Genomic DNA, 139,939 nt, shown 5'->3' with positions numbered 1-139,939 from the left:
CAGTGGGGTCCAACCAGTTTGGCTGAAGGGTCCAGGTTTGATTCTGGGCAAGGGCACGCACCTTGGTTGCAGGTTCCCTGGCCCTGGTCGGGGTACATGCAGGAGGCAACCAATTGATGTGTTTCTCTCTTATCGATGTTTCTCTGTCTCTTCCTTTCCCTTCCACTCTCTCTAGAAACCAGTGGAAAAATATCCTTGGGTGAGGATTCACAAACTAACAAAAAAGGATGAATAAACTGTGCTGTGCTCAGGGTATCATGGAAATCCAGAGAGGGGACACAGCTCAATTGGGTCAGCTCTCCCGAAATGGCATCGCATGCCTCCTATGCAGAAAATCTTCATGTTACAGAGGATGGTGTAAGTCCAGGGTGGGAGGTGGGGAGTTGATAAAAATGATCTCTGAATTACTGGTCCACAAACTCAAAAATAAAACTTTAAATACTTGAATTTAATTTCTTTTAAAAAATAATTCCACAGCCTTTTTGAGGTATATTTGACACATAACCAAATTGAATTTCTATGACTATGTCTAGTCTTTGGGGAGGGGTCATGGAATATCTAGTCTTTGTCCATAGTGACATCCTCTTTCCCATCTGGTGTCAAGTCATCTGTCCATGTGGTTTGCTGTGTCCTTCTCATCTAGATCACAAGGCCTCTTCATATCTGCCATCAACATGTGCTCTGCTCAAGGCCATTGGAGAAAATGTGCCACTGCTCCCTGTGCCACCCTCAACACCAGGAGTTACTGCTCCTGTCTGCTGCTCCTGGACTATGTTGGGCGTGGAGATCACCACGGGGTTTGCCACCTAGGGTAAGGCTAGGCTGCTGTAGCAAAGAGAACGAACAATTATTCCGTGGCTTTACCAAGACAGAAGTTTATTTTCCTCTTATATAATCACAATGGACTGAATGTTTATATGTCCTCCAAAATTTATATGTTGAAACTTAATCCTCAGTGTGATGGTATACACTCCAAACGGGATGGAACCTGCAACTTAGGTATGTGCCCTGACCAGAATCGAACCCGCAACTTTCCCGTGTACACCGGCCAGGGCCACAAATGCTTTCTTCTTAATGTCCATGAGAAGGGACAATGAAAGGCAGTTTGCTTTTACTTCACAATGGCACGATGATAGCACCTGCATTCTCTCCCCTCTGTGCTTTGTTAACTTTCCAGCTCTCTTAAAATGTAGCCTTCAGGGACCTTGATTGCTGCTGTGACTTTCCACAGAACAACATGCTGGTCCACCACCTTAATGACATCATACTCTTGTACCTGAATAGGAAGTGTAAAAGCACCACGTTTGCCAGAGAGTAGAAGATAAATTACATGAAGATTCCTGGTCCTGCCACATTGGGAACTTTTTAGGACTTCAGTGGTTTGGAGCACAGCAGGACAAGTTATCTCTCTTCAAACATCTCACCACTTAAAAAGAGGCACAGTGTTTGGTAGGCCTCTTCAGATTTTGGAGGCAGAATACACACACTTAGAACTACTTCTCTAATCCTCTATTGGGTGACCTCGAAGGCTGCCAATTGTGAGTAGTGCCCAGAGCCAGAAAGAGCTGTACAGCAGGTTCAAACCATAAAACAGGCTATGCTAATACTTTGGATGATGTTATCCTGCAGATACAAGGTTGCTGGAAGAATCCACCTGGATAAATATTCTGTAGGGAGCCTCTGAAAGCTCTGAAGGGTTGCAGTGAGGAGCCCTTGAATTCTGAAGTAAGGCCATACTCACCATGGTCCATTTGAACAAAAAGATCCTGATGTGTCACTGGGCCCAGTAGTGACTGAGCATCTGACCACTAGATGCCAGGTGACTATATGTCTTAAGCTAGATGTTATCAGACAGGCACAGCAGCAATCCAATATGATGGAAGTGGTACATTCAGGGCTGGGCTCAAAGAGTCCAGAGGCATGAGTAAGTCAAATGAACAGGCAGCTCAGACTCCCGCGGCGCCTACATTTAAATCTGTTGATCTGACCCCTCTCCTGTAACCCATACCTATGGCCTCATGGAGGGTTCCCTGTAAACAACGGATAAAGAAGGAAAGGAGTTGAACCCATTTCACAGATAGGTCAGTGAGATATTTTGGCACCATCTGGAAATGGACCGCTCTATTACGGCCCCAGTCGGAGGCAGCCCTGAAGGACAGTGCTAAATCCTCCCAGGGGGCAGAATACCCTTTGTATAGAGGAAGATATGGACTGAGATTCAGATACACATTAATTTCTGATAAGTGGCAACTTGGTTAGTTGGTCAAGGGCATGGAAAGAGCAAGATTGGAATTTGCAGACAATGAGGTCTGGGTAAGGGGCACGTGGATGGAGCTGTAGGAGTGGGCACAAAGCATGCAGATTTTTGTGTTAACATTTATGCTCACCAAAGAGCATCTACTGCAGGAGGAACCTCTCAGCCAGATGGCCAGATATTCCATCCTGTGGATGTCAGCCAGCCTTTAAACTTAGTCACTCTATCGTTTTGCAAAAGACCCATAAAACAGTGGCTATGAAATGAAACAAAGAACTTATAAGCACATATGCATAGCCCATGGACAAACGATAGTGCCATAGTGCAGAGAAGGCCTGGGGTAGGGGTTGGAGGGGTGTGGGGGGGGGGAAGGAGAGAAGGGGACATTTGTAATACTTTGAACCATGAAGTTAAAAAAAAAATGGAACTGCTTTATGACCCAGAGATTCGACTTCTGGGAATATATCTGAAGAAACCCGAATCACCAATCAGAAAGAATGTATGTCCCCTTATGTTCACTGCAGCGTTATTTACAATAGCCAAGATTTGGAAGCAGCCCAAATGCCCATCAGTAGATGAGTAGATAAAAAACAAACAAACTGTGGTACACTTTTTGGAATACTACCTGGCCGTAAAAAAGAAGGGAATCTTACCCTTTGCAACAGCATGGATCGACCTGGATAGTATTACGCTAAGTGAAATAAGCCAGTCAGAGAACGACAAATACAATATGATTTCACTTACATGTGGAATCTGATGAACAAAATAAATTAACAAAACAGAAACAGACTCCTAGATCCAGATAACAGACTGACAGCTGTCAGGGGGGAGCTGACGTGGGGGGCTGGGTGAAAAAGGTGCAGGGATAAAGCCAAACAAAAGTCATGCACACAGACAACAGTATGGTGATCACCAGAGGGAAAGCGGGCCAGGGAGAGGCAGGAGGGTAAAGGTGGGATAAATGACTTGAGGTGGTGAACACAAAATACAAAGATGATGTATTATAGAATTATACACCTGAAACCAAATAGTTTAATTAACCAATGTCATCCCAATAAATTCTATATATATATATATATATATATATATATATATATATATATATATATATATATAAAGAGTGGCTATGGTTGCAAGGATCCAACAAGTTGGGCTCTCTCTTGCCAAGGCTGATCTAGTAATTGCCAACAAATAGCTAACCAGCTAAGCAGCAGGCAGCAGTTTAGCAACATTGGTCAGGGAGAGCAGCCAGCCATCTAATGATAGGTTATTTACTTATTTATTTATTTTTAAAATATATTTTTATTAATTTCAGAGAGGAAGGGAGAGGGGAAGAGAGAGAGAGAGAGAGAGAGAGAGAGAGAGAGAGAGAGAGAAATATCAGTGAGGAGAGAGCATCATTGATCAGCTGCCTCCTGCAGACCTCCTACTGGGGATTGAGACCACAACCCTGGCATGTGCCCCGACCAGGAATTGAACCATGACCTTCTGGGCACATGGCAGGTCATTTGTATCAGCTCTCTTCCACATTGGAGAAGGCAATGATCATCCTCATTAGAACTTATATTTCTTACCTATAGTGCTCCTGCAAGTATCACCATGCAAAGGCTTAAAAAACATTCAATCCATTGCCCAAGGCCAGAGCACCCATTTTATGGCAGAGAAGATTAAAGTTTGTGGAAATGAAGTCATTCTATACCAGTGTTCTCAACCTTCCTAATGCTGCGACCCTTTAATACAGTTCCTCATGTTGTGGTGACCCCCAACCATAAAATTATTTTCGTTGCTACTTCATAACTAATTTTGCTACTGTTATGAATCATCATGTAAATATCTGATATGCAGGATGTATTTTCATTGTTACAAATTGAACATAATTAAAGCATAGTGATTAATTTCAAAAACAATATGTAATTATATATGTGTTTTCCAATGGTCTTAGGCCACCCCTGTGAAAGGGTCTTTCGACCCCCAAAGGGGTCGCGACCCACAGGTTGAGAACCGCTGTTCTATACCATTGTTCTCTCAAGCTGGCTGCTGCTAGGTATACGGTAAGACCAGGGAAGCCCACATTTTTAACCATTCCAGATTATTCAGCATTCCAGATTAGCCAGCTTGAGAGAACAATGGTATAGAATGATTTCATTTCCACAAGCTTTAATCTCCTCTGCAAAATGAGGATTATAAACAGTATATTGTAGAGGAGAGAACACATATGAGGGTAGATGAGAAAACCAAGGCTCACAGAGACTGGTGACTTGCTGAAGACCACACAGCTAATAAATGGCAGAATCAGGACTGGAACTTTCTCACAAGATGCAAACTGACTATCTGAAGAGGTGCTTTGGAAAGTGCCTTGCCCAGGCACTTGGTAGAGGTGGAGAAGGTTCAGCCCAGTGACCCCACTGGCTTATCATTACAGGAAAATCACTAAAGCAAAAGAAGAACCACTGATATCTGTAGCTAGTTCCACAAAGAAGACCATAGCCATGCAGAAGAACACAAAACCCCTTGAAAAGGAGGCCTTGAAGAAGAAATGCCTGCCAGGAATGCCTCAACAGAGTCCTTCTTCTGACTCATCTGGCCAGACTGAAGGGAATGTCAAAACTCCACAAGAAATAAATTACTTTCAGCATTAAAGTGCTCCTGAAATGCATCCTGGCTCCAAATCTCCTTCTTAGGTTATCAGAGGGGATGATTCTCACAATGCTTCTTTCAAAGCTGCAAGCCAAGAAAATGGCCATCTCGAAGAGCTCTCAACTAAAGATGATAACTATGTGGATTAAACCAAGACTTGAGGGGCTGAGGAAGGAGATGTCTGCAGGGACTCTGCAGCCCAAGTCCTGTTCTGGTAGCCATGACAAATCCTTAATCATTTGAAAATCTGAACTAGTTATAGGATAAAATAAACTCACAATTAGGATTTAAAATAATGTTTAAAAAACAATATATGTACTTCACGAAACTATTGTGGGATTGGAAAGATCCTGTACATAGAGCACTCTGCACAGATCCTGGCATGTAGCCGGCACTCAATAAATGGTAGGCATTATTATTCCCTAGAGGCCCCATGCACGAAATTCAAGAGTAGGCCTTCCTTCCCCCTGCCAGCACTGGCTTCCCTCTTGCACCCAGGACCCGGGCTTCTGGAAGGTTGTCCAGAAGGACATCTGGTCTAATTAGCATATTACGCTTTTATTATTATAGACTGAATTTAATTGTGAAGGGCCTCTGGGCCCCAAGAGGAACTAGTGGTTGGGCTTCACTAAGCACTGTAGCATGACCTTTGAATACTCTTAGCTGTTCAAAGCCTCTGGCTAGAATCACATTTTGCTGCCAGCAGAGAGGGTGTTACTGGCAGGAGACGGAGGAGAAAAGGAAACTCTGCAGAGTGTAGGAAATGGAAACTCTGACAGGGATTGGCTATCAGGAAAGGGGGGTATAATTGGAATGTGATAAAAGCCAGCCTGCAGCCCGGAAGAGCTGCTGCTATACCTCACTGCTGCTCCCATCTGCAGGCTCTGGGCAGGAAGATTCCTTCTCTTCTCTCCTCCAAGGTAAACCCAGAAACTAAGAGGCATGGGTGTCAAGCGGTCACCTTTTGCCAGGCTGCCCAGAAAGCCCGGGCGCCCATTCCTGAGGGAGGCTGAGTCTCTTTTACTGCCCTGGGCTAAGACTGGTCTGAGGGGATGGTTGGGGCCTTTAGGTACAAAACTCCAAGAAGCATGAAACTGACCGTAACAGATGCCCTTTCAGCAATCTGTGGCCTTAGCTCTGTCATTTCGCCTTTTTGAGCTTTAGTTCCTCAGCTGCAAAAGGATAATCAAGCCACCTTGCCTGGATGATTTCAGAAACCCCTTTTGTTGCAGGATCGAATGTGACAGTGAGTTCATCGTGGCTAATAGAGTCATCTGGAATGGTTAAAAATGTGGGCTTGGACATCAGTAATGTTGGGATTCTGCCTCTCCCTGCTGGGCAGGCATGGGAATATTAAATTCTCTGAGTTTCAGTTTTCTTATCTATAACACGTGGTGGTTACGGGTATAAATGACCTTGTGCCATAAAGTGCTGTGTAGGCGCTCAATACAAGGGGTCGGGGGGAGTTTGTTTGTTTATTTGTTTAAATATGTTTTTTATTGATTTCAGAGAGAGGAAGGGAGAGGGAGAGAGAGAGAGAGAAACATCAGTGATGAGAGAGAATCATTGATAGGCTGCCTCCTGCATAGCCCCCACTGGGGATCGAGCCTGAAACCCGACCATGTGCCTTGACCAGGAATCCAATCATGACTTCCTGGTTCATGAGTTGATGCTCACCACTGAACCACACCAGCTGGGCGATGTTTACTTGCTTTTGATTCAAGAAAATTGCATTGAACTGACAAAAAGTGCATTACAGGTGAATTTGGGGGCACGTATATTTTCCTATTTTGTGGAATAATGAACGTAGGTTTTGAATTCCAACAGTCATGAGTGTGTGTCTAGATTGCATAGTTTACGGTGTGGCCTTGGGCAACCTCCTTAACCTTACTCTGCTTTCTTTCTGAAAAATGAAGCTGGTGTGAGGACAATGTTGGGTGCCTATAACTATTCAATGCATTGGAAAAATAAATTGATCCACAACCTTCCCCCCCCCCCCCCGAAAATTCTGTGTGACATCATGTTCTAAGTGCTAGGGAATAGTGATGAATAGTTTCTAACTCACAGCCACCCTCTAAAATAGGCTCTATTAATAACCCATCTTAGGATGAGTAAATCGAGACCCAGAAAAGGTGCTAGTATCCTGCCCAAGGTCAGGCAGGCAGTGAGGACAAAGTCAAGAACAGAAACCACGGCAAGGATACTAGCTGACATCATTGAGCATGCGCCACGTGCCAGGCACCTTACCAGGACAGGATTCCCTCACCGATTCTCAGGACCAGCGGGTGAGGCAGGAACATCACTGCTCCTGTTGCCACGAAGAAACGAAAATCCCGCAGCTCCTGAGAGGGGTCCTGGGCTCAGTCCAGAGCACTTCGCGGCTTTGTATGGACTCTTCCTCCAATCGGAAAGGAAGACAGCCTGGAGGGTTTGGCTTAAAATGGCTCTGGATCATCTCTTTCCTCTCCCCGTCCCCAGGTCCAGCGACAAAGCTGCCACCATGCGGCAGAAGGTGGTATCGCTCTTGTTGTGCTACCTGCTGCTCTACGCCTGCGGGCCGGTGGAGGCAGGTAAGGATCCCCGGACAGGGCAAGATCTCGGAGAAAGAAGCGGAAAGTTTCAGGATCCTTGGTTTAGAGCAGTGGTTCTCAACCTTCCTAATGCCGCGACCCTTTAATACAGTTCCTCATGTTGTGGTGACCCCCAACCATAAAATTATTTTCGTTGCTACTTCATAACTGTCATTTTGCTACTGTTATGAATCGTCATGTAAATAACTAATATGCAGGATGTATTTTCATTGTTACAAATTGAACATAATTAAAGCATAGTGATTAATCACAAAAACAATATGTAATTATACAGTGGGGCCTTGAGTTACAAGTTCAATTCCTTCTGAGACTGAGCTTGTTAACTCAATTATCAACTCAATGCAAAAAATCGGCTGAGAGGCAGCTGGTATCTCAAAAAACTCGTTAGTCGGGACACTCGTAAGTCAAGGCGCCACTGTATATGTGTTTTCCGATGGTCTTCCGACCCCTCTGAAAGGGTTGTTCGACCCCCAAAGGGGTCGCGACCCACAGGTTGAGAACCGCTGGTTTAGAGGTTCAGGCGTGCCTCTGAATGAGAGAAGCTATTACAATGGACAGCGCAGGCTTGTCGTGGCCAGAGCCCCAGATTCGAATCCCTAATCGGTCCATTCCTCCATTCTAACATTTATTCAATGCCAGTTATGTGCCAGGCACAACGCTTTAGGAAAAGTCTCTTCCCTTTAGTGAGGCTCTCCGAAATAGGAGGATGGTGGTCCCCAGCTCTGTGGGTGTTCCTGGGCATCAGGCACAGAGTAGGGGACTCTGCTCCCCACTGCACTCCACTTTGTCCACTCTCTCCACAGGCAAAAGGAAAGACTCGAAAGACAGCGACTCCGGAATCTGGGGCGCGCTGCCCTACATGGCGATTGGAGCAGGTGGGTCTGGAAGGTGGGAGTATGACAAGGTGGGGCGACCCCAGACCCGGGCGCTCCCTCACTGTCTCCTCTTCCTCCAGGAGTCCTGGCCTTCGGGCTGCCCGCTCTGGGCTTCACGGGCACCGGTATCGCTGCCCACTCGGTGGCCTCCTGGCTGATGAGCTGTTCCGCCATAGCGAACGGGGGCGGCGTGCCCGCTGGAGGGCTGGTGGCCACGCTGCAGAGTTTGGGTGAGTTGGGGGCCAGGCCCTGGAGCAGACACCAGGGCCACAGGTCGTCTCTCTATTTACTATTCCGGGTCCTTTCCGCAGGCCAGCTGAGCTCTCTGAAGTGCGTGTTCTTATAAGCCCCCTCGTACAGTGGGTGAATTGAGGCACCAACTGATTCAGTCATTTACTCCCAGCTGGCTTGCACTGGAGCCAGGATTCAAACCCAGACAGTCTGATTGCTGTCTTTCACATCAAGCCTCAGTTTTCCTCATCTACTAACCAGGACAATCTTCCTCAATTTAACATTTTATGAATCTGCTCATTCTCAAACACCCAGAGGGGAACAGCTCACTTCAATCTCACACCAGTTCTGGTCTTGACTTGGGTTTCTTGAACACCATGAAGGGGATTGATACAGAGCTCAGAATGATCCTTCTAAAAATTTGGCATTCATGTCTATCTCTATGAATCTCTCTTTCTTTTCCCCCCTCTCTCTCCTTCACCCTTTTCTCTCTCTCTCTCCCCCCCCCCCCCCCCCCCCCCCCCCCGTCAAAATCCTAGAGAAAAAAACACTCCTGACAAACTCTGCCTTTCTGAGCCCTCCATCTTCTCTCAGTTCTGGATGACAAAGCCCAATGGACCAGCCCAGAGGAACAGAGCCCGTCTCAGGAGGGCAGTGGGGAACACAGGCCAGGCCATACCCCAGCAGTGGGAAGTAAGGGGCTTGGGCAGGGCTAGCAACAGTCCAGTGTTATGAGATGGCTGTCCTCTCTTACTTGTGAGCCCTCCAGCACCCACAGAGAGGTCTCCACAAAGGTGGCTGCTGTTAGCATTATTAATATCACGGAAGACATGAGGAGAATGAGTTGTTATTTTGACTTTTTTTCATCTCTGAAACACAGCTCTGATTTGAGGTGGTGAGTTGGGAGGAGGGGGAAATAATACTCACTTTGCAGAAGTCCCCTTCCCTCTCAGGGCCACCGTTTCTCCATCTGAAAATGAAGAGGTTGGACTTGACCATTGGTTTCCAGACTTTTGGATTCCCAGGCCCGATGCCTGGGCTGCGCGTGACCTGGCTATACTTGCTTTACAGGGGCTACTGGTGGTGGCAGTGCCCTCATGGCCAACGTTGGTGCCGCTGTAGGCTATGCTGTCCACAAGCAGATAGACAACAAGGGGGCAGAGGAGGAGGAGGAGGAGTGAGCAGCTTCCAGGACACCCATCCCCCACCCTACTTCTTCCAGGTGAAGCCCAGAGCGCTCTCTGTGACACTCGTCAGCGACCAGGTGAAAAAGAGAATAAACTTCGCTCAGAAAACACTTGGTCTTGTGAGTCATTCTTCCTAGGAGAAGCCCTACAAGATCTGGGTCTGGTCTGCCTCATCCACACACCCCACCCTCCCTTCTCCCTAAAGCCAACCACAGCTCCTGAAACACCCCCAGCTGATTCTGTCCCTGGACCTCGGCATGTGCTGTCCTTTCTGCCTAGAATGTCCTTCTGAAGCTCATAAGCCAGAGCTCAGACATCCCTACCCTGAGGCTCCTTCCCAGCAGAGCTGCCTGCTGCCCGTCACACTGTGAATGCTCAGGCTGGATGTCGCCGGGGGCCAGGGAGGCAGAGCTCAGTTTAGTCTCAGTGAGAGAAGCTTCCAGCTCCTTCTCTGATTTGGCAGAAACGTAGAAACCAGATCTCTGTTCTCTGACGCAGCACCAGAGTGGTCTACCTCTGGTGGAGATAGAGGGCCAGACTTTTGCTTTGAAGAAAGTGTGTTAGCAGCAGCTTTTGGAGGGCTCAGCAAGGCCTCCCTTCTCTCAGGGAATCTGGGATAGGGTGAGCAATTTACATCTGGAGGATATGCCTCTGAGTGGGCAGGGAAGGCCAACCCAAGCCCGCGGGGAGATTTGAAGTTTGGGGGCAGAGTGCAAGGACCTAGGCGGGGAGGGCCAAGAGACCTTAGAAATCAAATGTCAGTCAAGGTAGGGCTGGTTCTATCACTAATGGAAAAAGAGAAAAACGCTGTGGTCCTGGTCTATGAGTGGGCACAAGCCTCAATGCCAGCCCACCCTCCAGGGAGATCTGCACCCCTGGGAAGTAGCCACATGAGAGTCACAATACCTGGTGATTCACAAAAGGGCCAAGCCAGCTGTCCTCATTTCTAATCCAGAAGTTCTTCCATTAAGAATGTGTATGGACGGGTGGGGAACAGGACCATCCTGCTTCCTCCTGTCCCCAGGTCCAATGCCACCTCGGCTGATGGTTGCCTCAGCTGGCTTGCCCCAGACCACTGGAGAAGCACTGTTTGTGGAAGAGTTGCATAGGTGGGACAGGCACCCTCCTGCACCTCAAATATTGTCTCCATGGCTTGTATCCAAGAGCAGAAACTGGGCTGAGTCCCCGGACCTGCTACCATACAAGCCTGAGCAGAGTCCTGCCTTGGCTAGAGCCATCCATGGGAGGTGGGGGGAGCGATACAGTGGACTTCTGCCCACAGAAGGAGGTACAGTCTCAGGCATCACACTGTGCTGAGGCCTATTAATTGCACCCTAGTTTGTCTATAGGGATGAGATCCCAGAGACAGGTACGTGTCCTTCAGCCCCTTTAGGGAAGGCACTGTATCTAAGTTATCCTTTTCCCCTAGTGTCCGGAATAGACCTGGCATACAGTTGGTGCTCAATATATGTGAGCAGAATTGAACCTCCACTTCCATCTACCTGTCCCTAAACCTTCCCCAATCTTCATGGGAAGGAGTGACTGGAATTCTGGTTCTTTCCTTGGGGTTCCCTTGATAATACCCACTGTCACCACATGCAGACCTAGGAGAGGAGGTCCTGCACCCCCTTTAACACTGTGGTCCAAGTAAACACAGGCACCTTACCTTTTACTCAATCTTCTCTGACACAGATGAGTTTCAGAGGAGGCCGTGGAGCATAGCAGTCAGGAATGTTCCTCTGGAGTCCTGCAGACCTTGGTTCAGTTCCTGCCCCGTGTGCCCTAGTGCAGGTTTCTTCACCTCTCCATGACTCAGCTTCCTCCTTTATAAACTGAATGGTAATAACACCTACCTCTTGGGGGTTTTGTTATGAAATTAGATGAACTAGTGAACAAAGAGAGTCTAGCATGGTGCCTGGCACATAGTGAGCGCTCTGTTAATGTCGGTGACTATTATGATTAGGACTTGCATAAAGCAAAGAGGAAATAGCCGAATGCCTACTAGGAATTAGGTAATTTAACTTTGGAGTCAGGATTTATTCTCTGGGGCTCACAGACTCTGTTCTGTCTTTCTCCCAAGGGTGAGTGTCCTCCACTTATTCCCTTGGCATCTTATTCCCTTGAATAGCATCACGGCTAAAGGAAGATGGACAACTCTGCCCCCACATTTTAGATCGGAGGCCTCAGCAGTTCTCAGGCTGAATGACATTGAAATGACCCATCTTTATGGGGAGGTTCCACCTACTCCAGGGTCTCTTTGGGCCTGTGCAGGTAACTCCTTGCCTTCGTTCGCCAGACATTTACTGGGCACTCAGTCTGTGCTAGGCACCGTGCCAAATGCTGAGGACACTACAGTGGTAGAGACCCAGTTCCTACCTACTTGGAGCCCACAGTGCACAAGCTGAGAGCCCTCAAAAGCATCTATGACCCCCCTTCTCTCTCCCTGTCACCACCCCCTCATCCCCATCTCCTTTCACCTGCCGTGGCCCTTGTCAGCCTTCACAGCCCACAGTCACCTTGTCTACAAAGTATGAGGCAGAAGGATGAGCGCAGCCAGAATTCACTAATGCAACAAGTCAGGAGATGCTAATGCACTTTTAGACTCCTCCTTGGCAATGGCCTTCAGAAAGACACACAGCGTGTCTTGGCCCAGCTCCAGGGTGGGGTGCCTCAGGCAGGTTACTTATCCTCCCTGAGTCCCAGCTTCTTCCTTGTTTTTGCAAACCAGTGGGGTTGGATATCATATTCTTCAGGACACTTCCTCCTCTAAAACTGCTGAGCCTGAAGCACATCCTTCTGAACCCCCCTGGCCCTGTCAGATCCCAGCCCTCGGAGAGTAGATTTTATTTTTGAAGCTGACGAAAGCAATCTGGTTGCCAACTTTGGGACTAAGGTGGGCGATGGTGCTGAGAAAGGCCATGTTTGGTCACAAATGAGGGTGACTAGAAACTAGCAGGGCACTCTGGGACCACACCCTAAGACAAGTCTGAAAATAGATCCATCTGTGTGGCTGACTTGATGGAAAACAATGCTGAGGTCCTCTGTCCTCATCATTTCTCCCTGAGCCTCTATGTCCTCGACCAGCAATTTTCAAACTGTGTGCCACGGCACATGGATGTGTTGCAAGAATTTTTAAGACATGCAAAACCTGACTATTTAGTCAGGGGTACTGACCTTTTATCTCTCAGATTGTCAAATTTTTTAAAAAATGACAACAGTCAACACGCCAATAGCCGTCTGATGTGACTGATTCAAAATTATACCTAATTTTTTGTCAGATCAGCAAAAAAATATATATTTCAGCAAAAAATAATTTTTGGTGGGCCACAGAATGTTATTAATCATTTTCTGTGTGAGATGAAAGAGGTTGAGATCGCTCTCCTAGACTATAAAACGGAGGAGGGCAAGAGTTGGACTCTCATCTAGACCTAGAATGCCTTTCTTCAGTGCTCAAGTTAGAGCTGACATGCTCTTTTTTTTTTAAAAAAATGTATTTATTGATTTTAGAGAGAGGAAGGGAGAAGGATAAAGAGATAGAAACATTGATAGGCTGCCTCCTACACGTCTCCACTGGGGATGGAGCCCACAAGGCGGCCATATGCCCTGACCCTGGAATGAACAGAACCAACCATGGAACCAACTGTGACCTCCCTCCTGGTTCATGGGACTACGCTCAAACACTGAGCCTGCCCACTGGGCTGTTTTTTGTTGTTGTTTGTATTCTGTTTTAATCCTCACCCGAGGACAAACTCCGGAGAGGGGAAGGGAGGAAGAAGGGTGAGAAGAGAGAGATCCACGTGAGAGAGAAGAGCACTGGCTGCCTGGCCTTCCGTAAGCGCCTCACCCGGGGACCCGAACCTGAAACCCTACCTTCCAGCCACACCGGCCAGGGCTAGAGCTGTCATGCTCTTCAATAAGACCCCTTGCCCTGACTGGTTTGGCTCAGTGGATAGAGCTTCGGCCTGCGGACTCAAGGGTCCCAGGTTCGATTCCAGTCAAGGGCATGTACCTTGGTTGCGGGCACATCCCCAGTGGGGGGTGTGCAGGAGGCAGCTGATTGATGTTTCTCTCTCATCGATGTTTCTAACTCTCTATCCCTCTCCCTTCCTCTCTGTAAAAAATCAATAAAATATATAAAAAAAGACTCCTTTATCTAGTGATTTATTTTATTATTTTTTTAAAAAAAACATATTTTCATTGATTTCAGAGAGGAAGGGAGAGGGAAAGAGAGAAACATCAATGATGAGAGAGAATCATTGATCAACTGCCTCCTGCAGGACCCACATTGGGGATCGAGCTTGCAGCCCCCGCCAGGAATCGAACTGTCACCTGGGTTCACAGGTGGAGGCTCAACCACTGAGCCTCGCCCGCCGGCCGGCTTCTTTTACTCTTTAAGATCCTCCCTGGCCCCTAAGACCCTTGGAAGTCAGCTCACTGCCCATCCTGGCAGGCCTCCCACACTCCCATGGTGCTATGTACTGGTGTGGCCACCAGGTGACAGTGCAGGCCCACCCTGGACTCCTCCTCAGCCTGCACCATCCTTGCGCAGCGCCACAACTGCCGACAGCCCTCCCTGGGTCAGGCCCTAACACGGATGCTCGAGCTGGAATGAGTCCAACCCTGCCCCCGTCTGCGCAGGAGCTCCGGAAGCTCACGAGAGCGGCCAATCCGGAGACACTGCAGGGTGTGCCCTCTCCTCTCGGGGATCTCCACACTCCTGAGCACAGCATTCCGGACCCTCTGCGATCAGGTCTCACCTGCGGGGCCACCGCCTGTGCTGCCAGGCCTGAGCCACAGGGATGATCAGGAAATGAGGGAAGCACTTCACACGCATGCGACACTTGGCTGCGCAGCAGGGGTAATGCCAGAAGCAGGGCGTCCCTGGACCCAGCCTGGGAGAGGACCTGGGCCTGCAGAGGGCTTGGTCAGCGGCAGTGGGAGGGAGCTGAAGCAGAGGAGGCCTGTGGCTTCCTGTGAAGAACTGAAGAGCCACTTCCTTTCAGCAGATGGCCGTGGGGGAGGGGCGAGGATTAGGAAGCAGGGGCTTTCTGGCTGAGGGGTGTGCAGAGGGGGATGGGGGGTGGGAGGAAGGGAATCCCAGGAAGGCCCCACAATGATAGCCAGAGTCCCTTCTAGTTCCCTTCTCTCTGGAGTCTCCATGGAGCAGGCAGCCCAGACAGGCAAGGGCACACCCTTCTCAGGTGCTGTGAGGCCACAGAGAGGAGAGTCAGGTTAGGCAGGCTCATTTGTACAGGCCAGTAAAGCAATGGAGCCATGCCCTGGCCAGGTCGGTCAGTTGGTAGGAGCATCGTCCCGATATGCCCAGGTTGTGGGTTCGATCCCCGGGCAGGGTACATACAATGCATGCATAAAAAGAGAGAAAGAAATGGAGCCTTGGTTACTCCAAGAAGCAAGCCCAAGTACCTAGCCCCAAGTACCCAAGTCCAAGTCCCCATCCATCCTCAGAACCCAGCCCCAAGTTCCCAGCTCCAAGCACCGGCTCCCAGTGGGGTGTCCAGTGCCCAGGCAGAGGTTGGCAGGGGCCCAGTGGCTCTTCCATTGCACAGAAGAGTGGCCCTCTAAGAGAGTTGGTTCCAAATTATTTTCCCAGGATATATTTACTGGACTCTCCTTCCCTGTAACCAGCACTAAGGGAAATGCCAGCCCAACCATGATGAATAATCACAAAATCCAAATTGGTACAATTTTACTGCTTTTGTTCTATTTGCATATATCTGCTTGTCCAGGGAAGTACCCATCCTCATTCACTCACACCCCCACATGATGGAGAACCAGCTCTCCCCAACAGGGACAGAAGCAGGCCAAGGCCAGGGAGACTTCTAGAAACCAGCTCTAGGCAGAGAAAACAGGGCTTGATTTGGGGCTCACCACCCTTGAGCCTTCATGCATGACTCCATCTGGGCCTCTGCCCAGCCTCTGTCTGGCCAGTGGGCAGCCCTTGCTGCCTCCTTCAAGAGGAGAAGGACAAAGCACCCATAACTTACCAGGAGCAGCAGTATGGTTGAGTGGCCCCAGGAACCGGTCTGATGAAGAAGAAGAGAGTCTTCGCTCAACCATGATTACTCACCCATTCTCTTGGAACCCATCAAGGCAAGCCCATTACTCCCTCAAGCTTCCTCACTTTCGGCAAAGGCATCGTCCAGCATGCAGATACCTAGGCCAGACATTTCCTCAAAGGCTTTCCCTCATGACCCTCCAATAACAGCTCCTACTTCACTTGTTGGTTTTCACTCATATGTCACCTCCTCAGAGAAGCCCTCCCTGACTACCTACTTTAAAGTAGTCTCCTTGCTGCTCTCTGCCTCAGTAGTTAGTTCCCAAACTTATCTGCACCTTGAACTTACCTGGAGGCTTCAAAACATACCGAGGCTTCAAAACCTGTGCCCCCACCCCCCAGAGACTGTGATGTAATTGGTCTGGGGTGCAGCCTGGGCTTTGGAATTAAAAAAAAAAATCTCCAGGTGATTCTAATGTGCAGACAAGTGTGGGAACCACTGCTGTAGTATATCACCCTGTTTTAATTTTCTGTGAAAGGCCAGTGAAGAAATGGAGCTTGGTTACTCTAAGAATCACACCCAAGCACCCAGCCCCAAGCACCCAAAGTCCAAGTCCAAGTCCTCAACCTCAGAACTCAGCTCTAAGCACCCAGATCCAAGGTTTTACATATATTAGCTCTTTTAATCCTTATAACAATCTTCTTGGGTGTTCTTTTTTAAAAAAATATTTTTAAATTGATTTCAGAGAGGAAGGGGGAGGGAGAGAGAGAGAGAGAGATGGAAACATCAATGATAGAGAACCATTGATTGGCTGCCTCTTGCATGCTCCCCACTGGGGATCCAGCTTGTAACCTGGACATGTGCCCTTGACAGGAATCAAAACTGGGACTCTTCAGTCCGCAGGCTGATGTTCTATCCACTGAGCCAAACTGGCTAGGGCTGGGGTGTTCTTTTAAAAAAAATTTAATGATTGATTCTTAGAGAGATTGATTTGTTATTACACTTACTTATGCATTCATTGGTTGATTCTTGTATGTGCCCTGACCAGGGATCAAACCAGCAACCTTGGTGTATCAGGATGATGCTCCAACCAGCTGAGCTACCTGGCCAGGGCTCCTTGGGTGTTCTCAGGATCCTCAGTTTACAGATGAAGAGATCAAGGCAGAGAGAGGCTAAATAATTTCCCTAAGGCAAACAGCTAGCAATTGATGGCCAGGATTTGAACCCAGATAGTCTCTCTAGAGCAGTGTCTGGCCAGAGGGGCTCTATAAATAATTGTTCAATAAAGGAACGACTTAATCTTAATCTCCCTCTGCCTCATCCAACTCCCACATTCAATCCCATAACCAGCCAGCCAGTAGATTCTAGCTTCTAATTATTTGTTTTAGTCTGCACATGACTGTCTGCCCACATGGCCCCCCTCTCCTCATCTAGTTTCTTCATCTAGTTTGATACCCTCAGGCTGGAGGCACCTACAAGGTCTTCCTATTGCAGCGGTTCTCAGCCTGTGGGTCGCGACCCCTTTGGCGGTCAAACGACCCTTTCACAGGGGTCGCCTAAGACCATCCTGCATATCAGATATTTACATGACGATTCATAACAGTAGCAACATTACAGTTATGAAGTAGCAATGAAAATAATTTTATGGTTGGGGGTAAAAACATGAGGAACTGTTTTAAAGGGCCAGAAGGCTGAGAACCACTGTCCTAATGGGTCTTCCTATGTCTACTCCTGCCCCCTGTGTCCACTCTTGTCAATCTCCACAGAAAGCCAAGGTAGATCGTAAAACAAAGTAGATCAAGTGACCCTCCCACCCTGCTTAAAGCACTTCCCCACCCCCACCCCCGTGGCTGCCCATTATATTTAGAATAAAATTTTACTTGCTTACTCTGGCCTTCAAGGTCTTGAATAATTTGCGCAAACCTCCAGAGTCTTCTTTCACCTTGCTTCCCCTCTCCCAACGCGTTCCCAGCCATGCTGGCTGGCCTCCTTTCCTTCCGAGAACCCTCCAAGTGCCTGCAAATCCCAGTGCCTTTCCACAAGCTCTTTCCTTTGCCGAGAGCACTCTTGTTTTAGGACTCAGCTCGAATGTAACTTCTCCAGAGACCTGAGCCCCAATCTAAATTAAACACTCTGGGTCCTGGACTGGTAGTTCAGCTGGTTAGAGTGTCGTCTTGATACGCCAAGATTGAGGGTTTGGTCTCCATCAGGGCACATACAAGAATGAACCAATGACTGGAACAACACATCAATGTTTCTCTCTCTGTCTCTCTCTCTCAAATCAATGAAAAATAAATAAATAAGTATATACATAAATAAATTAAACACTCGGTTATTCCAGCAGCCTGTTCCTTAGGTTCCCAGAATTGATCACAATTATAACAGAAGCATGATTGATGCAAGCATTTGCTACTGTTAGACTTTCTAGACTCACTCAGTGTTCACGGTGATGTATCGCCCGCACCCAGCACAGCGCCTCGCATACCGAAGGCGCCTAATAACTTTGGATAAGTGCATGGACAGATAGATGAACAGTGGGTGGCGGAGGCGTGATTGAGTGAATACATACATTTAAAATTAGGAATCTATTCACCCTGCATGCCGGTAATAATATGGGTGATTCACAGATATTTTCCCCCTTCAAGAGCTCCCCCTCCACCCCTAGGTTCCCCCTTGGCTTTTCCCATACGCGGCCACTGGGCGGGGCTTCCGGGGCCAGTTGCATGACGTCACGGAGGGAGGCGTGTCCGGAGTCAGCTTCTGCTTTTTTTTTTTTTTTTTTAATATATTTTATTGATTTTTTACAGAGAGGAAGGGAGAGAGATAGTTAGAAACATCGATGAGAGAGGAACATCGATCAGCTGCCTCCTGCACATCTCCCACTGGGGATGTGCCCGCAACCCAGGTACATGCCCTTGACCGGAATCGAACCTGGGACCTTTCAGTCCGCAGGCCGAGGCTCTATCCACTGAGCCAAACCGGTTTCGGCAGCTTCTGCTTTTTTGATGGGCGGGCGCGGGGGTTGCACCCGGTAAACGGGAAGGAGTCGAAGAGGAACGCAGCGGGGTGTCCCCACAGATGGCCTCGAGGCTGTGCCGCGTCCGGGGCGCCCGGGGGCACGTTCACGTGGCCGGGCACGGAGCGTGGCGAGGCTCACCCGGTTCTGCTGGGAGATGAGGTCCCAGAGGGGATGCTCGCGGCTGAGAAAATGTGACCTAGCCTGGGGTGCTCACTGGAGCGAGGCTATTTGGGGCCTCTGACCTCAGCGAGGAAAGTCCCAGGAACACAGCCCCACCCCACCCCCCTCTCCTGGACACGCTCCACCTCTTCCCCACGCCCCGAACTCAGACCCAGAGGAGTTTCGGGACAGGAGTGCGCAGATCTGGTTCCGAGTCCTGGCGCCGTGGGACCCTGGACAGGAGACATGCCTCTGGACCTCAGTCTGCTCGTCTGCAACGTTAAGTGGTACCCGCATTAAATGATGTGATGTGTCAAGTGCCCGGTGCCGGACTGGCACATCCCGGGTGCCCAGGAGGCAGTGGTTTCTTTCCTCCCTGCGGCTGGTTTGCTGTGTGGCCTGGAGCAGTTTCACTTAACCTCACTTCCCCCATCCTTTCAGGCCCAAGGTCCTGGGAACGAGACTCCTTGAGTCGGTGATGAGCGGAGACCAGACCGCACTTCCTGGTTTCCCTTCCCTGAGGTTCCTCTGACAGACGAGCTTCCTGTCCTCCCTGCGAGGTTCTAATGAGGTGGTGCCGAAGGCGGCTGGGCTCCCAGAGGCTCTGGAGGGTCTTGGGTCTGCAAAGGTTTACTAACGGGTGGCCCAGGCAACCTGTCCGTTCCTTGCTGTTCCCCCAAGGTTGGGTCACTCTCCTCTGTCTCCCTATGGCCTGCAGGCTACTCAGCAAGACTCACAGGGTCTCTCGTCAGCCAACCCCCCCCCCCCCCCCCCCCCAGCCAGGCTCCTCAGAGCTGCTTTCAGCCCATTTCCTCTCCTCCAGGTGTTTACACAGACAGTTCCCTTCCTGCCCATCCTCTTGTACCCGACCAACTCCTCATCTTTTTGTTCTTGTTGTTGTTAATCTTCACTGAGGATATTTTTTCATTGATCTTTTAGAGAGTGAGAGAGAGATAGAAATATCGATGTGAGAGAAACACATCCATTGGTTGTCTCCTGCACATGTCCCAACCAGGGCCCAGGTCGGGGAGGAGCCTGCAACCAAGGTAGGTGCCCTTGACCAGAATCAAACCCGGGACCCTTCGGTCCACAGGCCGGGGCTCTATCCACTGAGCCAAACCGGCTAGTGCAGTGGTTGGCAAACTCATTAGTCAACAGAGCCAAATATCAACAGTACAACGACTGAAATTTCTTTTGAGGGCCAAATTTTTTCAACTTAAACTATATAGGTAGGTACATTGTTATTCACTTAATTAGGGTGCTCCGAAGGCTTAGGAAGAGCCACACTCAAGGGGCCAAAGAGCCGCATGTGGCTCAAGAGCCGCAGTTTGCCGACCACGGGGCTAGGGCAATTCCTCATCTTTGACCATGATGGGACAGAGCTGATCCTGCCCCTTAAGACGGGTCCCTGTTCAGGTGCGGACTTGTGACTCTCGACTCTGTCCGCCCAGCTCAACCACTGCCCTTCTTGCTTCCTACCCTCCGTCCATGCTGACCTTTCAACTACTAGAAAACGCAGGGCTCTTTCCTGCCCTGGGCTTTTGTACCTGCTGTTCTCTCCCTAAACACTCTTCTCTTCCCTACTTAACGCACTTGTCCTTCAAATCTCAGTTTAGAAATCACTTCCTCCCAGAGGTGGGGGGAAGGGGCCCCTTGATCCGTCCTTCCTATATGAAGTACACACTTTCTCACCATGATTTAATGTCTCTCACCCCTATCAGAATGTACGCTGTGGGACAGTAAGGATGCCTTACCACTGTGTCCCCCAGTGATGGGCACAGGGCCTGGCCCAAGATACGTTCTAAATAGGAGTTTATCGAATAAGTGAGTGATCGAATCCTTGCTCAGTGCTTGTCAGTCTCTGCTTACATACCTCAGAGCAGTGGTTCTCAACCTTCCTAATGCCGAGACCCTTTAATACAGTTCCTCATGTGGTGGTGACCCCCTACCATAAAATTATTTTCGTTGCTACTTCATAACTGTCATTTTGCTACTGTTATGAATCGTCGTGTAAATATCTGATATGCAGGATGTATTTTCATTGTTACAAATTGAACATAATTAAAGCATAGTGATTAATCACAAAAACAATATGTAACTATATATTCAATATGTTTTCTGATGGTCTTAGGCGACCCCTGTGAAAGGGTCGTTCTACCCCCAAAGGGGTCGAAACCCACAGGTTGAGACCTACTGCCTCAGAGGCAGGGAACTTACTGCTTTTGAAAGAGCCTGTTCCATCTGCCCTTTAGAAGGATCTCCCAACCAATGCTCAGGAGACTCCCTGGAACTGAGGCCCAGAGTGAGAGAGTACTGTGAGGCCTTGGTGCAGAGCCAGGATCCATTCATCTGTCCTGAGGGCGCATGCAGACTCACGGGGCCCTGACAGAGCCCCTCGGCAGCAGCTCTGGCCAGACCTCTCACAGCCTGGGTCCACCTGCAGGCCTGGCATTTGAGACACCATCATAGCTCATATGCATCTTCACCTACGAGCAGCCAATCACCTCTGGGGACAGAGAGGCCAACAACCTAGTGTGGGTTGGGGGAGGCCAGGGAGGAAGCACTGGATTCTTACTGTCTCATTCAACCCCCAGGCCAGCCCTGTAAGGTGGGAGACGCTGTTCCCATTTTACAGACGCACAAACTGAGGTTTCTGGATGGATGCTATTTACCTGAGGTCACACAGTGGATTAGGGGCAAAGCTAGGCTGAACTTCAAAACCCAACCTCTTGCCCTAGCCGGTTTGGCTCAGTGGATAGAGCATCGGCCTGCACACTGAAGGGTCCTGGGTTCGATTCCGATCAAGGGCACATGCCTGGGTTGCAGGCTCCAGTAGGGGGCGTGCAGGAGGCAGCCGATCAGTGATTCTCTCTCATCATTGATGTTTCTATCTCTCTCTCCTTCTCCCTTCCTCTCTGAAATCAATAAAAATATACCTTAAAAACCCTGAATTCTTTCCTCTGCCCCTCAACTTGGTGCCTCTTGTCCACCTGCCCTCCCCGAAGGTCCTGAAGGGTCCCATGGCTCCTGTTCCTCACATCTGGGTGCCACCCCCACTGAGGCCTCAGCAGCTGTACCTGGGCAGCAGCTAAGGGCTGGCTGAATGCCAGGAGCCATCCCTTCCTTTTGCTGTTGGTCATTCCCCAAACTGCAGAGGGACCCAGATCAAAATCAGGTCATGGCCAAGGAGCTGTCTTATAGACACCACGCTCCTGAGAGCGTGGCCACGTGTTTGCTGTATGACCTTGGCTCGGTTCCTTCCCTTCTTGGGACTTCAATTTGTCACCTGTGAAGGGGGCATATATCCCTCCCCAGGCCTCATGTGCCAGATTTCAGGAAAGCTGCTCACTCTCAGCCACCTCACCCTTGAACCTAAGGAATAAAGGTCCCCTCCAGGGTCCCTGTGGGGGCGGAATCCAGCGTAAACGGCACATAGCGTCATTTTTGATGGGCGTCACAGATCCTGGGTAGGGTGGGCGCTGGGTTGGGGGGCCCGGTTTCCCCAGCTTCAGCCCCTCTCCACCTCCATCCCTCTCATCATGTCTGTTCCTTTTACTCTCTGTGGCCTTTGCAGAGCCATTCCCCGGGCACTCTGCCTCTTCCTATACGTCCTCCCTCCTTTTCCTCCCGCAAATGTTTACCATGCCTACTCTGCATAGATCGCCGAATAAGTCCTGTCCTTGCAAAGTTACAGGTAGCAGGGAGACGGACAAGGAAACCAAGTTCCAATTCATTCACTCCCCCCAAATCCTGTGTCCCTCCCTGCCGCGGCCCGCACCGGTACAGTCTGCTTTCCACACTGCAGGCTGAGCCATGTTGTTAAAACAGAGCTCAGAACATACCACTCTTCGGCTCAGCCCCCTCCCACGGCTTCCCGTCTCAAAGGAAAAGCCAGCGTCCTTGCTGTGACCTGCAAGGCCTGCATGATCTGCTCATCGCCTCCCACTCTCCCCTCTGAACACGCCACTCCAGCTGCACTGGCTGCCTTGCTGGTTTTCAACATGCCAAGCATGCTCCTGCCTCAGGCCTTTGCGTTTGCCCTTGGTGCTGCTAGGAATGTCTTCCCCCAGGTGTCCATGTGGCCTCCCTCCCTCCACTCAGGTGTATCCACCTCATCCAGAGGCCTTCCCTGGCTGCCCAGCTAAATACTCCATTCCTGCCTTCTGTCCTTTCATCTGCTTTACTATTTTTTTCTTGACACTACCAAGTGATGTAATCATTTGTATGTCTGTTCCCCTATAGCAGTGTAAATCCCATGAGAACTCCATGGGTTCCCAGGAGAGAGAGAGAGAGAGAGAGAGAGAGAGGAATACAAGGAAACTGAAAAAAGAAAAGACAATACTAATAATCTTACTACTACAGATAATCATACTTAAAGCCTCAATAATTAAAACAACTTGATTTGGGTGCAGGAAGAGACAAAGAGACCAATGGACTGAAGTAGAATCCCAGAAATAGACCCAACTGTACAAAGATTTAGTATTTGATAGATTTGATAAAGATGGAGAATAGACTCAAAGTGGAGAATAGACTCCTAATGCACAGTGTTAGGACAACTAGGTAGCAACTGGGGTGAGGGCTGGGGGTTAGACCTGCACTTTATTATTATTTTTTTAATATATATTTTATTGATTTTTTACAGAGAGGAAGGGAGAGAGATAGAGAGTTAGAAACATCGATGAGAGAGAAACACCGATCAGCTGCCTCCTGCATATCCCCTACTGGGGATATGCCCGCAACCCAGGTACATGCCCTTGACCGGAATCGAACCCGGGACCTTTCAGTCCGCAGGCCGACGCTCTATCCACTGAGCCAAACCGGTTTCGGCAAGACCTGTACTTTACATTGAGGACCAAGATAAGCTCCAAAGGGATCAAAGACTTACATGTTTAAAAAAATGAAAATAAAATCATAAAAGCAATAAGCAATAGAAAAAAAGGGAGAATCTATCATTCTTAGTGAGAAAAGTCTAACTATGTCACAAAAGCCAAAGAGCCATTTTAAAAGACTGATAAAGTCAATCATATACAAATCAAAAACTTTTGCATGGGTAAACACTATAAATCAAGTCATAAGACAAATGACAAACTAGAGGAAAATATTAGCAACTCAGATCACAGATAAAGGGTCACCTATAAAAAAATTACTAAAAAGACTTGGAAATTCATTAAAAGGAACAACAATCTAATGGAAACAGGCATAGGATCTGAACGGACTGTCTCCAGAAAAGTAAGTACAAATGTCTGCTAAGCATATTTAAAAGGAGCTCAAAGTCACTGGAAAGAAATGAAAATCAGGAAAACCACTCTGGGATACCATTTCTTACCAGTCTGGTAAAAAATCCAAAAGTTTAATAATACACTCTGTGTGCATTATTTTCAAAATGTTATTGATTACAGAGAGGAAGGGAGATGGAGAGAGAGATAGAAACATCAATGATTAGAGAGAATCATTGATCGGCTGCCTCCTCATACCCCATACTGGGGATGGAGCCTGCAACCTGGGCATGTGCCCCGACTGGGAATTGAACCATGACCTCTTGGTTCATAGGTTGATGCTCAACCACTGAGCCACGCCAGCCAGGCTCTGTGGGCATTTCTGTAAGGAAACAGTATTCTCACACATGTTCTCACAGAGTACTCTCATATATGTGAATATAAATTGGTATTAAGTCCCCAAAATAGCATTTTGGCAAGAATCTATCAAAATTATAAAAGCATCCAGATATTCTACTTCTGCGAATTTATCCTTCATATATTCTTTTTTTTAAAAAAATTAAATTCTTTATTGTTTAAAGTATTACATATGTCTCCTTTCCCCCCATTGACCTCTCCCCGGCCACTCCCACCCTATCCTTCATATATTCTTGCACAAGTGAGGAATGAGGTTTATATAAAGTTGTTCTCTGCAGCACCATTTGCAATAGCAAAAGACTGGAAACAACTCAACTGTCCATTAGTAAGGGATTAGGTTAGATAGAGCACAGTCTGGCCATTAAATAGAATACTATGCAACTGTGGAAAAGAATGGGGGAGACCTGTGTGTCCTGACTGGAAAAGTTCTGTAAATATTAGATTTTTAAAGCAAGGTGCAGAGCGGCGTATGATATTTCACCTTTTGTCAGAAAAGGGGGAATTATACATATATTCATAATATATTCATATACTCATAATCTTACTGATGGCAACATAACCAGTGATTAAGAGCACAAACTCAGCCCTGGCTGGTGTGCTAAGTGGTTAGAGCGTCAGCCTGCAAACCGAAGGGTCGCAGGTTCGATCCCAGGCCCCGTCAGAGCGTGTGCAGGAGGCAACCAATCCATCGATGTGACTCTCTCACACGGATGTTTCTCTTTCTCTCCCCCTCTCTTTCCTCCTACTCTCTCTAAAAATCCATGGGGAAAAAGTATCCTTGGGTGAGGATTAACAACAACAACAAAAAGAGCGCAAACTCAGACCCAGGTTGCCTGAGTTCAAATATTAGCACACATTCGGGTACGACGCTGGGTTGAATAGTGTCCCGTCAAAATTCATGTCTACCTGGAACCTGTGGACGTGACCTTATTTGGAAATAGGGCCTTTGGAGATGTAATCAGTTTACATGAGCTCATACGTGAGGTGGGCCCGAAATCCAATACGACTGCTGTCCTTACAAGAGGAGGAAAATCTGGTCACAGAGTCAGACACGCGGTAGAGAATGCCATACGAAGGGAGAGGCAGAGGTTGGAGTGGTGCACCTACAAGCCAAGGGTTGCTGGCCACCACCTGAATCTAGGACAGAGGCGTGGAACAGATTCTCCCAAGAGCCTCTTAAAGGAACAAACCCTGCCCACACCTCAGTTCTGGACTTCTCCAGAACTGTGAGAGCATACATGTCTGTTGTTGGAAACCACCCAGGTTGTGGTAATTGCTATGGCAGCTCTAGGGAACTAATACAGCTACTTAGAAGCTGTGCAATCTTGGGCAAGTTATTTAGCTTCTCTGTGCCCTAGTTTCCTCATCCATAAAATAGGGATCACAGTACTTACCTCGTAGAGTTGAGGTTATACAGATTAAATGAGTTAATCTTTTAAATAACTTAGAAGTTTAGAACAAGGCCTGAGACATAGCAAGTGCTATATAAATATTAACTAAATATATGCCTGTGTTTGCATAAAGAAATCTTAGACAACCAAGAAATTGATACATGTGGTTGGTAGAAGAGACGGGATTAGGAGATGAGGGACAGATGGGAGCAAGACTCTGCAGAGCCATATATTTTTTCTTTTTAAAAACACAAATCATATTACTGTTCCTGCTCAAAACCCTCCAGTGGTTTCCCATCACATTTATAACAAAATCAAATGTCCTTACTGTGCTGACAGACACCCACCAGAAGGTGAGCATCTCTCTGCACAGCTCTTGGCTCATTCCCCCTCATTCACGCTCCTCTAGCCCTGAAGGTGGCCTTGCTGTTCCTAGAGCCTGCCAGGCACACCCCCACCGCAGGGCCTTTGCACTGGCTGTTCCCTCCCTTCATTCAGGTCTCTGCTAAATATCACTGCTGCAGAGGCCTCTCTCACCTAAAACAAAAGCAACTCGATCCCTATTGCCACAGGCTCTATCCCCTTCTCTGCTTTACTTTGCTTCAAAGCATGTAGCCCCTTGGCATACCTGTCGTCTCCTCCCACTTCTGAGTTCCATGGGGAGGGACTGTGTCTGTCTTGTTCACAGCTGTATCTGCAGTCCTTAGCACAGAGCCTGGCGCGTTCAATAAATATCTGTTGAATGAATGGATGAAATGAGATAATCCATGTAAGGTGCTTAGCATGGTGCCTGGCACGCCCTTCCCTTCCCTTCCCTTCCCTTCCCTTCCCTTCCCTTCCCTTCCCTTCCCTTCCCTTCCCTTCCCTTCCCTTCCTTTCCCTTCTCTTGGACATCTCTCTCCTCTTATCCCACCCCCACCAGGAACACCTCCCCTGTGACCATATGGGTGCCTTCTCTCAGGACCTCATTTCTCACCGAATTTACCCTCTCATCTCCAAGTGACCCTTATACTCAGCTGCTGACCTGGGCTGTGACTTGTCTCTTCTGTTAGACAATGGTTCCCCTGTGCAGGAGCTGTGGGAACTGTGGTCCGGCCTCGCTCTGGCTAACTCCTTTCCCAGAGCTCAGCCTGGGGGGCTACCCACAGGGACCACTGGGTCATTTCCTGACTCTGGCAAGGAATTCCAGGCTTGTCCCCCGCTCTGTCAGTAAGTCCCTTCTTCAGTCTAACTGAAACCATTCTTGCTACAATAAAGAATGTTTCCTTTCAGGGCCTGAGGGCTGCTGGCAGCGGGGTTGGCCAGCTCTTCCTGTCAGCTTTCACTGCTTGTCAGGGACTCGGGGTGGGCCCTCACCCCCTCACCGTGGAGCCTTCAGTCCAGGCTCTCAGGCAGAGCACACTGGCCAGCAGCTCAGCAGGAAATATTTCTCCTTTCGTTAGCTCAGAGGATCTCAGCAGGCCTCCAAGGGCCACCAGCACCTGGTCCATCAGGTTGTTGGGGGCCAGACCCAAGGTGTGGTGGGAGCTGTTGTGGTAGTTAATGAAGCTGGATGAGGGGGAAAATGAACACCTGTGACCTTGACCACCTCGATCCCCCCCTCCCTTCTTTTTCTTTTTTTTTAACCATTTGTATGCCATAAGCCTCTATAGACGCAGGCGACGGACCTTTTTTAATTAAATTAAAAATATCGTGGCAGTTAACTGGTTAAATATATTTTCATTGATTTCAGAGAGGAAGGGAGAGGGAGAGAGAGATAGAAACATCAATGATGAGAGAGAATAATTGATCAGCTGCCTCCTGCACACCCCCCATTTCTTAGGGGATCAAACCCACAACCCGGGCATGTGCCCTTGACCAGAATTGAACCCAGGGCCCTTCTATCCACTGAGCCAAACCGGCAAGGGCCCACCTCTCCCTTTTTAATTCATCCATCCATTCACTCAGGCTTTCAGAGTAAAAGTTAGGAGCCTACAAATGCCAGCACCTACTAAGTGCTCTTACATCCTCTAATCTTGCTTTCCCTGTCTATAAAATGGGGCTAATAGTACCCTACTTATATGGTCATTGTGAAGAGTAAATGAGTTTATCCTATATAATAAAAGGCTAATATGCAAATTGTCCCCTCGACCAGGAGTTCAACCGGTAGTTCAAGCGGGAGTTCGACCAGGGGGTGGGGCCGGCTGGACCCCACCCGTGCATGAATTTGTGTACCAGGCCTCTAGTTGTATATAAAGCCCTTAACATAATACGTGGTTCATTGCAAATACTCAATAACATGTTTCAATTTAATCAACACTGAGGGATGCCAGCTCTGGGTCAGGCTCTCAGGGGTGCAGTGGGAAAGGCAGATATAAAGCAGATACTTATAAAATAAAGTCCAAGCAACTGGGTATTGGGGGACAGGGTGGAGCTGGGACCCCACCTGCCTGCTGCTCTGCTGGGTGGCCTTGGGGAAGGCACACCCTCTCTAGTCCTGCCAGGGAGAAGACAAAAGTTAGAATGGGGACTGATGCCTAAAAGAAGGCAGGATAGGAGTAAGGACTTGGGGGTTGAGCCAACAGGCCCCGCTTTTCAATCTCGCCCTGCCAGGTCCTTCCAGCATGACCTAGGGCCGTGTCCTCAAACTGTGGCTCGCAAGCCACATGCGGCTCTTTGGCCCCTTGAGTGTGGCTCTTCCACAAAATACCACGTGCGGGCGCACGTACAGCGCGATTGAAACTTCGTGGCCCATGCGCAGAAGAAGCGGCGTTAGAAGAAGTGGGGGGTGTCGGTCGGTCGGGCAACGGGAGACGCTGCGCAGGCGGGCACCCAGTGTGGGGGAGGTACACTGTTTTGAGGTACATTTGCTGAGGTCCACCCCTTCCAACTCTCCCATCCACACTCGTCTATCTGAAACAAGTATACAAGACGGGTGTGGATGGGAGAGCTGGAAGGGGTCGACCTCAGCAAACGTACCTCAATCACATTGAGGTACGTTTTTTAGCAAAGGCCAGCTTAGGAGTCCCCTAATTAAGTTAACAACACTGTACCTACCTATATAGTTTAAGTTTAAAAAATTTGGCTCTCAAAAGAAATTTCAATCGTTGTACTGTTGATATTTGGCACTGTTGACTAATGAGTTTGCCGACCGCTGCCCTAGGGCAAGCCCTCCCACTCCAAACCCCAGTTTCCTCCCTGAACAGAGGGGATCATCACATGAGGGGCAGGGTGGTTGTGAGGATGCAGGAAGAGAACACATGGCAAATTTGAGGTGCTGAGCCTGTGGGGGAGCAGAGCCCCTGCCAGCCCATCTGAGGTTGTGGAGGAATTCCCTCCGCAACAAGGGGGACCTGGAGCTGGAAGCTGCGCGGTCCTCCTTGCCGCTGTAGCTCCTCTCCTGCGGCTGGCTATAGTGCGAGAAGAGGCTGGAGACCCAGCACCTGGCCTTTGCCAGGTCCCAAGAAGTCTGCTGTGGGCTTCGCCAGATGTGCTGCGCCTCGGGCTGTCTTGTATGCAAGCGCATCTGAGGGTGGGGGGTACAGGGACCCCTGGAATATCACATCCCCTCCAATCCTGGGCCAGAGGGGGCTGGATAGACAGGGCAGGGCCTTGGCCCTGCTCAGCAATTGAGTCACTACATTTTTGGACAAGTGGCTCTGGCTCCTGAGCCTCAGTTTCCCTCTCTGTAAAATAGGGACAATAAGACTCACCTGGAGAGTCTTTCCGAATTAACCTGTCCCATTCTCTAGCTTGTGGTCCATTGCTTAATGCCCTCGCCCTTCCCCTGGCCCTGGTGAAGGTATAAGTGAGGTGATTTCTGCCATTTTACTATTTTTCTCCTTCAGATTGGGGGGATTCTGAGGGTAGAGCTGTGTCTCTTTCTTCAGATTCGGGGCAGGGCTATGCCTCTTCCATATGTTCCAGAGGTTGGTATTATCTCACATTTACTGTGTTCAGTAATATCACACAGCAGGCAATTCACACACATTATCTCTGTTCATCACATAACATCGATTTTATTAATATACCCATTTTACAGATGAAAAGACTGAGGCCTAGTACTTGTCCAACGTCACCCAGACAGTAGATGGGGGAGTCAGGAGTTGCCCAGAGAAGGTGGTGTTAGTCAGTTCGGGTAGGGCCTGGGGCAAACCACAGCTTTTTCACTCATTCACTAACTGTGTGAACTTGGGCAAGTCTGGAGCTCTCTGGCCTGTTTCCCTACCCCTATAACAGGAAGAATGACTCTACTTCACAGGGAGATAATTCATGTAGAATGTCTAGAATAGGGCCTGGTATACAGTAAGTGCTTAATAAAGGATGTCCCCTCCTCCCCTCCTTCATTCCCTCCTCCGGTAGGGCCTCCAGCCCTGGGCATACGCTAGGGCAGGCTGGCCTCGCTGTCTCAGAGACAATATTTGTGTTCCCTCCACTCATACTAATAAGGCCTGGGGGACTGCTGCCCCCACCCAGGGTCTCCCCATTCCCAGGAAGCCTCAGTCTTCCTCCCTGAAGGAGGATGGGGAGGGGATAGTCCCCAGTTCGATGGAGACACAGTCCAATCAGAGAGGGGAGATACGGGCCCCAGGCCTGACACTGAGTGAGAAACCACAGCATTGGGCCACCTCATTGCACAGGCCGTGTTGGTGGGGTGTGGACACCAGAGGCAGAAGTGCTGGTACTCTGGCAGGGAGGTGTCTGGGGCTCTGTCCCGTGTAGAGTGAGAGCTGCTGGGGTCACTCACCTGTTGGAAGATGGGACGTGTCATGTGGGCAGCAACTGGAGAAGCTGGCATAGTGCAGCTGGTACTTGTTGAAGTGACAGCCCCTTAGGTAGCTAACGCTGTGCATGGTGGAACAAACAGGAATTGTACCCTGGGGGCCTGAGGCCACCCAGAGCTGGCACATGCTCTTCCGCCCACCACTTACTGTACCCTCTCCAACCCTGAGCACTCCTGGCCCCCAAGGGCCTCGGATCACACAGGCTGCAGCAGTTACCAGGAACCACTAAGGCAGAGTAGGCCCCCCTCCCCAACAGGGCTCCCACACTCAGGAGAAAGCAAGCCCCCACGGAAGCAGGAGGGACTGCAGCTAGACTGCAGAGAGACCCCTGGGAGCACAGGGCTCTGTGCTGGCAATGCTCCCTGCTTCAGCTGGGCGTCCATTCTTGGGAGAGGGCTGCTGGGAAAGGAAAGGGGGTCCTCCCAGAAGCAGGGGGAGGGCCAAGGTGACCTGACCCTTATCTGGAAGCCCCAGAACTCAGGCAGGATGTTGCACCAGGGCCGGCTTCTCCTTGGTGGCAACAGGAGTCATTGGCCCCCAAGGCCATGGTCACTGCACCACCTTGTAGCCCATACAGAAGGACTGCTTATGGCTTACCTGGAGGGTGAGGACCTGCCCTGGGGTCAGGAGAGAGCATGAGACTGGATTCCCAGAGACCCCCATCCCCACCCCAGAATCCTTGGACTGAAGACTCAGGGTGAAAGGGGGCTCTCTGGGCAGCCTCCAAGGCCACACACCAACCCAGCACCATTCTCGCCCACCTCTGAAATATGGTAGCCCACCCTGCAAAAGACTTCAGCCCCCTCTGAAGTAATCCTGTTCCCTCTGAAATAATCCAGGCTCCCCCAGAAGACCTTACCTCCATAATATTCCTGGGACCCTTTGGTCTGCAGGCCAATGCTCTATCTACTGAGCCAAACTGGCTAGGGCTAATCGGGAGTTTTAGACTCTTTCCCATCATCACTCCATACCCTAGTTCAGTGGTCGGCCAACTGCGGCTCGCGAGCCACATGCGGCTCTTTGGCCCCTTGAGTGTGGCTCTTCCACAAAATACCGACTTCTGCGCATGGGCCACGAAGTTTCAATCGCACTGTACGTGCATGCTTACATGTGGTATTTTGTGGAAGAGCCACACTCAAGGGGCCAAAGAGCCGCATGTGGCTCGCGAGCCGCAGTTGGCCGACCACTGAACTAGGGTATGGAGTGATGATGGGAAAGAGTCTAAACTCCCGATCAGCCCTAGCCAGTTTGGCTCAGTAGATAGAGCATTGGCCTGCAGACCAAAGGGTCCCAGGTTTGATTCCAGTCAAGGGCACATACCTTAGTTGCAGTCTTCTCCCCGGCCCGAGCCTTTACCAGGGCCCGTGCAGGAGGCAACCAATCGATGCGTTTCTCTTGCATTGATGTTTCTCTCTATTTTTCCCTCTCTCTTCCACTCTCCCTAAAAGTCAATGGAAAAATATCCTCAGGTGAGGACCAATAAAACAACAAATAATAGTAGTAAAATTTAAACAGAACTCCTGATCAGACCTCCCTCTCTGGTTCCTGACCATTTTTTTGTACACCTGCGATGTACAAGGTACTTTTAAAGCCAACATTTCCTTCACTCCTCATTCTGGGAGACAAATATTACTGTTCTGGTTTTATTGACGTGGAAACTAAAGCCTAGAGTTGTGAAGTCACTTGCCTAAGATAACGAAGTTAGCAACTTGTGGGGCCTACATTTAGATCACACTGCCTTTGACAAGGAAAGATGTCAGAGCATCACTACAATCCTCTTCCACCTTCACCGCCCGCCCCCTGGCTCCTGTGCTGTGGGTAAATGAGCCAGGTCTGTTATTAGGGGTCCTGGCAGGGGCGGGGGCGGGGGAGGGGGTGTGGCACTCAGCCTGTACCAACTTGTTCTCCAGGAGTCCCCAGTCTGATGGAGGGCAAGAGAACTGGACTCCAAGCAAGACATCTGGAGGTTGAACAGGCCTCCTAGGGCTGTGGTCGGCAAACCGTGGCTCGCGAGCCACATGCGGCTCTTTGGCCCCTTGAGTGTGGCTCTTCCACAAAATACCACATGCAGGCGCACACATAAGGTGCGATTGAAACTTCGTGGCCCATGCGCAGAAGTCGGTATTCGGCCTGGGCGAGTCTATTTTGAAGCGGCGTTAGAAGAAGTGGGGGTGTCTGTCGGACACGGTACAGGGCGGGCGTGGGATATGCAGCTGGGGCGGGGGCGCGTGATTCATGCACGAGTTGAGTGAGCCAGTACCCTAATTAAGTTAATAACAATGTACCTACTTATATAGTTTAAGTTTTAAAAATTTGGTTCTCAAAAGAAATTTCAATCGTACTGTTGATGTTTGGCTCTGTTGACTAATGAGTTTGCCGACCACTGTCCTAGGGCATCTTGTCCTGCTCTGTCCTTATACAGCTCAGGAAACAGAGGCCCCGAGATGGGCAGACATCTGCTCAAGGCCCTGCCTCTTACGCAGGTGAAGTCTTGCCTGCCCATAATAGGAAAAGACTGACAAAGACCCCCTTGTGGTGCAGACAAGAAATGCTCAAGGTTCAGAGAAAATACTACTGGCCTCAAAGACAGCCTAGGCACACAAAAAAGGGGGGAGGGCAGGAGGTGGGGGAACCTCTGGGAAAAGGGTTGGTGGTGGGGCTTGCGATGTGCATCACCACGGAGGCCCATGCCCCCCTGCCCACACATGAGGTCAGTCCTTGTGGCTCTCTGCTTGCTCACCTCCTGAGACCAGCCGTTCTGCTGCTCAGTTGTTCTGATGACTGCAGTTCTTCCTGCTCCTGAGCTGACATTCTGCCGGCCTGAGCCTCTGCCTGCTGGTCGTTCTGCTGTCTGGGATCCCAGAATGAGTGGCAGCCCTGGCCCCAGAGCCACTGAGGCGGAGGGGTGGGGGAGGGGAACGCTATCACAGACCTCACCTGTGGTCAATCTCCTATTTACCCCTCAGAGCCTCCTCTGGTTAGTCAGCCCTCCCCCCAAGCAAAGGTTATTCCTTCTTTCATTCCTGTTTTCAAACAGCACCTAGGTGCCAGGTGCTCGCAAAGTGCTAGGCAGATTAAGCAACAAAATCCCTGCCTAGAGGAGTTGAAAGTTTAAGGAGGGAGAGAAAAAAACACACTGACTAATACACACAGTGATAGCTGGGGTTTTCTCTCAGAAATATCTAACCAAGGCTTACGGCACATATTGCATTTGGTGGTGATGTCTCTTTGTTGTCTTTCAATAGAGCAGGGTCATTCCCGTTCTGCCCCTTATTTTTTTAAAATTACAACCTTTTAAAGTGCCCTGGTCAGTTGTCTTTTAGAATGTTCCACATGAAGGTGAGCCTGAAGGTTCCCTCAGAGTGTCACTCACCTCACTCCTCTAAACCCGGGGTCTCTTGTCCCGGGAAGTTAGGTCGAGAGCAGGGGTTGGCAAACTTCTGTAAATGGCCAGAAGTAAATATTCTTAGCTTTTGCAGATCATACGGTCTGTGATGCAACTACTTGGCTCTGTCATTGTAGCATGACAGCAGCAGCCGTAGGCAATATGTAAATGGAGCGTGGCTGTGTTTCAATACAACTTTATTTATGGACACTGAAATTTGGATAAACATAATTTTCATATTGTCACTCAATATGTTTTTTTGTTAATCCTCACCTGAGGATATTTTTCCATTGATTTTTTTTTTTTTTTTTAGAGAGAGTGGAAGGGAGGGGGAGAGACAGAGAGAGAAACATTGATGTGAGAGAGACGCATCAATTGGTTATCCCCAACCCTGCATGCACCCCGACTGGGCCAGAGCCTGCAACCGAGGTACCTGGCCTTGACTGGAATCGACCTTCAGTCCATGGGCTGACACACTCTATTTACTGAGCCAAATCAGCTAGGGCTGCCACTCAATATTATTCTTCCGTTGATTCTTTGAACCATTTGAAAACGTAAAAACCATTTTGGCTCACGGGCTGCACAGAAACAGGCAGAAGGCCATCACTGACCCATAATTTGCTGACACCATTACAGCTCATCTCTCTGTGGGAAAGGAGAGAGAGAGCCTCTTGGCAACTCCAGATCAGCGGGCAGTGCTCCTTCAGCACCGGGTGCAGTTCTGGTCTTTAACACCTTTCACCTCGCCCTGGCTGGTTTGGCTCCGTGGATAGAGCGTCGGCCTGTGGACTAAAGGGTCCCAGGTTTGATTCTGGTCAAGGGCACATGCTCAGGTTGCAGGCTCCATCCCCAGTGAGGGGTGTGCAGGAGGCAGCCGATCCATGATTCTGTCTCATCATGGATGTTTCTATCTCTCTGACCCTCTCCAAAATCAATAAAAATATATTTAAAAACAAACAAAAACCATTTCACCTAGTGGTTTTGGCATCTGCTGTGCACGGAATCATGTTGCCCCCCAAATTTATATTGAAGCCCTAACTCCCAAGATGACTGTGTTTGAGATAGGGCCCTTCTGGAAGTAATTACGGTTAAATAAGGTCATGCAGGTGGCGCTCTGATCTAACCAGACAGGTGTCCTTATGAGAAGAGACAGCAGAGAGTTGGTTCTCTGCCACCGAGAAGGTATCTTCCACAAGCCAGGCAGAGAAACCAGCGCGGCCAGAACTTGGCCTGGGACTTCTAGCTTCCAGAACTTATTCCCGTGAGTAATAAATGTCTGTTGTTTGACCCACCCAATCTATGGTACATTGGTGATTTTTGCCTAAATCAATGATCTAACTGGGGCTGCAAAATGGAGTTTTTCTAGTTCTCACATTCCTTCTAGTGGGTTAGCTAGCATTTTTCTACAAGAAAACCAAAAGCAAACCAAAACAAAACAAAAAACCACCCAAAACTTTCCCTCATCAATTAGAAATGAACCTAACTACAGTTCCTCCCAAAAAGGCACGATAAATGCTTCATTCTCTAAGGGAAGGTTTTTGTTTTTTCTCTTTAAATGAAAATATTTAGAACCTGTTTGTATGCTGAGGGACTAATTCTATGGAAAGGGTAGTGCAGGAGAGGGAGTTACAGAAGGTGTGACGTCCACAAAAGGTGAGAGGATTTGGAGTGCAAGTGGGGGAGGAGGAGAAGAGGTGGGAATTTAGGGGACAGTAGGAAGGGTGTGAGCTGGTCATCTGGGCAGACACAGACGGCCAACTTACTAAGAAACTGCCCTGAAAAAAAACAAAACCTGGCCAGTTGTGGGCTCGATCCCCAAGGGAGGGGGTGTGTACGATTGGTGATGATCCTCTCTCGTCGATGTTTCTATCTCTCTATCCCTCTCTTCTCTCTCTAAAAATCAATGAAAACATTTAAAAAGAAAGAAAGAAACTGCCCTGGAGGATTGTTGAGCCTGGCTAGTGCGCTTTTAAAAATCCTCACCAGAGGGGGAGAGAGAGAGAGAAGCATTGGTCTGTTGCCTCCCTTACGCACCCCCACTGAGGATCACACCTGAAGCCTAGGAATGTGCCCTGACTGGGAATTGAACGGCAGCCTTTGGTGTACAGGACGACACTTCCACCAGCGGAGCCACACGGACCAGGGCATGGCAGGTGTCCTTCTGAGGCGGGGAGCTGTGACCATGTCTGCATGCAGGCAGTTTTCTCCTCCACACCCAGAGAAGGTGGCTGGTTGGATTGCTGCAGGCCTAGGCTTTCCAGGTGAGAACGCCAGAGCAGAGGGGGGCAAGCAGTGCAGGGTCCTGTCGAAGGAGGACTATAGGGAGTGAGAACAGAAACTAGGCTGGTTAAAAACACAAGTGAGCCCTAGCCGGTTTGGCTTAGTGGATAAAGCGTCAGCCGGCAGCCTGAAGGGTCCGGGTTTGATTCTGGTCAAGGGCATGTACCTTGGTTGAAGGCTCGATTCCCAGCTCTCGTTGGGGCACATGTGGGAGGCAACCAAATCAATGTGTCTCTCTCACATCAATGTTTCTTTCTCTCTATCTCGCCCTTCCATTCTCTATTTAAAAAATTAAAAAAAATATATATATATGGCTAATATGCTAAGTGTCCGACCATTTGACGGTAGCTATGACATGCAAAGACCACCAGGGGGCAAATGCTCCACAAACAGGCATGGAAACATGGGACAGACTGATGAATCTCAGAGGGAAGAGAGGAGGGGGGAGAGCAGAAAGAGATTAACCAAATATATTCCTTTTTAAAAAATATGTATTTTTATTGATTTCAGAGAGAGGAAGGGAAAGGGAGAGAGAGATTGAAACATCAATGATGAGAGTGAATCATTGATTGGCTGCCTCCTGCACGCCCCCTACTGGGGATCAAGCCCGCAACCTGGACATGTGCCCTTGAGCAGAATCGAACCCGGGACCCATCAGTCCGCAGGCCAAGGCTCTAGCCATTGAGCCAAACTGGATAGGGCAACCAAAGATTTTATATGCCTACTAGGGGTCCCTTAGCCTGGCCTGCACCCTCTCGCAATCCGGGACCCCTTGGGGGATGTTGGACTGCTGGTTTTGGCCCGATCCTTGCAGGCCAGCCTGAGAGAACCCACCAGGGCACGAATTTGTGCACCAGGCCTCTAGTGTTTATATTAAAAAAAAACAGAAGTGAGAGCAGGAGAGTAATGGCTAGATGGGAAATGGGGTGGAAGGTCTCAGCCAGCTTGCTGGGCTTTGAATTTTGGTTTTGGTATCAGTTTTCAAAATTGATTTAAACAAGCATGTAAGCATGGAGGTTGAAAGGGTAGTGGAGGCCCGTCCTGTGGCCTCCTTGCCCTGTGCCCACCATCACCTGTACCATATAAAGAGTGAGTGCCACATCGAGGACAAGGACTGGACCCGATTCCTATCTGAGCCCCCAGTACCCAACCTGGCACAGAGGAGTGACAGCGAAGGCTTGAGGTTTCACTGAATGAATGAAGGATAGCAAACACTTATATGGCACTTACTAGGTGCCAAGCAGTAGTCTAACAGCTCATTGATGTCTCCTAAGATTCCTGTGAAGTAGGGTCAACTATTATCCCTATTTTAACAGACGAAGAAACTGAGACACAGAAAGGTAAAATAATTAGTTCAGGGTCGTGGAGCTAGAAAGAGGCCGAGTCCATGTTCCTAACCACCAGGTTATTCTAAATGGATAAATAAGAGTCAGAAGCTCTGTCCAGAATGACGCCAGGTTTCTGGAGGTCAGAGCCCTGGTCTGGTGGAGAGATCCAGAGACAATAAACAATGAACTGAAGAATACACAATTCTAGGTTAGGACAACTGCCATGAAGGAGACAAACTGAGGGCCAAGAACAAGAATGGGCAGACTTCCTTCGTTGGGGTGGTCAGGGAAGGCTTCCCTGAGGAGGTGGCACTTCAGGCCAAGGCTAGGAAGGAGCCAGTACTGTGAGGAGCAAAGAAGAGTATCTTAGGATGAGGGAACAGAAGGCCCTGAGGCAAACATTCAAGGTATTCTGGGAACTGGAAACGATTCCAGTGGCTGAAAAGGAAGATGGCTCAGTGGCACTGGAGAGGTGGGCAGGCACCCAGACCTGAGAGGCCATGGCAAGGAGTTTAGATTTTATTCTTTTTTATTATTTTATTTTATTTTTATTATGCAAGTAAAGTGGGAGGTAAGTCACTAGAGAGTTTTAAGCAAGTTGGTTCAAACATTTATTTATTTTAGAGAGAGAGAAACATTGATTTGTTGTTGTTCCACCTATTGATGCACTTATGACCCAGGATTGAATACCTAACCTTGGCACATTGGGACGATGCTGCAACTAACTGTGCTACCCGGCCAGGGCAATTTGGTCCAATTTGTACTTTTTATTTAAATATATTTTTTAATTGATTTTTCAGAAAGGAAAGGAGAGGGATAGAGAGTTAGAAACATCGATGAGAGAGAAATATCAATCAGCTGCCTCCTGCACACCTCCTACTAGGGATGTGCCTGCAACCAAGGTACATGCCCATGGCCGGAATCGAACCTGGGACCTTTCAGTCCGCAGGCCGACACTCTATCCACTGAGCCAACCCGGTTAGGGCCCAATTTGTACTTTTTAAAAAATGTAGGTTTTAATTTATTTTTTCAGAGAGAGAGGAAGGGAGAGGGATAGAGAGATAGAAACATCAAGGCTTCAGCTGCCTCCTGCATGCCCCCTACTGGGGATCAAGCTGGAAATTTGAGCCTATGCCTGACAGGGAATGAACCAGTGACCTCTTGGTTCTTAGGTCAATGCTCAACTGTTGAGTCACCCTGGCTGGGCCCAGTTTATATATATATATTTTTTTAATTTTTAAAATTGATTTCATAGAAGAAGGAAGAGGGAGAGAGAGATAGAAACATCAATGATGAGAGAGAATCATTGATCGGCTGCCTCCTGCACACCCCACACTGGGGATCGAGCCTGCAACCCGGGCATGTGCCCTGACTGGGAATTGAACCATGACATCCTGGTTCATAGGTTGACGTTCAACCACTGAGCCAGGCCGGCCGGGCCCAGTTTGTATTTTTAAAGCAGAAGCAGTTTTGCTTCTCTGTCTATTTGCTTATTTAGTCATTGATTCTTGAATTTCTTCATTCATTCTTTGATTCTTTCTTATTTATTTTTTATTGATTTTAGAAAGGGAGGAGAGAGAGAGAAAATATCAACGTGTTGTTCCACTTGTTTATGCATTCACTGGCTGCTTCTTGTATGTGCCCTGACCAGAGATCAACCCCAAACCCTTGGCATATTGGGACGACGCTCTAACCAAGTTACCCGGCCAGGGCCAGTTCCTTCTTTAATACTTACCTTCGATTATTTGTTTTTTCATTGGGCTTTCATCTGTGCACCTGAGAATTCCTTTGTTCCTGGATAATTCATGCATTTCCATGCCTGAAGAGCCTGTGCCAGACCCTGCCTGGGCACCGGGGGCATTGACAAGAGCCAGGACCAGTCCTTGCCCTTGAGGAAAACACATTGTACACCCCACATTCTAAGAACCAGTTGTCACCCTAAGACGGTGCTGAGTGTTCTGGGGATGGGGCGGCAGCCGAGGAAGGAGGGCGGCAGCCGAGGAAGGAGGGCGGCAAGGCTTGGTGACCAGATCTGCATGGTGCCTGTGCAGCAGCCAGAGGTCAACTGGCAGTGAGAATTTGGGTAAGGCCTGTCCCGGGCTGGTCCTCAGTTTTCCCTGGTCCTCAGTTTTCCCGGCTGCAACAGGTATTGGCAGAGGAGGGGGTGGGGGGCTTCAGTGACAGAAGGAAGCCCCTCTTAACCTCAAACGCAGCGATTCTAAAAGAGCAGGTGCTTCTGGAGGGAGGAACCTGCCCCTTTGGAGGGAGCCGCTGGGAAGGCTGCGCTGGAAGTTGGGGTCTGCGGAGAGGAGCTGGGGTGCAGGGACGGGGCTGGGCCGACCCTCGGTCGCCAGGGGGGGCGGGAAGTGGGGGCGGGCGGGCCTGGGATTTGAGGGCCCCTCCCCGCGGCGGGCAGCTGGCTTGGTGCTGGGGCGGGACTGTGAGCTCTCCCCGCCACCGCCGTCTCGTCTCGCCGCTGCGGCTGCAATAAGAGAAGTCCCAGGCGGCTTCCTCCTCTCTGCCCTGAGGGGGCGGCGGTCAGAGGCCACAGCCCCTCCGTTACCCCCACCCCTTAGGCACTCGGGGCTGCCGGGAGCCCCGCGCACTCACCTGGGGTCCGTCGGAAGCGGCCTCCGCTGGAACCAGGTAGGCGGTGGTCAGGTGGGGCTGGAGGGGCTGCGTGCCCCGCCCCCGCCCTCGGGGGGGGGGGGCCCAGGAGGAAGGGGGGGAGGGGGAGAGGGAGGGGTGAGCCTGAATTTAGGGAGGGCTGCTGAGGGAACTGAGAGCCAGGAGTGGAGGGCCAGGGGGCCGCACCCCGAAAAGGACCTCAGGAGGAAAACCCAGAGTAAGACTGATGAAATGTGGGGAGGGGCTGAGGGGGTCTGGGGAAGCAGCGCCCCTAGAAAGGCCTGGTGGGAGAACGGAAGGAACCTGTGGAGTGCGGCTGACAGGCTTTGGGAACAGGGCTGAAGGGGGGCGAGGGACCGGCGGACCTCCGACCGACGGGGCGGGGAGAAACCGAGGGGACCTGGACGTGAGTCTGGGGAGAAGATGCGGGGCCTGAGCGAGGGGACCCGGCGGGTCTGGGAGGAGCAGGTGGAGGAGTCTGCGGGAAGGTGGTAGGACAGCCACCTCGGAGGACCGGAATGTGGGGTGCAATCGGAGGGCCATTAAGTCCCCCCAGCTGGCCTTGGCAGAAGTGGGGCGAAGCCCGCAGCCAAGAGGGAGCGGAGGCGCTCGCGAACCAGCCCCGGGACCCTCCGCCCCGCACCGCACGGGTGGGCGGGCCTCGGAGTCAGGGGACTCCTTCTGGGCGCTGGAGGTGTGGGCCCCGCTTCCTGGGGAAGTCCCCGCCCTCGGCAGGGATGGGCCTCTCTGGGTGCCCCCTCCCTGCCCGGAGCGGCGGTCTCGGTCCACGTTCTTCTCGGGATCCGGGAATTGCTGGCCGCCCCGACGGAAATCCTGCCTTTGACCGCGATCGCTGGGAGGGGCTGTCTCCATGGCAACGAGAGGGTGGAGACGCTCAGCCCCGCGCTTGGCTGCTGTAGCGCGGTGCCCTCGCAGCCCACTTTGCTCCCCGCTTCGCCCCCATTTTTTTCTTTCATTGATTTGAACGAGAGAAAAAGAAGGAGATGGAGACAGAGGAGGGCAGGAGGTGTGGGGGTGGGGTAGGGGGAGAGAGAGAGAGAGAGAGAGAGAGAGAGAGAGAGAGAGAGAAGCAATATCTACCGATTGCCTCTGGTACCCGCCCGGGGGACACCGCAACCCGGTATGTGCCCTGACTGGAATCGAACCCACCACCTTTTGATATACGGGAGGAGTTCCAGCCAACTGAGCCGCAGCAACCAGGGCTTTGCCCCTGTTTTGGGTCCTCGTCCGGGAGGACCTGGGAGGTGTAGGGACAGAGGAGTGAGATGACGGTGATCGGTGTTCAGGGACCCCGGGGTGGGTGGTCTGCAGTTTCTGGGACATGACCAGACAGGGCCCTTGATTGCTGTGTGACTTCACGCTGGTTATGAGGCTTCTCTGGCCGCATTTTCCTCCTGTGACCTATGCGGACATCACCTCTGCCCCTCCCAGCCCCAGTCAGGAGCTTCGGGTGCAGAAAGCAGTGTTTGCTAAGTGTCCTGGGGGGGTTCAGAGTGATTTATCACGGACCCGGAGCCTCCCTTCACCTTCGCAAAAGCATGTAGGGGCACCCGAAAGCCTGACAGGGCCTCCAGGGACCAGCACATAGCTGACATCTAACAAATACATGAATGTTTGAGATCTGTCCCCGATTCCCATGGTCCTTGGCCTCCTTCCATCTGTGGTTGTGCTGGGAGAGCGAGGCTCTGTTCCCACCTCACAGACGAGAGGATGGCGGTTTGGGAGTCAGTGACTGACAGGGCCAGCATGAGGGACCCAGAGTCCGGGGAGTCTTGTCCCTGATGAAGGAAGTAGCCAGAGGGCTGAGTTCCCCCCTCTCCTACCAAATCCGGATTTCTATCCTTATTTTCTAGGCAAAGAAACTGTGGCTCGGGAAGGTGAACTGACTTGCCCCTCTGGAATGTGTGCAAGGGGGAGGGGGGAAGAAGGCTTGGGCTCCATGGGCTTTGTGGCTGGCTCCTGATTCCGGGGGGGGGGGGGGGACGAGGGGGGCCAGAGGGGGAGGCGTGGGGGGGGGGCGTGAGGGTGGGCATGAAGTGTGAGAGTGTGTGTAAGGTTTGGGCTTTGAGTGAATGAGCATCAGCATGTAAGCATCTGTGTGGGTATTCGGGTGTCTCTGCAGCCACCTGGGGCTGATGTGGAAAAGGAAGTTGCCAGACCTTGAGAGGCTGGGTAGGGGGGCTCCAGAGCCAGGGAAGGGGGGGGCCAGGGCCTTTCCTGTCTGGCCACACTGTGGAACGTAGACTCATTCCTTCCACTTCCTCTGAGCCACCCAAGAAACTGGAGTCCCTAAAGACCACTGCTTTAGAGGCTGATGGATGTGTTTTCAGCAACAGATGAAAAACCACTTTTACCCACAAGAAGTGGAAAAAATTCAGCTGACACCCTCAGGACCATATGGAGGGTAAAGCGAGTGTAGCGAAGATAGGTTCCCCTCCCCCTCCCCTGCCCCATCCTTCCCCCGCTGTACTCCCCACACCAGGGTAGCAGCCTCAGATTGCGGTATGTCTTCGCCCCCCCTGCCTGTTCATGGGTGGAGAATGTAAGGGCCTCAAAAAAGCCAGTGTGAGATGGTTGGAGGTTCAAGGAGAGGTGAAGGCCTCAGTGAAGGAGATCAGGGCTCAGTACGGGCACTGGAGCAGGAGGGGTGGAGGGTATCAGCGAGGGATGAAAGTCAGGGGGGGTCAGGTCTAGGTGACTGGTGACGAAGGGGGTGCCGTGGGGCTAAGAGCCCAGAGCCCTGAGGCCTGAGGAGAAGCCGGAACTCTTGCAGGATGGTGGTTTCCTGCGGCTGCCCAAAGGCCCAGTTCCCTTTTGGTGAAATCCCCCAGGCAGCTGTGCCAGCTCAGGCCTCCCCCTCCCCCTGGGAACCTCTCCTTCTCCTCAGCCCTGCTACTCCTCCTCCCTCAACCTGGAGGTGCTTGCAGGGGCTCGACCTCACTTAATGTTCAGAAACAACCTCATGAGGTAGCGATTTCTATTCCTATTTTCTAGGCAAAGAAACTGCAGCTCAGGAAGGTGAACTGGCTGATTTGCCCAATGTCTCAAGCTAGCTGTCAGGCCGGGTAGAATTTGCCCCTAAACTTGTTTTCAGATCCTACAGATACTTGGCAGGGGATGAGGGGTTGGGGGGAAAGAACAGGACATCCTGGCTCTATATCACAGCCCTGACCTGGCTTTGGGAAGCGTGGCCCTCAAGAAAGGATGTGTAGGCCTCGGCTCCCATGTCCAGGAGTAAGGGTGGGAGGGAGGCAAGCTCCGGGCTGGGTGGCCAGCTGCCATATGATATGGCAGGGGGTGGTATGTGCAGTTGGCCAGGGGCTGGGAAGGAATGATGACGTTCTCCTGCTCAGTCTTTGGAGGACACAGCCACGGTTCCAGGAACAGAACTCTGGACCTGGATTTATAGCCCTGGCTTTGAATCCCCTGCCTGGCTGTTTGACCACGAGCAAGTCACTTCGCCCTGCACACAAGGTGAGGTGGTGGGAGGTGGCCTGATGAGTGGTCCCTGGGGGCACTCAGCTTGGAAGCTGGTGGCCCTCAGCGTCACTTAGCCACTGCACACTGGGCAGCAGGCACATTTCTTCAAGCCTTCCCAACAACCGCACAGACGGGACAGGTGCGACAACTGAGGTTCGGAGGGCTCATGTCACTCATTCAAGGTCCCGCCGTTGGGTAGGGCCGCACAGAGGAAATGTTGAAAGTCAGACCTCAGCTCTGACATCCACAACCTGATTTTGGCCCAGCTGAGCCTCTGGTAACTGACTCCTGTCAACCAGATGTTCAAGAGGCATATTTACGAACAGAATCAAGTCCCTCTCTGCAAAACAGGGGTGATAATAAAAGCCACTTCCTGGGGTCACTGAGTGAGGTCATGCGTGGGAATTGCTTGGATCAACACCAGGCACTGAATAGGTGTTCAGTAAAATCGCATTTTTAAACGGATGGTCATTGCCTCCCAGACTCCTAGGGAGCCGGATTGCTTTCCAAAGATCCCTTTCCCTTTTCTGTCTCTGTCTCTCTACTTTTCATTTCTGTCTCTGTTTCTCTTTGTTTCTTCTGGCATGACGTGCTGGAGCCGGCTAGTGCTGGCTCTGGGGAGCTGAATCTGCCAAGCTCTTTCCAGCCCAGCGTTCAGGAAGTCACTTCAGTAACCTGCAATCAGCCATGGTGGGAATATTGACACCGTGGAAATCAGCAAAGGCTACAAATCAGGGCCTCTTATTTTTCCTTTAAGAGCCGGTAGACCAACCAGCACATCACACTGAGATTCTCTTTGTCTCTCCGTGTTTATGTCTTCCTGTGTCTCTCAATCTCTGTCTTTTCTTTTTTTACTTCTCCCCATCTCTTTCTTCTGAGGCAGCCACATGAGTGTGGTCACATGCAGCGTGGCCCGCTCGCTGCCTGGGGCCATGCAGATGCCACACGCTGTACCCCACACCCTCACCCCACATCCTCCAACCCCCTCAACATACTGGTGCCCAGAGGGTCAGGCTTAGGCCCGGGCCCTGGTCCCCTTCAGGTCTAGAGTGCAAAGCCCTGAGAGCTGACCCTGCTGCCTGTTGTCCATGGTGTCAGATCCACCACGGCTCTTCCTCAGCCCACAGAGCCCTCCGCCTCCTTCTCAGTGGCTGACAGTGTCTGATCCCTACCCCATTCCAGACATGCGGGATTTGGCGCTCCCCTTCAGCTGATTTAAAATCATTGTGGTAACCATGTGGGGACCCCAGAGGTGGTGTAAGTTTGTGTCTTTTATATATTTTTGGAAGGAAGAGGGAAGGGTAAAAAAGAGAAAGGAGGGGGGAGGGTGGGAGGGAGAGGGGGAGAGAGAGACAGAGAGAAACATCAATGTGAGAGAGCCACATCAGTTAGTTGCCTCTCACATGATTGGGGTGGAGAACCTGCAACCCAGGTACATGCCCTTGACCGGGAATCGAAGCCATGACCCATTGGTGCGTGGGCTGATGCTCTAACCACTGAGTCCCGCTGGCCAGGACTATGTTTGTCTCTTTTACACAAGGGAGTTCTGTGTGGGTCTGCCATCTGGAAGGGCTGTGTGTTCCTATGGGGCTCCATGCATCTGTGAATGCTTGTAGGAATGGCTGTAATTTTCCAGGTCTGTGACCAGCCAATAGAAAAAAGTGACTCTGATTCTGGAGCCAAATGCCAGAATAAATCAACTGTGTGACCTTGGGCAAGTTTCTAAACCTCTGTGCCTCAGTTGCCTTATCAATAATAATACTTACCTCATAAGGTTGTTGTAAGAATAAAATGAGCTAATATATGTAAGCTGTTTAATGCAGTGGCTGGTACATAGTGCTATATATTCTATACATGCAATTCTTATGGAGAGGCTGTGTGTGTGTGTGTGTGTGTGTGTGTGTGTGTGTGTGTGTAGATTGGTGAGGGCTGGAGGTATGTGTATATGAGGGTGTGGGTATCCTTGAGGATGTAAGTGTCTGTGAGTGTGTGTGTGTGAATCTGCACAGAGGAGCTCAGAGTCTCTGCATGAGGTGCCATGTGTAGCTGAGGGAATGTGTGTGTGTCGGGAGAGGTGGGAGAGGTGTGTGACTCTGAGTATCGGCCCTGTGTGCTGTCTGAGACACATGTGTCTTCCGGTGAGAAGACCTCCATCTCATCCTGTAACCCTTGTTTTCATCTTACCCCCCATCTGTCCCCTTGGTGCCTCAAATCCCTGGATGCGATTCCCAGCTCCATTCTCTCCCTGGCCCTAACCAGCCCTGCAACATCCTGGAGCCTTTCAGACACCATGGCTTTCCCCCAGGGGAAGGGTCCTGAGGTGACCTCTGCAATGGCTTAGTGAACAGGGGCTATTTTAGGTTTCTCACCACAGCCTGCCTCACAGTTCACCACAGGGGTGTCAGCCCCCATCCCCCCTTCCACAGGAGAACAGTTACAGTGAAGGGTGAGAGGGGTGGTAGCGCTGGGGTGGGGACCAGGGCACTGATGTGACAGAGTCATTGGCTGGGCAGCTGGACCTGGTGGATCCAGGAAGGCTTCCTGGAAGAGGTGAGTGATGCTTGGTAGGAGGGGCGGGACCCATAAGGGGAACTGGATTTGGGGATTAAGAAAAGCCAAGCAGGGGCCCGCGGGCCCCTCTGGGGAAATCAGGGTTCACTGTTGGCCTCACCCTGAAACTCTCCATTCCTCTCACAGCTTAGGAAATGGAGTGCTCCCCCCAGCAGTTCCTCTCTGAGTGTTGCAATGCCAGGGTTTCTGGTGGGGTGTGGGGAGCCCTTGCTCAATGACCTGCTAGTCTGTTGCTCAGGGGACACAGTTACCCAGAGAGGCTAAGCCATTGGTGGGCTCCCCAAGGGACCCTGGTGGCCCAGCTTCTGACCGGGTATTTCCTTGATATGGGGTAGGAGTTGGCTCTGGAGATGGGTGTCCACCTTTGCTCGGCCACCATTTGTGGCCGGTAGCCGTGGGCTGCTGGGGTCTACCCATCCCAGGCTGTGAGCAGAGGCAGCTTCCAAAGGTGAGTGACTGCTTTTAGGAGACAGTGACTGGCAGCCAGAGAATGAGCTGAGCGTGACTTGATAGAAATCCAATTAGAGGAGTGGGTCTAACACTAAAATATGAGTGTTGGAGTGTCTGGATCTGTTTGCTTGAGAGGCAGCCTGTGTGTATGAGTGTGTGTGTGTGTGTGTGTGTGTGGTGTGTGTGCGGTGTGTGGTGTGTGTGTATGAATGTGTGTGTGTGTGTGTGTGTGATGTGGTGTGTGTGTGTGGTTGTGTGTGTGTGTGTGGTGTGTGTGCGGTGTGTGGTGTGTGTGTATGAGTGTGTGTGTGTGTGTGGTGTGTGTGCAGTGTGTGGTGTGTGTGTATGAGTGTGTGTGTGGTGTGTGTGCGGTGTGTGGTGTGTGTGTATGAGTGTGTGTGCGGTGTGTGGTGTGTGTGCGGTGTGTGGTGTGTGTGTATGAGTGTGTGTGTGTGGTGTGTGTGCGGTGTGTGGTGTGTGTGTATGAGTGTGTGTGTGTGTGTATGATGTGGTGTGTGGTGTGTGTGTATGAGTGTGTGTGTGTGTATGATGTGGTGTGTGGTGTGTGTGTGTGTGTGTGCACGTGCACACACACGCACACTACTATGCATCAGTTTGGGCTTGTGTAAGAGCTTGAGTTGGTGTGTTGCAGGTGCATGCTGTGAGTGTGAGCGTTGCTGGTGTGTGTGTGTGTTACTGTATGAGGTGGTATGTTGGTGCATCAGGTGGATATGAGGGTGAGAGAGTCAGTGTGGGCGGTGCGTCCTGTGTGAGGGTGACTGTGTAAGTGCGCCAGGGGCAGTGGGAAGGAAAATGAAGGCAGAGGTCATGCGGGGGCAGAGCCCAGGCCTTCTGGCTTCCTGAAGAGGCAGGAGCTAGCAGCTGGCTTGCAGGAACATTGGCAGAACCTTCATCTCCCATGTCCTTCTGTCTCCCCTCAGGTCTCTGGCCCCTCCCAAGGACCATGCTGCAGCCCCACTGACCACGGAGTAGGGGCCTGAGGGGTGAGTGAGGAGGGAGGGGACTGATGGCTCCCCATACGCAGGAATCTTTCCCCAAGACTCATCGACTTTGAGGGCTGGGAACTCGGGCAGGGTAGCCTTCCTGGGCCCCACAACTTCTCACAGACCCCTCCTCCTACAAGGGCCCTGTTGCTAGGTAACAGATGGGGGAGCCAGAATGAGGCAGCTTGAGAAGCCAGAGGCTGGACCTGAGACAGGAAATGGCCTTGATCCCCTCTGCAGGGAATCTCCAGGTGCAGGCACACAGCCCTCACACACTCACTCACAAGCACATATCCATGCATAACATGCACACACAGAGAGACACACAGACATTCACACATACTTCCACAGAGCCGCACACACAGACACACGCATACACTCCCACACAGGATGTGCACATGGTAATGACACAGAGGCACCTACTCACACAGACCTGCATGCACAGAAGCACACACAAGAAACACGTACATATGTACACACTCACAAGACACAAGCACACACAGAGCCATACATACACAGATAGGTACATGCAATTACATACACAGACATTCACAAAAGGCTGCATACACACATAGATGCAAACCTACAAACAAACTCACAAATTCTTAGAGACACACAAAAGACACACACACAAGCGCTCTTAAGGAGTCACAGAAATACAAAATACTGAAGCAATAGGAGGCAAAAATATATAAATAAGCACAGCAACATTGGGAAGCAGAAAAGCAGTCCCACTGAGAATACACATTCTCTCTGCAAACACACTAAGGCAGCTGGTAGTTAGAGCCAGTGGTAGCCCTGCCCACCTCTATCCCTCACGACGGGGGAGCCCCTACTCCAGACCTGAGAGGAAAAGCTGCATGCTTGTGACAGAGCCATCCGCTAGGTAGCTGGACCTGGAGGTGTATGATGTGTGTGTGCAGGTGCGCACATGCATATGTGCGTGTATGTGTGTGTACGTGAGCACATGCATGTGTGCATATGTGCATAGGGTGGCCTATCTGCCCCCATTTTTTAGCAGGGCACCTGGAATGGGCTGTGTGTTTTGCAAGAAGGTGGAGCCAGCGCCCAAGGAGGCTGTTGGCCTGGAAGGGGACTTCAGGAGCTACGGGGTTGCAGACCGCTATGGCCCTGACCCTACTCAGGCCCGGCCTATGTCTTCCTTGGCCCATATTCCCAACTACAACAACTTCTCCCCTCAGCCCACCAGCCCCGCCTTCCTTGATGGGGGCACCATCAGGGCCATCTCAGGTGAGTTCAGTAGTTGGAGGCAGGCACGGCCTAGACCCTGGAGAAGGGACGGTGTGGACTTGTCCTTGGGCGCCTCCAGTATGGCACGAGAAACACAGCCCTGCCTTCAGCGTGCGCTCTGAGGAAATACATACAGCTCTACCCTCAGGAAACCCAGTCTGAAGGGGAAACATAGCTCTGCCCCAGTCTGAGAGAGGGACCCTTAAGATCCTGCAACAGGGAAATCTTCTTGGTGGGGAAGAGGAGGAATTGGTGATCTGGCGACTTCCCAGGTTGGGAGGGATGGGCTTGAAGGTGTATGTCCTGAATCCAAGATGCGAAGCCTGAATTGGAAATCCATGGGACTCCAGAGGCCTTTGGGAAGCAGGGCACAGCAGTGGGGAGGCACAACGCCTGGCTGGGGATCAGAACTCTAGGGAGGCAGCCCCTTGGTGCCCCCCATCCTGTGCCCTACCCTATACTGAGGAGCCCTGACTCTACAGGGCCTGGGGTGACCCTGTTCGTTGCTCTGTATGACTATGAGGCCCGGACGGAAGATGACCTCACCTTCACCAAGGGCGAGAAGTTCCACATCCTGAACAACACGTGAGTGACCAGGCCACTCTGCTCAGGGCATGGCCTGGATTGGGAGCAGGACTCAAAGAGGAATTCTACCTGGTCCCTATCCTCAGAAATCTCCAGCCTAGTTGGAGACACAGACACGTGGCAATAACAACCCTGGGTGATTGCTACTATGTGAGGGGAGCATGAGGAACTATGGGCACAGAAAGAATACCAAACATGGTCTCCAGGGTGGTGGTGGTCAGGGCAGGCCTCCTGGAGGAGGAGATTTCTAAGCTGAGACTAGAGAAATGAATAGACCTTGAAGGGAGAGGTGAGAAAAGAAGAAGAAAGAGAGAGAATGAGAATAAATGATGACTTCTGGAAACTACCAAGTGGTTTGGTCTGGGTGGATCATAAAGAATGAGGTGCGAACAGAGAGAGCAGAGGCTGGAGGGGTGGGTGGGAGCATATCTGCAGGGCTTCCAATGCCATGTTGAGGAGTCTGGATTTTGTCCAGAAGGAAATATGTGGCCACTGGGGGTGAGGTTCAGTGGGGAGTGACCTAGTTAGCGGTCCCATTGCCTACCCAAACCCCAGCCCAGCACTGGAGCCAGAGGAGAAAGTCAGAAGGCCCAGATGTTCCCAAACACATTCCTCCTGCAGGGAACAGTCTCCTGGGACAGTTGTAGTGGCTGGGGTCAGAACAGACAAAAGCCCTGGGGTGGGGGGAGTCCCAGGTAAGGAGTTGGCAGGTTCAGTCTCCACCTGGGCCTTTGTGTGCCCCTGCCTGGCCCCAGGTTGCTGCTGACACCCCCCGTTTTGTGCCTGCAGTGAAGGTGACTGGTGGGAGGCCCGGTCCCTCAGCTCTGGACAAACTGGCTACATCCCCAGCAACTATGTGGCCCCTGTGGACTCCATCCAGGCTGAAGAGTGAGTAGTGGTTGAGAGGAGATCAGCCCTATGAACAGTATTCTAAAGGTCAAACTTAAGGTCACCTCTTGGGCAAGCCACAGCTCCACACTGTCTCCTTATCTATAATTCTATAAGGTCATTGTGAGAATAAAAGAAGATAATAATTATGATAGTAATAGATGATACTTATCTAGCATGTACTATGTTCTGGGCACTATTCAAAGTGCTTTCCGTGTATTAATGGAGTTAGGAATTAATATCATTCTGTTTTACAAATGAAACTAAGGCAGAGAGAAGTTAAATATCCTGCCCAAGTTCACATAGCTAGTAAGTAGGCGGAGCTGGTGTTTGAACCCAGATCATCTGGCTGCATTTGCTGAGCATTATTATACGTATTGTCTCTCAGCGATAACAACAGTGCATGGGCTTTAAAACATTGCAAACTGCTAAGCAAATGTAAGGGAGTATTACTTAGAATTACTAAGGAGGCAGGGAATTACTCACAGAATACCTTTATGTACTTGAGATACTACTATAGGTACATTACCCACCTTGATTACTTCTCACACTATTGATATTACTATTATCCCCATTTTACAGGTGAGGAAACTGAGGCTCATGAAACTTAAAAAAAAATCTTCACACACATATGAAAAGGAAAGATTAGAGAGACTGCAAAGTGAGAGTTAGCAGGACTTGGTGACTGATTTGCCACTGGGACATGGAGAGTGGGCGGAGTCAAGGGTGGCCCAGTCTTCTTGAGAAATTGGGTGGGTGATGGTGCCATTTGCTAAAGTGGGAACGTAGGAGCGGGTTGGTTTCTAGGGTGGACTTGTTGGGTTAAGTTTCATGGGTGGGAATACCCAGCTGGAGGAGACGACCAGCAAGTAGATTCGGTTGTACTTTGCATGAGAGGTGTCCGGTCCATGCCAAGCCACGCCAAGCCCCAAATTGGTCCAGAGGAAGGGGCATCTACTAATTGGCACTAGGCTCTTCGTTTGTTTGCTGTGGCTCTTGCTCTGGCACCCCTGGGGCTGGGGTGGAAATTTGGGACTCTTCAGAGTGGAGATGATAATTAAAGCTGTGTAGGAGGCTGAAGGAAGAGGGAGGGATGTGAGAGAGATTGGCCCTAGGACCCAACTTTGAAGAAAGCTGCTGTTGAAGGAGAAGGAGCCGCTGGAAAACCAGGCCAGGCCATGTCAGAGCAGCCAAGAGCGCGGAGGAGAGGTTTCAGGAAACAAGAAATGAGTATCAGAGGCTTCCACTGGATTTGGCAATGGGGGTGACCTTTGTGAGACATGTCTGTGTGAAGTGGGGTGAAGGCCAGACTGCAGAGCCTAGGAAGGAGTAGGAGGTGAGGAAGTGGAGACCCAAGTGTGAAGTGCTTTTTCAAGAGAAGAGAAGGTGAGAAATATAACAGAATGTTTATGGCAAGATAGGGCTTAGCCCCGCCCCTGTGGCTCAGTGGTTGAGCATCGATCTAGGAACTAGGAGGCCATGATTTGATTCCCGGTCAGGGCATGTGCCCGGGTTGTGGGCTCGATCCCCAGTGGAGACACGTGGGAGGTAGCCGATCGATGATTCTCTCTCATCACTGATGTTTCTCTCTCTCTCTTGTCCTTTCTGAGATCAGTAATAATAACAACAAAAAAGATAGGGCTTAGAACACTCCTTTGGGGAAGGAAGAAATGTAGGCATATGTAGAGGTTGGTGGGATGGAGGCTGCTGATGGGGGCTGGTTGGTGGGAGAGACGTGTTTCTGAGCAGAGGGGTGTGGACAGGGTCCAGAGCTCAAGTGGAGTGAGGACTTGGTCTGTGAAGGTGGTAGGAGGCATGGAGAAGAGGAGGGGTGACGATGCAGAAGGCGAGAGGTGCGTGGGCTTCATGCTTGTGTCCACATCTTGGGGGCAGTGTCCCGAAGCCCTGAGCGGCAGAGGCACTCAGAGTGGTGTCGCTGTTAAGAATAGTGTGGTGGTTAAGAGTGCAGGCCTTAGAGCAGACAGCTCCGGTTCCTATTCTGGCAACACAGCTTCAGAGCCTGTGGCTTTGGGCAAGTTGCTTAACCACAAGGTGTCTCAATTTCCTCATCTGTCTAATGGGAATTAATAATAGTACTGACCTCACAACCTTGTTATAAGAATTAAATGAATACATGTATGTATTAAAGCAGAGCCTGACACAAAATAAGTGCTGTTGTTATTACATTAATTATTAAGGAAGTAGCTAATGTCATGGGTATGGGTGGGGGCAGGGCTCTAAAATAACGTGGAAATGTGTCTTGTCTACACAGTCCTTCAACAGTTCTTTCCTTCCCATTCCTGCCTACCCTCCTGGACATTTCATTTGCCAATGCCTCCCCCTGATCCCCCAAATGTGCCTAGTACCCAGGTGTGGGATGACAATTTTAGAGTTCACAGAGACTGCCACCTTCCTTGATTTGAAAACGATGCTTCTTTTAATTGAGCCCAAGATGGTCATGGGCCAATTTTGTGATCAAATGACATCTTATTCTTCTATGGGACCTGTGGTCATTTCATCTCCCCACAGTTGGTTTGAGGCTACAATTCAGTCCCCGAAGAATATCCAGAGAAAGCAGGAATGCTCGAGCTCTGAAGTTGAAGTTGAGACTTAGAACAATATTCAAATTTAAGAGAGTGGAGGAAAAGCAGCAGTCAGAAGCAGGCAGGAGCAGGCAGAAAGAGGGGAAGAGAACCAGGAAAGAGTGTTGTTCTGGAAGCCAAAGGAGGAAAAGGATTCCCGGTGCGTGCGGGGAGAGGGATCCGAGAGATTCCCTCGGTGCTGTGGGAAGAACTAGGGTGGGCTGCAAAGATTTCCAATACAGCTCATTGCAGGCCTTGCAGGGGGTCACTGCTCCTCTCCCAGCCGCAAGCTCCTCATCTGTAAAATGAACTTCTGGAGGAGCAGTAACTAATGGGCTGGTGGCACCCTGATGAGGTCATTGGTGACTGGGGTTCTAGCAATTTTAATTCAAGAGGAACCCAGAGAGTGGAGAGAAGCCTCGCCGTTATTGGGCACCCACTGTGTGCCAAGCATTCAAATTCCCCTTTTCTGTGAACCTCAGACCCAGGCTGTGAAGCAGGTGTATGAGCCCCCTTTCGGGGATGAGGACACTGAATCTTGGCTTGTGAAGTGACTTTTCCCAGGAGGCTGACTTGGGAGTTGAACTGGGTGTGTAGCTGACGCTTGCCGGCCCTTCCCTACAGGTGGTACTTTGGAAAGATGGGAAGGAAGGATTCTGAGAGGCAGCTGCTCTCCGCTGGCAACCCCCGGGGAGCCTTTCTCATTCGGGAGAGTGAGACAACCAAAGGTAGGGACTGTGCCATGGCTGGCCCTGGACCAGGACAGCCTAGCCATTAGGGTGCCTTGGTGGGGCTAAAAGCAATGGGTTGGGGTAGGAGGGTGGGTGGGGCTAGGAGTGGTGGGGTGGGGCTTGGGTCAGGGCCAAGACTGGGGCTGGGTTCAAGGGATGTGGCCTTCCAACTCCAGAGTCCCCAGTCTTGTGGGCCTCTTCCTGCTTCCAGACTGGGGCAGGCCAGGTGATCCTTCCCAACAGGTGCCTACTCTCTATCCATCCGGGATTGGGACCAGGCCAGAGGCGAGCATGTGAAGCATTACAAGATCCGAAAGCTGGACACGGGTGGCTACTACATCACCGCGAGGGCCCAGTTTGACTCGGTGCAGGAGCTGGTGCAGCACTACATGGGTGAGGCGGGCCCCTGGGGCTGCCCCGTGCTGCAGATCCCTGCCCCAACCCACTGAGCCAATGCCCAGAGGAGGGTCTCCAAAGTGGGAGTGGCAGGCCAGGACCAGGACCCAATCTAGGCTCTCGCCCGGGATACTGCTCTGTGGATTCCAGAGGAAACAGGCGTGAGGCCATTCATATCAGAGCAAGGGCACCCCCCCTAATGTCTGAGCCGGGTAGGAGGCAGAATAGCACTGACGTGGAGGATGGGCTGCAGGGTTAAGGGGAAGGGGGATTCATGCCCAGGTTTCTGCTTTGGTTGATGAGGGAAAGGATGAGGGCCACGGAAGAGTGAGGGTCCCATGTCCACATCTTTGAGTGGAATCGTCAACTCCATTTCCACCTGTCAGAATCCACCTTCCTCTTGGCGCCCAGCTGGAGGCCACCTTCCATGGAAGTCCCCAGTCCTTGCAGGGGCCACCTCGCCCTCTTGATGTACCTCCTTCTCTGGGCACCAACATGTTCACCCCCTCAGTGGGCCGGGCTGCCTCCTGCCCTGGCCTGTGACCTCACCTGTGGCCTAGGCCCTGATAACTGATCTTGGAGACTGAGGTGGGATGAGGAATGTGGGCCGGTCTATTCCGACTGTGACCTCCAACACCCCCCTCCCCAGAGGTGAACGACGGGCTGTGCTACCTGCTCACGGCGGCCTGCACGACCATGAGGCCGCAGACGCTGGGCCTGGCCAAGGACGCCTGGGAGATCAGCCGCAGCTCCATCACGCTCGAGCGCCGGCTGGGCACTGGCTGCTTCGGGGACGTGTGGCTGGGTATGGAGGCCCCAGGGGCCGGCTGGGCACTGGCTGCTTCGGGGACGTGTGGCTGGGTATGGAGGCCCCAGGGGCCGGCTGGGCACTGGCTGCTTCGGGGACGTGTGGCTGGGTATGGAAGCCCCAGGGGCCGGCTGGGCACTGGCTGCTTCGGGGCGTGTGGCTGGGTATGGAAGCCCCAGGGGCCGGCTGGGCACTGGCTGCTTCGGGGACGTGTGGCTGGGTATGGAGGCCCCAGGGGCCGGCTGGGCACTGGCTGCTTCGGGGCGTGTGGCTGGGTATGGAGGCCCCAGGGGCCGGCTGGGCACTGGCTGCTTCGGGATGGGGATGTGTGGCTGGGTATGAAGGCCCCAGGGGCCGCCCCAGGGCTAGGGCGGGCGGGGAGCCCGTCCTGATGAGCTGAGGGCACCCGGCAGGCACGTGGAACGGCAGCACGAAGGTGGCGGTGAAGACGCTGAAGCCGGGCACCATGTCCCCGAAGGCCTTCCTGGAGGAGGCGCAGGTCATGAAGTTGCTGCGACACGACAAGCTGGTGCAGCTGTACGCCGTGGTGTCGGAGGAGCCCATCTACATTGTGACCGAGTTCATGTGCCATGGTGAGCAGCGGGGGCAGGGCGCGAGGCTGGGGGCAGGGTTTGGGGTGAAGTTAAGGTGAGTGTCTCTGGGGCAGGGACTTGGGCAGCGATCTGTGCTGGGAGGATGCACCCTGCGGAGGATCCGACAGAGGCGCAGAGAAGGGAAACCGCGTGACTGCTGGGAGTGGGGGCGGGGCCAAGTTAGACCAGGTGGGGGTCTGGGACTGGGGGCGGGGCCTCTGGCGTGAGGTGTGGTCAGCTGGTGGGTGGGCTTGGGGCAAGTGAAGGTGGCATCAGTGATGAGATAGGGTCTGGGACGGAGTCTGAGTGTGGCATGTCCAGGGGTGACGTAGGAAGAGAAGAAAGATGTGGGAGAGTCAAGATATCTGTGGAGGGGGATCCGGGTGAGAACTGTGAAGGGTTGAGGTGCCTGGCGGGATCTTGAATGGGGGCCCATCTAAATGACTGGGCTGGGAGCCCGGGCTGGGGCTTAGGAGAGGGGTTCTCGATAGGGGAGGGGCCAAGGGAGACCGGGCTGGCCTGGAGCTGGCGGTAGGGTCTTCTTGCTGATTTTCGGGGTTCCTCTCCCCAGGGAGCTTGCTGGAGTTCCTCAAGGACCGAGAGGGCCAGGATTTGATGCTGCCCCAGTTGGTGGACATGGCAGCCCAGGTAAACTGGGGCCGCAGCCGTCATTTCTCAGATCCCCCTCCTATTAACCCTCCACAAATCCTTGTGCCCTGAAAGCCCGGTGCCCTTAAACACAGCCTCCCCCTGGCCGCGCAGCCCCACCCACTGCATCAGCTGTGCGAACTGAGGCGGGGCCCTGGCTGCCTCCGAGCCAGTGCCTTGCAAAGTTGGTTTTTCAAATGACCCGTCACATAGCCATGGAGTTCCCATCTCTCCGTACCTTGGCCCGCAGGTAGCCGAAGGCATGGCCTACATGGAGCGCATGAACTACATCCACCGGGACCTGAGGGCAGCCAACATTCTCGTGGGGGAGCGGCTGGTGTGCAAGATCGCTGACTTTGGGCTGGCCCGGCTCATCGAGGATGATGAGTACAACCCCCAGCAAGGTGCCCGGCCTCATCCCACCTCAGGGCCTCACTTACTCAGGAACCCTCCCCCCTTCCCATCGCAATGTAGTGTAAGAGGCAACTCTGAGTTCAGATCCAAGCTCCTCCACTTATCAGCCATGTGGCCTTGGGCAAAGTCCCTACCATGTGTTAGGTACTGCTAGAATTCTCAAGTGAAAGACAATACGCATCATAGCATGAACCCTGTAGCCAGAGTGCCTGGGTTTGAATCCTAACCACCCATACACTGTATGGTCTGCCTCCTTTTCCTTATCTGTGCAATATGGATAATAGTATGTATCTCAAGGGGTTTTTTGAGGCTTAAATGAGTTAATGCATGTAAATCACTTAAGGCAGTACCTGGCATGTAGGAAAGGCTATATTGCAGGTCCTCGAATAATGTCGATTTGTTCACATTGTTTCTTATAACATTGATGAGAAAAAATTAATTCCCTCCCTCCCCCCAAAAAATAATTAATTCCCAAGCTTAGGCCACTGTCTGTGTGGTTTGCACATTCTCCCCATGTCTTTGTGGGTTTTCTCCTGGCCCTCTGGTTCCCTCTCTCACCCCAAAGCTGTGCATGTGAGGTGAGTGGGCATGTCTACATTGTCTCTGCCTGAGTGAGCTTGCATGTGAGTGCAGCCTGCAATGGAAGGGCGTCCTCTTCAGGGTGGGGTCCCAATTTGTACCCTGAGCTGCCTTCTGCACGCCCCTTACTGGGGATCAAGCCGCAACCTGGGCATGTGCCCTTGACCAGAATCTACCCTGAGCTGCCTTCTGCACGCCTCTTAACTGGGGATCGAGCCGCAACCTGGGCATGTGCCTTTGACCAGAATCAAACCCGGGACCCTTCAGTCCTCAGTCCGACATTCTATCTGCTGAACCAAACCGGCCAGCGCAAGACGCCATTCTTTTAATCCAGCTGTTCCCAGGGATCCCCCTCACTGACTTTCCCTTCTCCTCCAATCTCTCCAGGGGCCAAGTTTCCCATCAAGTGGACAGCCCCAGAGGCGGCCCTTTATGGCAGATTCACCATCAAATCAGATGTGTGGTCCTTTGGAATCCTGCTCACTGAACTCATCAGCAAGGGCCGAGTTCCTTACCCAGGTTTGCTGGGGACCGGGAGGTGGGAGAGTGGTCATGGGGAAGGGTTGCTGCTTCTTGCTGCTTCTTTGGGAGAGGCTGGGCCCCCTGACTGACGGAGCCCCATCCTCTAGGCATGAATAACCGGGAAGTGTTGGATCAGGTGGAGCATGGCTACCACATGACGTGCCCCCCAGGCTGCCCAGCATCCCTGTACGAGGTCATGTTGCAGACCTGGCGTCTGGATCCGGAGGAGAGGCCTACCTTCGAGTACCTGCAGTCCTTCCTGGAGGACTACTTCACCTCCACAGAACCCCAGTACCAGCCTGGGGATCAGACATAGCTGGTCTGGGCATCTGCCACCTCTCTGGGGGTGCCCACCAGCCCTTTTCAATCCCCAGGGTTCTGGTTCCAAAGCCCCCAGGCTTAGAGCCCTATAGAGTCCTAGCCTGTCAGAGCAAACTGTTCGCTCTGACGCCATCAAGGGCAACCCACTCATTTTAAAGATAGACAAATAGAGGTTCAGAGATGATCCCTTACCCAGTGTGGCCCAGGCAATATTTCTCCCTCCAATTTAGGACCCTATATGCTTCTAGTCTCCCTACCTCCCCCCGCCCCTCCCCAAAAAAGGAAATACTCAGACCTTGTCTAGTTATTTATAAAACTATATCATTTCCCTCGCCTCCTACCCCTGCATTCCTATCCTGCCATCCCACCCTGGTCCAGGACCCCAGAATTCAACCCCAGTCATCTCTTGTGTCTGTAAGTTACAAAGAGAGGGAAAAACTTACCTGGACTCCTTTCCCGTGAAGTGTACCCTGTAGTCCAGGACTGGGGTCCAAGGCCCAGATTGAGGGAGAGGATTGCTGAGGGCTTACCCCCGCCCCAGTCATGTGTGTATGTGTACTGATTTTGTAAATAAGAAAAATGACAATGTGAATCCATGAGCTATGAAGATCCCTTCCTTTGCGAGGGAGGATGGTCAGTGGGAGGTGAGTGGGGCTGCTTTGGCTGCTGGGAAGAGGGAGGACCCTGAGAGCTAATAAGCACAGGGTACACCAAGGTGTGTCTTAGGACACCCAAAAATCCTATGCTCATCCCCACTGAGTTTAGAACAAGTCCAGCGATGGCTATAGAAGACAGGCAGTTGGAGATCAAAATGTCACCTTCATTACTACCGTGGTTTTAGTTCGTGTGCAGTGGGTTTGCTAATTCTTTACTTGATCCTACAGATTTACTGTTTTTCACAGGCATAGCAGCAGGCCTCCCTCAAAAGGGGCAGTGGGGGAGGTTCACAGTGGACCCCCTACAGCTCCCCAAAAGAAGACAGAGGGAGGGGAGAGGGGAGGCCTGAGAGTTAGTCCAGCTCACTGGGTCTCACCTGGACAGCTCTGTGCTCTAGGGGGTTTTGGAGAGGTTTGGAGGCAGTTTTGTTTGTGATGATGACTAGGGCCTCCTGTCAGGGAGTGGGCAGGGATGGAAGGTGCTCAACAACCGGCCTGTGCGCATGTGCAGTGAGGAATTGTCCCACCCCAGGTCCCCCTTCAAGGCACTCTGACAGCTGATGTGCATCTACATGGAAACAAGGGGAACCAGAAGTAAGGATTTCCACCTCCGCCATCAGGAAATTGTTGACCCCCTGACTTACTAAGAGGATGGACAGGGCTAGAGGCTGGGAGCTAGGAGTCACTGCTGTAATTGGCAAACAATCACAGAGCATTAAATTTGCGAAGGCCCTTTGCTAGGTGGGATCCCAGGAACACAAACGTGAACAAGACCAGTCCTTGTCCTGGAGGAGCTTACAGTCAGGCTGGAGAGAAATAATAATAACCTATCTATTAAGCATCTGCTGAGTGCCAGCTGTGTTTACATCTGTTTCGTCTAGTCCCGAGTCTGGTTCTATGATGAGGAAACGGAGGTCAGGGTCACACAGCTATCTGTGACAGAGCTGGGATTGGAACCCTGCTCTTACATTAAGGCCCATGATCTTTCTACTAGACCTCACTGCCTCTGGACTTTGGGAAAGAATCATATCGGCCCCAGGTGGATGCTTGGAAGAACCTTCTCCCTCTAGAGCAGTGATGGCAAACCTATGACACGCGTGTCAGAGGTGACACGCGAACTCATTTTTTTTTTTGGTTGATTTTTCTTTGTTAAATGGCATTTAAATATATAAAATAAATATCAAAAATATAAGCCTTTGTTTTACTATGGTTGCAAATATCAAAAAATTTCTACATGTGACACGGCACCAGAGTTAAGTTAGGGTTTTTCAAAATGCTGACATGCCGAGCTCAGAAGGTTCGCCATCACTGCTCTAGATTTTGGTAGAAAGATTCCCTGGAAACCCAAGTTGTGTGACCTAAAGAACAGGAGGCAATGTGGCCAATGCAGGTTGAGAGCTCCCTAGGCTCAGCCCCGTGCTAGGGGATGCTGAATGGGAGCAATAATAGGGAGAGGGGCCAAGGGGCTGCTTAGAGAGGTGATCACAGAAGTGGGAGCCGTGGCTCTGCACACTCAGACTTTCAGGTGCCAAGGCTTCCTGAGGCTTTTTCAGCAACCAAACTCACAAGAGCCTGATGTATAAACCAGAGTCCCAGTGTTTCCATCTGCCTTGGAGTAAGCAGATAAGAGCACGGCTCTAGAGCTGTACTGCCTGCTGTGAATCTTGCCTCCACCACTCTCTAGCTGTGTGATTTTGTGGAAGTTATTAACCTCTCCAAGCCTCAATTTCCTCATCTGTGAAATGGTGATAAAATGCTCAATACATGCTATCTCTCTTTGTTATACCTTTTACTAATTATTTACTGCTAGAGACCTGGTGCATGAAATTCATGCACTTGGAGGGGGGGTTCCCTCAGCCCAGCCTGTGCCCTCTTGCATCCAGGAGCCCTCGGGGGATGTGCACATCATAGCTAGTGGTTGAGCGGCCTTAGCATATCATTAACATATTACACTTTGATTGGTTGAATGAACTACCGGACATTTAGCATATTAGGCTTTTATTATACAGGATATGCCAGGTATCCTGCTAAGTGCATGCTGCCATTTAATCCTCACAGAACCCTATGAGGAGAAGGCTGTTGTATCTTCGTTTTATTAATAGGGAAACTGAGGCACAGTGAAGTAAATAGGTTATAGGACATAACTGGCAGAGCAGGGGCTTGAACCAGATCCTCTGACTTCAGAATCAGTGCTCTTAGTCTCTACAGCAGTGGTTCTCAACCTTCCTAAGGCCGCGACCCTTTCATACAGTTGCTCATGTTGTGATGACTCCCAACCATAAAATTATTTTCGTGGCTACTTCATAACTGTCATTTTGCTACTGTTATGAATCGTCATGTAAATATCTGATATGCAGGATGTATTTTCATTGTTACAAATTGAACATCATTAAAACATAGTGATTAATCACAAGAACAATATGTAATTATATATTCAATATGTTTTCCGATGGTCTTAGGTGACCCCTGTGAAAGGGTCGTTCGACCCCCAAAGGGGCCGCGACTCACAGGTTGAGAACCGCTGCTCTATAGTCTTTTCCTGGGATCAAAATATTTTTGTCTGCCTGATGGAACTCTGCCTGGTACCTGGATGCCCACTGAGTTTCAATAAAGGCCCAGCGGGGCCGGGAACCACGTGGAGTTCACCAGGCCCTCGCTGCTCAGCAGAGACCAGAGCCTCCTGAGCCTGGAATCCGTGTACCTATTGGTTCCCTGTCCCTCCCTCTGGTGCAGCTGAATAAATTCTCCCTTGCACCCCCTTTTCTGTGCATCCTTCTGCTCCCTTCAGATAGAGCACAATGCAATTGATTAGGCCTCTGTTTTCTCAATTTCAATCACATCCTCGCCCTGCCTCCCTGAGATTACAGGCGGGTGGGTCACCTTGATTGCAGTTTCCACTGTTCACAAAGCCCTTCAGTCGTTTACAAAACCATCTCTCGCCTCATTCACTCCCCCACCTGGCTCTTCTCCTCCTGAAGCGTGGATTTTACTGGCTTAAGACTCAGAGGGCAATTTTATTTCCAAGTTCATGGTGGGGGAGAAGGGCACATAATTGACTAATGCTGGGTGTTTCACATGCATCATCAATATGATCCTCCCGAGGCCGAGCAGAAGTGTGATTATTCCTGTTTTGTAAGAGAGGAAACAAAGGCTCTGCGAGGCTGCGACACCTGCCCAAGGTCACACAGCTGGATGGTAGGATTTGAACCCTGCATCCCACTGTGTCACATTCCTTTATCTGACGGAGCAGCATGGGAAAGTACAGCACTAACCCAGAGTCAGGCCCGGGAGGGCACGGTGCAGATAGAGGTCTGGGGTAGCCCCAGATATGCTGAGGATTGTATTTGTAGAAGAACCAAGTCATTTATTAATTTTGCACACACACACTGATATCTCCTGTAGGCTGGTCCTGCCCAGGCGGCAGAACAGTGAACAGTTACCACACTTAGGGGCAAGGTCAGTCTGGAGGCCAAGGGAGACTTTTGGGAGGATGCAAAGAAAAGTGCCTGATGAAGCAGCCAGAGGGTGAGATCATCTCCCACTGAGGGAAAAGCACATGCAAAGGCCCAGAGATCTGGTAGAACAAGGCAAGTCAGGAGAGTGCAACTAATTACGAATGGGAGGCGGAGGGTGCCGATGAAGCACGGAAGAAGGTCGGAAGGTCAGAGGCAAGAGGTGGTAGGGTTGAGCCCCGGCCAGGTGGGTCAGTTGGTTGGAGCATCCTCCCATACATCAAAAGGTTGAAGGTTCAAGATTCCTGGTCAGGGCACATGCCTAGGTTGTGGGTTTAATCCCCAGTTGGGGCACATGCAGGAGGCAACCGATGGGTTTTTCTCGCTCACATCTGTTTTTCTTTCTCTCCCTCTCTGTAAAAGTCAACAAAAACATATCCTCAAGTGAGGTTTTTATTTTTTTTTTTAAGCAGGAGAGTTGGAAAGCCAAGGGGTATGGCCCCTGAGTTGTGGAGAAAAGTCAGAGAGAAATCTATGGGGCCTAGGACCTACTGGGGAATGAGGCTATCTTGGATCCCACTGTTCTAGTACTGAGCTGGGTGGACCTCCTATCTACTTCAGTTCTCTCTCAGGTACAGTGTCAAAGCCTCCCTTCCACCCACGACACACACACACACACACACACACACACACACACACACACACACACACACACACGATGGTCTTGCAGAGGTGTCCATAGGCCCTCTAGTGGTCACTCTGAGTACTATATTTAAAACTGCAGAAACTTTCCTCTGGGATAGGACTAGGTCCCTTCAGAACCTTCCCACCTCATCGGATGGGAGATACAGTGCAGTGCCTGCTCTCAGGGCTCACAGTAATGGTGATGAGGGCGCAGGGGACAGGCACAAGCAGAAAATGTGGGAGAACAGGGAAGGGCACTAACTCAGTTGGTCATGGGGAAGCCTGGAAGGCTTCTCGATGGAGATGTTGTTCACCAGAGACTTGCAAAAGGAGTAAAAGTTTCCTTGATAAAGAAACAACAGCCCAGCTGGCATGGTTCAGTGGTTGAGCATTGACCAGTGAACCAGGAAGTCACAGTTCGGTTCGATTCCCAGTCAGGGGTCAGGGGTCAGGGCATATGCCCAGGTTGCAGGCTTGATCCCCAGTGTGGGGCATGCAGGAGGCAGCCGATCAATGATTCTCTCTCGCCATTGATGTTTCTATCTCTCCCACTCCCTTCCTCTCTGTAATCAATAAAAATATATTTTAAAAAAAGAAACGAAAGAAGGGCATTTCAGACGTCACTGGGACCGTACAGGATGTTACAATTAGGTAGGTGTGACTGGGGTGACAATTTGGGGGGGGGGGGTTAGTGGCTAGAGATGGAGATGGTGAGGTAGGCATGGGTCTTGTCTGCCATGCGTGCAGGCCAGGCTTCTAGGTTTGGGGCCAAGGGAAGCACTGAAGGGTTTTGAGCAGGGGAGTAACAAATCACATTCACTTTCCAGAAGGAAACCGAGGGGAAGAAGTGGGAGAGGGACACCTCTCTCGGATACAAAGAGCCGTACCAGGTCACACTCAGGACACATAACTTTGAGCAGGCCTGTGAACCAGGCACATCCTGACACCTACAGGCATGTCACTGGGATCCCAGGCTGAGCACCCACAGATAAACAAATGCGCTGATATGCACTCAGACACGTAGCTCAGGTTCATAGCCGAAAGGAAATCAAGGAGCTGGTGAGAACCACGCACACCCGATGGACACAGGATTCTCTCTCTCTCTCTCTCTCTCTCTCTCTCTCTCTCTCTCTCTCTCTCCCTCTCTCTCTCTCTCTACACACACACACACACACACACACACACACACACACACAGGCCCTATCCTACCCCCCTGTTTCCCCCAGGGTCCCTCACCACCTCCAGGCAGGAACAAAGCTGACCCTTGCCCTCTGGCCCCTGGCCTCTCCTCCCACACCCCCTGCCCAGAGGGAGGAGCTGTTTGAAGTCTGGGCTGCAGCTGGGGTTTCCTGTTGCCTGGAGGAATGTGGGAGGACTTGTAGGGAGGGGGGAGTGGAGAGGGGCCGGCACAGGAGGAGGGGTAATGGGGGCCTGGGGGCCTTAGTTCTCATTGTACCACGATGAGGAGGGGCTTTCTGCTCCCATGGTCTCTTGGGCCCCAGCCCTGAGCTGTTCTCATCCAGAGGAGGGGAAAACCAAGGCCATAATGGCTCCAGGCCAATGGGCCTCTTGTTCCTGGATCTGTCTGCAGTTCAGTGTCTTAGGATAGGCCTCAACCTCTCTTGGCCTCAGTTTCCCCTTCTGTAGACTGGGATGAGTCCCTCTCTAACCATCCACACCTTTCCTGAGAGAGCTCCAGGGGGTGGGCCAGCCCCAGAACTTCTGTAGTCACGGAGGGCAGTGCCCATCTCTACCCAAGGCTCACTCCATTTTGCCCTTTCCATGAGCCCCAGGGGCCTGGCCCCAGCCTGCTGCCACTTCTCAATTATTGTCATCATTGTATATGACTCAATTGCCCCACAACATGCCCTTGCCAGTTTCCAAGGTGCTTTTGCATCTGTGTGCTCCGTAAGTCTTTTACAAGCACTGCCTGTAACGCAGGGAAGGGATTACTCTTCTATTGTATACACATGGAACGGAGACTCTGAGAGGGTGAGGACACAGGAGTAAAGCAGAGTCAGAACCAGGTCTATCTGGCTCCTCATCCACACGGCCTCCAAACCCTGAGACCCCACAACTTCTTTTTTATCTCTAGCCTCTCACCTCTATTTCCTAGGATCTAGCTTCTGCTTACATTGAAACAAAAGTGACTGCAATGAGCTGAGCCCAGAAAGGGGTGATGGAGGCTCTTCCAGAACCTGGGTCCCCTCCTTCAAGTCTGCTTTCTTAGGGAGCTAACCGCTCTTCTGCCCAGCCTTTGGTGGCACCCACACTATTAAGAACTGGGTAGCGAACCCTAACCCTTTTAGACTATGGCTGCCAAAGCAGATATGCAGATTAGACGCTAGGTGGCAGCAGCAGCCCATAGTAAGACTCAGCTTGCGTTTGTTTGGGGAGAGCCCCCTCAACACAATTTGGAGAGGCTCCAAGAGAAAGGCCAGCCCCCAAATAACTGCGAAACCCTGAAATGCTTTATTTTCAACGATGCCCAACACCTTGGCGTTTAAATACACACTCTGTCTTTGGGGAGGGGACAACTGAGGCAGCCTGGGTTGGGAGGGGGAATACTTGCAAACTCCTACCTAACTTCTATTCCTTCCATGGAGTCATGGATCCTACTAATCTTGCCCTCTTAAACCTCATCACTTAACCTCTCCCTTCCCATGCCCTTCCCAAACTCTTCTTCATCTCCCCTCCACCCCCCCCCCCCCCACACACACACACACACACATCCCCCTGGAGCTCCCTAGTTCCCAGAAGCCATCCTGTATTACCCTATCCAGTTCCTTCCCAAAACTTGGTTCAGACTGGGTGGGCCAGAGCCTCATAGGCAAGGATGTGAGGGAAGCTAAAAGAAAAGGGAAACTGGGCTTCTCCTGCCCTCCCCAATGTTAAAGTCTCTCCAGCGGGGGACCAGCTAGAGCAAGATGCCTGCAAGGAGAAGCTACTCCCACCTCTCCAGCTGGCCGTACCAGATCAATAGGTGTACCATTCAGAGTCCTAGACTTCTCCTTTCACCAAAAGGGCCAATAAAGAGTGCCCCTCAGATCCCTTCTGTTGCCCTCTGGAGATTCCAGACTATCCTAGAAGAGAGGCTTGGAAGAGATGGAGGCATAGGGAAGGTGGTGACAGGAAGCTGCGTTTGGCAAAATGTCACCCCCTGCCTTTGCCACACACTGGCCATCACCCTGCATCACCCCACAGGGCCAAAGGCGAAGTCAGAAACAGGTGTGCTAAGAACAAAGGCAGGGCTGAAGGAACGTCAGACACGGAGCAGGACAGACCAAGCTAACATACATGGGCAAAGGAATGCCAGGCACAGACAAGGTGGGACTAGCTCAGGGCCAGTCAGAGCCGGTGTCGGTAGACACTGAGGACAGGACGGTGGCCATACATTATTCATCTCGTGTCCTCTGTGAGCCACACACAGACACTGGGAGAGAAGATCAGACAGAGGCCTGGGGAGTCACAACTCCCTGCATGGCTCAGAGGTTAATTGGAAGGCCTGGGCCCAATGGTGTGTGCCCTCATTTTTGGAAATGCTAACTACCATTTCACCAGGTCTTTGCCAGATTCTAGGGCCCTGTGGTGTCCAGTAAATGGCAGCAGCAGCAGTTCTCCTGCTTGGGCTGTCCAGCTACCTCCCCTTGGTAACCAGGCCCTGGCAGTGCACATTCCTCCCATCTGTGGGGATGGGCCAGGCAGGGGGCCCGGAGCTAGGAGCTGGGAGCTGGATAGCAGATGTGACCTGAAGAGGAGGTAGGTGAAAGTGCTGAGCCCAGCCCCCTGGCCGCAGCAGGAGCTTTGAACTGTTGGATTCGAATCTTACTTCCCGACACAATGAAAACGCACAGTCGAATTCAGGAAGGGTATGCGTGTGCACGTGTGTGTGTGTGAGATCCAGGACTTTTGTGCCCTTGCCGCCCTTGGACTTCTAGGAAAACAGGGGTTGGGGGAGGGGGACGCTAAACCCAGAGCTCAGCTTGAGACGGGGCCCTGAGAGAGGAGGAGACGCTAGCGGGGCTGAGTTTTCTGGAGCACCCCTCCCACGTAAGCTCTTGCTCTCTACTCAGTGAGACACCGTTTCAGAAAAGGAGAACGTCCCCAAATTCAGGGAGCCTGTCCTCCCCCCTCGCCCCTTCCTCTCCCATTTAATTGGGACTCCCCAGAAAGTCTCGGGTCTTTTGGCTAATCCCTTGATTCCCTATTCGACTCTCATTCCATTCTCAGACCCCGCCCCTTCCCTCCCACCCACAACCTCCCTCAAGCCAGAGCACCCCGCCGGGGACAAGGAACTTGGTAAACGTTCCCAATCCTTGGGGAAAACCAGCACCCCTTGGAAACGAGGGCACGCCGCCGCCGGAGGGATCCGGGTGCAGGCGTCCAGAGGGCTCCCAGCCGCGCCGTCGGAGCAGCCCGCGCGGCCCCGCCCGCTGGGCGCACGGAGCGGCCAGGGCGGGGACTACAAGTCCCGGCGTGCTGTGCGCGCGTCCCCCCCTGGGGTTCCGGATGGTGAGCGGCGAAGGTAAGGCGAGCTCGCAGAGGCAGCGGCGGCGGCGGCGGAGACGGAGAGAGGCAGGCAGGCAGGGCGAGGGCGAGAGACGGAGGGAGGGAGTGAGCGAGGCAGACCAGACAGACAGACAGGCGGGCGGGCGGGCGGGCAGAGCGAGCCACCCGCCAGGCTGCGCTCAGCCCCGCTCGCAGCGGAGAGAGCAGAAGGCAGGAGGAGGGAGGGGAGGCGAGGGAGGGAGGGAGAGGGAATCCAGCTACCACCACCCAAAGCCAGCGTCTGCTTTCTGTCCTCATTTCCTTTTCCCACCCAGCTCTGAGAGCAGAGAAAGGCAGAGAGCGAGAGAGACAGAGACAGTCAGGGAGACAGACAGACAGAGAGCACGGGAGGGAGGAGGGCGGAGGAGGAGCAGGAGGAGGACTACGCGGGGCGCGTTCTCTCCCAGGTTTGCAATTGGGGGGTGGGGGCGGGGGTGTCCAGGACTGTGAGAGTGTGTGCGCGGCGGGGGGGAGCGCGGGGGGCGCAGAGAGAGCGAAGGAGTGATCGAGGTGGGGGGGCGCCGCGGGAGCGGGGGGCCGTGTCCAGCGGAGTTAGCGGCGGAGAATGTGAGCCGAGGCGCGAGCCATGCTGTCAGCAACAGCGGGCGGCTCAGGGCTCCTTCACGACTCCTCTCCCCAGCTGCCGGGCGCCGCGTCGCTGCCGCCGCCGGAAGACAGACGCCCCCAAAAGCCCCTTCCCTGGCTCGGACCCACGGAGCCGGCAGCCCAGCACTCCGGTGAGTGGCGCCTCCTCCCCAGTCCGAGACCCCCGCTGGGGACCGGCTGGCCGGGCTCTTTTGTGCAGCGCGCCAGGGGGGCTCTGCGCCCCCTCTGCGCGCCCCGGTCCGGTCCGTCGGACCCCGTGGCTGCGGTGCCCGCGGTGCGATCGGTCTTTGTTTCCACCGGGGCCCGCAGCTCGGCTGGGCTCGGCTCGAAGCCTGGCAGGCAGTGCCGGGAAGGGGGAGGGGGAGGTGGACGAGAAGGGGGGGCGGGGAGGGGGGGTTCTCGGGTTTCCTGGCCGCCCCGCGGCTCCCCGGCTCCCCCGGCTCGGGGGCGAGGTGCGCGCCCAGCGCTGCCGCGCGCCCTCTCCACCTTCCCCCTCCCTCCGTCTTTGGATTTAAAACTGCAATTTGCTCTCTAGCTTGCTGAGAATGGGGTGGGGGGGGCAGTGTAGGGGGGACCGTGGGAGCGGAGAACAAGGCTGGATTTTAGGAACGGCGCTGGGAAAGGGGGAGACTGCGGAGGGAGGAGCCCCTCCCCTTCAACCCCCAAATCCCAAGGTTCCGCTGGTGCTCTGGGAGTTGAGGGGCGGGGACCTAATGACCCGGAGGGGGTGTGGGGTGGAGGAGGGATTTGGGGTGGCCGGGGCCGAAGGGGTTGGGCCGCGTGCCCGGTTACCTGGCGAACAAAGTCGGCTCACTTTTGCATAAATAAATAAATAATCGCCTATCAATGTGTTTCCTCTGGGGCTCAGATTGAATCGGCCCCCTCTTCCCCAGGGGGTGGGGTGCTGAGTGACAGCTGTCAGCCCCCTGGGCCGGCAGCTGGGGGTGAATTGCTGAATCCCTCTCCTTTGGCTGAGGGCACCTTCCCCTGCTGGGTCCTGGTCCCCAGGCAGAGCCAGAGGGGCAGGGGGCTGGCTCTGAATCTAGGAAATAACCTTGTTTCCTGTTCTACAGGAAAAGGGACAGCAACCCAGAGTTTGGGGGCTGGGGATGAGGACTGATGGGAGCTGGAGGGGTTCCCCAGCAGCCTGACCCCCCAGCCTCCTGCCAGGCGAAGGGGCCAGCTGAGGGAGGAAGGATGTGGGCCTTGCTGGCCGGAGGCGGGAGCTGGGGCTGTCCCTGAGGCGGCAGCGGGCACAGAGGGAGGAGGGAGGGAGAGAGAGAGAGAAGCGGGGGCGGGAATTCTCTACCGCAGACCCTGGGGGCCAGGGCCAGATGTGGAGGGGTGGGGAGTCCCCCCTCCCTTCTAGCTTGGGGGCCCTGAGGCTGGGCTGGGAGGGGCTGAGCCTGGTGCCCTCAGTTCTGCACCAGTGCCTGACTGGCAGGGCCAGCTGAATTTGGGCCCAGGCGTCACCCTGGGAGGCAGGGCTGGGCTGCACCAGTCTGGTCCCTGAACACAAGGAGGGACCCTTGGGGGGCCTGTGCCTGTCTGGCTGGGCAGGCGTTTCCCGCCGGACCAGTTGGTGTCAGGCGGGACTTGGCCCCAGCTCCCTGGGCAGAGCTCAGGGTGTGAGGACAAGCTTCGCCTCCCGGTCACGGTGGCCACATTTTGTCCATTGCTGCCACTATTGGAGCGGGGCATGTGCCTGGGCCTCAGCAGAGTCCTGCTGGGAGCATTGGGGGCATTTCTATTGTTGGCTTGTCCCTGCTGCATGTGACCCTTGTGTGTAGCTTTGTGAGCTGGGGCTGTAAGTGAAAGATTACCAGTCTGTCACCCCGCCCCCCAGCCCCACTTTGTGGGGGAGGCTGGGCTGTGTTGGTGAGTTGTGGGGGGACCTTCCCCCAGGTGTCATGTGCATGCTGCTTGCCGTCTCCCTCCTTTGAGCAGATGTATATTTATTTTTATAGTAATGGAAAAGCAAACTGGATAGTAAGTTGAATTCATTTTTTTCTCTTGCTGTGTCAATAGTTGGAATAACCCCCAGAGACTGGTGAACTTCTTGCCCCAGAGCTCCCACCCTTCAGAGGTTGCAAAGATCAGTGAGGGCATGAGCTTTGGGCGACCAGTGAGCACCAGTCCAAACCAGTACTCTAGTCTCTCTTGGTCTGGCATTGGAGCAGGTGCCCAGGTGGGCAGGCATTGCCCCCTCCCCAGGCGAACCCCCACACCCCAGGGTGTAACCTGGCCGCTCAGCCACCTCTTTGGTCAGTGCCTAAACTGTGCCCCAGCCCTCAGGGATAGTCTCCAGGTGGGCTCTACCCCCCCGCCCAGGCTCCCCGGCCACGTGCTGATATTTATTTTCTGTAGTAAAATCCATTTTTAATGCCGTTACTTTTGAAATAATATAGAAAGAAACAAATGTGATGTGTTTAAGTTGCCCTCTGTGAGTTTTTAATGTGATCTATGGCTGAGGTAGTGATGGAAGGAACTATTGGGCTTGGAGAAATTTGGTGTCATAAAGAAAAAGAGCTTGCTGTTTATTATGGTTGCTGGGCTGGGGGTCTGGAATAGGGTCATGGGGGCAGGGAGCCCCAGCGCCCCCCCCCCCCACATGCTGTGGATGGACAGTGTAGCTTCTTAGTTTGGGGGTATGAGGGTTCTAGGATTATTTTGCATTGCTCCACAGCTTTTAAGGGGCCTTTGGTGAGGGGGCTTGGGAATTGGGGGGCGTTGTTCTCCCCCTTCCACCTGCTTAGGTCTTGGCTGGGAGGCCCCTGGAACCCCCTGCAGAATTACGTGGAGGTGTACTGTGGGAGTTTGGACTTGGCTCCTAAAGGAGATTAAGGGATGGGATCTCCACCTGATTGTTGTGGTTGTGCTAGAAGCTTGAGGGGCAAACTGACCATGGCAGAAATCAGAGGACTTTTTTTTTTGGGGGGGGGGGTGCGCCACTCTGGCCTGGCAGAGCCCCAGAGGGACAGTGCTTGTTTCCAGATCCGCCTGGAACACTGACTTTGGGCCACTCCTTCCTCTTGACTCTATTTGCCATTGGACAAGGGTTACCTTCAAGCAAACCGGATCTCCCTCGTTTTCTGTCTCCCCCTCACCCCAAGCAAACCCCCACACCCCAGGGTGTAATTTGGGCTTTTTTTTTTTTTGGTTTGGAAAACAGCTCTGTGTCTCATACCAGCCAGCCACTGAAGACCGTGGGGTGCCATGCCTTCCTACCAGATGCCCAGGCACTTCTGATCTGGTTGAGGAAGGTCAAGCAGGCTCACTATTATGGGATGGAGCCCAGCTCTGCCTCTGGGTCTCCTGGGTCTCTTGGGATAGAGCCTGAAAGGGGACGCTAGGATGGGGTGCAGCTGGGGACTGCTGGAGAGAGCATGGGTAACATTGTTGCTAATGTCAGCAGACGGCCCCCCCAGGGAGAATGGGGGAGGCCGGGAGGAGAGAGCCTCAGACAGCCACTTGGTGGGGAGAGGGAAAGATGGTGACAGAGCCAGTGGTGAGAGGGTGAGAGAGAAAAGCAGGCCAGAAGAGCCAGGATCACAGCCCCAGGAGACGGGGTCCAGGTGATCAGGAAGGCCTAGGCATGTGCCACAGCCCAGAAAGAGCAGGCACTGAGGCCCTCTCACCCAAGATCAAGGGCTGGGATTGTTTTTGGAGGAGAGACAAGCAAATGTCTCTGGGAAGAGGAAGGAGGACAGGTGGGAGAGAGAGAGAGAGAGAGATTCCCACAGGAGGAGAGAGAATGGGGAGACAGGGGGATTCCAGGGGTCACTTGGTTCACGCTTCTGCCCCAGGGCAGTGTCTTCCCTCTGCCTTCTCTCAATGTCTGGGGACAGAGCAGAGCTCTTCTTTGGACCTGGAGGTGGGGCCTGAGGCAAGTTCTGAGCCCCACAGGTTGTGGGTGCTCTGTGTCTAGAGGCACCGGGGTTTTAAAAGCAGAGAACATCAGGGTCCCAGAGATGCCAGGGGCATCGTCCAGTTGTGACCCCTCCCTTGTTTGACAGGAGGAAACCAAGTCTAGAAAGAGGAGCCACTGGCCCAGTATCACAGACACTTGGCAGGGGCGGGCCTGGGACCCATACTCTTTGCGCTCCACCTCTCTGTAGCTAGAGAATTGGAACAGCTGCAGGGGGGCCTCCTGGGCTCAGAGGGGGCCAAGCCTGGGGAGAGGAGCAAGCAGGCACCCTTGTGGCCAGAGCCCCCCCAGGGGAGGGGGAGGTGCTGCTGCGGAGAGGGAGCGAGGGAGGGGAGAGAGGAGGGGAAACAGTGAGTCAGGCTTCCAAGAGCTGAAGATGAGAGAGCCAGCCCTGGGAGGGAGAGGGCTGGGAGGGCTGCTCAGAAGCAAGGAGAGGGAGGGGGCCCAGCCAGGGGCAAGGAGAGCTCTGGAGGGAGGGAGCCCGCCCCTGGCCCTGGCCCAGCGGCAGGCCTGTGCTGTGTGGAGGGTGCCGCCAATATGGACTTTGCCCATGGTAGGTCAGAAAGGAGCCAGATTCTGCCTCTGCAGTGTCCCTTTCTTCCCCGATTCCTCATTTATGATCCCACCCCAGGGTCTCAGGGAGATGACTGTGTGTCCTCCCATCCCTTCATCAGTTTCTCTGTCCATTGTGGGATTTGGACCTTGAGCTATTCTGGGGAGGGGGGCGGGCACAGCATCCTGGGAGCGTGTTGAGGGATGCTGTCTCCAGCTGCTGTCTTTGTGCTGGGGACACTGTTGGAGCTGCCACTGGTGCAGGGTAGGGCGCAAGGTCTCAGAGTAGGCTCCCTGTTGACCCTCTGAGTTGCTGGGCCAGGAAGTGGAGGTGGCCGGCCATGAGTGCTGGGGTGCAGTCTGTGTGTAAGAGTGTGAGGTGCTGATCTGGTGATATAGGTGGGCTACCTGGGGCCTCTCGGATGGCCTGTGCCTAGACAGGGCCAAGGTCCCCACATGTCCAGACCACCTTCCACTTGAGGATGGGGGGTGACATTCATGTGATCCCTCCCATATTCCCATGGATCAGAGGCTCTGGGGAAACTGGGAGGCGGGAATAACCCGTGTGAGGAGCTGGCGAGAGCTGCCTGTACAGCTTCTCATGCCTGGAGCTGGGACCAGAACTGGAGAGATTCCCCAGGGACTGCCTGGAAGGAAGTATGGGAGGAACGTACCCCCCGCACCCCCGCAACTGACAGGTAGCTAAGGCTCCCAGTCCGCCCCCCTCCCCCGTCCGTCCCCCCCTCGCCAGCCTGGCATCACTCTGCCCCTCCCTCTTGGATCCCAGCATCTCTTCCATTGCCTAGGGGATAAGGAAGGTGGGTGGGGTACTAGGACCCCTCTCCTGCAGGGCCTGGCTTTAGGGAGGACTGGCCAAGTGAGGGTAAAGTGAGGCCCCCTGCCTCCTCCCTTATACACATATGCAAACTCAGCTGCAGTGAGGCCCTGCTTTCTCTCCTCTTTCTGCTCAGGGGTCCTTGGCCTGAGAGCCCAGGGGAGGGGCCACTTCTGCAGCTGGCTGCCCCAACTCCCAGCTCAGCCCAGCTGCTACTGAAGCTTCCAGAAGCTGCAGCTCTGCACCCTTCCCCACCCCCTGAGCCAGGAGAGGCCTTTGCTGACCTGGGGGAGGGTACCTTGGGGAGTGAGTGGGCACCCTCACTCACAACAGACAACCAGACAGATGGGTGGTGGAACAGATGGACAGAGACACCCACGCACAGGCAGACGGAGAGAGACGGACAGATGGACCAGGACAGGGAGAGACGGACAGACAGAGGTGCTGGCAGAGAGAGGAAGAGTTGAAAATGGAGGCTCCTGGGGAGAGAGAAAGCAGAGAGACAGAAACTTGGAGACAGGGTGACCAGGTGACTGAGAAGGGAGAAGGAGAGAGATTGGGGGGGGGGGGGGGTGAGAGGCAGGAAGAGATAAAGAAAGTGGGAAACCCAGAGAGAGAAGGAGGAGAGGAGAGACGAGGAGAGGAGAGACGAGGAGAGACTTGAGGCTACAAACCACAAACAGGGATTTGATGAGAATCTGGAAGGTGTTTTCTCCTGCTTCCCTCCCCAAACCCCCAGGCTAGCCAAGTCTCCATTCCTTCCACCCCCAGCTCAGTTTCCAGCTGCTAAAGAGGTCAGGGAGAGAGGGGGGAGGGGGGAGAGAAAGAGAGAGAGAGAGAGAGAGAGAGAGAGAGAGAGAGAGAGAGAGCCCAGAGACCCCTCCTCCCTGCTCTTTTTGTAGGGGCTTGAGTTGCTGAGAGCAGCTCTCAGCCCTGACCTTACTCACAGATGTACATACATACATACCTCTGGGCTCTTGGAAAATAGCATCTCACACTCACCACTCACTCAGTGTATGTCTCCTTGTATAAATGCACCCCAGTAATCACACCTGTCCACACAGGCCTTACTACACACACACACACACACACACACATACACACACACACACATTTTGTGACATACAAGTCTCCATGTTTGCACTCATTTCGAATCTCACAAACCTAACTAGTGAACCCGTACCTATGTTTCTTTACCCATACAGGTGGTGACATAGGCCTTGCTAAGGGATCTCAGGATATGTCTCTGTCTCTCTCTCTCTGTCTCTCTCTGTCTCTCTCTGTCTCTCTCTCTCTCTCTCTCTCTCTCACACACACACACACACACACACACACACACACTGTCATGCAGTCACGCAGTCACACTCTCACACATACTCTGGCAGTCACCAGAGCAGAGAGAAGGCTCTTTCTTTCTAGACATGAAGATCAGGGTTCCCAGGGAGCAGTGGGGGTGGGAGTGGTATACCCCTCACTCTCACCCAGCTGCCAGGGAGGGATGGCAGGAGGCCCTTAGTTGGCAGGAGCCCTCCTGAGAAGTGGCAGGGCTGGGTCAGGACACAGGTAAATTGGCCAGTGGGTTTGCGTGGTGTGAAAGAGCTGAGAATTGGTGAGGGGGTATGTGTGCACATGTAAAATATATACAGCCCTAGCCGGTTTGGCTCAGTGGATAGAGCGTCGGCCTGCAGACTGAAGGGCCCCGGGTTCGATTCCGGTCAAGGGCACGTGCCCGGGTTGTGGGCTCGATCCCCAGTAGGAGGCATGCAGGAGACAGCTGATCAATGATTCTCTCTCATCATTGAAGTTTCTATCTCTCCCTTTCCCTTCCTCTCTGAAATCAATAAAAATATATACATATTTATTTAAAAAATGTACAGCTGTAAGAGATGTCAAGTGCCTATTATGGTGTGTGTGAGAAAGAGACTGAACTCATGTGAGATGGGGCATGGGTGTGACAGGGAAATCCAAGGTGTGTGGAGTGTGTGTGTGTGTGTGTGTGTGTGTGTGGTAGCCAATTGTCACAGATGTATATGTGAGTGCATGTATGTGGCAGGTGTGTGACTGTACCTGTTTTTTCATAATGTGGGTGTGTGTACATATGTGAAGGTGCAGGGCCCTGGGGGTGAGCTGTATGTGCGTGGGGGTGCAGTGTTATGTGGATGTGAAGGTGTGTGGGGTATTTGCATGTGAGTGTAGGCAGTGTGCACATACGAGGGGGTAGCTGCCTGTGTGAGGCTGCATGTAGCCTGGGTTGGAGAGCTGTCTTCCAAGGCCAGATTGCTGCTGGAACAGAGGCCCTCCGTGCAAACACATGCGGAGGGGCTCCAAGGCTCGCAGTTGGGCACTGACCCACACAGCCACACAAGGACAGACAGACCCGCCCCGTCCTCCCTCTTCCTCTCTCCTGGCGTCAGTGGTTTTCAAAGGAGCCTCCGTGAGGACTGTTTGCTGTGCAGTTCCCCCCCTGCCAGCCCAGGCGTCTTCAAACACACTGATGCCCTCCAGGCAGCTTCGTGGAGGCTCCTGCCTCGACCATCTGAAGGCAGATGGGTGGGCTAGGATCTGCTGCCATCCCCCAGGGAGCGAGGAGGCGGCTGCTCCTGGGCCTGGGCACAGGCTGAGACAGATGGACTGCCTGTCTGGACACCCTCGCACGAGGCCTGGGGGTGGGCAGGCACCCCGGTAAGGTAGAGGGCTTGAATCTGGCAGCCCCCCAGTGGGTGCCTGAACAGAGGCCAGGATTCAGCTCTTCATTTCCCCAGAGGGGCACCCATCCTCACCAACTACAGCACCTACCACCTCCCAAATATATAAAACTGCTCCACACACATGGCCCCAACACCCCTGAACACACAGCTGCTCCACCTGCAAGCACACACAGCCCAGTCCCTCCACAAACACAGTCGCTCCACATAGAACACCTGACATCCCACTGGCCCATATCGCACACAGCCCGAACATGCCCCTAAACACACAACCACCACATAAATGCCTACCCACACAGATATTTGCAACCCTAATGTTTAACCAAAACAAACATTTTTATGACCCACAATATACCCTGAAACATCCCAGTGTACACACGCACGCACATAGCTTCAGCCACATGGACTCCCTCTCCAGCCCCAACTCCTCCCCAGATGTACCCAGGACTCCGCTGCAGCCCTGAGACACTTTGCACATACGCAGACTCTCCGCATCCCACCACCTCACTAGCACACGGACTCTCCCGATAGCCCAGCGTTTCCCCCAGCTGCAGCCCAGCACCTCCCCAAACATGTCTGTCCAGCCTTCGACACCTTTCCACACACACAGCCCCCCATACACAGCGGCACCCTGACTGCCTCCACACCCGTTCAGATGAGAACACCCCCTGTAGCCACACAGTCACCCCAGACACACAGACATTGATAGCTGCGGTTCTAGTACATCTCTAAGCAGATAACTTCCCCCCAGTTTCTTGTACTCTCCCAGACACACACACACACACACACACACACACACACACACAACTGCTTTCCCCATCCAGACCCAAAACCTCCTCAAAAAGGCAGTCCTCTGTGCATCCCCAACAAGCTCCAGAACTTTCCTCAGCCACCTGAGCCCAGGGACAGCCCACGCGCACCTCCCCAAACCCCGACCCCACGCTCACACACACATACAGCCTCAGCTCAGTCGCAACCCTGCACCCTCACCTCCCCCTGCCCCATACCCCACCTCAGTTTGCCTGCAGCCCTCACTCCCACCATCACACATTCCAGCACACCCTCCTCCTAGCACTCTCCACCTTGTTCTCCCCGACACTACCCCCCGCCCCAGACAGCCTTAGCCTTGCACACACAATCCCTCACTCTTGTGTGTTCTCTCTCTTTCCCGGCTTCCCAGACCTCCCCCACTTCCCAGAGCCTCCTCTGCCTGGGGAGGCGTCTCACCCCCTCACTGCCCCAGGCCTTTCATTCCTGGACAGTGAGGCTGTACATCTGGTTCAAAGCTGCCCCACCCAAGACCCTGTGTTCAGGGCACCCTGGCCTGGGCTTTGGGGGCTTGGGGCCTCTTTGGGGGCTCTTGGCACCTGGTCACTCTGATCTCAGCCAAGAACTTGGAGTACCTAGCTCTGCCCTGGCTGTGGCATGTGGGGGGAGGGGGGGCAAGGGGATTTACCCCCAGCCTGTGCTTTCTCAGGCGCTTGCCACCCCCCCCCCCCCCCCCGCCCAGCTCACCTGAGAGGGACATTGAGAGGGACATGGGCTGCAGGAAAAAAAGACCATGAAGGTGCTGGCTTGACATGCTCCCCCCCCCCCCCCCGGACCCCCATCCGGGCTTGGGGCTTGGTCTCCCTGGGAGTCAGTTCCGACAGTGAAGGTTACTTGACTAGATGCATGATTTTAAACGGAATCTCCACCATCTGTTCCACCCCCTAATTACAGATGCACAGAATCCGCCTCAGAGGGCAGCATGAGGGGAGTGATTTAGAGGCTGAGCTGCTTCTGCCCGCATTAGGGCTGGGGAAATCGGGGGGCCTCTGGGTATTGCTCACAGCCTCCCCCCCAATACCATCTCTTTCCCAGGAGCTTCTCGTGCCACATCTGTTGCTGGAGGAAGGCTCCGAGAAAGGTTTCCCTGACCCCCAGTACCTGACAGATGCAGCAACTGCAATGCTGAGGGAGGGGTCCCCAAGACACCCGCTGTGTCCCAGGCCCCAAGTCCTAGGATGCAGGCTCCATTAGAGCCTTGAAAAATTCAGTGGATCGATCTCCTGCCTGCCTCTTGTACCCTGGGGAGCCACAGGCGCTGGCCCAGCTGTCTGCCCACCCCAGGGGTAGCAGGGATTGGTGAAGTAGGGAGGGGTTGGTCAGAGCTGAGTGGGGGCAGCCAGGTTCTGGCAGCAGAGGACACGGCCAGGCATGCCAAGATCCACCAAGTGTGTTTGCACGTATCTGCTCATCCACCTTGGCACAGCTGGCATGCCTGACCCTAGCTTCAGCCGTACTCTGTGGGGCTGGACCAGTACCAGGGGCTAGAGGGGATGGGCTAGGGCCTGGGCCTCAGAGGGTTCTGAGGGACATGGGGCTACACCCTGAGGATGGGTTCTCCTTTGTCCATGGGCACCAGCCTGCTTGGTGGTGGCATCGGCGGGCACACTGCGGTAGAGGCTGGAGCACTCACTTCTGGGAGAAAGGGAGCGAGGTTGGGCTGGAGGAATTTTAAAGATTGCTGCAGGCAGGAGGGTCTCTGGAACCCCGTGGAGCAGGCAGTCATGCAGAAGTAATCCTATCGCCGCCTGGCTGGAGGAGTGGAGAGGATAGGGCGGGAGAGGAAGGATGGGTTGCTGCCCCTCTCCCCCCTCAGCCCCTGCCCTCGCCAGCCATGGAGGGAGCCAGGGACCGTAGGGACCTTCCCTGAAGAGGCACCTTGTCTTCTCCACTCCACTGTGGCATGTGCCCCCTGGAGGGGCAGCACTGCAGCTGTTGCTTAGCTCCAAGCTCTGGGTTTTATAAATAATGCAGCTCCGAGGTGGGGGCCAACTCAGCCCCGGTCACCTTGGGTCACCCCGTGTGATGTCTCCAGCTGGCAGTCCTGTGGCAGAGCCCCCTCCCTTCCAGCCTACTCTTCCTCTTTTGCTGTGTGAGCTAGTGCCAGAGGCCCAGCCTCTCTGAGCTGGGCCAGGGGCAAAGGAGTGTGGAAGAACCCAGAAGCTCCTGTCCCTTTGTCCCACCTCCCAGCCCTCACGGGTTAACTGGCATCTGGCTCATGCGAATTCAGGCTGGAGAAGGACGACCTGCTTTATAGGGGCCTCACCCATCCCAGCCCCTCCATTTTGCAGATGGAGTAACCGAGTCCAAAGGGGGAAGGATGGCCAAGGCCAAGCAGCTGATGAGCACCTCCTTCCTGCCCCATTCTGCTGTCACTCAGGCTCTGCTCAGCTCAGCTCAGCTAAGAGCAGGGCTTGGGGGGGATGTTTGGGAAAGTGGTTGCGGGCTGAGAGGTTGCCATGGCGATGCTGCAGGATGCTGAGCTGAAGTGGGGGTCCTACAGGGTCTCTGGGGCCCCCAGCTCCACACCCCTGTGGTCTTCTCCTCCCCACCTCCTGCTCCCCACCCAGATGCCTGTCAGGCAGCTCTGGAGACAGGCTGGGTGGGTGACAGGTGGTGCAGGTGATGGGCTGGGTGGGTGACGAGCTGGGTGGGTGACAGGTGGTGCGGGTGCGAGGCAGGCAGGTGACAAGCTGGGTGACGGGCCCTGCTGATGACAGGCAGGGGGTGTGATTGCCGAGGATGCTGTCTCCCTGCTGGTGGCCTGTTGCAGCTCCCCACCCTCATGCGTGTGCACAGACATAGATTCTGGGCACAGAGCTTGGGGCTAAGATACTAATGAGGCTTATTATGTGCAGAGGGGCAGGTGCCCAGGCTCACTAATGAGAGTCCTTTAACGAATAGGGGAGGCAGCTGGGGGCTTCGAGGAATTTGGTTGGCCCTTCTGGGCTGAGACCCTGGGGGTCCTGATCTGGCCGGAGGATGAGCCATTTCCCCCCTTACCTTGGCCACTTGGGCTTATGCTAGCACTACCCACAGTCGTGTTAACTAGCACTGTGCAAATGCTTGCTATACGGTGCCCAGCCCTTACATGCATTTTCTCATGTCAACTTAACAGTTGTAGGCGGGAGGCCCTGTTACCCATTTTGCAGATGAGGAATCTGAGGCTGAGAGAAGACAAGGGACCTCACATAACAGGTTTCTGGAATTTTAATCCAGGTCTTTCTGTTCTTTCTACTCTTTTTTAAAAATATATATTTTATTGATTTTTTACAGAGAGGAAGGGAGAGGGATAGAGAGTTAGAAACATCAATGAGAGAGAAACATCGATCAGCTGCCTCCTGCACACCCCCTACTGGGGATGTGCCTGCAACCAAGGTACATGCCCTTGACTGGAATCGAACCTGGGACCTTTCAGTCCGCAGGCCGACGCTCTATCCACTGAGCCAAACCAGTTGGGGCTGTTCTTTCTACTCGTAACCACCAGCAAAACTGAGGCCTTGGTCCAGACCCAGACACTCTCTCAGAGCTTCAGCTTCTCTTTTCTGTAAAATGGATGCGTAGCGAAGGGGTAGCCACCACAGGTTCTTCAGTTCTGACTTGGGTGGCTTCAGAGACTTTTCCAGGTAGCTGTTGCAGCCTCACCCCATCTGGCCCAGATTCTGGGTGACACCCCTGGACTAGAGAGAGGGCAGGGCTTAGTGCTGAGGGAGCTGAGCTGAAGGGGAGTGGGGGGGACACCTGGGATTTCTGAGCCACTTCCTGCTTCATGCAGTGGGGAGGCCTGGAGAGGAGCAGCAACCGCCCAAGCTCACACACCCTGTGAGCGGTAGGGCCCCATGGGATCCCAGGTCTCCTTGCCTGTTGAGAGGGCAGGGCTGGGTGTGGTACCAGGGCTGGGAGGTACCTCCTCCTGGGCCCCACCCACCAACCTAGCTTCTTCCCTGGAGGTTGTGAGCCCTTAGCCCTGGGAGGGTGCAGGGTGCAGGGTGCTGTTACTGCCTCTAGGGCCATGCCCCCTCCCCATCAATCTGGGCTCCTAGTGTCAGTTGAGCCCCTCCTTTTGGAACTCATTGGGGTGGAAACTCCCTAGCAACAGCTGATGGATGGGTTAGGGCCTTGATATTGGCCTGGGGCCACAGCATGACCCTGGAAGGACCAGGCTGGTGCTGGGGGGCTTGGAGGGGAATTTAAGGGAAAAGAATTAAGCTCATAAATCTTGGACCCACTCAGTTTTCCTCCTCCTCCACCTTAATCTCTTACCAAACCTGCCCCCCAGCTGCTCATCCAAGGCCGGGGGTTAAGGGAGTCCACCTGCCCATTCCCCTCTCCCTCCAGCGGGTGCTCACCCACTTCTGAAATTGCACACGTGCACCCCTGTGGAGAAGGGAGAGTGCAGCCACTGCAGTTGGGTAGGATAAAGACCTGGTGTGGCCACTACTGGATGTGACCTCTGACTCACAGTGGTAGATAGGGCTTCGAGGCCTCCGTTTCCTCAACCTGGGGTTTGAAATTCTCTCCTGGTACCTGTCTGCTCATTCAGGAAGGAGCACTAAGACCAAGAGGGATTGCGCAGCTGCAGGACACATGGCCCTGTCTTCAGAAGCCCCAGTCTGAGAGAAGCCCAGCCTTGGCCTTGGGAGCCCTCAAACCCAGAGGTGAGGTCTAGAATCCAGGCTGGGTGTGTGCTGAGGTTCAGGCGGGGAGGGGTGGTGCTGGGTGGCTGGCCTTTGATGGATTTCTGAAGCAAAGGCTGAGGCTGGGGGGAGGCCAGGGGAAGGGTAGTGGTTTGCCTGGGGGCTGGGGAGCCATCTTTGTTTGGGAGCAGGAGCCTCGAAGGGTCTGGCTTTCCCACAGGCCTGGGCAGCAGCAGGCGAGAGTTCTGGGGCCCTCCTAGCTCCCCAGGGAACTGACTGCTGCCTGGCCCTGGGGACCCAGGCATCCTGGCGGGTGAGGGCGGGTCTCCAGCAGGCGCCCTGCCAAACCCTGCAGCCTGCTCACCAGGAATCTTGTTGCTGAGAGATGGAAAATCCCGGCTGGGCCTGCAGCTCATCCCTCCCCTCCGGGAGGAGGAGGGGCCCAGAGAGTCCTTCCTGTACCCCCCTCCCATCTGGGGCAGGGCCCTCGGCAGTGGGTGGGGCTGGGGGGCCCAGGACAGGCCTCTAAGGCTTGGTCACATGTCCTGGAGCCCGGCCCAGCCCGCAGTGGGCACTAGGGCACTCTGGAGTCAGAATGGGCCTGGTGCAGCAGAGGAGGGGTAAGGGTGGGGTGCTGAGACCAGAGTGGGCCTGGGTGGGGGCCCATGCCTGGCCCTGGCCCCACTGGCTCCCCCAGGGTGGAGGGTGAAGAGTTGGTTCTCTCCTTGGACAGGAAGACGAATGATCCCATTATGGGAGCGTGATTTTATTCCACGTGTCATGGAGTCTGAGATTAACTTGCTCACCAGTCTGTGACAAACCCCTCACACCCTCACACCCAACACACACACACACACAGGCACAGAGACAACACATATCCTTGGTCTCACAAGCATATATCCCACAGATACAGATAACAATTTTCCTACTACAGTATATGGCAGAGTCTCCCACACAGAGACACAAGCACATACTCACACTTAGTTACACCGAAATCTAGACCCACAGCCTCAAAGCACAACATTCCCCCGTTCACGCTAAGGCCACGTGGACGCACAAATACACAGGCATCCAGGGGGATGCTAGCAGCCCTGCTTAGACATGCACAGATCAAGGACACCCAGTACCCCTTAGACACAGACACACTTAGCCACGCACAAAACAGACACAGTCATGCAGACAGGCATAGACCAACAGCCACACACACGGAGACAAAGGCCTAGATACATACAGAGACAAAGGCAGGCACAGACACACAGCGGCAGTTCGCATACAAGCACAGGCGTGCACACCCGGACACAGACAAAGACAAATAAATGCCCAGAGGTTTTGCTGTGGACAGATGTAAGGCGCACACACATCTGGGCTTCCTCCTCGACCTCCCTGCCTGGGGATATGATAATCTGGTGCCTGTGGTTCCAGGAGGAACACTGAGGAGTCTTCTGCTCAGTCAGAGCCCCCCACCCTGGGCCCAGGGCCAGCCCCCACCCCTGGCACTGGGCCCGTGACCACGGCCATGGCAGCCACACCCTCAGCAGAGCCCTGACATTTCTTACCTTACCCTCCCCATTGGACGCTCTCACAGGCACACCATCTTCCTCTGCACGTGTTCTCAGCACTCCCACATACCCACACACTGAAATTTCTCACCCACACCCCCTCAGGTGTCCCCTTATCTTTCTTACTCCCCCCCCCCCCCAAGTAGACATAGACAGTCTGCAGCACATACGCTCTGCCTTCGTGGCGTGCGCCCGTACCTTCTCTTACACGGACCCCCACATGGATAATACACATCGGCTCTCCACACCCTCATCTCTCATGGATCATCCCCGCACACATCCATGCCCTCCTTCACGTACCTCCTCACCTTCTCTTTCACAGACTGATTCCCAAATGCAACACACACACACACACACACACACACACACACACACGCATCCTCACCACTTTCTCACACATGTGCGCACGCACACGCACAGAAAGCCTCCCTCACACCATCACTGTCTCTCACAATCACTCCCCCCGCCAGACGTGTGCTCTGCGGCAGAGCGGCCCTGGCAGCATCTGTCCCTGCTCCCACTGCGTCCTTGGCCTTGCTGGCCTCAGCCGCTTCCCCTCCACCTCCAGCCCTGCATTCTGTGGCCTTGTCATCTCTCTGTTTAGTCAACAGTTATATGTGGATCATTCACTTATTCATTCAACAAATGTTGATCGAGCATTGATTTTGTGTTAAGCTCTGGGGATACTGTGGGGACTCAGGCCCTTCCTTCATACAGCTCTCAATTTTGTGACCAGTTCTGTCTGTTGCTTGACTAGTATGATTAGATTCTAAGGTATCCTTTGGTCTTGGGATGTTGAAGAATGTGTAGGAAAAATACGGGACGGGTCTTCCAGGCAGAGGAAATAGCATATGCAAAGCCTGGAAATGAATCAAACTATTTTTTAGGGGTAGGCAAAGGTAGGTCTACACTTGTGAGTACATGAAACGGTTAATAAAGCTATTGTAATCATCATAACCTGCGTATCTTTTTCCATATGAACAACTGTCAATCTACTTTTGCCCACCCCGGTATGCTGGGAAGATGGGGCGATGTGCAGAGACTAGAAGAGAAGCTGCAAAGAAAACAGGCCGGATGTCCCCGAGTTTAGATGCTATGCTCAGCGGTTTGGATCTTGTCCAGTGGGCCACAAGGAGTCACGGGAAGTCTTTAGTGACAGGATAGGGTGGGGAGAGAACGAAGGCAGGGAGGCTAGCGGAGAGGCTTTAGTGGTACAGATGGGAGAGGAGGGTGGTCCGACCTAGAAGAGGCAAGCAGGATGGAGATTTGTTTAGAAGCAAGAACCAGTGGAGTTCCAGTTCCTGAGCTGTAACCCTGGACAGAGTCCCATAGACTCTGAGCTGGGTCCATCACGTGAGGCTGGGACAGTGCAGGAGCCAGGCTTATAGTAAATGCTTAATAAATGATAGCCAATTGTCAGCGATCAGTAGGACTCGGGGAGACATCAGATGAGGAGATTGACGGAGCACCTTCTGAGTGCTGGGTACAGTGCCAGGTGCTGGGCCCAAAGGCAAGATGGTCTGCAGCTTCTGGAAGCTCATGCACTGAAAACCACGGCTCACGCAGGCAACAGGGAGGCCAGGCATAGGAGTGGGAGGGAGTAAGCACCCTGAGAGGTTAAAGGAGGGTGAGGCAGCACCGGTCAGGGCTCTCTGGGTGGCTCATGGAGGAGCAGGCGTTGAGTGGGACCCTAACGAGGCTGTCGAACTTGGGCAGGTAGAGGTGGGGGAGGAGCTTTGGGGGGAGGGAAGCATGTGAACGAGCTCAAGGGCAGGTTGACGAGTCTACTGTGGCTCCTGGGTTGTGGGACACAAGAAGGGGGAGCCAGGAGTTGTGGGATGGGATTAGGAGGCCAGGCTCAGAGGGACGTCAGCCCGGAGCGGAGCTACACCCTAGAAAATGCCATGGTGTGTGCGTGTTGTTGTTTTTAATACCACGCTTTGGTGGTGACATGGAACATGCCCATTAGACGTTCTGCTCCAGGCTTTGCTACTAAGCCACTGGATGATGGCAAACAAATGCCTTGGCCCTCCTTGGTCTCCGTGTCCCCATCTGTACAATGAGGCAGTTGGTCTTGTATAGGAGGGAATCGTGTGTCATGTCCTAAGGGTTGGTCTGCCTGACTCTGGGCATCTTCTGGCCCCGGATTTGGGGCCTCAGCAGTGCTTTCTTCCTGCGCATTCCGAGGAAAAGGAAAGAGCAAAGTGAGGGGTTTCCCAGAGATAGATTGTGGGTGCTCCAAATGAGGGGCCAGGCACTCACCGTGAAGGGAGGGGTCTTTGCCAGGATCTGACTCCAAGCCCCAGCAGGGACCCAGAAGAGAAGGCAGAGCCACCCTTCCCTTCTGTCCTGACCCGTGTGATTGTAGATGTGGGCCATGTGCCTTCCTACTCACTGACCAAGGAGCAGGGCTTGGGTTCAGGAATGGGGGGAAGGAGCCAGGAAGCCAATCTTGGGGAGACAGAGCCAGGTGAATGCCGATGGGTAGCTGGGTTCTGCCACTGATGTCTGGGTTTGACGGGAGTTGTGGTGTAAGGCAGGTTCCGGTGACCCCCCTGGATCCTGGCTGCAAGGGGCCCTTTAAGCATCTTACCTGTGAGGTGGGGCTGGTAGAGAATTAATTTCCTGTGCTATTTTAATTTTGCTGTATTTAATTTGCTGTTTATTTTAATTAATTAACGGCAGGTAATCGTTTCTCGTAACTTGCTGCCGCTGGCTCCTCTTCCTTTTCAGAGGGGTGGAAGGCCAGGCCGCTGATTGCTGAGTGAGCCGTGGAGGAGAGGAAGGGCCTCGGGGACATGTCCCTCTTCCCCTTTGCCTCTCTTCCCCCAGGAGTCTTCTCCACTCTCCCCGAATCTCTTCCAAAGGGGCCCTCTCCTCCCCTGCCCTCACTTGTGGTCCCTCCTGCTCCTCCCCCTCCACTCCATGTCTGCTTCAGGGTCTCAGATGCAGTAACTTGGTGAAGGGAGGCCTGACATGAGGCCCCTGCCTACTCCCCGGTAATCAGTATTTTAATCATAGGATGGTGATGTAAAAAGGGCAGGGAGCTTGGCTTGCAACCTAAGCACTGGGTAGGGGCTGTTGGGAAAACTTTGAAAGTGAAGGTCAGTGTTTAATGGCAGCCTCCTTTCCTACCCCATTGCCCAAACAGCAAACCCATCCGTGTGGTCAGGCCTGTGGGACACTACTATGTCCACAGGACACTACTAGGCCTGTGGGCATGCTTTCAGTTAGTAATTAGCTCATCTTTAGGATAGACCTCCAGGGTCGATTATCCTCTCTAGAGATGAGGAAGCGAGGCTCAGAGAGGCTAAGGGACTTGCCCAAGGTCACACAGCAACTAAGAGAGGCAGGGCCTGGATTCTGGCAGACATCTGTCTGTGGAGAATGAGTTAACAGTTGGAAGGAGAGGAAGGGAAGTGGCTTGGGGATTAGGGTGGGAGTATTAGGTCAGAAAACTGATGTGGCCAGGAAATGGGGTCCTCTGCCTCTGGAGGATGTAGGGGAAGGAGGGGTGGGTCCCTGCCACAAGGGCTTCCTGAGGTGTAAGGCAGGGGCCACCTGTTTTCATTTCCCCGTGTGTCTTCAGTTGTCTGTTTGGAACTGGGCCTTGCTCTGTCACTTGCACTGGACCCTACCAGGGGGACCCTTCCATGGAACCCTACTTTTACTTATTTAACAAGCACACAGCCTTTACCATGTCCCAGTCACCTAACTTTATAGATATTAGTTTACTCATCATAGCAGCCCTATTATTATCATCTTTGTTTTACACATCAGAATATTGAGGCTTGGGTTGGGCCTCGTGACTTGCCCAAGGTCACACAGCCAGGACCTGGTAGCTCCAGCCTTTAAACTGGGAACACGGGGATGCAGAGTCCTTGCTCTGAACCACCAGGCTACCCTGCCTGCTTAGTCCTCGAAGTGGGAGACGGGAGCCCTGAGTTCCTGGGAGACATGGCATCTTTGGGGAGCCTCTAGTCTAGGTGGAAGAGGAGACCCAGCCCTGCCCTCACCAACCCCAAGCCTGACTGGGCAGACACAGCTCACAAATCAAGACCTGCTTTGTGTGAGGCGCAGGCGAGTGTCAAGGCGTGCCTGGCTGGGAGGTGCAGATCAGCGCTAGGAAGCCCCTGTGGAGGAGCATGGCCCACGGTCGCGGTCACGTGGAAGGGTTGGCCTCAGACTGTGCCCGCAGAGAGCTTGCTATCTAACTGACTGGAAAAAGAGGGCAGAGGTGTGTGAAGTTATCAACAGTTGTATAGGACAGTGGGAGAAAAGCATAAAAAACATGATGCGGTTGAAAGAGTTTGGGCTTTGAATCCTATGTGACCTTAGTTGCTTGACTGCTCTCTGAGCCTCAGCTTCCTCATCTGTCAATGAGAAATAATGTGCCACTGACCCCATAGGGTTTGTGAGGGGTCTGAGCTCTGGAGCAGGGGCTCAGTGACCTAGATTCCAAGGTCCAGCCTCTGGAGGAAGACAGCGGCCTGGCCTGGGGGTTGGCACTGGAGCAGAGCAGGGTGGGAACAGTGAAGGCGAGGAGGGCGATGAGCGTCTCAGCTTTAGAGTCAGACTGCTTGGGTTCAAATCCCAATGATGATGAGTTGCATACCTCTCTGGGCCTTGATTTCCTTGTCTGTAAAATGGGTATAATAATAGTGCCCCTCCTCATAGGGTATTGTGAAGATTAAACTAGGTATTTCATTTATTCATTGCGAAATATTGAGCACCTTGCCGGGTGCCCGACATATTTTTACTTGCTGCAGATAAGTGGTCAATACATGTTAGCAACCTTGTCATTATCAGTTATATTCTGGAGGAGAGGAGGCTGACGCCTTAAAACAGGGATGAGCAACATGATAAAATGGTATAGGAGAAATTACAACTGATATTTATTCAGTGTTTACCGTGTGCTGGGCACATTCATTCATGAGGCAGGTGCTCATATTATCCCCATGGTGCAAATAGGAACAGGTTCAGAGAGGTGCAGTGACATGTCCAACAAAACACAGCTAGTAGGGGGTGGAGATGGAGTCTGAGAGACTCAAAAGGCAGGCTCTTAATCACAGAGCTTTAAACCTGATTAAGAGATGACAGGGGGTGGGAGCAGAGATTCAACAGAGGAAGGAAAGAGGAGAGACCTGGCCAGGAGACCCATAGAAGTGAACAGGGCCTCCAAATTCTGGAAACAAGGACTAGCCCAAGCCAGCATATGCTGTACGGGTGGGTTTTCCCAGCAGTAAACTACAAGGCACGAGGTCAGGGAAGGGAGCAAGCAAAGACTGGAGGCAAGGCTTCCTGGAAGAGGTGGGTCTTGAGAAATGGGTAGAGTTGAAAGAGATAGGGTCAGCGCATTCCAGGCAGAGCAGAGCATTAGCAAAGGCCCTGAGGTGAGGAGGAACATCCTGGCTTATGGCTGAAAAGTGGGAGGAAATGGCTGAGAGAGGTCAGAATGCGGATTGGGAGGGCTGGTAGCCTCAGGAGCACAGGGAGAGTAACAGCCCCAGGGAGATAGGGAGGGTGACAGATTCAAGAGGCTTAGCTAATGAAGAAATAGAAAGACATCCCCCCCCCTCTCGCCCCTCATCTAGACAGGAAATAGAACATAGAGTTCAAGAGGGCAGGTGCTAGAGTTAAATCCTAGCCAGGCTGCTTCCTACTGGGTGATCAGGGCAAGCCACTGAAGATCTTTTTAAAAAATATATATTTTTATTGATTTCAGAGGGGAAAAGAAAGGGAGATAGAGATAGAGATAGAGATAGATAGAGAGAGAGAGAAATCAGTGATGACAGAGAATCATTGATTGGCTGCCTCCTGCACGCCCACAACCCGGGCATGTGCCCTTGACCAGAATAGAACCCAACCCTCAGTCCACAGGCCGACGCTCTATCCACTGAGCAAAACTGGCCAGGTCTGAAGGTGTCATTTTTTTTTTTTTAATATATTTTTATTGATTAAGATATTACATATGTGTCCTTGTCCCCACGTTACCCTCTACCCCCCACGCCCCCCACCCCCGCTCATGCCCTCACCCCCCCGTTGTCCATGTCCATTGGTTAGGCCTATATGCTTGCATATAAGTCCTTTGGTTGATCTTTCCCCCTTACCCCCACCCTCCCCTACCTTCCCTCCAAGTCCCGACAGTCCAATCAATGCCTCTCCGTCTCTGGATCAGTCCTTGTTCATCAGCTTATGTTGTTCATTATATTCCACAAATGAGTGAGATCCTGTGGTATTTATCCGCTCTCAAGTTCCATCCATGCTGTGGCAAATGGTAAGAGTTCCTTTTTCTTCTTCCTCTTCTTAAAGTATACCTTTCAGCATTTCATATAATGCTGGTTTGGTGGTGATGAACTCCTTTAGCTTTTTCTTATCCGTGAAGCTCTTTATCTGACCTTCTATTCTGAATGATAGCTTTGCTGGATAAAGTAATCTTGGTTGCAGGTTCTTGCTATTCATCACTTTGAATATTTCTTGCCACTCTCTTCTGGCCTGCATGGTTTCTGTTGAGAAATCAGCTGACAGTCGTATGGGTACTCCCTTGTAGGTAACTGACTGTCTTTCTCTTGCTGCTTTTAAGATTCTCTCTTTATCTTTTGCTCTTGGCATTTTAATTATGATGTGTCTTGGTGTGGTCCTCCTTGGATTCCTTTTGTTTGGGGTTCTCTGCGCTTCCTGGACTTGTAAGTCCATTTCTTTCACCAGGTAGGGGAAGTTTTCTGTCATTATTTCTTCAAAAAGGTTTTCAATATCTTGCCCTCTCTCTCCTTCTGGTACCCCTATAATTCTGATGTTGGTACGCTTGAAGTTGTCCCAGAGGTTCCTTACACTATCTTCATATTTTTGGAATCTCTTTTCTTTTTTCTTTTTCGGTTGGGTATTTTTTGTTTCTTTGTATTTCAAATCTTTGACTTGATTCTTGGGATCCTCTTTTCTGCTGCTGGATCTCTGTAAATTATTCTTTATTTCAGTCAGTGTATGCTTAATTTCTAGTTGGTCCTTTTTCATGTCCTCCATGGTCTCCCTATACTTATTGAGGGATTCATTAAATTTATCGGCGGTTTCCATAAAATTCTTGAAAAACCTTATAACCGTGGCCTTAAACTCTATATCCAATCGTTTGCTTTCCTCCATTTCTGCCATTTGTGACCTGTTTCTTTGTCTCCGCATTTTGGTTGCTTCCCTGTGTTGATAGAGTGGCTTTGTGTGCTAGGTGTCCTGTAGGGCCCAGTAGCTCAGCCTCCCCAGTTACCTGAGGTGGACACTCTTGGTGCACCCCCTCGTGGGCTTTGTGCACAGTCTTGTTGTAGCTATGCCTTGGTTGTTGTAGGATCACTGGGAGTGAAGGTGTCATTTTTAAAATGAGGTAATGAAAGTACTTGTCTGCTAAGATGAGATGATCTCTGAGAAGAATAGCACAGTGCTTGGCACATAATAAGCACTTGATTCATTCATTCATTCTTCAACTAACCAGTACACATGGGAATTTCTCTAGGGCACACAACAGAGACCAAAATAAATAGAAATATCTGCCCTCAAGGAGCTTACATTTAGAGGATGAAACAGACAGTAAACACAAAAATAAATAAAATAGTTGGTTTGTTAGATGCTGATAAGTGCCAAGGAGAAAAATGAAACAGGGGAAGGGGTTAGGGAGTGCCAAGGTTGCAATGTTGTTGCAATTTTAAATAAACTTATAAATGGAGGCTATTGTTAGCATTTTTGTATAGCAAGTTTTTTCGTTTTTTTTTAAATATATTTTTATTGATTTCAGAGAGGAGTGGAGAGGGAGAGAGGTATAGAAACATCAATGATAAGAGAGAATCATTGATCAACTGCCTCCTGCACACCCCCCCACTGGGGATCGAGCCCGCAACCCAGGCATGTGTGCTTGACTGCAGTCGAACCCGGGACCCTTCAGTCCGCAGGCTGATGCTCCATCCACTGAGCCAAACCAGCTAGGGCATGTATAGCAAGTTTTAATAGAAAAAGTACCTTCCAGTTTATAAGGAATGAATCCTTCATGAGAATCACATGAGGTGTAGGTATTGCTGTCCCCATTTTATAGATGGGAACATTGAAACTCAAAAGAATCTGACCCAGGAGTCATGATTGAGGACAGTCTCACTGTGATAAGAGAATTGCTCCTGAAAGTCTAGGGGACAGAAGGAGAGGGGTTAACTGAAGAGCATATGGGTGGTGGCTAAGGTGGGTCATTGTCGAGGGAATGGATCTGGGCTGGAGAGCAGGGGCAGAAGGCTGCTTCCTGGAGCCAGAGCGGCAATCAGTATACCCAGGCGTGGCCTGATCAGGGTGAGTTCAGAGTGGCTGGACCCAGGGGCAACCCTAAGGGCAGAATGGGGGAAGCAGGCTAGGCTGAGACACAGTGTGATTGAGCAAAGGGCAGAATCTGTCCAGAACTGAGTGATTGTGTAGGTGGTGTGAGACTCTGGGGAGGGGGAGAGAGGAGAGGAAGAAGTCGGCTCCACTGACCAGACAAGAGGGAACAGTGAGGAGGTTTGGGAGCCAGAGCTGCCTCTGAAGGCTCTTGGATGTCAAGCTAAAGACCTCAGCCTTGATGTTGTTGTCAGCAATAGGGAGCCATCAAAGGTTTTGGAGCAGGGACACAGTGTCATGAGAATGACATTTGAGGACGAGGAATCTGGCACTAGATGGAAGAGTTTCAGTGGAGGCATTTGGAGGTGGGGAACCCACTGGTGGGGGGGGGGTGGGGGCTTTCCTTGCTGAGCAGGTGAGAAATGACGAAGTCAGATCAGAGAGACAGCTTGGCCTATGGGGCCTTGGAGATGGTACTCCTGGGTGGTACTTTTTAAGGGACCCTGGGCTAGTCCTTTCCCCTCGGTGTGCCTCTGTTTCCTCATTTGGATTGAACTAAAGGCCCCCCACACCCTCCTTTTTTTAGCCATGTGGGCTAAGAATTCATTTTGAGAAGATGATAAGATCCATGGGCCTTCTCTTTATAAAAGTACAAAAACATCTTTTGGTTAAAATATTGTACAGACCTGCCAAAGTCCATCTGTGGAACCATGCTAGATCATTAATATTAATCAAAACAACAGCTAGCCTCTCATGCTTATTAGGCCAGGTGCTGGACAGAGTGACATATGTCATGATCTTAAGTTTGTACAACAGCCCTATGAGGTAGGTACCATTAATTTTATTCTGTTTTACAGACGAGGAAACTGAGGAAGCCTAGAGGGGTGGAGTGACTTGCCTAAAGTCAGAGCTGGAATTGAAGCCTGGGTTTCTCAGCTCCAGAGCCCACGAGCTTAACTGCTAAGGTTAAGGCTAGAATTTCTAGGCTGGAGGGAGAAATGGCAGGGAGGGAGGCAGACATGGGAGGATTTTCAAAGAAAGCCATGAAGAAGCAAAGCTAGAGGCAAACTAGGGGGTAGTGGCACGACTCATTCCTGAGGTGATGGGCGTCAGGTGGTTGGAGGTAAAGATTCTGTTTGGAGCCCTTTGTCTAGCTTCTGGATGGGTTGGTTAGCTGTCCCACATGACCCCCGGCTCTGCAGCCTGCTGGGAAGGGGTGGAGTGTGGGGCCACTCTGCCTCCTTGGCCTGATGATGTTCTGCACCCTTGGCAGGGAAGGACTCACCCCGAACTCTTTGGCTTAGCCTCCAGTGCCGTCTCTGGAGTCTACCCTCCCTCTCTCTTCTCAAGGCCACTGAGCAGGGTCAATGGGCCTTGATCTCTCTGGGGGAATTCGGAAGTGGAAACACCCTTTCCATCCCAGCGAAGAGTACTGGGTCCCATTTCTGAGATCAGAGCAGAATCTGGAACTCAAGCAGCATGGGGCACATGTTCAGCTCTGGGTTGGATCCTGGTCAGTGGCACCCTCTTACAGGAGGTGATCTAGATTAGATCAGGTTAGGCCATAATCTCTGCTAGATACATGATGGGTTAGACTAGTTGGGCCTCTAGAATGGGTTGGCAAACTTTCTATAAAAAGTCAGTGAAAATTTTAGGCTTTGCAAACCCTGGGATCTCTGTCATGAGCCCTCAACTCTGCCACTGTGCCTCGAAAGCAATCATAGAGGATGCAGAAAGTAATGACCATGACTGTGTTCTAATGAAACTTGAATTATTAAAATAGACACAGGCTGGATTTGGCCCTTGGGCCATAGTTTGCCAACCCCTGATCTAGAAGCTTATTCCTCCTGGGGGTGTCTAGATCTTAAATCTGACTGAGTGATCTCTAGGCAGACAAGATTGCGGTGTCAGGCTGGATAATATGGAAGGTGATCTAGAGAAGCATCTAGATATTGGGAATTGTTGAACAAGAAATGTACTAGACAGTAGTTTAATGCAGACTAAGCCATAATCTCTGGCTGAGCCGAAATGCACAGGAAGCTGGAGTGTGGTGAGACAGGGTGGTGTGTTGAGATTTAGACCCATACATAGGCTGTGGTCTGGATATAGGGAAGTTGATGAGCTGAAGCCACTGAGATAGTGATCTAGAGCAGGCAAAGTCTTGGTCCTAAGCTAGAGCACCATATGGTCTAGAACAACACTTTCCTATCGAAATGTCGTGGCAGCCATATATGTAATCTAAATTTTCTAGTAGCTACATTAAACAAAGTAAAAAGAAATAAGTGAATTAATGTTAATAATATATTTTATCTAACTCAACATATCCAAATTATTATCATTTCAACATATAATCACTATTAAAGTTATTAATGAGATATTTTATTGTTTTATATTTAGACTTCAAAATCTGGTATGTATTTTATACTTACGGCACAATCCAGTTCCAATTAGCCACATTTCCAGTGCTCAATATTTCTACCATATTGGGCAGCACACGTTTAGAAGTGGGATTGTCTTTGGGACCAGGGTCCAGAGGCGTCATGAGCCAGAATGATACAGAATAAATAGAGTTGGACACACCAGAGGTTATACTAGTACTCTTAGACTTGAACGGGTATAGATGGACTCACCCTGGGAGAGCACTAGATTCTGGGTTGGGAGGTGGGTGCCTCCCTTAGCGTCCTGACCTACTGGCCTGTTCCTTCCTCCCTCATCCCAGTGCCACCTCTGACTCTGAAGTCTAGTCTGGCCTGGCAGGTGGGGCTGGGGCAGGGCAGCAAGAGCTCCACCCCTCCAAGCCAGCTGTTGCCAGCCTTCCTGGACTGACTCTGTGGAAACAGGGGGCCCAGAGACAGAAATAAACTGCCAGGTTTCCGGGGAGGAGTGGGGGGCCTGCCAACCTTTGTGCTTCCTTGCCTGGGGTTGGGGGTGGGGGCAGGAAGCAACTCCAGGCCCTGTCTGAGGCTGTTACATCTGCATTGGAGGCTGTCACACCTGCATGCATCTTCCCTCACCCCCAGGTGCCCTGCCCCCTGACTGAGGCTGGGCTGTTTAGAATTGGATGGATTCGTGAATCCTGGGGTCCAGGAGTCTGGGTGTGACCCTTGGGAGCAGAATGTGATCTCTAGGGCCCTGGGACCCAACCTGGGGCTCATGTGGGTAGTGCCTGTGTGCCCATTTCTAGGCCCTATCCTCACTGCAGTGGGGCATTAGGCTGAGTTGGAAGGTCTCTGTTGGATGCTCTGCCACTAACTGGCCACAGGCAACTTTGTGCAAATCGCTCTTTGAACCTGTCTCCTCCTCTGTAAAAAGGGGGCAGTGCTTGTCCCTCTTGTCTCAGGCCACTAAGCTCAGTGGTTAACTCAGTTCATGACTCTGACCTCTGCCACTGTGTGGCCTGTGGCAGGCCACTTAACCTTTCTGAGCCTCAGTTTCCTCTTCAGCAAAAGAGGGATAGTATTACCTACTTTATGGGAACCTTATAATCAAGTGTTCAGTGATGGTTATTACCATTGGGCAGTCCCTAAGCTCAAAAGGGTTGTAAATGAAAATGCGCTATCCAGTGGTTCTCAACCTTCTGGCCCTTTAAATACAGTTTCTCATGTTGTGACCCAACCATAAAATTATTTTCGTGGCTACTTCATAACTGTAATGTTGCTACTGTTATGAATCGTCATGTAAATATCTGATATGCAGGATGGTCTTAGGCGACCCCTGTGAAAGGGTCGTTCGACCGCCAAAGGGGTCGCGACCCACAGGTTGAGAACCGCTGCCGGAAAGTAAGGTATTCTTCCCCCCAGAAAAGAGCCCTCTCAGACCCCCCTCATTTTATAAATGAAAAAACCGAGGCCCCCAAAAGGGAAGGCATTTTGCCCAAGGAGAGAGACACAGCAAGCCAAGCCTTGATGCGGTACCCACCATCTAAGCAGGGGGCTCTTCCCAATTCACCCCCATTTACAGGTAAGGAAATCGAGGCCGGTGATTGGCCGCTGGTGCCCCGCGGCGCTGTCCAGTGAGGCCCGAGTCCGTCACTGGGGAGGGAGTGCCCGGGCCGCCGGTGCTCCCGGGAGGGGCGCGCAGGTAGCGGTGCCGGGGAGCCGGAGTCCGCGCCGGGCGCTATTAATAACCCGGCCGCCGGGAGCGCAGGTCCGGACCGCCGCCGGGCGCCTCTCGGGCCTGGGCCAGAGCCCGATCGCGGCACCCCCCTCCCCGCCCCGCCCTTCGCCCCGCCACGTGACCCCCTCCTCCCACTCCGCGGGCAGCCGAGGGCCCGGGCTGGTGGGCCGGGGGCCAGGAAAAAGCCGAAAACACGGAGGCTGGGCCGCTCCCCTCCCGCTCAAAATAGCCCCCGGCCGGGGCTGCCACGCATTCCGCCCAGCCAGGGTGCGGGAAGGGGCGGCCGGCCCGGTCCCCGCCCGCCCGCCCGGCCCGACGTGGCTGCCCCGCCGGGAGGGAAGGGGGGGCGAGGGCGGGCCGCGCGGCCGGCCGGCATGTGGCTCTCCTTCGGGGAGCCTTGGCAGCCCGGGCCCGCTGCGCCGGGATGATGGAGAGCTTCTGGAATTTCCTGCAGCTGGAGAGCGCGGCCGGTCGGGGAGCGGGCCGAGTGCGCGCTCGGGCCGGGGCGCCTCTCCGCGCGACCCTAGGGGGCGCCTTGGCGAGGGTGGTGGGGGGAGATCTGCTTATCTGCTGCCGCACCTCGGAGAGGAGGCAGCACCCCTCCCTCACTCCCTCCCCTCCCCCGCCGCCCTGTCGGGTCTGGCAGGGGTCCAGTCCCGCCCTCCGGCCTGGGCGGCAGAGAGGGGCCAGGTGCAGGCGACGCCCCTCCCCCCGCCGCCTGGTTTCCCTCTCGCCCGTCACCTCCTGCAGGATCAGGAGCTCGGGCCTCCTCCGGGAGGGGCGGGGGTGGCCGGGATCAGGGGGCAGCCCGGCCTGCCAGGTAGCCGGGAGGCGCGGCGGGAAAGCCCGCGCGTTTTCCCGGCGGACCGGTCAGGCCCGGGAACGGCGGGGCCAGCGGACCAGAGCCGGCCTCCTGTTTGAGTCATAGGCGTCTCGGGGCCTCGGGGTGGGAGGCGCGGCGGCCTTCTCCCAACACGCCCTCACCCCCACCCCGCAACTGCCCGGCGGGTGGGGGGCGGACGAGCTGGAGAAACCCTGGACAATTTTCCCGACGGTGGCTGCAAATTTCTCTGGGGGTGGATGGGCACCTTGCAGGTCCCCAAGTCCAGAAAAGGGCTCCGGGGGAGGGAGGGGCTCCTTTCAGAGGAGCCCTGAGACCCAGGGGAGTAGGTAAGTGACATCTCAGGGCTCACTCTTGGCACCGTGGGTTGTGGGAGGGAGAGTCTACCCTGCCCTTTTGGGGGGAAGGGAAGGGGTGCTCACCCACAACGTGACTAGTTCTCGTACCGTGACTAGTTCTCGGTACCGTTTGGTGCTCTACAAACTGATGGACCTTTCGGTAACTCAACAGGCACCTCCCCCACCTTGGGGGGACCCAGCCTCTACCCTTGCCAATGGTTCCAGTTCAACCTCATTTTCTGCCCCAACCCAGCACACCCTCACCACGTTAAACAAAAGCCGTGGGAACAGGTACAGTTGGAATCCCTTTTCTGCCACGCACTGGCTGTGTGACCTTGAGCAAGCCCCTTCACTCCTTAGACCCTTTTTGCTCATCTGAAAAACCGGGTAATAGTAGGTGGGCTACGGCCTTGTTGTGGGGCTTAAAGTTGCACAGCATTTAAAGCAGTTAGCAGCTAGTAAGGGTGGGAAATAAAGGGCACCTTTGTCACATATTGCCCCATTCAGGGTCATCAAAGTACCTAAATCCCCTTCCCCTCCAACTACACTCCAATGGCTTCCAATGGTAAGTAGTGCCTCATTCAGGTTGGGAGAAGTGAAAGATGTTGGGTTTGATTGAGTGTTCATTTATTCATTAAACACAGGTTTAATGTTGTTGCTTTCCGATAGCTTCAGACCAGGGGAGACACTTCTGAATTTGTGCTGTAGACTGAGACCTAGGGACTGGTCACCAGCTATGTTAAAGCTGGAAGGGCCCTGCCCCAGCTGATTTGGCTCAGTGGATAGAGTGTAGGCCTGCCGACTGAAGGGTCCCAGGTTCGATACCAGTCAAGGGCACATGCCCGGGGTGTGGGCTCCATCCCCAGTGTGGGTGTGCAGGAGGCAGCCCATCAATGGTTCTCTCTCATCACTGATGTTTCTATCTCTTCCTCTCCCTTTCTCTCTGAAATCAGTAATAATATATATTTAAAAGAAAAAGCTGAAAGGACCCTTACAAGGCCTTCCTGCTAGGCTAGCTCTTAGTACAGAAGTGGAAACTGAGGTCCAGGAAGGGGACCGGGTCTCCTTATAATGCTCCTTCTGCTGTTCAAGTGTGGGTGGGGGCAGGGACTGGCAGAGAGCTCTGGGCTGGGGGGAAGTTGGGGCAGCCCTGGCCCAGCTCCCTGGGGTATGGCCCAGGCTGGCTGAGAGGCTGATGGAATTCTGCTTCCTCTCCCTCCCATCTCCATGCTGACCTTTCACTCCACACTGTTAGAGTGGGTGGGGGTGGAACCCAGACACCCAGATTCAAATTCAGATGCCTGTTGGCTCCCCCTCAGCCCAGGATTTTGGGCCTGGGCCTGTGTCAACTCCCACCCTTCCCTCCCTTCCACCCCCCAGTTCTCCCTGTTTCCTGTTGGATTGGCCTTCCTTGTGTATTGGAAGGAACTCAAGGCTCCATTTGTTGTCTGTGCAAACTTAGGCAAACTACCCCACCTTTGTGAGCCTCAATTTGTTTTTCTGCAAAATGGAGTTGAAATAAAAACTTTCTAGCATAAAACCTCTTTCACATGAACCCCAGACTCTTCCTGGCAGGTCAATTTAAATAATAAAAGGCAAGGATTCAAGGCCTGGGATCTGAGCAATCTTCCTGTACCTTTGGTGTGGGGAGACAGCCCTGGGGCCCTGGGTTAGGAAGTGGGGTGGGGGTAAGTGTCCACCAGATCGTGTCCCATGTCACTGAATGCTCAGTTCTCATCACCTTCTCTTTAGGATTACAGATTCTCTGTCTCCAACTAATCCAGTCCCACCTCCCCCTGCCTCAGGCAAGCCTTCCTGGGCTGACTGTACCTCCCCCCTCCTTAGAGAGCTCTCCAACCCACAGAGGGCTGTTGGGCTGTGTGACCCTGGGCAGGCCATGTCCCCGCTCTGGGCCTCAGTTTTCTCCTGCATAGCAGAGGAGGCTGGATTAGTGACTCCCTAAGGCACCTTCCAGCTCTGACAGGCTCTAAGCCTGTGTTGACTGATGTATCCTAGGAGATAGGAGCACACAGAACCCAGTAAAATGGGAGATTCCTGTTGAGGTATATCCCCCCACCTTCCCTTCAAGGCTGGAGTGCCTGCCTACCCAAGACACCCTTCAGGGATACTTGCAGAGATTGTGGTGGGTGGAGGGGGCGTATCATCCAAGTGAGTGGTACTGCTGAATCCCAGGGTCCCTGCTGACAGTAGAGAGGCCTGTGCCCAAGAGCCAGAGCTTGTGTCAGGCTGGGCTGTGAGACTGCTGGCTTCCAGGGGAAGGGAATGTGTGTGTCAGTGACCAGTCAGCCTCCAGGGAATGGGGGTGTGGTGCACGAGGCAGCTAGTTAGTGGGATGGTGTGTCCAGAAGGGCAATTGCAGGGGCAGTATATTGGGGTGTGTGCAAGACGAGGAGGCTGGCAGTGAGAGGGAGAAAAAAAAAAATGAGCCAGAGAACCAGGCTCTGGGTTAGGACGACAGGCCGTGTGGGGAGGCCCCGCCTTACGGGGAAGTGTGGTAGACGACTCAGCACAGCCTGACACGGTGCAGTCTTGCTTGTGCCTAGGTTTGTCCGCCTGTTCGTAGGTATTGAGCTGGGCTTCACTGTTCTGAATTGCAGTTGTCACATTCGTCTGTGGGGGGTATCTGTGTCTGGGTGTTTGTCAAGGTTTTCTGAACAGTGAGTGGCTATTTGGGGTGCATGTGCCTGTACAGGATGGTATGGTAAGGCAGCGGGCAGCTTCTGTCCATTTGGGGTGCTTATCAGATTGTACTGGGGGCATCAGTTCTGGCTGTTAGGAAGCCTTGGGCTATATTGGGATTGCTAGGTTTTAACGGAGGGTGATTTCAGGCTGTGAGCGAATCCTGGCCATGATTTGGGCGCCTCTTCCCCCTCCATCACTTACACACTGGAAGGGAAGTCTCCTGGCCTTAATCAGCCCTTGGGCAGGTAGGCATGCTGGCAGGCAAGCCTGTTCACACTCGCAGTAATTTTACCACGGTGCCTAAGTCAGGAACAGGCGTGAATTGACCTTTTAACCCCTTCCCTGCCATGGGATTAGACTCTGTTTTCCTGTTCAGTCTCCTCCAGAACCAGTTCCATCCCGCCTGGGTCCCCCCCTCCCCCAAAGAGCGGATAAGCACCCCCCTATAACTTCTCTCCCTCTCTTCCCTGTTGAGCCTTGGGGGGGCCTGAGGGCCAGGCTAGTGGAGAAGCTGAGGACCCAGGCGGGAGTGATAAATATTGAAGAGGAGGGATTTCGGTGTGGGCTGGAGCAGCTGCAGTGGTTCGAGTGTCACACTATCTCTCCCCAGGTTTACTGACCCATTTCCATTCACGCGGCTGCTGGTTTCCTAGCAACGGCAACAGTCCCCCCAGAACAGGCGGAGTATGTGTCTGCCATTAGCGACTGCCGCAACTGTGTCAAGGTTACCCCGCTCCCTGCAAACCCACCCCGGCGGGTTTGTTTTCTGCCAGCGCCTGGCACACGCGGTGCCAGCCAGGGAGGGGGAGGGGAGGGGGCCTGGGGCCAGCCCAGCGGCTTGGGTGGGGGTGGGGGGCTGAGGAAGAGCTTCAGTTCCTGGTCCAGTGGGAGCCAACTTGGACTGAGGCCGAAGCAGCCCCCCCTTCCTTGGTTGGTGGAATTCCTGAGCCCGAGGGGAGCAGGGGGCGGGGCTGTCCCTCAGCCCTGACCCCCGAGATTCCACAGCCTTGGGGGAGGGGTGTGGGCCGAGGGGCCTCTGGGAAGCCTGCCCGATCTGACCCCACCTGGCTTGTTCTGCTCCTGCCTTGGCTTCCTCCCACTTCTGCGCAGCTCCATGCACGCCTTGCTCTCAGCTCTTTGTCCCAGCCTCTGTGGCTGGTCTCCTCTGTCTGACTCCCCGGGGCAGGGTTGTATTTCTCCCATCAGACTAGGGGCTCCTGAGGTTGGGGTTCACGATGCCTTCTTTCCTTCTCCCCTCAGCACCGCCTCGTGACTGTTTTCTCCAAATGTCACGGGAGATGAGATTAGAGAGTTGGGGTGGCAAAGTCTAATTTTTCTTAACAGGGTCTAGGGGGGCAGATATCTCCATCCCACCCCCTTGGTGAAGTAGATTCTTCTTGCTCTCCCCCACCTGGCAGCACTCATGGGAGTGACCATTGGAAGTAGAGTACCCCTCTTTTTCACTTAAAAGCCTGGCTGCAAAGGGTTAAAGCGCTCCTCTCCTCTCCCCGCCCCACCCCACCCCCCCCCCCCCCCCCCCCCTGTCTTGGTATGTGAGCTCCCCCAGGCTGGGGGGGATGGGAGGATGGGGGGTCTGTTGCCTTATAGCCACTCATGTGGTCAGCTCAGACCTGACCAGTCACATTCCTGCCCAGGAGGGCTGGAGCTTGAGGTGGAGGGGCAGGGGCCAGGAAGAGGCTGGCTTTGTAGAAATGGAAGGAGGGGGTTACTAAGAAGCTGGGGTTAGGGGCTGCTGGGAACTTGGAAGTATTGTGCAATATAAACCTTAAGGAAGCCTGGATCCACCTCCCATTCCTCTGGGCCTCAATCTCCCTGTCTTTCCTCCCAGTTTGCACCTTTCACAATGTTCCTGTAGTCCACGTAGTTGTGATACAGGTATAGACCTGGTCCCAGTTTCAAACAAAGAGGGGTAAAAGCGATTTCTGACATGCATGGTGGCACAGAGATTTCTGGGTAGCCTCCAGTGTGACTTTCTGGTGCTTGGAGGTCGGCTGGGTTTTTGGCTGGGTCAGAGGCTCTGAGATCTAGGGTACAGAGCAGGCTGTGCTAGACAGTAGAAAGAGACCTGGGCGGGAACCCAGGAGGCCTGGTTCTCTGCCCAGCCCTGTGTCTGACTCATGGCCTCAGTCTCCCCTTCTGAGGGGCTTAGGTCAGTGGTCTCTAAAAGCCCTCCTGTCTTGTGAAATGATTCTGGGTGAGGGATGAGGAGTGGGGGGCAATCGTCTGGAGGGCTGTGGGAAGCTGCCAGTTTAAGGGGGAGTTTGCAACTCGATCCCAGAGCGAAAATAGCCCAGGTCATTTTCAGCTGCTTGGGCGGAGGTATCTGATCCTGGGAGGGCAGGGCGCTTGGGCAGGGGGCAGGGAGGAGCATTCTGTAAAGCCCTCTGGGAAACCGGACCCCAGGATGGGAGGGTGGGGAAAGGTTGGCATGCCCGGCTGGGCTTCGGGCTTCCTGAGACCCGCTGGGGCCCTGGCAGGGGCTCTGGAATGGAAAGATGAGGAATTCAGAGGGTTAATAGGAGGTGAGTGCTGGACTCCTGCCCTCTTTGGGTCCTGGCCTGGATGAGGTGAAAGGTCAGCCTCAAGGAGTCCAGGCACAGCTGGGGAAAGAGTAACCCGATCCTTCTCCCTAGCCAGGCTCGGGATCACAGAGCCGCCTCCCCCAGGAAAGGTGCTTTGACATCCCCAGGAAGGAGTTTGTTTCTACTTGTTCTCAGCAGGGGTTGGGGTCTAGGGGAGGGTCCTGGCCCAGGGGTCAGGGAGAGCTGCAGGCCTGGCACCCCAGCCAGTATGTCAGTGCTGTGTCATCTGGGGTCAGGGGAGGTGGAGGTGAGCCTGCTGGAAAGGTTAGAGGTGGCCTGTTCCAGCCCTGCTCTCACTCTGTGCCCCATTTATAACGATTCTGACGGAAGCTTAGAGGTAGGAGTCTCCCCCGCCTCCCAACACACACTGGTGAGTGAGAGAAACTGCCTGATATTAGACGGTGACGTGTTTGGGGTGGAGAATTACACCTCAACCGAGATGGCTTTGCTGTCTGTGGTTGTGTGTGTGTGGTGGTAGGGGGCGGGTGTCAGGGTGATATGATGGGAGGCAGTGTTAACACATGGAAGAACAAGGGCTCTGAAGTCAAGCTTGACCTGGGTTCAAGTCCTGGCCTGTGCCTTAGGCAAGCTATTTAACCTAAGCCTCAGTGTCCCACCCACAAAAAGGGACTGGTAGTATTCACCATAAAGGGTAATAATGGCAAGGATTGACACAGAGTAAGTGCTCAGTAAAAAGTAACCTTAAGGCGCTTCATTGTAAGCCAAGGTCACATGCAGCGTGGAGCCCGCACTGAAGCTGATTTGACTCCAGAACAGGAAGTTGGTGAGCTACAGACGAGGGAGGAGAATGTGAGTGGGTCAGTGTCCCCAGGGCTGTGCATGAGGCTGTGGGAGTATCCAGGTCACTTGGTGTGAGGTGGCGTCGGGTGAATGGTGTTGAATCTGTGACAACGGGTGGTTGGGGCACCCTTCTTCTTAACCTCGGCCTCTGGGGCTGGCAACAGCCCCATCTCCCCAGGCCAGCGTGCTCTGCAGCCATATGTGGGTGTAGCTGTCCCTGGAGTGTGACTGTAGGTATGTTTGAGAAGGCGCAGGCATCCCAAGAAAGAACAAGTCGTCTTTTGTAAGAGTCCAGCCTCGGGCTGGGCTGAGCCCTCTCTGGGGGATCCCCTGTTTCCGCGCCCAGCTCTCCGCCCACGGACAGCGCCCTGGCCCCGCCCGCTACCTGAGCGCCCCCGCCCCCTCCCGGGGACCCTGTGCTTTGGTCTTAGGGCCGGAGTCTGGGGCGGGAGGCCTACTGAAACCGTGGCCACGCCCCTCGTGACGTCACCCCAGGTACTACCAATCTCCGGGAGTCCTGCCCAAGGGCGGCCCGCCCCCACCGGGCACCCGCTTGCTGCCAGCCTGAAACGCAGTGGGTGGAGGAGGAGGCCAGGCCAGCCTGTGGGGCGGGGAGGCAATTGAAGGCCTCGCCCTTCCTGCTCTGGGAGGGGCTGAGCTAGCGGCCCTGAGACCTTGCAGCTCAGCTCCCCTGGAAGAGCTTCACCAGACCTCCCTCCCGGAACACTCTGCCTTCTTGCCCACCTGTCCAACTCTTGCCAGGTGCCACTTTCTGCAGGAAGCCTACACCCTAATCTTTTTTCGGATCACCTACACGCCTCGTGACCCTCTGTAATGGCAGTACCAGTACTACCACTAGCACCAGCTGTTGTCCACTGAACGTTTTACTGTGTTTTTCCTGGAATATCTTACCTGAGGATGGATCTCAGATTGCTCTCTGCCTGGTATCATGAGCCTTTCTCACCCACTGGACTGGGAGTTCCTCTGGATAGGGGTTCCAGACATGGCCTCACTCAAAATAGGCACTGCTAAATGTTCAGGGTAAACGATAGACGAGGGGACAGGCCAGGGAGGGAAAGTACCTTGCCAGAAGTCACACAGCAAGTAGGTAGAACAATCAAAGCTAGAAACCAGGTTTCCTGGTTCCAGTCAGTTCTTTGGTTCTAGTGTGTGACTAAGAATAGGGAAGAAGTTAACACAGAAAGATGCTATAAGCCTTTCCTTTCCCCATAGACACCCCCCCCCCAAAAAAAATAAAAGATCAGAAGAATCCTAAGGCTATCTTCCTCTGCAATCCATACACCTTGTACCGGAAACCCTGACTTCTGGGGGGAGGAGGCAGTGGGAGGAGATATCGGGGGAGCTGGGAGGCTTTTGTAGGCCAGAGGGGCAGTTCTGGGCTGCAAGGAGTATTGTGGGCACAGTGATTAGGGGGTACTGGTTATGGGGATAAGGACTTAGCTTGCAAGTGGGAGGTTCCAAGTTGGGCAAAGAGGAATGTCGGGAGCCGAAGTGTATGGGGGTTCAGTGCAAGGGAGGCAGGTATTATGCCGGGCCAGCGCTCCCCCTACCAACAAGCTGCCCCAGTGGAATGCTGGGAGGCCCAGGGGATGGGGGCCAGGCAGCCAAGGTGTCTCCGGTGGCACAGAAGCAGTTAAGAGCTGCCTCAGCCTGTTCCTTCAGACAATTAGTGACATCTCGCTTGACAACACCACACTGAGCTGATGCAGACCTCAGCCCCCCTCCCGGCCCCCCCACGGCCGCTTCAGCTGTTTATTCTTGGGCTTTAACAATTGGGATTCTGACTTGGAGGAGCGGGCGCCCCGAGCTGCCCTCTGACCCTCCGTCGCCTTGGCAACTGGAGCCCGGTAGGCCTGGGCTCTGCGTTAGGATTACAGATCCTGAATTCACAATCTTGCTGCTCCCTGCAAGCAGAAGCAGCAGCCTGCGCTGCAGCATGCTGGATCGGCAGCTAGACTGGAGGGGGCAGAGAAGGAAGATCCCCAGGGGCCAGCCTGAAGCATGGTGGGAGCCTGGGTGCCCACAGGCGACCTGGAAAGTGGTGCCCCACTGGCAGCCACCATGGGGCAGGGCCCAGAGCCCACCTCAGCTCACATCTCCCATCATTCTCTGGAAACTTTCTTCCTGGTAGAGCCCCTGGGGCATGGGTGAGGCTACATCATCGCCCCCCTCTTTCCTCAGTCAGCCCCCTACCATGCCCAGAACTCCAAGTGCCAGCAGACTGTGCCCCTGCCGTGCCCGCAGCCATGGCAACAAGCCCCCTCCCTCGACAGCTTTGCTCCTTCCTCTCCCCCCCCCCCCCCCCAGCAGCCAACTGCCCCAGCTGAAACCGGAGCTGATGCATCTGCGAGCCTCATGCCCAGACCCACATTCCATTTCTGTCCTCTTTCCCCCCAGCTCTGGCGACGACATACCCCCTCCCTCCTTGCCTCTGTCTACTGCTGCCCCCCCCCACACACACACACATTATCACTTAGGGTCTCCCCCTTCTTCCCACCCCATTTTCTGAATGTCTCATCCCCTGTCTCTTGGTCTCTGGGTGTGTCAGTCCCTTGTCCGTCTCCTGTTCCCTGTGGTGCCCTCAGTTCTCTTTGCCTTGCCCTGTCAGGGCCGGCTCCTTCTCCACCTCTCCCCACAGCGTGTAACTTGCTCACCCTCTGTCTTTGTCTCTGCCTCATCCTGCCTGTCTCTCTGTCTCTTTGTCTTGTTCTTCCTCCTCTGTCCCTCTCTTCCTCTCTTTTTTGCCGTTTTCCTTCAGCATTCATATATTCTGTCCCCTCTGTCTGTCTGTCTCTCTCATCCCTTCCCTCCTTCCTCTTCAGCCCCATCCTGTCCTGTTTCTTCCTCCCTCTTTCTCTTCTCCCTGGCTTTCTCCCTCTAAACACGTAGATTTTCTTCATCTTCTTTCTCATTTTCCCACCTGATCATTTCCTTCCTGGGTCCCCAGGATGGAGCTGGGAGAAGGGGGCCTTCCAGCCGCACCCCACAGGCGTCCCCTCTCACGTAGGGGCCAGATGTCCTGGCCCCCCATTGGGCCGGTGCAGTTGGGTCTCAGATGGGGAGGAGAGGGTCCAAGGTTACAGAGCCTATAGGGGTGGGGCACTAGGTACCTAGAGTGCCTGGCTTCCCTTCCCAGGGTTCCAGGGCGGGGGGGAGCGGGGGGCTCCATCTATCTACTCTACTTCTGCCAGCCTGGGTAGGGGCGGAGGGTAGTCAGGGCTGAGCTGGCCCAAGAAGCCCCCTAGCTATAAGGACTCAAAGAAAAGCATGTCTGGACCTCACTGATTCCTGGGACTTGTCTCCTCCCCTGCCGCAGTGGTGACCTTCTCAGACCGTGCCTCAGTTTCCCCCAGTGATACAGGGGTGCTACTACTCTTGCTCTATCTTTGACTTCTTTAAAGCACTTTGAGTTCCTGGAGCAAAGTCAAAGTTATGAAGAGAGAAAGGGTAGAGTGACTCCCACCCCCTTGCTCACCAACCCCACGCGGACTGCAGCACAGAAGAACTTGTCTCAGGGCAGGAGTAGAATAAGGGTCCTGTCCCCTTAAGTATCTGGTGGAAGACAGTGCCCCGCCTCCTCCCCAAGACTGGCAGCCCCTGCTGTCAGGCCCTCCCTCCCACTCTGGGCAGTGGCCTCTAGCCCTCCTCCTGGCAGCCCCTCTTCAAGGAATGAGGTTAGAGTCATGGGAAACAGGCCCTGGGGTGGGGGTGCCAGCACTCCAGGGCTCAGCCCTTGCCTCTGGGTGTGATGAGGCCTGGTCAGGCAGAAGTTCTAGAACCCGGGGTCTTGGCACTACTTAGCAAGGGGCCAGGAGGGGGAGTAAAGGTGCCTGGGGGAGGCGGTTTGCACGCAAGGCATGCTGGGCCCCCCTCGGCCTGGTGGGTGGGGGGAACAAAGCTGGCATCAAGGCCTCAGCTAAAATTAGCCGTTTCCCTGCGCGGGAACGAGCATGCCTGCCAGCCGCCCAGATCGCCGCTGCCTCGGCAGGCCATCTGTCGCCACGTTTTGCTCAGTCCCCCAGGATCCCCAGCTCCAGCCACCCCCAGGGGCTAGAAGGACTCTGCTCTGAGGCTGTCCCTGCCCAGGGCTCTGGTCTCTGCTGCTGTCATGCTGTGTGACCTCAGGCTAGGCAGAGTCCCTCTCTGGGCTCCTGCACAAGAGGGCCCTGGGTATTGACATCCTCGATCCCCCCAGTCTTTTCAAGCACCAGGTGCTATGCTGGTCATGGGGGGCAAGGGTGTGGGCTGCTTTTCTCCCTTAGAGCTGGCCCCTCTCTTGTCCATTATTTGAAGGTGGTCAAAGTGGGATTTAGGGTAAAGGTCAAGGTGTATGAGAGACTGCTATCAGTTTCCTTGGTCTTCGCTGAGCAGTAGGGCCGTTCTGTATCCAACAACACCCCATCATTCCCCCCTTTTGTCCCCCACATACACACACGATGGAGCTCCAAGCAGTCTTACAGAACCAGGTCTAGTGGGAAACCAGGAGGTGGAGGCTGAGCTCAGCTGATGCTAACTTCCTCTGGGGCTTGGCCAAGTCTCCTGCCCTCTCTTTATCTATTTCCCCCCTCTTCAATAAGAAGCTCCCATTTCTTGAGCACCCGCCCACTTTTTGCCACATTGTCTCTTGAGGCCGACATTATTATCCCCACTTTACAGATGAGCAAACTGAGGTGCAGAAAGGTGAGGAAGCAGTGGAGCCAAGGATGGATGGCCGTGTCCTCCTTCCCATGGCCCCCAGTGCTCTACTTGCTGGTCTCCAGCCTCGACTACTTTCAGACCCTTACACTTCCCTGGCTGCTACCCCTTCCCCCCACTGCAAAGCCGGAGGCTGAGCTGCTGCTCTAGGGTCACTCAGCTTGGCCTGGGAGGAGCTCAAACTTGAACCCAGGCCCCTTGGCCCCAGGCCTCCCTTACTCTGGCCAGCAGGCTGGGCTTGTTCCCTGGGTGAGTCATGCCCCTGGACTTTGGCCTTCTTGTCAGGCTCTGTGGTCTGAATTTGGAGACGAGGAGGGCGGCCTTTGTAAGAAAGAGGGGCTCCCCTGGCAGCAGTGGGGGGCTTAAAGCTATCATCTCTCCCTCCTCAGTCCGGTGCCCTGAGGGCATGGTGACAGCCACCCAAAACCTGTTTCCCCTCCACCGATCTCTAAGAAGCCTTATAGGAAATGGTCCTCAGGCTTCAGTGAGCACTCATCCTGCCCCCTCCCTAGATAACAACTACCTTCAATTAGAAATGAGGGGAGGCTGGGAACTTGGGGTGGGTGGCATTTCCAGGTTATCTGTGTGCCCAGGTGGCTTCCTCCCCAGCACTCATCTTCCCCAGCACCAAGCCACTGGGTTACCCAGGAGGGAGGCCAGTGTACCTCCCCTCCTGGTGTCCAGGGACCAAGGTCACACCCAGAGCCGTATGCACTTCCACCTCCTCCTGGGGCCAGTGTGTTTGTCACTGGGGCAACATGCGGCTGTGCCTGGCTCTGGCAGTGCTGGGGTGACATTCATGCCCTGTGAGCTGTGACGCCTCTGCAGGCGGAGGACAGCACCACCCAGGCTGGCAGTGGTGGGGGAGGGGTAGGAGTGTGCTGTCACCTGTCCTGAGCAGTCAGGGGGTAACGTTGTGTACCCATCCCAGCCTGGAGGGAGGACTCATGGGGAAGGAGTGAGGTTGTATCCCTGGCATACACCATGGGTTGGGGTTGCGGGGGTAGGTCTGTATCCTCCTCACACCTGGAAGGTGAGGCCTGTGTCTGTGTCGGGGTTGAGGGGGAGGTTCTCCAATCGTTTCACATCCAGTTATTGGATGTGGGGGTACCTGGGTGTGTGTTAGTTACGCCGTTGTGAGGGTGATAGCCTGTGTTCCTGTCTCATACTGTCTGGGGTATCAGATGTGCCCATCTCATGCTTCGTGGAAAGTGACAGGTTAGGAGAGTAGTCAGTCATATCATATGCCTGTCCTCCAGCTGTTGGGTGTGTGTGAGATGTCACCATGTGCCCATCTCATGCTGTTGTGGGGAGTGACATGTGCGATTATCCCATGCTGTTGGGAGGTTGTCAGTAACTTAGGAGTTTGTCTTTCACCCTCAAGAGACAACATGTTGCCTGGTGGTATGGAGCTGACAGTTGGCGGGGCCTTCCCATGGAGACCACAGGACCCCAAAGGGGTGGCCAGCAGAGGCCCTGAGCACCAGGACAAGTGTGGGTCGGGAGGGGGGGGAGTGTCTCATTCCCACATGACCTACCTTCTGGCCCAGGTGCCAACCCTGGAGACTGCTTCCCAGGAGGAAGGACCCAATGTTTTTCAGACAGTGTGCAGCGGGGCCGCTGGGACTGGGGCAGGTGTAACTGGAGAGGTGGGGCACGGGGCAGGGTTTGCATGAGGGGCTGTCCCCCTAGGCCTGGGGGACCCTATTCCCTGCCTCTTCTGCCCCTGAAACTGTTAAACTAATTAAGGCTGTGGAGCCGCAGGATTAATCGGGGCAGCTCTCGCGGCCCGGAGCTCAGGTAGTCGATTAGTGTGCCGCGGAGGATATTGGATTTCTGAACCGCAAGTCAGCACTATTCGGCCTGTTATCTCTCTGAGGCTCGAGGGTCAGGAGGCGGAGGCTCCCGGCCTGCTGGCCACCCCCGCCGGCCAGCTCGGAGGTCCTCTCCCCCTGCCCACACTGCCATCCCTGCCTCTCTGCCGGTGCCTCCGCCCACTTCCCCTGCCCTCCTGGCCCCGCTGCTGCCCACTTGGCATCCTCACCCAGCTCTTCTCCCTGGCCCATCCTGTGCGTGGTCTCCTCCCTCTGTCTGCCTCCATCACCCTCCGGTTTCCGTCTGTCAGGCTGGCCTCCCTGCGCTGCCATCCCCTCTGTCTCCCCCTCCCCCCACCCCACCCCCACCTGGCCTGACTCACACCGTGTGCCTCACTGGCCCGCTGTCAGCCCTGACCAGCCGCTCCACCTCTGTGGTTTCCCTTCACTGTCCCTGTCCTCCAGCCTCTCTCCGCTTTTGTTTTGTATGTTTCTGATTGTCACTGTCTCTCATGTCTCTCCCTCTGGATGTCTCTGTATCTTTCTCTCTCTCCCTCTCTGTGTTTTTCTCTCTCCCTCTGGCACTCAATCTCTCTCTCTCTCTCCCCCTGTCTTTCTTGTGTGGTCTCGGCTGGTGTCTGCAACCAGAACAAATCTCCCCCAGCCAACACCCCCTGAACAAGGAGGCCAGAGCAGCTAATGGAAAACATGTGATTCTGCCTTGCGCCTGGAGCACCGTGAAGGGAGCCTTAGTCCCAGCTCAGCCCCTGCTCCCCCCTCGCTGCATTCCCCCCACCACACTGTCCCCCGCCTCCCATTGGCTCCCCCAGCCTGTGTGGGCACAGTTGCAAGTTCCCTAGTCATTTACATTTCAGGGATTGGGGGAGCTGTCATTTATCAGTTGGGGAGTATCAGGTTCTGGAGGGGCTGGGAGCAGCTTTGCTCCGTTGGTCCCCCCCCCACATCCGCCCCAGCACCCAGGGCCAGGCAGACCCCATGCAGACTCCCCACCGCCACCCCCATATGTAAGAGAACGGGGCCAAGATGAGCTGAGCTGTGGGGGCCTGGATGGGGGGCAGCCAGTCCACCCCCCTTGGAGGGCTCTGGAGCCACCCAGATTTCCATCTTTCCACCCTCTTGCGCCCCTGGGGAGCTGCAGAGGTGGGGGCTCCCTGAGGGCTTGGGAGCTGCTGGGCTGCATTTCTGTGCCCACCCAACCACAGGGAAAGGGGGGATGGATCAGAGGAGGGAGGCTCTGGCAGGTTGGAATTCTCCTTCTCTGCCTGTGGATAAATTGTCCCTAATCCAGGCTTGGGGAGCTGTCTGGCTCCTACAGAGAGAGAGAGAGAGAGAGAGAGAGAGAGAGAGAGAGGGAGAAGGCAGGAGATAGGAGGGAAGCAGGCATACAAACACAGTGACACAGACACACACTGCCTCACAAAGGGTCTCTCGCATGCGCTCACACATGCACCGATGAGTTACACAAAGGTACCACACAGATTCTGAGGCACCCTTGGTCTGACAGGCACACTTTGGCACACAGACCCTCTCACACGTGTTGACACTGACAGAGCTATACTAGCACAGACGGAATGACATGGCACCACGGACCCATCGACACACACAGACACAATAATGAGGTCATACAGTGCACAAGTGCACGGACACATGCATGAGCACATACCGACCCACGGCGAAACAGACCCACAGGAACACCGTGACCCTGGAAACCCAGAGAAAGGCAGAGGTAGGAGGGAGGCAACGCTGACCCACAGTGACACCAGTGCCCACAGTCACAGGCCTCGGGACTGGAAACCTGCAGGGACAGCAGGGGACTAGCTGCATCCCCCTCCCCGCCCACCACACACATTCAGAGAGCTCTGAGACAGGCAAACGCCGGTGCGGCTCCTGACACAGCATGCAGAGAGCCAGGCCGAGTGTGTGCAGAGAGGCACACTCGTGGCCTGATCACAGCTAGGCACACCTTTTCATACATAGGCCACACACTTTCCCCTCTGTCCTCACAGGTGTGCAAACACGGGCTCAGGTGGACAGAAACAAAGCTGAGTAGACCCAGATGCGCACACCCACACGTAAGACACCAAATCCAGGTATACGTCAGGCACACAATCCCATACATGTACACTCTTAGACATACATATACCTGCACAGACATACAAAAATACACAGAGAAGCATACAGAAGGCTAAGTAGACCCAGGACCCCACACGCAGGTATATTTATCAAGACAGCTGAACACTCATAGACGTGCATCATACAGGCAGGATCTTGTAACACATACAAATCCCCAGGCAACCAGAACCTGTAAGGAGTCTATGAGGCCGAGCTCTCAGATCCCCTCTGGGCTCCAGTACACACCTCAAGGAGGCAGACTAATAGGCAGGAAGCAGCAGGATCGTGCGAAGGGCCCTGGCTATTAACGAAAACAAGAGCTATAACCAGCTGATAGAGAAGAGTAAGTGCCAGCTGCCTGTACATCCCTCGTGGAAATCCGCATACACCATCACTCCGCACAGCAACTCACACCTGCACTATGAAGAAGCTCTTAGCATCTTATAGTCTCCCCTGAGTGCTCCTCCCCAATCACAAGATCTCCCCACTTAATAGATGAGAAAACTGAGACCAGAGAGGTTAACTGACTTGCCTAAGATCACACAGTTAGTGAGGGTTGAGCCAAGGACTACCTGACTCCCAAGGCCAGGTTCGTTCCACCACAGCCTGTGTGTTCATGTTCATGCATGCGTGTACCTACACATACAAAGATACTGCTTCCCAATAGGAACCCGAGATTTCGAGGTTCACAACTCCTCAGTGAAATGAGGTTTGAGCTGATTTAATTGTATGCAAGAGTGAACCCCACCTAGGACCGCCTCCTGGTCCCTCTGGCTGGCTCATCCTGTGGCCGTGCTTAAGCCTGTGGTGCTGTTTGCTTCCACAGATGGGAGTTTGCCTGCTTGTCTGCCCATCAGCCTGGACCCCAGAGCCTGCCCAGCTAAGTGCGTGCAGAGGGCCCCGGGTTCGGGGCAACTCTCAGGCCGCCGCGGAGACCACCCTGGAATCACTGGTGAAGACTGGCCTTTCCTGCTGAGCTGGGCCTGTCTGCACAGCCTGCTCAGGTAAGTAACAGTGAACAGGGAAACCAGGTCTGAGCTTCGGCCACCCCCACGAAGTAGGCAGCAGGGGGGACTTACTTCCCCGTCCTAGCAGGGATTTCCCCCTCCCAGTTTAGACCAAAAAGAGGCCCTTGATAGAACCCAAATATATTAACGCAACTTACTCAAACTGCTCGTTACCCAGAAAGGGGAACCGAGGCCCATGGGTACACAGCAAGTTTCCTGAGTCCTGCCTCCTAGTCTGGGGACCCTTCCCTGCTCCGTGATGACCTGAGATAACTGGACAGAGAGGGTTTGTAACAATGAGCGGAACTCAGGGCAAAGGTGGAAACCAGAGTGCCTGATGTGTGCAGCCCACCCCCAGGACTGAAATCTGTGGACGCAAGAGCTGGGTCGCCAAGGCGAGGTGCTGAGAGGACCCAGTCGCTCAGGTACGCCAGGCTGCCCAACCAGGATGAGGTGGAGCAGGTGGCAGCACCCGCCTCCCTCCTCCTGGCCACACTAGCCCACCCAGGCTCAAGAGCCACAGAGGCCAGGTGGAGCTGCCCTGCCCTGCCCTGCCCTGCCCTGCAGAGGCAACTCCCTGAACTGACACATGAAGCCTCCAGGCTCCAGGAAGCTCCCCAGAGCCCAGCCTGCCTGGGGACTCCACCCAACTTCCAAAAGAGCATTCCTGGGGCCTGAGGTCTGGGGGTGGGGCCTCCTGGGATTGTAAGGGTGGGGAGGTTCAGTTGTGGGAGGATGCAGGGCTGTGTACCCACAGTAAAAGTGGAGAGCATCCTGTGTACAAGCACACAGGTGTGTGTGTAAGCCAGTGTGTGGGGGGCTCTATCCTGACGTGTGCAAGGTTCTGGATACAAGAGTTATTATATAAGTGGACTGAGCTGGGGGTGTTGGAGGGCTGTGTATATAGCTCATCGGAGTGAGGGGTATGCAGGATTCAGAGTGTGTCCTGGGCAGGTGTGGGAATACTGGAGTGTTGTGTGTGCCACACCGGATGGTGTATGTGTACAGGGTGTCAGTGTACACTGGAGAGGTGTGTAGGCAAGAATCTGAACACCCTGGGGTGACAGGTGGGTTCGCTGGATGGTGTGGTGTGTGTACATTGGGATCTCTCCGTGCGTCCCTGGGAAAGCATGTGTTCGGGGCTGGGTGTTGTGTGCACATGGCACCATTTGTGCTTTGGAGGTGGGCTGGGAAGCCTTCAGCTGAGCTGGGCTCAGCAGTGCCCAGCCTTGTGGCCAAATCACTGAAGTCACTTCCTTTCCAGCAGCAACTTTCCAGGAGGAGGAGTTCTTCAGACCTGGGCAGGGAGGGGTGGGGGGCGGAACAAGGAGCTCTCAGGGGAAGGAGGTGGGCGGGGGCGAGAGGCTGTGGGGAGGGCCTGGTGGGGCTGGAGGAGGGGAGTCCTCTGGGAGACGGAGGGAAAGACAAGGACAGAAGTCTGGAAGGGCCAAGGGCAGGAGGGGATGGGGGCGGAGCAGGGCGGGAAGCACAGTCCCTGGGTGACCTCGGAGGGAGGAAGGGAGGGCCGCCAGGCAGGGTGACCCTCGGGTTCAGCCAGAGCTGGCTGTGGTGCCTGCACACCTGGCACCCAGGTCAGGGGGCTGGCAGGGGCGGGTCTAGGGCAGACCTGCTTGCCAGGTGCCCCACTCCATGCAGGAAGGGGGTGGGCGAGGGCCGCACAAAGGAGCTCTGTGTGTCTGGGGGTAGGGTGGGGTGTGCAGTGCTGGGGCGGGGGCTGCTGGCTCCGGGGAGCAGGGCGGGGCTTGCTCCCCTTGGGGGCATCAGTGGCTCTGAGGGGACACCTAGTGGTGAGGGAGGATAGTGCAGCAGGATGGCTGAGGTGCGAGGGGTGGGTGACGAAGCTGGCAGGGGGTAGATTAGAATTCAAAAATTAAAACTGGTGGTTGGGACGAGAACGGTTGCAGGAGGCTGCAGAGGAAGGGCTGACCCTCTCTACAGTGAAGAAGTTTGGTTTAGAGGATCCCAGAAAACCTAAATTAACACTTCAGCTCTTCCACCTCATGGCTGTTGGTCCTTAAAGGCATAGCTTAACCTCTCTGGGCCTCCATTTAAATGCCAAATAAGTGACAGCTACCAGTATTTTTTCATTATTGTTGTTTTTGTTGTCATTTTGGGCGGGAGTCAGGTTGGAAGGTTTTTAAGTGTAATTGGGTGGGTGGGAGGGGGCAGACGAGGAGGAGACTGAGAGGGGTGTTGCCTAGTTCCTGGGGGGACAGGTCCTGGGAGATAAAGGCCCCGACGGGAGATGCTGGAGCTCTCGCAGCAGCAGTAATGGCCCTTTTGATGTAGTGTTTTCCATTTGAGGACATCCCTGGGCCTTCAGTCCAGGCCGGGAGGGAAATGGTGGGGGGGTGGGGGGAGGAGTGTGCAGGCTGGAGAGAGGGTCATGAGGCCGGAAGTGAGAGCTAGGCCTGGCAGTCTGGCTCCCCTGGGGAGGCTGTGGGTGGGGGAGGGGGGCAGGCTGGGGAAGGGGTGGGGTGGTCACAGCCACAGCCGGGGGAGGGTGGGGCTGGGGACTCAAGGATGTGGGCTGGTGCTTCCCGGCACTGTGCACAGCAGGTTGGGGCCCCCTCCCAGCCGTCTGGTGTCCCCATGGGCAGGCTCAGACACACTGACCCAGAAGCTGTCAGAGGGACAGAAAGATCCTTTTGACGTTGTTCACAGACATGGGATAGGTGGTACCCTTGGGAGGAGTCCAAGAAAACGGCCACCTGGGTGTGGTGGGGAGAAGAGCCAGCTGCTTCCCTCAGATCCCAGGGCCTGCAAGAGAGAGCAGAGGACAGTCAGGAGGCCTGGCAGGAGGACATGCCCAAAGGTCTTCACGGGTGGGTGGAACAGAAGCAACCACTGGAAAGGAGGTTTTTCTCTCTGCCAAGATCGCAGCCGCTAGTCCCAAGTGGGAGGTCTCTAGAGCAGGGAGGCTTAGTAAACACCACCCTCAGCGAGGGAGGGATGGTGGCTTCTGGTAGGCGTCTCTAGGAAGGTATCAGGAGCCATGGTCAACCGCAGTGTTGGAAATCAGAATTGGAGACTCCCGAGCCTGAGCCCCTTCCCTCCTGTGTGAGGATGTCACCCACAGTCCTTTCTGCAAGAGCAGGGTGGGATTCTTGAAGCGGAGAGAGCCTAGTGAGCCTGGCCTGGGAGGGGCTAGGCATGGGCAGAGCAGAACCCTGAGTGATCCAGTAGGCAGGACTAGGTTGAGGACCAGCTAAGGCCTGGGAGCTGCAGGGAGGGAAGGGACAGTGGACAGAGGGATGTTCTGCCGGAATGAGCAACCGAAGGGCCCTCCCCAGGCCTTGGGCAAAGTCTCTTTCCCTCTTCGATCTCAGTTTCCTCATCTGTAAAATGGGAGGGGCTCGAGGTGGCACTAAAACATTGTACCCACTGAGGGGGAAGCTGTTTAAAAATACAGATTCCCAGCCCGGCCGCTGCGGCTCAGTGATTGAGCGCCGACCCATGCACCAAGAGGTTGCCAGTTCGATTCCCAGTCAGGGCCCTGACCGGGTGCAGGCTCTATCCCCAGCAGGGGTGTGCAGGAGGCAGCTGATCGATGTTTCTTTCTCATTGATGTTTCCTTCTCAGTGATTTTCTATGTCCAACTCCCTCTCCCTTCCTCTCTCTGAACAAATAAAAGCCCTAGCCAGTTTGGAAGGCTTCCTTCGCAGCCTGGATTGAAGGCCCAGTGGATAGAGCGTCGGCCTCTGGCCCGAAGGGTCCCGGGTTCGAGTCTGGTCAAGGGCATGTACCTTGGTTGCTGGCTCCTCCCTGGGCCAGGCCCTGGTCGGGGCTCATGCATAAGGCAACCAATTGATGTGTTTCTCTCACATCGATCTTTCTCTCTATCTTTCCCTCTCTCTTCCACACTCCCTAAAAATCAATGGAAAAATATCCTCTGTTAAGGATTAACCACCTCCCCCCCAAAAAAAAAAAAAAAATTAATTAAATAAATAAAAATCAGTAAAAATACAGATTCCCAGATGTCCCTTCAGATCTGTGAGTCAGACTCCCCTGGACTAGGGCCTGGGCATCTGGAATGTTCCGCAGCTCCCCCAGGCCCAGGGTTTGGAAGCCAGTGGGTTCGATGGTTTTAAGGTTCCTCCCAGCCTTAAATTAGATCACAGCTCTAGAAGGAGCATTTTCAGGGGTGGCTGAAGGAGAGTCGCAGGAGCTGGGAGGAGAAGGAGGCTTTGGACTTAGGGCAGAATTAGGAATCCTGCCACTTAGCAGCTATGTTACTTCAGGCAAGTTACACAATCGCTCTGAGCCTGTTGCCTCTGTAAGGAGGGGAAGATAAACCATGAATCCTGGGTTGCTGTAAGGATTCAGTGAGTCGTATGTGTTGAGGTACTTGGTAGATTGCAAATCGATGTCCACCAAGAGGGAGTGGAGGAGTGTCCTTATGTATACCATCCTGTCCCTGAGTCGGATCTGCAGTCTTCCTGTGGGGGACAGCACAGGGCAGTGTGGCCGCCAGTGAGAGTCTGCAGGTGTCTGGGGGGGATGGACCCTGGGGATTAGGTCAGAGCCAAACACTAGGCACTGTCAGGGTCTTTAAGACCCTGGTGGTAGTCAGGGCCCTTTCAGCTCCTTGCTCCCCAAGATCCCATCTCTTGGGGATCAGCCAAGGCCCCGAGTCCTCAGGCTCCCTTGAAAGTCGGACATGCCTGGATCTAAATCCCAGCTCTGCCCAAACCCGCTCAGGGAGTCAGTTGGTAAATATTTATGTAGCATCCATAGCCCAGGCCCTAGGGTTGGGATACAGCGGTAATAAACAAGACAGATGCAGTCCCTGTCCGTAAAGAGCCCACACTCCAGGGGAACACACTGCACAGCCAGTTATACAAGTAATTGATTGCAGTCGTGATAAATACTATGAAGGTGAAACAGAGAGGGCTCTGAGAGTGTTTAGCTGGGGGGTGGGGGGATCAGAAAATGTCCCTTTCCACATCCTTGTCTTCCTTCCCGCATCCTCCTTCTTGGGTCACACTTGGGTCTGGGGAGGAATGAGAGAGAGCCCGTGAGGGCTCTGTGTACTTCATGCATCCATTCAATATTTTCTGAAGCACACTTTGGGCCGTGTGCTGATCAGGGTGTTGGGAGATACACACAGAAGTGAACAGGACAGAAATCCTTGCCCTCATGGTGCTTAAAACCTCACAGTGGGTGGTTTCCTCATCTGTAAAAGTGGGGATGATAATCATATTGATTTTAGGTTTGTAGGAAGTTAGATGAGATAATCCATATGAACTGCTTAGGCCAGTGTTTGGCAACAGAGAGAAGTCCCCGAAGTATGAGCTTCTACTGTTGTTGACTCCCTGGTGTGATTGCTAAACCTCTGACCTCAGGCACTTTTCACTTTCTCTTTGCAGCTTTTATCCCAGTAATAATTAAGTCATTTTGATTATCTCATGTTTTGTCTGCCCGGTCCTTGTGCAAAGTAGGCACTCCATAAATAATATGAGTGAATGATGTTACTTCATCTCTGAGCCTCCATTTCTTCATCTGCAAAATGGGGTTATTAATAGCCCCTACCTCACAGGACTGGTATGAAGAATTAAATGAAATGATGCTTGGACAGCTTTCAGCCCAGTGCCTGGCATGCAGTAGGTGCTCACTAAACCTGAGCTGCGATGGTCCTTTCCAGGCGCTGTCCACACCCTGAGGCCTGGGCTCAGGCCGAAGTTGTTCCACGGCACCCCCAGCTGACAGCCAGCAACTAGCAGAGCCCCCAAGCACGGGGGCCCTCTCTCTCCCAGGTCAGCCGGGTGTGTGCACTGGAGGGAGCTGTGGGGGGGTATGTGGAGGAGACCGGGCCGGTGGGCAGGTGGGCAATGATTGGGCTGTGGCCACCAGACCATTCAGATCTCCTATTGCCTGTCTTGTTGCCCACAGATATCTCCAGTGTGACAGCCCAGGCGGCAGAGCCGAGGGTGAGTGGCTGGGGTTCCCCTGGAACCCTGGGAATGGGGACAAGAAGGAGGGAGGCCTTGCGCTTGATAGGACTTCCTGGCCCTCTGGCAGGGGCCTGGCCCTCTTCTTCAGTTGGATATGGAGTGGTTGCCCTGCCCTGCTCTTCTTCCCTATCAGAGGCAGGTATCCTGAGCACATAGCCCGGATCTAGAAGGGGGTGAGCTGTTACTAAGAGGAACTGGGGCTTGTGAGGGGTTCATGGCGCATGTGGTGGTTTGGGAAAAGCTGGGGGTCAACAAGCAGATTGACTTGGGGAGGGGACTTAAGAGAGGATGCAGAGGTTCGCTGGGGATATGGGAGCTGATAGGACTGGAGTATTCAGTGAGGGACCCCCTGCCTGTCCTGCCCGGTAGGTCCTGGTCCCGGCTTCTCGCACCCTCATGTCAGCCCCGGCCCCGCCTGGTGGCCCTCGGAGGACAAGGTCAGGATGCGTGTGAAGCCCCAGGGCCTGGTGGTGACTTCCAGTGCCGTGTGCAGCTCTCCTGACTACCTCCGGGAGCCCAAGTACTACCCCAGCGGCCCCCCTACCCCCCGCCCCTTGCTTCCCACCCGGCCTCCCGCCAGCCCACCTGACAAGGCCTTCGCCCACACCTTCTCCGAGAACCCACACCCACCCCCCCGCCGGGACCCTAGCACCCGGCGCCCACCAGTCCTTGCCAAGGGGGACAACCTGCTGCCCCCTCGGGCAGCCCGTCCAGTCTCACAGGCCCACTGCCCCACACCTGCTGGAGACGGCAGCAGCTCCCAACGTCACTGGGACAACGGGCGGGTGAACCTGCGTCCAGTGGTGCAGCTGATTGACATCATGAAGGACCTGACCCGGCTCTCCCAGGACCTGCAGCACAGCGGTGTGCACCTGGACTGCGGTGGGCTCCGGCTTAGCCGCCCGCCCGCCCCACCCCCTGGTGACCTTCAGTACAGCTTCTTCTCCTCCCCCAGTCTGGCCAACAGCATCCGCAGCCCCGAGGAGCGGCCTACCCCCCACGCCAAGTCTGAGCGGCCCAGCCACCCCCTCTATGAGCCTGAGCCTGAGCCGAGAGACAGTCCTCAGCCCAGTCAAGGCCATAGTCCCGGAGCCACGGCCGCGGCCACTGGCCTGCCCCCGGAACCTGAGCCAGACGGCCCTGATTACTCAGAACTCGCTGATGCCGACATCCTTAATGAGCTGGCCTCCCTTACTTGCCCCGAGGCCCAGCTGCTGGAGGCCCAGGCCCTTGAGCCGCCATCGCCTGAGCCAGAGCCTCAGCTCCTGGACCCCCAGCCCCGCTTCCTGGACCCACAGGCACTAGAACCGCTTGGGGAAGCGTTGGAGCTGCCGCCCTTGCAACCTCTCGCTGATCCTCTGGGGCTGCCAAGCCTGTCTCTGCAGGCCCTGGACACCCTGCCTGACTCCCTGGAGTCACAGCTGCTTGACCCTCAGGGACTTGACCCCCTGCCCAAATTGCTTGACGTCCCCGGCCGTCGTCTGGAGCCCCAGCAGCCCCTAGGGCCCTGCCCACTGGCCGAGCCCTTGCACCTGGACTTATGCTCACCCCATGGTCCCCCTGGGGCTGAGGGACTCCCCAAGTACGCCTTGCGGCGCACTGATAGGCCAAAGATTCTGTGTCGCCGGCGGAAAGCTGGTCGGGGGCGCAAGGCAGACGCCGGACCTGAGGGCCGCCTGCTGCCCCTACCTATGCCCACAGGGATGGCGGCCGCCCTGGTGGAGCCTCCACCACCACCGCCTCCGCCACCTCCTGCCCTGCCGGGCCCAGGCCCAGAGCTGGAGCCGGACTCTTCCCAGAACCCAATGATTCCTGCCCGCAAAAGCAAGTGCCGGGGCGTACGCCGCATGGTGGTGAAGATGGCCAAGATCCCCGTGTCGCTGGGACGGCGGAACAAGACCACGTACAAGGTGTCCTCCCTGAGCAGCAGCCTGAGCGTGGAGGGCAAAGAGCTGGGCCTGCGTGTGTCGGCCGAGCCCACCCCGCTGCTGAAGATGAAGAACAACGGCCGGAACGTGGTGGTGGTCTTCCCCCCCGGCGAGATGCCCATCATCCTCAAACGTAAGCGTGGCCGCCCACCTAAGAACCTACTGCTGGGTCCCGGCAAGCCCAAGGAGCCAGCCGTAGTGGCGGCTGAGGCCGCCACTGTGGCAGCAGCCACCATGGCCATGCCGGAGGTGAAGAAGCGGCGGCGGCGGAAGCAGAAGCTGGCATCTCCCCAGCCGTCCTACGCCGCCGACGCCAACGACAGCAAGGCCGAGTACTCGGACGTCCTGGCCAAGCTGGCCTTCCTGAACCGCCAGAGCCAGTGTGCCGGGCGCTGCTCACCGCCCCGCTGCTGGACACCCAGTGAGCCCGAGTCGGTGCACCAGGCACCCGACACCCAGAGCATCTCCCACTTCCTGCACCGCGTGCAGGGCTTCCGGCGGCGTGGTGGCAAAGCAGGTGGTTTCGGTGGCCGGGGTGGGAGCCACGCGGCCAAGGCAGCCCGATGCTCCTTCAGTGACTTCTTTGAGGGCATCGGCAAGAAGAAGAAGGTGGTGGCAGTGGCAGCTGCCGGGGTGGGGGGCCCCGGCCTCACCGAGTTGGGCCATCCCCGCAAACGGGGCCGTGGGGAGGTGGATGCCCTCACGGGGAAGCCCAAACGCAAGAGGCGGTCCCGGAAGAATGGGACTCTGTTCCCAGAGCAGGTGCCCAGTGGCCCCGGCTTTGGGGAGGCAGGCGCCGAATGGGCCGGGGACAAGGGTGGTGGCTGGGCCCTTCACCATGGGCACCCAGGTGGGCAAGCTGGCCGGAACTGTGGGTTCCAGGGGACTGAGGCCCGGGCCTTTGCCTCCACTGGGCTAGAGAGTGGGACCTCAGGCCGTGGCAGCTACTACAGCACGGGCACGCCTGCGGGCCAGAATGAGCTCAGCCAGGAGCGCCAGAACCTCTTCACTGGCTATTTTCGCTCCCTGCTCGATTCGGATGACTCCTCCGACCTCTTGGACTTTGCCCTTTCAGCCTCACGCCCTGGCCCCGAGTCCCGGAAGACATCGGGCACCTATGCGGGGCCCCCAACCAGCGCCCTGCCTGCCCAGCGGGGCCTGGCCACATTCCCCAGCCGGGGAGCCAAGGCCAGCCCGGTGGCGGTGGGCAGCAGCGGGCCTGGAGCGGACCCCTCCTTTCAGCCTGTCCTGCCTGCTCGCCAGACCTTCCCACCAGGCCGGGCAGGGAGCTACGGGATAACCCCAGCCACTTCAGATTGCCGGGCAGCGGAGACCTTTCCGAAGCTGGCTCCTCCGCCTTCAGCTGTGGCCCGCTCACCCACCACCCACCCACCTGCCAACACCTACACCCCCCAGTACGGTGGCTATGGGGCTGGACAGAGTGTATTCGCCCCAGCAAAGCCCTTTACGGGCCAAGACTGTGCTAACAGCAAGGACTGCAGCTTTGCCTATGGCAGCGGCAACAGCCTGCCCGCCTCGCCCAGCAGTGCCCACAGCGCTGGCTATGCCCCACCGCCTACCGGTGGCCCCTGCCTGCCACCAAGCAAGGCCTCCTTCTTCAACAGCTCTGAGGGGGCTGCCTTCTCCGGTTCAGCCCCCACACCCCTGCGCTGTGATAGCCGGGCCAGCACTGTCTCGCCTGGCGGCTACATGGTGCCCAAGGGCACCACAGCCTCTGCTGCCTCCTCCTCCTCCTCCTCCTTCCAGCCCTCACCCGAGAACTGTCGGCAGTTTGTGGGGGCTTCTCAGTGGCCTTTCCGGCAGGGCTATGGAGGCCTGGACTGGGCCTCGGAGGCCTTCAGTCAGCTCTACAATCCCGGTTTCGACTGCCATGTCAGCGAGCCCAACGTGATCCTGGACATCTCCAACTACACGCCACAGAAGGTGAAGCAGCAGACAGCCATGTCCGAGACCTTCTCCGAGTCGTCCTCCGACAGCACCCAGTTCAATCAGCCAGTCGGAGGCGGCTTTAGGCGTGCCAACAGCGAGGCCTCGAGCAGTGAGGGCCAGTCCAGCCTGTCCAGCCTGGAGAAACTCATGATGGACTGGAACGAGGCCTCATCTGCCCCCGGCTACAACTGGAACCAGAGCGTCCTCTTCCAGAGCAGCTCTAAGCCAGGCCGCGGACGGCGGAAGAAGGTCGACCTGTTCGAGGCCTCACATCTGGGCTTCCCATCATCCGCCTCAGCCACTGCCTCAGGCTACCCGTCCAAACGGAGCACAGGGCCCCGGCAGCCACGGGGCGGACGGGGCGGTGGGGCCTGCTCGGCAAAGAAGGAGCGGGGCGGCGCAGCAGCCAAAGCCAAGTTCATCCCCAAGCCACAGCCGGTCAACCCGCTGTTCCAGGACAGCCCCGACCTCGGCCTGGACTACTACAGTGGGGACAGCAGCATGTCACCACTGCCCTCGCAGTCAAGGGCCTTTGGTGTGGGTGAGCGAGACCCCTGTGACTTCATGGGACCTTACTCCATGAACCCGTCCACGCCATCTGATGGCACCTTTGGCCAAGGCTTCCACTGCGACTCGCCCAGCCTGGGTGCCCCCGAGCTGGATGGCAAGCATTTCCCACCACTGGCCCACCCGCCCACGGTGTTTGATGCTGGCCTGCAGAAGGCGTACTCACCCACCTGCTCACCAACACTGGGCTTCAAGGAAGAGCTGCGGCCGCCACCCACAAAGCTGGCTGCCTGTGAGCCCCTCAAGCATGGGCTCCAGGGGGCCAGCCTAGGCCATGCGGCTGCAGCCCAGGCCCACCTGAGCTGCCGGGACCTGCCACTGGGCCAACCCCACTACGACTCCCCCAGCTGCAAGGGCACAGCATATTGGTACCCGCCAGGCTCAGCTGCACGCAGCCCACCCTATGAAGGCAAGGTGGGCACAGGGCTGCTAGCTGACTTCCTGGGCAGGACGGAGGCTGCGTGCCTCAGTGCCCCACACCTGGCTAGCCCACCAGCCACACCCAAGGCCGACAAGGAGCCCCTGGAGATGGGCCGGCCACCTGGTCCACCCCGTGGCCCTGCTGTAGCCGCTGCTGGCTATGGCTGCCCGCTCCTTAGTGACTTGACCCTGTCCCCTGTGCCAAGGGACTCACTGTTGCCCCTGCAGGATACCACCTATAGGTATCCAGGCTTTATGCCACAGGCGCATCCCGGCCTGGGTGGGGGCCCCAAGAGCGGCTTCCTGGGGCCCATGGCGGAACCTCACCCTGAGGACACATTCACCGTCACCTCCCTGTAGTGCCAACTGAAGTGCCGACTGGACCTCGAGGTTTTGTTCCTGGGTGAGTCTGGGGATGTGGGTGCAGTGGGAAGAGGCCTGGGGGTTGGGGGCGGAGATGGTTAGAGGTTGGCCGAGGAGAAAAGGTATAGTGATGAGCAGGAAGACTTTAAGGACAAGATTGGGGGCCTGAAAACAAGGAGTTGGGATTCAGTAAGGAGTCCAGGGATAGATTTGGGGAACAGACTTATGGAAATGGGTTGCTTGGGCGCAGAACCCAGCATGGGACTTGGATGTTATTGAAATGGCAGGAGAACCGTACACTGGACAGTCTCATCTAGTTTGGTTCATCAAGAGATTTCCTTCATTCATGCTAGGGCCTTGACAGGCACATTTGAGTCCCAGGAAATAGTCACCACTTGACCTCACATAAGGGAGGGCGTTTGAATTGCTCTGTGAAGGGGATTGTGTAATTGTGTGCCAGGGCCCATCCAAGGTACCGACTTGACCTGCTCCTTCGTTTACCTACGAGCTTCACTTAGTCTCAGGCGCAGTCTGGCAAGGGCCAGGTTAAAGGTGCAGCCAGGATGACAGGTCATGCACTCTCTACGGGCTTCATAGAAGGGCCTGGAGTATCCTTTCCTGGTCACACATGGTCCCCCCAAAGGCTGTTTTTCAAAGTCTTTGGCCTGAGGTAGGCTCTCTGTGGTCGGGCATGTGGGGTGGGGATCCAGAGGGGAGGAGGGGGTGCTGGGATCCTGCTGAGCCTGTGTCAGTGGGTCATCCTCGGGCAGGATGTTTCCTGCCTAGAAAAAGCCAGGCCCTTTCCTGAAGCCAAATGCTTTTCCAAGAGTTCAGTTAAATGTTGATAGATATTCAGGTGTCTTTATCAGGCACTGTGACCTCCGTAGTTAGAGTCACAGTTTTATGTTCTCGAGATTTTATGTTTTAGGAAAGGAAAATCAAAGGGGAGAAGGTTGGAGAAATCATTTTCTTGATGAACAGCCTGCTCCAGAAATACAGGCACAACTAGCCCATCAGATCCCACTTTTGAACAACAGACCTGTCACAGGACTGGCTCAGGTGTGGTGGCGGTGGAGTGGGCTGGGGCCCTGTCTGAGCCCCTCTCTCTTCACCTCTGCTGCCACTGCGGCCTCCTGGGAGCGGCTCTTCCTTGAGAAAGAATAGCAGGGCTCCTGGAAAGCCCCGTCCCTGATCTGGGGAGGCCATTCAAGGCCAGGGTGACTCAGGGTCCTGAAGTCATGTCAGTGGAAACTTATTACACCCTCCCTGCCTGACCTCAGCTCCCTTGGTGCCCGAAGGTGGCAAAGGGCAGCATGTGGGAGGCAGGAGGCCTAGAGAAGGACCATTCCCCAATTGGCCATCAACTTGCTATATGCCCTTGACCAAGCTTTTATCCCCGCCCCGCCCCCCCCCTTCGCCCCACTCCAGCCTCGGTTTCCCCATCTGTTCAAGGAAATTTACTTTGATACTCTCTTAGGCCCTTGCAACTCTGCATGGCATAGACAATGGATCAAACGTATTTGCGGGGGAGGGCAGCTTATTTTTCCTCCTAATGAAGCCAGGCCGAGATTAAAATGGCCTTCCATTCCCCGTGCGTCTTACTGCAAGCAGTAGAGCCACAGATCTGAAGCAGGGCAGGGGGAAGCTGCTTAGGGTTTAAAATGTCAAACTCTTGATCCTTCTCACTGGAGGGGAGATGTCTCATGGATAATCAGAAATGTGAAATAATCCGAAAACCATTCCTCCCAGGCTCTGGGTGGGAAAATAAATAGGTGTGGGGGCTGGGTGTTTGGGCAGGTCACAGCTCAGTGAGATACATAATGGAGCCACCAGCGAGGCCTGAACACAGGAGGAACTGGGACACCATCCAGCCCCACATGCTGGCCCTGCTCCCTGCTCGGAGCTAGGAGTTGACAGCACTGTCCTCAAACCAATGCATTCAGTTATTCCAAAGACATCTGTCCAGCACGCACTACGTGCCAGGCATGGGGACACCGCAGTGAATACCACGAATGAGATCTTGGTCCTGGGGTGGGGGTGGGGGCTTCCAGTTTAGAGGGAAAGACAGTAAACAGAATGGCGCAAAGTATTTGGGAAATATCACCGTAGGAAGGACTGCAAAGAGGAGAAAAGCTAGGAGGCCATGAGAAATGCTGACCAGATCCCGAAGCTGATGCTTCAAGGATGGAGTGGGAAGAGCATTCTGGGCAGAGGGGACAGCAGTGGGTAAAGCCCTGAGGCAGGAAGAAGCTCAGCTTTGAAGACAGTAGCGCTGAGTGAGGGGGCGCGGCAGGCAAAGCCAGCATCACGCGGGGCATCGGAAGGAGTTTGAACTGTCTTCCAAGACAAATAGGGAGCCACTGAGGTGAGCCCTCAGCTGGGACGTGCCAAGGGTCTCGGTGGAGCAGGGCAGGTGGTGAAGGAGGGAGCCCAGGCAGGCACTGCAGACGGCTCTGACCAAGGCCATGGTAGAGCTGCCTCCCTTTATCTGAGATGGCACCCCAGTTCCCTCTCCTGAGACAGCCTTCCAGGGCCAGGCACTGACGAAAATCACTGTGGGGACGAAGGTTTGGGGATCCAGGGGATGGAACGGTGAGGAGGAAGAGTTAGCAGAGGGAGTGTCCCTGTCAACAGGACGTAAGCAGAGAGGACAGTGACAGGCTCGTTCGCCAACAGACAGCACTCGGTGTCGGGCACGGAGAAGCAGTCCTTCAGCTGAGCCACATCTTGAGTCCCTCCATGCCCATGCCAGTGCCAGACATGGGGAGACAGAGCAGCCATGACCTCTGTCCTCAGAGTCGGCGTCCACCCCGGGAAGCTAAAACAAGTACACAAAGAAAACACCGGGTGGAAAGTGGCAGGTGCCAAGAGGCAGGGAGCAGCAAAGCTTGTGCTCCAGGAAGGTGGGTGTTGAGGTCAGAAGTCATCCCTCTGCCCCTTTGGTGAGAAAAGGGACACATTTTGTGCTGGGCTCTTGGTGCAGCACGACTTTACTGGCCTTTCTCAGCTGCCTGCGAGGCGAGTCCCCACCCTCAGTCAGGGAGTTGAGGAAAAAAGGTGCAGCGATGAACTTTGCCCAGAGGACCCATAGTTAGTAAGTGGTGGAGCCAGCATTTGAACCCAGTTCTGGCATCACCCCCACCCCATATCCCCCCGCCACACTGCTCCCCCTCCGCCCCACACCCCTGACTCCCCACCCACAAAATGACAGATTGGTCGGATGTTCCCTGCAACTGTTCCTGGGCCTGACATTTTTAAATGGATGTTGAGGTTCTGCAGAAGAAGCTGCATTTCAGCTCGACCTTGAAGAGTAGGCAAGATTTGGACACTGGAGAATGGGGGAGGGGCATTCCAGGCAGAGGGAACTGTGGGCCAGGGCAGGTCACATCCCAATGGGAACTAAAAGAGGAGAGCTCAGAGGAGCCAGAGTAGAGAATGTGGGACCAGACTGGTCTGGGAGCTGAGCTAATGGGACAGAATAAAAGGGGTGGGGGTCGCGGGCACCTGGGCCCTTACAGACCTCTTCTCTAGTCTCTTAGGAAAGCAAAGCCAGACAGACTGGCTCCTTGTTGGGCCCTACCATGCCCTGGGACGGGGGGGAGGGCAGGAAGGGCCCTCCAAGGTGTTCAGGAATCTCGAGTCCCCCTCTCCTCCCTGCTCCCTCTCAGGCCTGGATCTGAGTCCAAGAGAAATGTCACAGGTCTTCCAAGGTTACACCAGCTGGGGCCTGACCAGAGCAGGAAGCAGTTCCCAAGGCCACCGTCCAGCAGGGTCAGCAGGCATGCCCGGACTGGGGCCAGGCCCGGGCTGCTCTGGGCTTTGTCTCTTCGTGTCTTGAAACCTCAAGAGGTCACTTGATCTTGCCTCTGGCCCTGAGCAAGAAGAGGCCCTCACGTCAGGGGTCAGCCAGCCCTGCCCTGCCTCTTCGGGGCTCCTCTTCCCAATCCCCGAGGCTGGCCTCCCTCCGATCCTAGCTCTCGCCTCTCCCGCAGCCATTTTCAGGCCAGGCCTTCTTGTTCTGAGCCCTCATTTCCTGGAAATCTAATCTCTCCATGAACATGCCCTCTCACGCTCCTTCTCTCCCACATCCCTGTGGCCCTGGAAGAAGGACCCAAGGGAGCAAAAAGCCCTGAAACGGGGGGAAGAGGAAGGGGGGTGGAAGAGCATGCCTGTGGGCACAGACAGGCCTGTGTGCAGAATCTGATTCCATCTCAAACCAGCCAAGTGACCTGGTGAGTCACGTCACCTTGCTGCATCTCTTATGAGAATTAAATGAGATTACCCGTGAAGCACTTAGCCGAGTCCCTGGCACAGTGAGCACGTAATCGGTGGCTGGTAAATGGGGGGATAAAATCCTCCTCACCACCTGCATGCTGGGGCCTCTGATCCAATCTGTGTGAGTCACACACCCCTGACCTTCTCCTGCTTGCTCAGGACTCTGCAGCCAGGCCTCCTTCACCTGCTCAACCGGATTCCCTCCTGGGAAGGACCTGGTATCTATCTCGTGCGAATGTGGGGCTTTTGGTGGGAGATGAAATGCTACCTAGGTCTTTGCCTTAGCAACTAAGTTCTCCCTGGGGAGCCAGAGAGACAAGGTAAGTCACAGGCCCCGCCCCAAGAGACCCGAAGCCAACTGCATATCAGGACCCAGGTCAGCTGGAAGGCCTGCCCACACACGCGTCCACACCAGTCCTCTCTCTCGGCGCAGATCCTCTGAGAAAGATTTCCTGTGGCTTTGTAACAGGTCGTGGTTTTTCCCCTGGCAGATTTGCCACCTTTGTCACCATAACTTCTGCTGCCGTAGTGCCCTCTGTTTATGCTGGAGGGCAGAAGGAAGCAGATTAATTCTGTATTCAACGCACATGAGCCAGCCACCTTTCTGGGCCACGCATTGCAGCTAGTGCTGAAGGTACCGCTGAACAAGACAAACAGTGTCCTGCCCTCATGGAGTTTGCAGCCTATAAATAGGTGTTTATGAAAAGCCTCCGTGTGGGTATCACTCTCCAGGGAAGGGGATGAAAACGGTCCCACCAGGGGTGCCAGGGACCACTTGTGGGCAGTGCCGGCTTCCTGGAGGCAGAAAACGGGTCTTGAACACATTTGAGACTTCAGAAGCTGTAACGCCAGCTCAGCCGCCTGGGGCAGAGCACCCAGCACCTTCCAGGTCTCCTGCCCCGACTTCTGTGCCCCCTGCCCTAGTCCATTCCCTCCATTGCTGCCACCAGAGCGCTTTGTTCGCCAGTGCATGGTGTCTGGAGCCCCCCAAATATTTACTGAATGATTTAAGACATATTTGCTCCTATGACTTCATTGCTTAACACCTTCAAAAACTGTTTTTTCTTTTTATTGATTTTAGAGGAAGGTGGGAGTCGGGGAGAGAAACATGGTCAGTTCCTCCCTCACGTGCCGACAGGGGATCAAACCCACCACATTTGGGTGCGTGGAACGATGCTCCAACCAACTGAGCCACACAGACCAGAGCGCCTCCTCCCCTCTGCAACCTCCTTCCCTGCAAAATAAAGCCCAGCTTCCTAGCTTGGTATTCCGGGTATTCGAGGCTTCTTTTTTGACCCGACCCCGACCTCCTCCTCACTCACGCTCCCTTTCCAGCTGTGGACTGGAATCAGGAGTGGGGGGCGGGGCGCTTTCCCCAGCGTGCCCTGTGCCTTTGCTCTGGCTGTTCTCTGGCCTGGCCTGCCCTTTCCTACCCACCATCCATCTCCCACCTGTCAGTTCCTATCTTTCACTCAGACATCACCTCCTCCAAGAAGCGTTCCAGGATCCTTCCCAGGCCCAATTAATCTCCAAACCTTCATGCATCCATGACAGCCCTTCCTGGGAATGTCCTCCCCACGCCATCAGCTTCTTTCGGCCAGTTACTCATGTCAGTGCACTGTTCCCATCTCCCTCCCCAGTATCTCATCATGCCTGAGACATTTCAGGGTCAGGGTTTGGTTTTTGTTTTTTTTTTCCCCTTGAGTCAAAGAACAGTATGTAGACTAGGGAGAATTGTGAGAGGAAAGGGTAAGTGCTGGGGAATGGGGAGAAGATGATTTCTCTCAGCTTTTGTTCTCAGATACGCTCCTAACAGTGGGGCAGGGCTAATTGGGCTTTGGGGGATCTCCAAGTACAACCCTCCTGGTTTACAGAAAGAGAGAGAGGGAGGGGGACTTGCCCAAAGACACACAGCCACCCAGGCAAGGAGGCACCACATGGCAGAGTCAGGAAGGGCCCTTGGGGATCGCACAGTTCCGCTTTCTTGCCCTTTCTGTAGCCTCCATCCACTTCAGCTGCATCCCAACACGTACCCACTGGTATCCCCTGTCTTTACACAGGCACCGAGCAGGAGACGGGAGAGGGTGAGGATAAGCCTCCCCCCAGCACCTGTAAGAAGTATGAGACTCCCGAGAGGTGGGAGAGGGACACAAGGCCACACAGCTCGGTGGGCGGCCAGGGATGTGAACCTGTTTGGCCCTATAGCATCCCTGTATGCCCAGCAGTGGAGGAAGTGGGAGACCCCTAAGGAGGGAATGAGGGGGAAGGCTGGAGTTGAAGAAGCCCCTCTCCGGTGGACACAGATGGTTTATTTATTTCTGTTTAGTTAATCATCACCTGAGGATATTTCTTCCATTGATTTTTAGAGAGACTGGGAAGGAGGGAGGGAGGGAGGGAGGAAGAGAAACATCAATGTGAGAGAGACACATTGATTGGTTGCCTCCCACATACACCTCAACTGGGGCCAGGGATCGAACCTGCAATCCAGGTACCTTTGACCAGGAATTGAACCCATGACCCTTCTGTGCGTGGGATGTTGCTCTAACCACTGAGAACACTAGCCAGGACTGGACTCTGATTTTTTTTAAAACTTCCCTGGAGTAGGGAGGGGAGCTCCTCCCCACAGCCTGCCCATTCCCAATGGGAAGCCCCACCCTCCTGGAATCTCTCAGGTGTGGCCTGTGCCCCAAGGGGCATCAGTGTCCTCTCCACATTTGAGGGGCTTGCTGGCCTGACTTTGCCTGAAAGCATCCGAAGGGGTGGATTAGCCTTTGGGCAGCTGTGGTTGCCTCTGGCCACTTGTCTCTGGAGCCCTTTCTCAGCGCCTGGAGCTCTCTCCCGTTACCTGTCCAATCCCCTTGTTTTACAGAGCGACCGAAGGCCAGAGAGGGAAAGGACTTTTCCCAGGTCACACAGCAAGTCAGTTCAGTTCCATGTACTCTCTTGGCCTTCTGCTCCGCTGCCTTGTTTGATGTGAGGCCCCCTTCTGAAGGGCAGTGCCTAGAAGGTGGGGGTTAGACCTTAGCTGTGGCCTGCAGTTAGTGGGTGTGAATATATGTCTGCTGGTTGCTTAAATGAACACGGAATGTGTGCTCCTTTTTTAAAAAAAATTTTTTTTATTTATTTCAGAGAGGAAGGGGGAGGGAGAGAGAGATGGAAACATCAATGATGAGAGAATCGTTGACCGGCTGCCTCCGGCACGCCCCACACTGGGGACTGAGCCCACAACCCGGGCATGTGCCCTGACCGGGAATCAAACCGTGACCTCCTGGTTCGGAGGTCGATGCCCAACCACTGAGCCACGCTGGCCGGGCGGATTGTGCACTCCTTTAGTGGGGAGAGCAGCTCTCTGCAGACAACCTGATTTGTACTTTGAGTCCCTGCCCAGCTACCCCTCAGTGCCCCCCAGTGCCAGCCCCCACTGACAGGCAGAGACCATTTAGTGCCCAGACACCTCGGACAGGAAAACTGCTAGAGCACAAGGACTCCATGGCAGGGGACTCTAGTCCTTCATCACGGAGGCACTAAAAGGTTAAGTCTCATGAACAATGGCTGGTGCCCTGGGGCGCTAGGCACAGGCTGGTTGGTGTTGGGGATACAGAGGTCCACACAGGTCTCTGCCCTGGAGGAGCAGGGAAGGGAATGACAAGTGCACTGGTAGCTATGGTAACAGGGTGGTCTGAGGCAGCATCCAGGAGGTGTGCCGACCTGAGCTGGACCTTGACATGCTCATCAGACTTAGACCCGTCTTCGCTATCTTCGCCGTCGTTCAGTCAGCACACACTCCTGACCCCAGCGTGTACTGTGCTCCGCAGGGAGGAGAAGAGCCACAGTGCCTCCTGCCAAGGCTGGGCCCCCCAGGGCTTCCCTTGGCACAGTCCTCCTCGCCCCGCGTTGTCATTTCCTGGTTTGGGTCTGCTTTTCTTCCTTCTCTGCTCTGTGAGCCCCTCAAGGGCAGGGGCTAGCAGTCTTGTTCTCTGCTTTGTCTCCAGTGCCCAGCCCTGGGCCACCTGGCATGTGCGCCTTGGTTCCATTTTGTGGAAAATTGAACCTCGTGAGGTCAGGGTTCTATATAGCCACAGCCTTCTCCATCCTCCCCTGCTCAGGAGCCTCTGGATTCGATTCTCTCCCCATCCCCCACCGTCCCCCAGATTCTGGCCAAGTCATGAAAGCTGGGGAGGGCGGTGGGAGGAGGAAGGTGAGACAGGATGGCTTAGCAGAGGGTGAGAAAGCCTCCCTGCTGCCTGGCCACCGGCACCATGGGAATGGTTCTGGCAGGAGCTGCCTGCTGGGCTGAGATCACCATGGAGACCCGGCTTGGAGAGGGTCACTGGCAGTGGCTAAGGGCTGGAGGGGGTGGGGGTGACAGGGATTTGTGAGGAGGCTCCCAGCCTGCCCTGGGGCCCTTCAGGGGAGCAGGAGAGGCTGGGGTTTGGTAGAATTCACTTGCTAAGTGGTTTGGAGCAGCCCATTCTAAGTCTCCCCCTCTCTGTCTCCCCAACACATTATACCCATCACCCCAACAGGAGGTTCCCGAGCTCAGCAGCTGTTTTTAAACTGCATAGAACTGTCCTGCAGATCGGTGCCTCCAGCCCTTCAGCTGCACCTTTCCCCCACATCTAACAGTCCTGCCTAATGGACACCCTGCTTATCTCCGCAGCTGCTCCTGTTTATCACCCCACCTGTGGCGAACTGGCATCCATCCCACCCCACCCCTTGCCCCAAGAGTTGCTTTTCCACCAATCCCCCCAGTCGAAATATAGCTGTCACCCTACCTGGCATACCTCTTACCCCTGCGGCTAATGTTCCATCCTCCCCTCCCCGCAGGAGACCTGACAGCTTAACAAAGATGCAGCTCCCACCCTCCCCCTCACATCTCTGTTTGCCACCTGGGCTGAGGCACCCCGATGGGGTGCTGCTCCCACCACCTTCCAGGAGCCCACCTGGGTCCTCTGGCCTTGGGGTAGTACTGGCAAGTCCAACCTCAGGACAGAAGTCTTCCCCGGGGCTGACTGCCCAGCAGACAACAGCCGAGGCTGAGCAGAATTTAAATGTGGCCTGTTGGGAAGGGAAGCCAAGAAGAGGACAAGGGAGGAGAGGCTTTCTGTGGCTGCCGGTTCCTGCAGGGTGGGGGATGGTGGGCTGGCTTGCTGAGGAGCCGGAGAAGGTGTTTTTAACACCCTCACCTGCCCCTGAATTCTGGTGGGACGGTCACTCACCAAGTGTGGGAGATGTGAATTTCAGGGCTCTGAGAGGACAGAACTCTGAAAGGGTCAGGCTAATGACTGGGGGTCTTGCAAATGACTGAGCCCATCCCTGCCCCTCTGGGCACCTTCCTGCTCATCCCAGCAAAGCTGGGGTCTGGGTAGGGAGTCAATACCCTGGGGCCCTTCTAGGGAAGGGGGTACTCCAGCCCTCCAGTGTCTGGTGGTTGTAGGGACTGGGGACTTGGGAGTTCCTGAGCTTCAGGAAGGCAGGAGGTGCAGCCAAACGCAGATGGTATTGTGTTGGGCAATTTCTTTATTCCTTTATTCAGACAGACTTCCTCCTCACCTCACCTCTCTAAGGAACAGAATGGCATCAGTGGGGGCTGGGAAGAGGGTTCGATTTAGAAGAAATTAAAGCGGCAGTTCACACCTGTGCTGTGCTAAGGCCCCATCTTCTCCATTGTGTCATTTCTCAGAACAGCCTGGGTTGGAGGAATTACTAAACTCATTGTTGCATGAGGAAACCCAGCCTTGGAGAGCCTAGCTGGCCCAGGCCCCAGGAAAAGAATAGCAACTAGTAATTAGTGTCATTTATTATGCATTTATGTACCAGGCTTAATCTGCCTTGAACCACTAACTCCTCCCAACAAACCTATGGAATAGTTCTGTTGTCCCCTTTTTACAGATGAGTAAACTGAGGCTCACAGAAGATTCACCAACTTGCCCGAGGTCATAGAGCTATTAATGGTGGTGCTAGCATTTGAACTTAGCTGTGTCCGGTTCTAGAGTTCAAGTTCTCTCTCTCTCTCTCTCTCTTTTTTTAATATATTCGTATTCATTTCAGAGAAGAAGGGAGAGGGAGAGAGAGATAGAAACATCAATGATGAGAGAGAATTATTGATTGGGGGCGTGCAGGACGCCCCGCATTGGGGATCGAGCCTGCAACCCGGGCATGTGCCCTGACTGGGAATTGAACCATGACCTCCTGGTTCATAAGTTGACGCTCAATCTCTGAGCCACGCCAACCATGCTAGAGTTCAAGTTTTGGAACTCCAACCACTCACCCAGCACATCCTTTACCTCTCAATGGCCTTGGACCACACATGATTTTACAGATGGAGAAATTGAGCTCAGAGAAAGCCAGGAGCAGCCCAGAGTTTCATGGGGAACTGTTTGGAGAAGGAACAATGGGGTTAGCTTCTCTCAGAATCCTGGTAGGACCAGGGTGGGGTCCCACACTTAGCCTCCCTGTTCTCAGAGCTCAGTGTCTGCCTGCTGCTGACTTCTGTCTCTTCTCTTATGTTTCTTTGCAGCTTTCAGAAAATCAACGCCAAGACCCCTCCCAGCGTCCACATCGTCCTCTGGCAGGAGCGCTTGCCCCTCTGCCTCCCGCCCCACCCCACCTGCACCCCCCTGCAGCCCCATCTCCTCCAACCTCCCCCCGCCCCCGCGCCCCCGCCCATCTCCTCCACGCAGAAGCCCAAGGTGAGCCCTTTCTGCACAAAACCAGCAATTGTAAATACTTTTTAAAAATGTACAAAACTTAAAAAACAAAACACAGTTTTAGAAAAAGACAAAAAAAAAGAGAGAGAGAGAGAGCGCGAGAGAGCGAGCGTGTGCAAGAGGTTGCAAGCGGGGCCTCGAGGTGTCCAGAGCCCCTGCAAGTATGCACTGAGAAATTTATCTACAGGTCGTTTGACAAAAATGAACAATATCCTATTTATTGTATATACTGTTTTATTATAAATCGTGGATTGTATATTGCATTCTGTAAACCTGCTGTGGTCCCGTGGTGTGCAAATTCGCATGGTGGGGGGGAGGGGAAAGAACCTCTTGCGGGGGCTTTTTTTTTTTCTTTCTTTCTTATTTTTCACTCTTTTGGGTTTTCTCTTCTGTTGTTGTTGTTGTTTTCTGTTGGCAGGACACACCCAAAGATCCAAGTTTGTATTAAAAAGAAATGAAAAAAAAGCAAAAAAAAAACAACACACACACCTTGTGTCTTGTGAAAGGGGCGGGCGGGTGAGTGAGGGTGGGATGGAAGGGGCAGGCCTGGGTTTTGTCACCAGCCACTGGGTCCCCAGAGAAGTTGAAATACTGCCCTGTGGTCCCTCCCTTTTGCCTGAGATCTGAGTCACCTTCACATCTGGGTCCACTACCCCAATTCCTCCCCAGGCCCTGGGTCTCCCTGCCTCAGGCTCCCCAGTCTGCCCCCTAGTACTTCTGGCCCCCGGTCTGTTCATTCTGTCCCAGGCGCAGGGATTCTGCCTCTAAGCTCCTTGCTTTGCCCTAGGTCTTGGTCTCCCCTCACTCTAAGACCCTCTTCTGGCCCACGTCCCAGCTCTCCCTTTCTCTGGGCCCTTTTTTATGTCCCCCGGTCTCCCCTGTCCCTGGACCACCGTCCTTTTCAAAGTGCAGGGATGCCTGCCTCTAGGACCCCTGTTCCCCCGAGTCCTAGGTTCCTCTGAGTCGAGTTTCTGGTCTCCCCTCCTTCTGGACCCCCGTATGTACTCTCGGCCCAGGGTCCTGTGTTTCCCCAGCCTCTGGGCCACACGTTCTATTCTGGTTCAGGGACACACTTGTCTGAGTCACTCATTCCGTCCTAAGTCCAAGAACCCTGTGAGATGCCCCCTGTCCCCACAAGGACTGGAGTGCCCCCCCCCTTTTGTCTCCCCTTTGCCCCAGGCCCTGGGTCTCCTCTGTCTCCAGGCCCTCGTTTTGCTCCAATCCACCTCCATCTGCCCCTGCAAACTGCAGGTGTGACTAAGCCAGTCACACCCTTTCTTTCTCTGCTTTCTCTTTTCCATCCTGAGCCCCAAATGCTGGGTCTGGGTTTCCTCGCAGCTTTCGTAAACTTTGGAAATGCAAAGACGACTCTTCCTCCTGTGCCTGCTTCTGGTGGAGCTAGAAGAACTGAGCTGTTTCCCACTCCCCTGACCTTGGGGAGCTCTTGGCTGCTTGACTAAACAATGCCTGGTCTTTAGCAAGCAGCCTTTCCTATCGGTGCGTTGTATGTTAAAGCTCTGTCCAGTGTGGCTTCTCCATGTCCCTCCTGCGGAAGCTCAGGGAGACCCCAAGGGCCGGCTCCCCGTGGCCTCCCTCCCTGACCCAACCAGCAAGGTCCAGGCTGGGAGAGTCAAAGGAGAAGCCCAAGGCCTGGGGCCCTTTCTGCCCAAAACCAGCAACTGGAATACTTTTTAAAAATATACAAAATTTAAAAACAAAACACAGACCCCCACCTTGTGGGCACCCCTGTCTGAAAGAGAAGTCCGGAGGTTCAGATCGGGGCAGGAAACAGAACTGCAGCATCTGTGCTGGATGTGACGGCTCATCCACCCACCAAGGCCCGTCCACGAATCCCCAAGTCCTCACCCTCCCGCATGGTGAGAGCAAAGGCATCAACACTGTGCTCAAGCCGACAACCAGAGAGATGCTGGAAGTGGGGGCAGGGAGCAGTCAGACCCCGGGAGGGTCGGGGAGAGCGGCTTTGTTCCTGGAAGCGGAAAGAGCATGTGCAAAGGCCTGGAGGTGTGAGAGGGTGGCAGGGGGCGGAAGTCACACATAGTTAGGTCTGTTTGGAGCAGACACTGTGTGGGGAGGGGAGAGAGCTTTGGCAAACCACTCGGGCAGGGTGGAGGCTGGTTGGAGAGGGTGGGTGGCGTTGCAGGAACCAGTGGGGGAGGCCGGAGAAGCTTGTTTTCAGCCCCAGGAATCGCCTGCAGGGAAAAAATGTGCTGCGGTTGCTGAGGAAGCAGAAGAGACTTGGAGAGGCTGTCCAGGTGGGGCAGGCTGGGCAGAGGCAGTGCCCAGTGGGGGACTGAGGGCTCCACTTGTGATTGGTCTAGAGATGGGGAGGAAGACCAGTGAAGAGTATCTACCACAGAATAAGAGTGGGGATAGGGAGGGGGCGACCCAAGGAGGAAATGGGAATTCAGGGAGGTGATTATAGCCCAGCAAGGGGGCTTATTAATTTGAGAGCTTAACTTGAGAGGATTAACTACAAAGAGAGGGGTGTCCTGGCCAGTGTGCACAGTGGTTAGAGCACCAGCCCGCACACCGAAGGGCCTGGGTTGCAGGTTTGATCCCCACCTCCAGTCGGGGTGCGTTTGGGAGGCAACCAATTGATGTGTCTCACATCGATGTTTCTCTCCCCCTTCCTCCCACTCTCTAAAAACATCAATGAAAAAAATAGCCTTGGGTGAGGATTCTTTAAAAAAAAAAGGGGCAACAGGAGAGAGATGGGAACTCGGAGAAGAGCTTATAGCTTTCGGGATGGGAGGCAGGCTTGGTAAGGAAAACTGGGGTTCCCTGAAAGGAGGGGTCAGCGAGAGAACGGGGGAGAGCAGGGTTCTATAGCTTAGTAAGGGGTAAGGAGAGCCAAGATGTATTTTGCAGAACAGGCTCCAGAGGCCAAGGGCCCAGCCTTTGGGATTTAAGGTTCTCTGTGCCCTTGGGCCCTGGGGTCTTGGGCAAAGGACAACAGAGACCCTGCCCAGGTGGGTGGGGAAGGATGAGTAGCACCCTGTTTGTTTATTTTCTTTTTTATCCTCACATGAGAATATGTTTTTATTGATTTGAGGGAGAGAGAGAGAGATAGAGAAACCTAAGTGTGAGAGAGAGAAACATCTCTATTGCCTCCCATACTCACTGCAACTGGGGAGCGAACCCACAACCTGGGTATGCACCCTGACTGGAAATCGAACCAGCAGCCTTTTGGTGGACAGGGCTATGCTCTAGCCAACTTAGACAACCGGCCAGGGCACGGCACCCTGTTTGATCTGTTCTTACCACAGTCCCACACCTGATCCCAGAATATATCAAGGCAACATAGTCCCTAGGTATTTGGATTTTACCACCATTTATTAAATACTTCCTGGAGGTGCTTATTCCTCAGAACAATCCGTGAAGTAGAGAAAGATACCTCACTTACAAATGAAAAGACAGCTTCAGAGACTTGGAGTAAGTGACTTGTCCAAGATTACATGGGAAGTGGCAGAAGTAGGTTGGCCTGGCATCTGAGTCTGAGCCCTTGCCTTTTCATAACAGTTTTGGGGGGGCGGGGGGAACCTGCTCATAAAATTCATCCAAAAAATGATTTGTTCTATAATAAAATTTTAAATTATACAAATAAAAATCAGAAATAATTATACAATTATAACACTATGATCCAGATACTGTTCTAAACATTTAACATATGTGTGTGTGTGTGTGTGTGTGTGTATAGATATATATATATGAACTCATTCCTTCTCCACAACAATTCTACGAGGCTTTTTATTGTAACGATTATTATCACCGTTTTACAGATAGAGAGGTAATTTACAAAGACCACTCAGTAAATAGTGACACCAGGGTTCAAACGCTAGATTGTGGAAGTCTGCTCACCGCACTGTTAAAATCTACTTCACCACCATTCCTGGTAATAAACCCAGTGTCAACATCTCTGAGTCCATTCATCTAGATCAGTGGTTCCCAATCTAGGGATTCTGATACTATTGAGCTGGGTGGGCCTGGGCATTGGAATTTTTTAAAGCTCCCCAAGTGGGCCCTAGCCAGTATGGCGCAGTGGATAGAGCATCGAACTGTGGACCAAAGGGTCCCCGGGTTCAATTCAGTCAGGGCACATGCCCGGGGTTGCAGGCTCCTCCCTGGCCCAGGCCCTGGTCAGAGCACGTTCAGGAGGCAACCAATTGATGTTTTCTCTCACATCGATATTTCTCTCTAAAAATCAATGGGAAAATATCCTGGAGTGAGGATTAAAAAATATAAATAAAAGCTCCCCAGGTAGTTCTGTGCAACCAAAGGTGAGAACCTCTAATCTAGGTGTTGTGCTGTTTGCATACAAGCAGGCACCTGTGGGCACACACCTATATTTTTTTAAAAATATATTTTATTGATTTTTTACAAGAGAGGAAGGGAGAGGGATAGAGAGTTAGAAACATCGATCAGCTGCCTCCTGCACACTCCCTACTGGGTATGTGCCTGCAACCAAGGTACATGCCCCTGGCTGGAATCAAACTTGGGACCCTAGAGTCCGCAGGCTGACGCTCTGTCCACTGAGCCAAACCAGTCAGGGCGTGCACACCTATATTTAAGGTGTCCTAGGTGTGTATCCGATGCCTTCTTGTGTGTACACTATGGGATGCATTCATGTTTTTCACTGAGTGGTGTAAACTACTATGGATTCTCTGAATAGACTGTTAGACACTGTCAACACATTTCTTTAACAAATGATGTATTTAACAAATAGTTTTTAAGCACCTACAAGATTGCAGGTATGTCCCAGGCACTTGAGGATACAACAGTGAACAAAAGAGACCGGGCCCATGCCTTTGAGTGTAGCCTGGCGGAATTGACCAGCTTGGTCCTCTGTCTTTCCCTGTGGGTGGCAGCGGTTGGAACTCCTCGGAGATTGCTGAGGGGTGAATGGGAGAGCTTAGGAAGGTAGGACTTGTGGTGCAGCTGTGTGCGTGGTGATCCTCTGGCCGTACTTGCAGAGGTGTTTGAGACAGGGAGACCCAGGGCGTGTTTCTGCGTGTGAACGAGTACGGTTGACTGGCATGTGTGCATGATCTGGGCCTGAGAAAATATGGGCAACTGTGGTGGGGGTGGGGAGAGGGAGTAAGGGAGGGC

At 53.7% G+C, this 139,939-nt stretch overlaps 3 protein-coding genes and 1 pseudogene across 21 annotated transcripts; all 4 read left to right on the top strand.

The window, feature by feature from the left end:
* The first annotated feature begins 4,201 nt into the window (after window positions 1-4,201).
* On the top strand, window positions 4,202-4,893 carry LOC118675017 (annotated as a pseudogene).
* An 801-nt stretch (window positions 4,894-5,694) lies between these two features.
* On the top strand, window positions 5,695-9,927 carry IFI6 (interferon alpha inducible protein 6). 3 transcript variants are annotated; one of them, XM_036352281.1, is made up of 6 exons: window positions 6,081-6,137; window positions 6,528-6,650; window positions 7,370-7,461; window positions 8,286-8,357; window positions 8,438-8,587; window positions 9,660-9,927. In XM_036352281.1, the coding sequence occupies exons 1-6, from the start codon at window positions 6,096-6,098 to the stop codon at window positions 9,910-9,912; spliced, it is 732 nt and encodes a 243-aa protein (XP_036208174.1). In that variant the 5' UTR covers window positions 6,081-6,095; the 3' UTR covers window positions 9,913-9,927. The 3 variants fall into 3 exon arrangements, with proteins under 3 accessions (XP_036208175.1, XP_036208174.1, XP_036208176.1); XM_036352282.1 differs by lacking the exons at window positions 6,081-6,137; window positions 6,528-6,650 and adding an exon at window positions 5,695-5,811 and having other exon boundaries at window positions 9,660-9,885; XM_036352283.1 differs by lacking the exon at window positions 6,081-6,137 and having other exon boundaries at window positions 9,660-9,885.
* A 30,282-nt stretch (window positions 9,928-40,209) lies between these two features.
* Window positions 40,210-59,719, top strand: FGR (FGR proto-oncogene, Src family tyrosine kinase). 8 transcript variants are annotated; one of them, XM_036351076.1, is made up of 14 exons: window positions 40,210-40,396; window positions 43,753-43,873; window positions 47,842-47,904; window positions 48,926-49,155; window positions 49,638-49,740; window positions 50,530-50,628; window positions 53,835-53,938; window positions 54,185-54,334; window positions 54,987-55,142; window positions 55,559-55,738; window positions 56,310-56,386; window positions 56,637-56,790; window positions 57,767-57,898; window positions 58,009-59,719. In XM_036351076.1, the coding sequence occupies exons 4-14, from the start codon at window positions 48,936-48,938 to the stop codon at window positions 58,215-58,217; spliced, it is 1,584 nt and encodes a 527-aa protein (XP_036206969.1). In that variant the 5' UTR covers window positions 40,210-40,396; window positions 43,753-43,873; window positions 47,842-47,904; window positions 48,926-48,935; the 3' UTR covers window positions 58,218-59,719. The 8 variants fall into 8 exon arrangements, with proteins under 8 accessions (XP_036206969.1, XP_036206965.1, XP_036206968.1 ...); XM_036351072.1 differs by having other exon boundaries at window positions 48,923-49,155; XM_036351075.1 differs by lacking the exon at window positions 43,753-43,873.
* A 7,781-nt stretch (window positions 59,720-67,500) lies between these two features.
* On the top strand, window positions 67,501-135,068 carry AHDC1 (AT-hook DNA binding motif containing 1). 10 transcript variants are annotated; one of them, XM_036349049.1, is made up of 9 exons: window positions 67,645-67,969; window positions 68,203-68,299; window positions 81,560-81,674; window positions 112,444-112,621; window positions 118,290-118,401; window positions 118,538-118,575; window positions 118,733-118,772; window positions 118,969-123,867; window positions 134,623-135,068. In XM_036349049.1, the coding sequence occupies exon 8, from the start codon at window positions 119,043-119,045 to the stop codon at window positions 123,822-123,824; it is 4,782 nt and encodes a 1,593-aa protein (XP_036204942.1). In that variant the 5' UTR covers window positions 67,645-67,969; window positions 68,203-68,299; window positions 81,560-81,674; window positions 112,444-112,621; window positions 118,290-118,401; window positions 118,538-118,575; window positions 118,733-118,772; window positions 118,969-119,042; the 3' UTR covers window positions 123,825-123,867; window positions 134,623-135,068. The 10 variants fall into 10 exon arrangements, 9 of the variants coding, with proteins under 9 accessions (XP_036204940.1, XP_036204943.1, XP_036204942.1 ...); XM_036349051.1 differs by lacking the exon at window positions 118,733-118,772 and adding an exon at window positions 112,972-113,049 and having other exon boundaries at window positions 67,646-67,969; XM_036349047.1 differs by lacking the exons at window positions 67,645-67,969; window positions 118,733-118,772 and adding an exon at window positions 67,501-67,539.
* The last annotated feature ends 4,871 nt before the right edge of the window (window positions 135,069-139,939 follow it).

Source organism: Myotis myotis, unplaced genomic scaffold (genome assembly GCF_014108235.1).
Source record: "Myotis myotis isolate mMyoMyo1 unplaced genomic scaffold, mMyoMyo1.p scaffold_m19_p_2, whole genome shotgun sequence".
NCBI lineage: Eukaryota > Metazoa > Chordata > Mammalia > Chiroptera > Vespertilionidae > Myotis > Myotis myotis.
This window is presented reverse-complemented; position numbering and strand designations above follow the sequence as displayed.

Coding starts and splice junctions, on each gene's coding strand:
- AHDC1 (XM_036349050.1), top strand. CDS start 119,043: ATGCGTGTGAAGCCCCAGGGCCTGGTGGTGACTTCCAGTGCCGTGTGC.
- FGR (XM_036351075.1), top strand. CDS start 48,936: ATGGGCTGTGTGTTTTGCAAGAAGGTGGAGCCAGCGCCCAAGGAGGCT. Junction 49,156..49,637: donor CACCATCAGGGCCATCTCAG/GTGAGTTCAGTA, acceptor CTGACTCTACAG/GGCCTGGGGTGACCCTGTTC. Junction 55,739..56,309: donor GACCGAGTTCATGTGCCATG/GTGAGCAGCGGG, acceptor TCCTCTCCCCAG/GGAGCTTGCTGGAGTTCCTC.
- IFI6 (XM_036352281.1), top strand. CDS start 6,096: ATGATTTCAGAAACCCCTTTTGTTGCAGGATCGAATGTGACA. Junction 6,651..7,369: donor TGACAAAAAGTGCATTACAG/GTGAATTTGGGG, acceptor CCCCGTCCCCAG/GTCCAGCGACAAAGCTGCCA. Junction 8,358..8,437: donor CTACATGGCGATTGGAGCAG/GTGGGTCTGGAA, acceptor CTCTTCCTCCAG/GAGTCCTGGCCTTCGGGCTG.